This window comes from Enoplosus armatus, chromosome 6 (assembly GCF_043641665.1).
Source record: "Enoplosus armatus isolate fEnoArm2 chromosome 6, fEnoArm2.hap1, whole genome shotgun sequence".
In the NCBI taxonomy this organism is placed as follows: domain Eukaryota; kingdom Metazoa; phylum Chordata; class Actinopteri; order Centrarchiformes; family Enoplosidae; genus Enoplosus; species Enoplosus armatus.
This window is the reverse complement of record NC_092185.1, coordinates 22,104,471-22,227,684: the sequence shown is the minus strand read 5'-3', so window position 1 is coordinate 22,227,684 and position 123,214 is coordinate 22,104,471. Positions and strand designations below refer to the sequence as shown.

At 42.1% G+C, this 123,214-nt stretch overlaps 1 protein-coding gene across 7 annotated transcripts; it reads left to right on the top strand.

The window, feature by feature from the left end:
* Positions 1–14,568: 14,568 nt before the first annotated feature.
* Positions 14,569–102,234, top strand: gnao1a (guanine nucleotide binding protein (G protein), alpha activating activity polypeptide O, a). 7 transcript variants are annotated; one of them, XM_070907987.1, is made up of 10 exons: positions 14,569–14,832; positions 15,682–15,724; positions 32,734–32,875; positions 59,740–59,753; positions 60,364–60,394; positions 74,669–74,787; positions 83,081–83,209; positions 85,503–85,632; positions 90,422–90,575; positions 102,047–102,234. In XM_070907987.1, the coding sequence occupies exons 1-10, from the start codon at positions 14,715–14,717 to the stop codon at positions 102,232–102,234; spliced, it is 1,068 nt and encodes a 355-aa protein (XP_070764088.1). In that variant the 5' UTR covers positions 14,569–14,714. The 7 variants fall into 7 exon arrangements, with proteins under 7 accessions (XP_070764088.1, XP_070764087.1, XP_070764090.1 ...); XM_070907986.1 differs by lacking the exons at positions 59,740–59,753; positions 60,364–60,394 and adding exons at positions 37,261–37,272; positions 66,856–66,915 and having other exon boundaries at positions 74,693–74,787; XM_070907989.1 differs by lacking the exons at positions 59,740–59,753; positions 60,364–60,394 and adding exons at positions 37,261–37,272; positions 65,938–65,957 and having other exon boundaries at positions 74,659–74,787.
* Positions 102,235–123,214: the final 20,980 nt, after the last annotated feature.

Genomic DNA, 123,214 nt, shown 5'->3' with positions numbered 1-123,214 from the left:
TTTAGTTGCAGTCTTTCATGTTACGGAACCTGCATGTCTGACTTTCATGTCGTGACATTTATGACATTTTGCCTATAATGATCTGATACAATGATACCATGAGTGAGTCATTATATGTCTTCATTCATTTACAGTCCTGTGTCTGTACACAGTATACTTATGTGCTCTGTAAATCCCTTGTCCAGTGTTCTCCTTTGAGAAAGAAAAACAGAACCCGAAAGGGAGAACAGCACGCCACCAACAGCACGCTGTCTGTCCATGACATGTCGGCTACAGCGCAGTTTACTTTGTCTCTTGTTCCCTACGCTGTAACACCGGCACTCTGGCAGCCTGCCAGCTGCTGTCAATCAAACACAAACACCGACACGCATCTCCAGCCGGCTGAGGCGGTGGGAGCATCTCTGATATTTCCCCAAAGACCTTTTTTCTTCCTTTTAATATTTAAAAAAAAAAAACTATTGACAATACATTCAAGAAACACTATGACATTATTTTGACTACAAAAGGGACGGCTGAATTTGATTTCAGTTGGACTTCGATATTAAAAATGTTGATTAGATCAGTGTTCAACATTTCAAACACTGAAAACAGTGGTCTCTCATGACAGACCAATAATACAGTGTTATGAAGGCGTTCTTAATTATATGTATCACTGTATTCAGGTTTATGTTTTCTTATCTTTCATTTTTCATCTCCTTGTAAAATGACTGTAATCTTCAATCATAGTGTTGCATTGAGCTTTGAACCCTCCAGCCTCTGATTTAGCCTGTTTTTCGTTTTTAATCGTTTACGCAGGATATCGTATGTTTATCGCAGGAACTTGCAGTAATAACGGCTGTAGTAGCGGGGTGATATTTGCTCACCAATAGTTTCAGCTCCACCAATAGGAGAGCAGGGCTGTATATGAAGAGTTATTGTTAGACCTTTAGGAAAAGCTCTTTAGCTTTCAGAAAGCGAGCTCTTTAAAAAAAAGAAACTGGAACTACAGCCAAGTGGGAAATGATCCTCACTTGTAAAATCTTTTCTATCCCACAGAGGATCTCTCTCTCTCTCTCCTTGCCTCCTTTGTCTTCCCTCCCCTCTACTCTTCGTGCCTCCCTGCTCATCTCCTCTTCTCTTTCCTCTTGCTTTCCTCCGCTCTCCTCAACTCTTTACACACAGATCGCCCCTTTTATCCGTCTTGCCTCCACATCCATCTCCTCTCTGTTTTCTGTGCCCTTTCTTCTTCTCCTGCCCCCTCTGCCGTCCTCTTCCTCCACTTCGCTATTCTTCTCCACCTATTCTGTGTCATTGTGAACCAGCCGTCCCCCATTGTTCCTCCATTTCTTCCTCGTCCCTTATTCCCTCTCTTACCTCCTCCACCTTTCACTGTGCTCGCTTCACTCTGCAACTCTGCAGCTCCCTGCTCACTACACAATCTCTCTTACACCGCCTGATTCGTCCTCTTCCTCTTCTCTTCCCCTCCTTCTCCTCCTCGCCCCTCCCTCCCCCCCTCCTCCTCCATACTGCTGCATTATTCAGACTGAGTGCTATTTGGAATGGCTTGTGTTGTCCCTGAGTACCTCTCCTCTCATCGCGCTCCATGGAGCATCACTCTGGAGTTTAACCCCTCCCTGCAACGCCCCCCTCCCGACTGCACCACACACACACACACACACACACACACACACACACAGACATGCATCAGGTCAAACCAAGGCACACATGTACACTCTGTCAAACTCTTGAATTCACACACACACACATTCAGATTCTTTACATTCAGGCGTTTTCCTGTGCATGCCGAGGTGGATTGTCATGTCACACATGCTCCTCCTTTCTCCTTCTTTTCTCTTTCTTCCCCAAAATACCAGCCAGGGGTCCTCCGAGATCACTTAAGCAGCAGCTGCAGGCAGATGCAGGAACACACTACAACAGAACAAGGCGTCTTTTATTCATAACTACCAGCAGCGCTTCAACTGCAGGCGCCACAGCCTTACGGAGCAGGGACAAGGTTCTGCATCGACGATGACAAAAAAGGGAAAAAGAAGAAACATCCCTGCATATTTAATTGCTCAAAGAAGCATGGAGGACTGAATGGAAATACAGAGAGTCACTTCACAGGAAGATCCTGCATCTTTAGAAATGTGTAAAAGTGAAAGAGGAGGAAGAACTGATATCAGAGGGAGGCGAGAGGAGAAGTAAGATGGTAAATAAAGGTCGCTGAAATGAGCAATTGACGGTATATCAGAAGCTGTTTTTTTGTATGAAAAATACATGGTGGTGAAGTGTATATGAAGTATGAAATCACAACTGTTCTGGGACAAACAGAAAGCTGCTTTGAGCTGCTTTTCCTAAAACATTTGCAGCTTGAAGTGGCTCTCAGAGTGCTTTGGCAGTTGGCTCCTTTATTGAGTTTTCTCTTTTTTTCCTGAAAGGGCCCTCTGTGGCCTCAACTATCTCTCAGCTCTGACAGGAACGTTTCTTTTATTTCTCCTCCCCTCTTAATTTTTGCCCGATAGCTGTGCAAACGAACTACAGGGAACTGAAGGATATGAGCTATGAATGTTCTTGGAAAAAAAGAGTCAGGTTAAGTGGTAGTGGTGGCACTGATGATGTGGCTGGGGCATCGGGGTTGAAACTCTTGTGCATTTTTCATGCAAAATCTCTTTTTATAGCCGTGCTCGAGTTGTGAGGATGCAAGCTAGCTGCCAGCGAAGTGGAGTTTCTGACGTCAAACAAGACCGGGACATGGAATCGCTGGTGATTTATATTTCCTTACAAAAGACTGAGATCAGTCTTTTCAATGCGACGACCCCTGAACTTGCACACTGAGCTATGTCATTCCAGCGCGCAGTGCATTCCACTATGTAGCATTTTAGCAACATTCATTGTTTGCATGCATAGCTGCAAATATGTTGTTTCGCCATCACTTTGGATCCAGAAGCCTGATTTAATGCCTTTAAAACAAGCTCACAGTATGAATCACTGACAAGGTCAAATCTTACACAGCAGAACGGATCCTTGAAAATAACACAAGCTCATAGCAACTGATGCAAATAACTTAAAACTCTTTCTCCAGAGGCCACTGTTACATCTTAACGTATTACAGTTAGAGCAGCTAAGGGGACTTCAGTGTTTGTCAGTTTCAGTTTTAATTTGAAGCCTCACTAACTTGCTTGAGCAAATACGAGCATTGACAAAAGAATTGGATATTTCCACACAGGAATGATTCCAAACGCTTCCCACTATTGGCAGCAGCGTGGCTGCGCGGTCGGCACCGTCAGTCGCAGCTTTCTCAGCCGAACTTCAAATTACAGACTTAAAGCTGTGCGGCGACATCAAGTACGCGAACAGTCTCAGAACTTTTCCATTTCCCCATTAGTGAAATATGGTGAAAGGTAAAAGGTTAATTGTCATGAATGGGCGAAGCGATATCGGTGACAACAAACAATATACTAAAGTCTACAAACATTCAGATGTATTGATTGGACTCCTGTATTCCTCTTCCATCTCCTCATAAAGTTTTTTCCTAAAGTTTTATATTTGCCAAAATGAATGCTCATGTCAACATGACTTACATTGTTTAAGTATGTACAACAAAAGATGTAAAGTATGTGCTCGTCGCTGCCTTAGCCAATCACACTGACTGCCCGGGATGCTGCGCAGCAAGGGATTTGGGATCCGGCAATAAAAACTGGGGCATTTACTGTTATCAGCTTTCCCATCACAAATAACCAACTTGTGACTATAAATATTAAGACACACACACAGACGCAGACAACATCTTCCTCTCCCCGCTGATAAAACAAAGCCTGAAATAATCACAGTGATAAACCGATGAACAACTGCAGACTCACCACTCTGTTTTAATGAAAGAATGTGACGACACCAAACCTACTAAACCTTCAAAGAGCAAAACTACTGTTTTCTTCACACTTGGCTGTTTATATTCCCAAAGCACAGACGACTTGGTGAGCCTGTTACTGTGAGCTTGTCATTCTTCCTGGTGCAAAATTATTAGTATGCACTGTGATCAAGGGGTGGCACAGCGGCTCAGCGGGTGACACTGTCGCCTCGCAGCAACGAGGCCCCGCATTTGAATCCACCAGTTGGGTTCTTTCTGTGAGGTGTTTACTCTCTGTGTCGGGTGCCCCGGTTTCCTCCAACAGACTGAAGGTTGGGTGAATTGGAAGCTCCAAATTGCCCTTAGGAGTGAATGTGTTTCTCTGTCTATTTTAGCCCTGTGACGGACCTGCTCAGGGTGTACCCTGCCTCTTGCCCAATGCATTCTGGGATAGGGTCCAGCCCCAAGACTCTGAACAGGAAAAGCAGCTTAAAAAGGTAATGAATGGAAAATAATCAATGTCTCATTTTGAGCAACGACAGTCCATGAAATCCATTTTCCCATCGAAAATGGATCGAATCGAAATCGAAATTGAACTATTAATTTAAACTAAACTAAACTATTAATTCAAACTAAACTAAACTATTAATTAAACTAATCTGAATCTGAATCTATGTACTTTAGTACAAATGGCGACTGCCTATAAACCTGTGAAAACTAGTAACTTTTATTCACTGGTTACATATCGACCAAATAGATTGGGCTCTTAGCCCACCCCATTTATTGTTACATAAAAAAAACTCAGACCATTTCACTTTGTTGTGACACAGATGGATTACGAGTAACCATTAGCACAGCGCTGACCAATGTGTGTTTTCATTTACTCTCCGACGTATAACGCGCCCACTGATGTGATCACATGTTGACTTGAAATTTCTGAATGATACGAGACTTTGCTAATATACATTTCAAAGTGACATCTCATTAGATACAATATGTAGCATATTTCTTGTTAATGTGACAAAACATGAAGGGTTCAGAGGATAATATATATTTACATTATGCCAAACACACTGTATCGTTTATTTTATTGCTTGCTATTAGCTGCAGTCTTGCACAACCTGATTTCTTGTTTATTGTGATGTGTCGTAGATGGTTCCTCTTCTTCTGCATGTTTACATACAGTTGAACATGAACTACCCCATAACATCTTTTCTCCTCAAGATGGTCAAGATGGTCCTCACAATAATACAGAAAGTACACACACACACACACACACACACACACACACACACACATACTCATCACCCGTTGACTGTTTGCTGTTTGTGTGGATTAAGAGGGATTACACTCCACGGACGCATGCTTCGGTGCCTTTTGGGGTTTGTATATGTGTGTATATGTGTGTATGTGTGTGTATTTTACTTTGTGTTATTGTGAGTTCCAGCCTGTAGCTGCCGCTGTCTGTGTTGTTTTGGATGAAATGCATTTCTGCTTTAACATATAACCCTTCAACTCATTTACAAGCCAGCATCAATATAGCAAAATATATACAGATATAATATAAAGTAATACAGCGTGTGTGTGAAAGAGACACAGTGTGTGTTCATGTGTACTTTGCATTTCCCCTTGAGCTTGTACTATACTGTTAATGTATGTACCAGTTGCTGCACAAATGTCTTCAAGATCAACATTACACTTATAATACCTGTGCCTGTGTGCAGAGCATATACTCCTCGCTTTGACCCGGGCTTTACTATACATATCTAAAATGTACTTTGTTCTACTGGTTTCCCAAATCTCTACAATGGAGGTCTTTCTGATTCTGATTCTGATTCTGATGGGAACAAACTATGACAATAAGGTTGAAAAATACTAGAATTTGTGGCGAAGTGGCGCACCCAAGTTTCATAGATCAGCTGCTCCATCATTATTTTATAAGGCCCAACATCATGTCCCTAACCTCATCTATGCATCCAGATATAGTGTAACTCCATTTTGCGATGACTCTTTGCATTAAGTCAAAGTGTACACAAACCTTGTCTCTCGTGTCTCTCATTGACTATTTTGCTGAAGATAGACGGCAGGAAAGCCGATGTGACAAAATGGAGACGGAGCATCTTTCTTGGGGAAAGAAAGTGTGTCATGTCATTGCAATAACTTCATTGATCATTATGGAAGTGTAGATTTATCGTGGACCGTTGCTCGTTACACTTGCTGTTAAAAGTCGTTCCCAAGTTATTGAAATCAGTCCTTCCTTTCAGAGGAGCAGAGCTGTTCCATCATCACTTACCTTGAGAGTGCTTTTCTCTTTCTGTTTTTGACTCCATCATTTTCCCCACAGCATTTCCCTGGAGGGCAGAGTGCTGTGCTTCGTCAGTCGGGGGCTCGTCGTCTCTCTCTCTTTGATCTGGATCTGATACAGAGTCAGGCTGTACTCCCTGGTCCCTCAGCTGGAAGATGATGATGATCTTCTGTTCTGTTTTACGGCAAAAAGCAATTTTGTGAATGTCACACAAGAGGTAAGCCAGTTGGAAATTCACTCTCAGGACTTTTGTGCCATAGTGTGACACTTGAGCCACATGATCTTTCCTGTGGTCTGAGCTGAGCCGTCCCTTTCTTCTTTCTTCTCCGAATGCTTACTCTTAAGTGCATAGATAGTTTTTGTCTGTTTGCTTGTCTCGCCTTCATTTAAATTTAAAATACAAAAAAAGGGGAATAAAACACAAGTAGAAAGAATGCTGTGTTAGAATGGCCGACAAAAAAAAGGACAATAACGATTGCTAAATAGCTGAATGCAGGTTTAAACATTCATTCAAAAATGTACTTTAAGTTGCAACATCAGTTGACATATACTGCGGTAGACCTGATTTTTTTGGTAGAAAATTAGTGCACACATTTTTTTATTATTATGATTATTTCTCTTATTATGGAGGATTCAAATTAGTTCACATAAGGGCATTGCCTTGTGAAGTAAAAATTCTGATCTAAATGTATCTGGTGACATTGCCTGGCCATAAGTATTTTATGGTTCATTCAAACACAAAGAATTCCAGTGGTGTTTTTATGATAGTTCATGCTAATATGCCATGTGGGCAGCAGCCCTGACTACACGGACACTTTAAGATGCTCTCTGGCTGCCAGGCTGCAGCCTGTACTTAAGCTGAACACTTTAATCCTGTGCTGATTGAAGAATAGCACATCAAAGATGAAGTTTTTATATACAGAACTATTTGGTTTCAATTAAGTCATGAAACATAAACCATCTAAGGGTAACAACAGGTTAAGTTCAGGGTAGGATTCTGGCCATGCTCACACGGGCAAACTCTTGCTAAAAATGAAAAGTGATTTCACTGTTGAATGTGAAACTGCTGCTTTTGTGCAGCCGAGGCTCCTTCTGCAGTAGCGGGGAAACATATCTCACTGCTTTTTCACAAAATTCTATTACACAGAGGTGTCTGTTTTGACAAGCAGCACTGGCAGACACGAAGTAAACGATAATGTCCTAACCCACACACCAAGAGGTTTCAACTACATAAAATGAACAGGAACTAATACCCGTCATTAACAGCTGCAGAAGAAATAAGTATTACGTGTTCAATATTATTGTATTTCTTATGTAACCAAGACAAGTACACCGCAGCTTCATGTCCGATAAATTTGGTGTTATTTAAAGAAATGTTTGTAATAGCCCCACAACTTTCCAAACTGCCCAGGCTTCACTCGGGAAGCAGGAGTAGGCGTGTTGTTTTTGAAGGCCCACACAGTGCAGTGCCCCCAGATCAGTGCTTTGTTTGATTGTTTACCACTGCAATAACTGCTACTCTAAAATGGAAACACCTTTGTGGAGACAGGAGTGAGATTTTGCTCTTGCTCAGCACCTTGTTAATTTCAAAGCCACATAACTGACACAAGTTGGCAAGTAGGTTCATCAGGAACTGAACTTCAGTGGTGAACTTTTACAGTTCCTCTGCCACCATCTATGTGAGCCAGTAATCCTGTTACTGTCAAACTCTGAAGCCGTTCCTTTCTCCACCGCTTTCAGCTGTCATGTCGGTGTCAGGCTGATGTGGCCCACCTCCATCTCCCCCATTCACCTCCAGTTTTATCACAGCCGGCTGTCTGTGGTTCCTTCCTGTGAGCTCATCAGAAGCTCCACATCACATCCATCCAGATCTTCAGCCAGACCTGTTCTTCACCACCAAAAAGCCTCCCCATATATCTCTTTAACTTTTTCTATTGTGCACGCTACATGTGTATTCTTTAAGCCGTTTTTTTCAATGAATCTCTCCTGATTGAAACAGAGGTCAAATAATTCAAATCTATCAACATGGTGTATGTTTAATCACCGGCACATTCACAGAACTGAGCCACTGCAGCAAAAGGGACTTAGATTGTTACCACAGCTGCAAGTGTTGTGGCCTTTAGATGAAGAGTCTGTGAAATGACTTGCTTTGACAAGCAGGTATACCGTAATGCCACGAAAAATTGTAATTGTTATCATGAAAGGGTGAATTTGGTCATTTTGCATAAGATACAATTAAACTCAATTTTACGATCATTGATGTCAGTGTCTTCTTCTTCTGTGACTGTTTGGCCTTTAGATAAAATGGCAGCGCTGTCTGTGAAAGGAGTTATCTTCTTTTACTGTGGATGTTTTTGTCACAACGAACACATTTCATCGCTTATTTCACTTGTATTATTTAGTTTACTTTAATACTTTAATATAGCCCAGCTCTATCCAACAGAAACAGAATCCACCTACAGCACCAGCACCACTAACTCTTATTATCAACACGTCACATCTCATTTGTTTGATTTGTGTAAAAACCAAAATATCAAAATGTCAATATGCAGTTTCACGGGGGGTTATGTGTGGGACTATTTCTCGGTGGGTAGCAGTGACTTCCTGGAATCACCGCTTGTTTCCTAGCAACTTCTTGGTGTTTTGCTGTTTCCGCCTTCAGCCGTTTCCAGTCTTTACGCCAAGCTACGCTAAGCAGCTGCTGGCTGCCGCTTCATATTTATCCCACAGACATGAGAGTGGTTTCGATCTTCTTATCAAACTCTCAGCAAGAAAGCGAATTAGCATGTTTCCCAAAATGTTGAACGATTCCCTTTATAGAGGTTTGGGGGTAGCTATGAGGTACTTAGCTGTTACAGAAAACATCTGAAGAAGAAGAAGAAGAAGCAGAAGAAGAAGAGACCTACAAAACACACCTGTAATGGCCAGTATAGATTTGTAAAACAATATGCTGGAAACATATTTGTGTCTCACATATTTCACAGGCATCTAGGCCAAATCTTTGTGGTCGTTGTTGTTGTTCTTGTGGTAATCCTTTGATCTTTTCACTCGGCCCCTGACATAATGAGGTCAGAGGTAAAGCTCAGCAACAGAGAAACGTCCCTGGAGATGGTTGGGATTCAGTATCTTTTTTTTCAAGCTCACTTCAACACACGGCAACATACTGCAAATCCTCATCTCACAGGCAGCAGGATTTTTATCCATTGTCTGTTGGTTCCAGCCTGCAATGTGTGCTTTACTTTAAATAAACCTAAAATTTGACCCTGTTTCAGTATCATGTTGACCTGACTGACATTGCTTTATGTTGTGGGGAATTTTTCAGTATATTTTCAAGTCTTCTCACTTCCCTTCTCTCCTCTCTACTGTCTGTTCAGTTTATTTACTCCGTTCTGCAGTCAGTGTATAAGATGTCATCATGAAGAGCATTAGGATGTCTCTTCCTGCCTCTGCACTGCTCAATATCATTTCCCCTTTTTTCCACTCAACGCTTCTTCTTTAGGCTGGCCTTTTCCTCCCTCACATCAGCCTGCCCTTATTTAATCCAGCTCTTTCCATCTTTAGCCGTTTCTCTTTGAAAGCTGCAGACTGAGGAGTGCAAATGACATCCTGACACCTCCAGTTAGCCCTCGTCCCACAATCTGCTTTTCACTGGGTACATTGTAAAAGAAGAAGATGTAGGTGTTGTATGAACTGCACGTTTTATTGAAGTAACCTGGCTCTTTGCTATGTTTGTTGGGGCTATAATGTTGCAGGTTATCGCAGTAAAAGTATGTATTTAATTGCCTGTTCTCTAAGTTCCACTCCCCTTATAGTTACTGTTGCTACTCCTGTCAAGCTTTCCTATTTTGCAAGTTTACAATGCAAATGGATTCTTAGTGATGACGGGTCCTTGATTTCAGACAGAGGCAGACATAAAATGTTATATCTAGCGAGCTAATTAAGCTAATGCTAGCTCAGTGAGTGGGTTGAAAAGGTTGACCTGCTGACTTTTAATTGTTTCCAGCTGACTTGTTTCAAACAGAAGTTGTTTTTGTTTTTTAAAAAAGTGTTAAACAGGGTAAAATATGATCAAAAACTGACTGCTGCAGCATAGATTTCTCATTTAATGTATTGCAGCATGCTGTTTTAGTTTCTTCAGTTTTGTGTCCTTAATCAGTGGATCCCACCCCGAGTCTGAGGCAACAGCATAGTTCTTAAACTCTGCTAGGAAGACTTGCATCACATCCATGTTGATAGTGTGTGTGTGTGCGTGTGTGTGTGTGTGTGTGTGTGTGTGTGCTGATTGTGTAACACTAACCACAGCCTGTGTTTTTAACGGACTGAGCAGATGTGACAAAGGAAGGAAAGGGAGAAAGAAGGTACCCTAACTGCAACAATGCCTCTCTACTATCAGTGAATATGCAGCTGCAGAATAAACAGTGTAACACACTTTTATTCTGCAAAAAAGGGAGCTTCTTTACTGCTCTACAATTTCACTTAACTAATTTATAACCAGGTCTTAGGAATACTTCATGTTGAAAGTACCTTAAAGTGTGTCTGGGAACATCTTGAACATGGATTTGTTCCTTAGACAAATAACCTACGTTCAAAATGGGTTGTCAGCTCCTCTCAGCTGATACTCACTCCAGTAAGGTTATGTTTAGACTGCTCACTCTGAATAGGCAGCTGGGACACAGATGGGTGAAACTGTTGTTAAGGTTTTTAGCCACACTACAGCTGAAGCTGCATGGATAGTAACGTTGGTAACCACTTTGGTCCGTATCTCAATCAATTATTGGATGGATTGCCATGACATTTTGCATCGACATTCATGGTCCTCAGAGGATGAATCCTACTGACTTTGGTGATCCCCTGACTTTTCCTCTAGCGCCACCATGAGGTTAACATTTGTGGTTTAGAGTGAAATTTGCTACAGATCGTCAAGGTCCCTTGTGAATTAAATCTAAAGACTTCAGTGATCCTCTAACTTTGTCTATAGCACCACTGTATGGTTAACATTTTTGTTTTTTATCAAAAAATCTTGACAACTACTGGGTATATTGCCATGAAATTTGGTACATTCAGGATATTGAGGGTCCCCAGAGGATCAACCATGATTACTTTGATCCAAGACCTTTCATCAAGCTCAATCATCAGGTCAAAATTTCACGTTGTTCAATACTTTCATTTATGTCCAAATACATGCAAAACTAATGACATTCCCATCTGTACTTTGTATTTAGTGCTAATTTAGTTAGCATGCTAACACTCTAAAATAAGATGGTGAAAATGGTGAACATTAAACCTGCTAAACATCAACATGCTAGCATTATCATTGTGAGCATGTTAACATGCGAATGTGACCATTTATCTCAAAGTACCACTATGCCTGAGTGCACAGAGCTGCTACCATGGCGGTAGACTCTTGTCTTGTTGAAATCAGTCTAGAGTATCAAACACTAGACTTTCACATTTCACAATAGTGCCTTTGAACTTAAAGTGCTTCAGCATCTCCAAAATGGTGGTTCATGAATAAAATATTATTGACACTACGAGTATGCTTGTTAACTAAATTCTGTGCAAAGAAAGAGGGATACAATTGTTCTGTATCTTTTTGTATACTCTATATGCAGAGTACTCATTGAGAGTCAGGGTTTTTTTGCAGTCCAGGTGGATGAGCCTTGCAGAGCACTTGGTGGGAATAACACAAATGCAGCCTAACAATGTACAGAGTGATGTGGCTGTGTGGGAATACACGGGACTGTCAGCCGTCAGACTGGAGGTCAGCTGGTGTAGACAGTCTGACAAGCTAGAGGTTATTTTGGATGACTCTGAATTATGCAGAATGTTGCATCTCGCTAACAGAGATAAGACAATAACACCCTTATCTCTCTGCCATTTACATGTTGTACTGAACTTTACAAATAAGTGCTTTTCCTCAAATGTGCTGGATGGACACAAATGGCACAGGATCTGAATGTATGTATGGTTGTGTATGTTTTTCCCCCCTGAAGTTCTATCTTTGCTGCAACATAATCTTCCTTTAAAACACACCAGGATGTGGCTATTGACCAGTTGGCAAACGCTCAACTTCCTGCACCAGTCGTTTGTTCACTATGGCCCACTGCTGTTTTATGCTGGGCCAGGCGGCATACACTCAGCTTGTGTGAGTGTGTTTGCAGGAAGCAGCTGCCTAGGGTTCCGTACGTGGGGGCAGATGAGTGCCCCGACACTCAACCCCATAGTCTATGTGTGGACCAGAAAACCAAAACAAAGAACTAAAAGCAGCTAAAAGCTAAACAGACTCGCAGAGTGGGTGCTCAACAACAATCAATGGTCTTTGGTGATGCCACAGATATAAAAATTGAAAAGTTTCAATGCAAATGTCAGTTGGGCGCCAGATATTGCTAACAACCATTAGTCATTACTGTAGCCCTTAAGAGACTGGTTCCCTTAAATTCATGAAATCCAATACATTTGTCATGTTGTTTTTGCATTATGCCTGAAGACGGCTGAGATTGAATTTATTTATTTTCTGAGACTTTACATATTAGGTCATTAAAAAAAACACAGCAATCGACATACAGTGGCTCTGATGATCCGTTAAAAACACCTTTACAAAGTGGGTAAACGCACTCATGAGCAAAGCATTGTTTATTCATTTCATATCAAAGTCAAAATTCACAACACAAGATCCAAGTCATAATCAATGAGCCAGTTGTTGGGAGACTCAATATGGGATAGTGGATTTCTAGATTTAGATTCAGATGCAGTATTAGATGTGCTCAGCTTAGATCTTCCGGGGCAGCACTGAGTATTACACTACTACATTATGAGTGTGCATTCACGGGCTGGATCTCAAAGAAGAAGGGCAAATTATTGACAAGACAATGATAGGTTCACCCATAGCATGGGTGCATGAAGTTCCCCTGAAGACACCTTTGAAAAATCATCCCATGTAATACATATTATTTTCTCAGTCAATTTGTTGTTGATGGTGATGATGATGATAATGATGATAATGCATGGACACCTTATTACTGCACATACCACACCATCACTGGGATATAATGTAAAACCTTTGTAGATATGATGTGTGAAATGGATAGTATGGATTGTATGGACACAACTAGTTTTGCACATCATGAACCAAAATAATGGACAAATAATTTCAGGACAATCCATCCAATATTTGTAGAGACATTTCACTCAAACCCAAAGTGTCATCCTCCTGGTGCCGCTGGAGAATAATTTCATGGCAATCCATCCAGTAGTTAGTTGAGTAGTTGAGATATTTCTGTCTGGACCAAAGCGGTGGACCGACCGACTGCCCGACCGTGCCGTCCCGAGAGCCATGCCGCTAACATGGCTGTAAAGGATGAACATTTTCAGAGTAGCACATGAACAACTTTCACATGTGACCGAAATCAGGTAGAACTACTTAGGTCACATGACAACTGAACCACCTCCATATCTCCATAGCAACTGACCTTTTATTGTGACCTTTTTGTTTATGGATAAAACACTAATATTTATGGATGTAACATTATGACAATGAACAATATATCCAGAATTGCTACTTAGATATTTAAAGATATCTTTAAAGATGAGCAGTGCGTTTCACACTAAGTCAAGTGCACACCTTGTGACCGCATAACACTGAATCTAGATCCAAATATCCATGCGCTGACAGACGAGTCGCTGCTGAAGCCAACTAACTCACTTTTTGTGGCTCTTGACCTCGGTGGACAGGTGCGTTATCACTTTGCTACTTAAAATATTTCATCAACACTCGCAGTTTTGTTGCGACTGCAGTTTAATATGTAGTTTATGTTTGTTTTACACACATTATACATACATACACACATCTTCATAAGTACTATAAACGTGTGTAGAGGTAGCAGTGCACCGCCAGGCCGCGCCACTGGGAGCGAGTGGCTGCTCCCCTCTCTCTCGCTCTTTCACTGCTCTGACGTCACCAACCTGCAATCGAACGAATGAACTAACGAACGACCGAGTCCCTACCGGAGTTACCGGGAGCCAGTCAGCGTTACACAGCGAGTCCCCGCCGCCGCCCCGGAGGAGCCAAACGGAGGAAGGTCCACTGTGAGCCGCCGCGAGAACGCCGTGCCGGAACCAAACGATGCGAGCGCAGCTCACCGCCGCCCAGTAACACTTAAACTATCGACGAGTGGAGAACAAGAGAACCGTTACCGTGATTTACCGACAGGAGAGAGACGGAGGACGGACGGACGGACAGACCACCACCGAGAAGCACGCCTGAGAAACGAACAACTGCGGCGGCTACGTCGTGTTGTTTCCGCGCTGTGGACCGAACCGAGTGGATCCTTGATTTAAATGCTTTAACGGCGCCGTGTCCGCGGCTTGAGCGCGAGAGAGAGGGAGCTGCCCAGAGAGCGACAGAAAGCGACAGAAGGATCGTACCGCACAGAAAAGGAGTACACTGACCAAGAAAGAAGAAGGAAAAAAGGGGTCGCAGCCAGCGCCGTTTCCACGCACAAGTTTCATCCTCCGTTGTGTTGCTTTTCTCTTTCTGCCGTGGATCCCGGAATCGGTAACGCTCTCAAGCTGTGTTCTCTCACCATGGGATGTACTCTGAGCGCAGAGGAGAGGGCGGCTCTGGACCGGAGCAAAGCCATCGAGAAAAACCTCAAGGAGGACGGTCTCACCGCGGCCAAAGATGTTAAACTGCTGCTGCTCGGTAAGAGACGCCGGTTGAATCCCCCCACCGTAGGGCCTGCAGAGCCGCGGCGGAGAAATGAAACGCTCGGGGGTGGGGGGGTGATGAAAGGTGTGGTTTTTTTGGGGGGGGGTGCGGGTGGGCGCTTGGTAAGGGATCATCATCTGAAGCTAGTGGTGGAAATGAATAAAAATGTCTGTCATAAGCTAGAAAAGCCATGTTACGAACAAATATGCAATATACGGCCAAAGAGGCGTTGACTGATTTTGCCTTCTTATTGCATCACTTTGAAGCCACCTGCTATAACAGGGTTTTATCCATTAAAGATATGCCAGGTGGGTATAGTGTTACTCTGCAGGATCAGTCGGTATATAGGTAGGAGGTGGGAACTCCATCAGAGATGTTAACTGCAGATGGGTGCCAGAAAAAAAAAAATGGCAGTATGCAGCAATGGAGGGCCAAGCACAGGCAGCGTTGGTTCATTGGTTTTGGGTGCGAGATTGATTCATTGATTCTTTGCGGGAAATAAAGTAGCCCGTAAGTATCTAATCTGTTTGACTAAGTTAAAAGGTGGAGGATGGGAGGATGGGAGGAAAGGGGATAAGAAAGGATGTTGAGGAAGAAAGGGTGCAGCCACTTTCTCCATCTTTTTATCTCCACCCCGCTGCTGCTGTCTCTATTCACTTAGGTTTTTAAGAGGCTGATTCTCCCTTTCTTGCTCCCTCTCTCTCTCTCTCCCTCTCTCTCTCTCTCCCACCCCCCTCCGCTCTCTCACTCTTGTCTCCATCTTGCTCTCTCACACACATACACCCATACAAACACACACACACACACCCTGTTTACATTGTCTTCTTGTCTCTTATCCCCCAGGGGCTGGAGAGTCAGGGAAAAGCACCATCGTCAAACAGATGAAGTAAGTCTCTAATAAGCACGGTCTAATAACCCTATAGTGTGTATGTGTGTCCCTCTCTCACTCTTTCTGTCTGTCTCTCTCTCTCACACAAAAAGAGTCTGTAGCTGGAGCTTGATAGCACCTCGATTTTGGGTCTTGTTTCCTTCTTGGAAAAGCATGACTGTTGACCCTACAGTACCCCTGACCTCAACCCTAACTGGCCTTGTTGAACGCCTGCCCATATGTTACACGCACTTCACTTCAGTGCAGTGATAATAGCATTTACTGAACTGGTTTGAATTAGTTGCTTTTCCTGCGCAAGCTTGCACTAGTTAGATGGTTCAGATTTGAGGTGTGGCTGTGTCACCAGACGTGGTTACAAATAAATCAAAATAAAATCAAATGTAAGCAATTCTGTTAACATCAATTTAAACTCATGTTTTAGTTGTAGTCACACATTATTGGTTTTGGTAAAGGGGTTTTGGACAGGGGCAATCTTTGACTGATATCACGTAGTTGTAGGATATGAATGCCTGAGGGTAGGATAAGACAACCTCAGATCTACTTTGATTTCCTCCTCCGCATCAATGATCCTGTGATGTCAGGTGCAGAGGTAACCTCCAGCCACACACTTGTGCATTTGCTGTCCATTTTAATGCTGCTGGACTTGTATGTATTGTAGGTTTTGTATTAGAAGCTGTAGCAGTACACTGTGGAGGGGTTAGTTTGTGAAGACAGCAAGCGATCACATATATTCCACCTGGCTTAACAAAAAAAAGTATGTTAATATTCCCACACGAGTGACTTCTGCTCTCTTCGGGACTTTAACAGTTTTAATGACCAAATCCTACTTGCGTGTTTCTACAGTATTACTGTATAATGCAATATTTATAGAGCTGAAACAATGAATCCACGAATGATCAGTTGATTGGCTAAAAATCAACCAGCAACTATTTTGATAACCGATTCATCGTTTGAGTTTTTGTTTTTTTTTTGAGCAAAAAAGCCAAAAATCTGATTGGTTCCAGCTTTTCACACGTGAGGATTTTCTGCGTTTCTCCGTTTTGTAGATCATTGGAAGCTGAATATCATTTGGATTGTTGGTCGCACAAAACAAGATTATTAGATGTCTTGTCATCTTGGGCATTTTGTATTAATTGAGAAATTCTTGTCATTAATAATCAATAAATGTGGCCCTAATATTTTTTTTAACCAAAATATTTGCTTTTACTTTTTTGCTTTTATGGCCCCATCAGTTGCCACTGGCTTCTATATCCTAAAATACCTTTATGTAAATACCACGCAGCCTGTTGGCTGTGTCAGCGTCTGTGAAGGTCTGCTTACTAACCAGGGGTCAGTCCAATATAGCTCAGATAAAATCCCACCACAGTACTCCTGTCTTACTCCTGTAGGGACTTAACGTGTACCTGTGGTACTTAGCAGTGAGTTTAGTGACTTAATTAAAGCTGTGTCGTTTTTTTCTCTCCTTTGGTATCATTATAATGTCCTTATGATACTCCTATAGGGACTAATCTATGGTGCTTAGAGCAGAGTTTCTTGCAAACGTATCATACTTTAATTGTATTTTTGTATTTACTATATCACTGCAATAATCCTGTAACATATCTACAGGATTTACTACAGGATTTACTATAGGTACGTCAACAGTATACTCGCAGCCCCCCACCCCCTCTGTCATTTTATCTGTAATCCAGTTGTGACATATGGTTTTTCTTCAATCTCCTCTGCTGCGTCATTTTACAGACGGCAGAGTGCGTTTCAGCCGATAATAGGCTTTGGTTGTGGTCGTATAGTGACATATCACATGAGGACATGATTCAGTGGATCCAGATGAGCCTGTTTCTCAGCTGTTAATGGTCATTCCAGCAGCACAGCACATTCTGCACACTGAGTGACCAGTGCTCCCTCTGGGTTCATTCAATATATGTAGTAGGCCGTAACCTTTGGAGCAACGGAATTCATTGGACTGTTGTAAATCACACGTTCGTGTGACTCGAAGGGATGCAAATGAATGTTAATAGGTGGTTGAGTTAGTCCATACAGATGGAAGTCATTGCAGACATTATAGGAGGTGAACCATAAGGTTATCACTGCTTTGCACTCATTGTTGCATGCCAAAGACACTCATTATGGGTGTATAAGATTACTACTATTAAATAGATTTTGCAGTATTTCCTGACAGACAGAGAGCCAGTTTCCTTTCAGCTGGTTCACACCACGCTCACTTCTTTCAGTCATTCCAGCCATGCCTCCTCCGTGTTTCTGCTGTCTGATTACAGTCTCCAAGCTATTCTTGCTGCATCTGGCAGACAACATCGTCTGTTAATTGTTAAAAACAATCCAAGGTTTTATCTAATACATGCTGCATGCTTCTCAGGGGCCCTCCTCAAAAGGTGTACTGACCATGAGTGGTGCATTGTGGCCCTGTCAGAAGCTTTACACAAACCAACCAAATACTGTAAATGCAGTAGGGCCACTTTTCTGTTGGCAAAACTGCAAAAAACTTCTTCCAAACTGGAATAATCGCTTGAGTCTAGGAATATTTTTCATGATATATACTAGTGTCTGTATTTCTTTACAAAAAGCATCTGATATTACAGAGAGGGAGGCTGCTTTTCAAGTGGTGGACAGCGCCCTGCTAGGGAAGCCTTTACGTTCCTGTTCAGAGACGCTCTGCTATTTCCGGAACCGCATCAGAGGAGTGGAAAGCCCTTACTGCATTTTCTTTTTTACAGTGCTTTGAACATCTGGGGTGTGCTCAAGTGTGTGTGTGTGTGTGTGTGTGTGTTTGCTTTCTTCAGAGAGAGAGAGAGAAAGAGAGACAGAGATGAGTGGATTAGATTTAGATTTAGATTTTATGGTGTGCATATTGAGCTGCAGTGTGTGTCGCAGCTGTGCATGTGATCTCAGTGAGTGGAAATAAGGAGTCCATTACCACACTGTACAATACAGTGGAAAAATACTGCAGCTGTGCCCACCTTTGAGTCTCTTCTATTGCTTCTTTAAGGAAGTGACTTTTGAAATGTGCTTTGGCTAAACTCATTTTGCAGAATATTGGTTTCTGACAGGATGCAATCGTGACAAAGCACTGATAACATCTCTGTGGTGTGCACGGGTACATTTTGTTGTGTGTGTGTGTGTGTGTGTGTGTGTGTGTGTGTGAAGGAGTGATAGGGAGATCTAGGACTGAGAGTGGATTACAGTTATGCATAGATGAATGAGTTATCAAGGTGTGAAGCCACAGCGCAGTCTAATGTAACTGCATCTGTAAGACAAGAAAGGGGAAGGGATGACGAAGCGAAGAATGCAGGAAAAAGGGAATCTAAAGGATTTGCTGGAGGAACATTGGAAGGTGTGTGTTTTCGTGTACTCATGTGAGTGATCGCCTATCAGTGAGCGTAATATTTGGGCCTGCAACCCCAGGGACTTGGCCATGTGTGAACAACATGTCTCTATCTCGTGCATAGAGCTGTGTGTGACACCATCTGTTTATGGAGCCTGTGTGTGTTTAGACGTGTGCAAAGGTTCTCTCGCTGCCCAGCTGGCAAACTGACCTCTCCAGCAGTGCTCACTGTGTGTGAGAAAAATTATTTCATGTTGTAATATTTTCATGTAATTGAGCAGAACCAAGGAAGCCGCTGCTTGGCACAGCAGCTGAAAGGAGATTAGAGGTTCCACCCAGTGGTGAGTTGAAGTGCGGCCCACCTCCCCTTTGTACTTTTCAAATGATGTGCGAGTTGTTTGCTCTCTGCCCTTAAAGGCTCTGCTTCAAGGGCTCGTTGTGTGAGGGCAAACTCCAGAGATGGGTGTAATTGTGCCAGGAAGAAGAAATGAATGACTCCTGGTTAACATGCCTAGAAGACCCAAGACATTGTTTTTTAGATGATGATGATGATTGCTTCGTTACTCAACAAGCAATTACACACCCCAAAAAAGAACATTCAATTAATGTCTGCTCATAGTAGATAAAGCATGACAAGTTTTGTTGGTTTATAATTAGCATGTCTCATGACCTTTTTTTAAAATAGCGTGTGTTGTTGATTAAGCTAACATAGCCTAACTTAGCTAGTTTTTGAGTTGGAAATTCCTTTTAAATCTTAGTTATTTCGTTCACTAGATATTTATATAATTGAATTATTGACATAGAGATTACAGGGGAGCAACCAGGATTTTCTGTGAGAAACAAAGAACAATGAGACACTGAAAACAGCAGAAAGCTGAATTGATAATTAACTTTGGGAAGGAGAAGAGTTGAGAGGATAAAACACGCATGTACGTGTCAGGATATCTCGGTCTCTGGTTTCTTTTTTTTAATCTGACTCTTTTGAATCCCCCAACTTTACAAAAATTGCTGGAGTACCCCTTAAAGTCCTCATTTAAATCAGTCATGTTTGCGTTGAATGTGTTCTGGAAATACATATTCAGCCCTCTGGCTCCAGAGCGGTCCAGGTACTTTGACAAAGTATGTACAGTGAGTCTTCCTGACTTCTCAAGGCCTCCTACTTCTCCCCCTGATAGCTTTTCATACCTGATTAAGTCTCCAGGTAAGTTCTCCTTCAATCATTAACAGGCTACAACCCACATAAAACTATATAAACTGTGAGCACAAGACGTGATAGGATAAATGCAGTTTACAGGCGCTGAATAGCAGCAATAGACATGGCCTCTATTGCTCACACAACAATGCTGATTTGTAGTTCAATAACAGACTCACTAATTTATGCCCAGACAGGGCAGAGCCAATGATCTATCAGGATTTCGTCATCCTTGTTTATAGATGAAGTGCATACATGAGCAGTTCTGCTTTTTCAAGACAAGTGCTCTTCATCTGTACGTTTTAGCCAATATAACAAGGCTAAAAGATCTGTGCATTTGTTTTTTTGTTTTTCTCTGTATGTACGGTCATTGTGGAAACTTTTCTTTTGTAGTGCTCTTGCATTGTCTTGCGTTAGACAGACAGGTGGGTCTAATATTTTGTCTACCTCCAATCTAAAATCAAAAGGCTTTTGGTCCAGTTTGTTTAGCTTCTTTCTAGCCACATTGATATATTTCTTATCAAATTAAAACGTGTCCTACCTCTCTGCTGTCAGGATTTAAGCAATGAAACATGAAAGCAGAGCGTCTCACTCTCTGCCTTTCTCCTTTTCTTCATCTCTGGCTTTCTCTTTTTACAATGTATGTGTGTGTGTGTTTGTGCCACACTGACATGATCGGAGGCGACTGGCCGAAGGGAGAACAAACGCTGTCCGTCCCTCGCGGCTGCGCTACTTCCCACAGGCCTTTCCCACCGTGTGTGTGAGTGTGTGTGTGTGTGTGTGTGTGTGTGTGTGTGTGGTTTCTCTAGAACAGGAGATAATTAGGTTTAAGCCTCAGAAGAGGAGAATAAAAGGGGGAAGGGGAGGAAGATGGAGGGGGAAAAAAGGTGGTGGTGTTTTGTGCAGAAGGGCCAGAGGGAGAGGGGGGGGGGGTTACAGATGGAGGGACACAGAAAGGGAGTTTTAATGAAGGAAAATAAATGCCCAGTGCATCGAAAGAAAGAGAGGAGCAGTCTGCGAGTGGGGATAGAAAGGACTGAACTTATTGGAGAGTTTGATAAAGTGGTGGAAGGAGGGAGGAGAATTACAGGGACACCCGGCAGAAGCAACCAGGGAGGAAAATTCAATTTTTCTTTTCAAAGAAGGGTGAAGTGATGTGGGAGTGAGAAAAGAAACAGGAGAGAAGGAGGATAGGAGTGAGGGAGGATGAGTGTGAATGAGGTTGGCGAAGCCATTTTGAGCAAGAGGAGGGGGACTGGCAGGTGAAAGAACATATTCTCACTTATTAAACAAGCGAGAGGAAGTGACAAAGGGAGACGGGGACCGGTTTGTCAAGGACAGAGTGCAAAGGGTACTCCTCTTCTGGACTCTGTCCTCCTTGATAATTATTAGCTTCTTTTCCTGGGGTGGTTAGAAACAAGCAGAGAAAATAGAGCAAAGAAAGAAAGAAAGACAGGGAGGGGGCAAGAGAGAGGTGTTGGGGGGGGGGGGGGGTGGCTCATGTTGGCACCAACTCAAGTCTTGCATGAAGAGTCGGTCGGTAACTGGTCATCTGAAACAGTCCGTCATCCAGATAGTCATCCTTCATTGGTTAAATATAGCCGTGGGCGTGCTCATCACCGGAATGATTTGATTGGCTGCCTCAGCGAGCTGTGAAATAACAGCAAGGCAACGCCTCATGATAGCTGAGGTTGTGTGTGCGCACGGCCAAGCAGTCTTTGATAACAGTGTGTGTGTATTTTGTGTTTGAATCCTATTTGCATTTTGTAAATAGGCAGACAAACAAACAAAACTTTATCAAAGCACACATACACACGCACGCACACACACACACACACACACACACACACACACACACACACACACACACACACACCAACTCAAATGAAGAAACTTCCGCTCTTTCTTCTCGTTTCCGTCTTATTTTGTCAGCTCTCTTGAACCCACCTCATCCTTGGTCTTTCTTATTCCTTCTTTCCTCATGATACGCATTTCAACACCTTTATGTCTTACACACACACACACACACACACACACACACAGTTGGATGCTTTTAGACAATTTCTCCAAAATATGGCAGCTAAAAGCAACAACGCCATTTAAAGATCATGATACAAATGCAACATTGATAGATATTGTAGATGTGAGGCAGCTGTCTTTTGACAGAAAATCTACCACTAAGACCATTTTTGTTAAAAATTGTTGATATGACAAGAAGTATAAATAGTCTTATAGACTCTACCATTGACCAGAACCGGACCTATGAGGCCAATGGTGAGTTGATCATCCCGATCGCTTATAGCACGTGTTTTGGTTGAGGTACTTCCAACCATCAGTCATCCAGGCGTCACCTTGACATTCAGCGTCCCTGCCTGGTTTTGAGCGATGAGCTCTACCAACTGGAAGCCACTGAATAGGCACCATCATATCTACAGTCTGTTCAGTAAAGTCAGTTCTAAAGGCAAATCAAGTTGCCATTGACTTAGTACTTCTAGGTGTCTAATCACCTGGTTGACAAAGAATGCTCATAGACTTCTCTTTAGGCTGATGCCAGTGGACTGTCACTACACTACCAGATGCTTTAACGAAGGAGAGCACTGTCATCAGCTGTAATAATCAGTTCCAGCCCTCCTGAGGCGCACCACATTTCAATGCCACAGTTTACGGGACTGACATAGCTCAAGACACCTCATGTAGTCAGCTGTAATGTGCTTGTTTGCACATGTTTTGACAACATACTGCTCTATTTATATTTTGCTCTATCTTTACACATGGTACAAACATTTAAACTCATCGGATCAATTCAATCATCTGTCAGCCATATATTTCCTTCCAAAATGAGATGTGTGATCTGTGACGTGATGTATCACATCAGCTGATCCTCATGACATTTAAATTGGGGATCTTTTTCGGTGATCTAATGAAGGCTCTGGAGACAGAGACCCTCATGCAGTCACACAATCTCTGCAGATCTGAAGTATCCAAATTTCTCAGGTGTGGAGCGCCACGTTTCATCCTATCTGCCACTGTCAGAACACATTAGCAGTTTAGTTACTGGTGGTAACACAGCGGTCGCTTTGAATATAGAGCGAATCTTTCGGTCTCTCCCAACATCCATGTCTTTCCTCGTTCTCTTCTTCTGTTACTTTTTTATAATATTAAAGGCTGTTTCTCCTCTAAGCCATGTCTGCTCTCTCTCTCTCTCTTTCTGTCTGCACAGTTGCATGAGACCAGTTCAAAATGACTGTGTGTGGTCTGCGCGCTAATCAGGGCTTCTTATAAAAAACAAAGGTCTTTTGTGGGAGGAAAGTGTGTGTGTATGTGCATGCTTGTACACTTATACAATTAAAATTGAGGGTGTTTTTTTCTGTCTGTACTTTGGTTTGTGTGCATATGTTGATGTGGTTGTGTGAGTGTGTTTTTTTTTGTGTGTGTGTTAGAACTATTTGGCAGATTTCATGTCAGTTCAGCGCACTGCGAGACAAAGGAGTCTTGTTACAGTGACCGCACTCAGCTGATATCAAGTCAGCTGATGGTGACTGTGGCTGGGGCTTGTAGCTGGAAGAGTGTATGTTTGAATGCACGTTTGTATTTCTGTGTTTGTATCACACCTAAGTGAGGACAGAAATGTCAGGAAATGGAAGCTCCAGTATATTTTTGTACTATTTTATCCAGCAGCTCTATAAAAAATACTACTTTATGGATTTTTGTGAAAATAACTGTAATAATAGTTTTTTGACACCTTGTTGAGCAGGTGTTGATTCAATTTTCTGATAATACATTTTACATTGTAAGGGTTTTCTGTTGTTTTTCCCCTCCACATTTCTCAGTTTATGTAAATAATGTGCGCAAAGTATTAGAAAGAAACACTTTTCATCGTAATGCTGTCCAATACAACAGCAAGTACAGCCTCAGGAGTCAACTGCATTGCTTCACATTACATCATACAGGTGTGTTGTTATTTTTCTGGTCACTCTGTGTAAATCCAGAAAAGAACTCTTTTCAGCATTGATATGATACTTAGATTTCCTTTTTGTATTTTGTCAATACGAGAAGTGGATGGGCAGAAGGAATTAACGCAGAATGAATTTCTTTGTTGTATCACTGACAAAATGTGGCTGTTTCATTGAACATACAGAATATAGAATAGACCACTACAGCCATGCTAGTGGCTCTGTGAGGCTGTTCTGGTGCTTTTAGCAAGCATGGCTAGCTAACAAGCAGTGCTAACAAGCTGATTTTTAGCAGGTGAAATGTTAACCATGTTTACCATCATAGTTTAGCACTAAGCACGAAGCACAGCTGAGGCTGATGAAAATGTCGTTAGTTTGGCAGGGTCACAAACCAAAGCATTGGACACATCGTTTCGAAGTGATGATGTCGCCAGATGGAAAAGTTAATGGATCACCAAAGTCATTAGAATTCATCCTCTCAGCACCACAGATATCTGTACCACACTTCATGGCAATCCATCCAATAGTTGTTTTTCAGCTTTCAGCAAAGTTTGAAGGAATCAGGTCAATCATGTAATTAGTCTAAATGAATTGGATTAGAAGAACTGGTAGTTCAAATTTCAAATACAATCCCTTACAATTAAGACAAACAGGAATGTGTTGCTGTTCCTCAGCCAGGCCAGAGCCATCTATCTGGTTGCTGGAATTCAGGAAGACCGTTTGTTTGCACTAGATGACTGGGCTTTCCTTGGTTTGAATCACTCAAAGTAAGTAATTAATATTGACATGGGAAGACAGGAAAGCTGAATAATTACATTTCGACCTTGTATCTGGGCCAACCTGATTAAACCTGTGGCCCTACTTCTCTCTGTCTCTCTCTCTGTCTCGCTCTCTGTCTGTCTCATTTCTTCCAACAGCCTGTCTGGAGGTTCCATCAGTTTACCTATGACTCAGATAGCAAGTAACAGAGCACATGTTGACATATACAGGCTATAATACTGATGTTATCAACATCCACTTCCCATGATGGTACAGACAACTGGAAAGGCAGAACAAGAGTCACTACTTTTTACATGACTTCATGCACGCCAACTTTTCTATAATGCTGAAAAGAAATCTCCTCTGCATTGTTTGTACTTGTTTTTAATGGATATTGGGTTTTCTGCATTTCACAAGTGACAGGCTTATATATTCTATTCCTTTTGAAGTCTATTGGCAACAGAGACTACAAAATATGGCAGTAGATTTAAGAAATACCAAGGTCTGTCAGTACCGGCCATCATAAAACACTAAGTGATGTTGGCTCAACAAATAGATTAAATTGAAAGTTGCAAGAAATGATATAAACTGTCGACTGTACAGCAGGTTAATAAATCAAACTAAATCCCCAGAAAACAGACCAAGGAAACTACCAAAGTGTGCTTAACGTTAGCCAGCTGGAGGAAAGAATGAGTGAGTGGTCGTGGTTGGCTTTTCTTGATCTGGGAAGAGAATCTTATTATTTTGACATTGCTGAATTCCGAGTGGTTTCCCCTAAACCTTTATGCCCGTATTTAAACTGGGATCTTTTGCAAATCCGCAGTTAAAGACTCCAAGGTTAAACCTGAAATGTACACACCTGACCGTTTAAGCACAGTGGTGTGATCGGATGAGCCAGCGAGCCGATATTACGGTTACGAAAGGGATCCAAGAAATTGACCACACATGGCTTTGAATCTCTGCAGCTGTATCATCATGGCCGGCCAACAAAAACACTTACAAATAGTTTACATTTTATTCTCTCACGTTTACCAAATAGTGATTTCTGATGGGAGTATCTACAAAGGGGATGAACGTTTAACAAGCACAAAAGTATGGAGACTAATTCTACTGACTGGGTTTCCAGCCAATTAGAAAGATTTTGACTGTATTTGGTGTAGAAATGCTTGAAAAAGCTCAGAAATAATGTTGATTTCAGTGCAAAGTTTTGGGTGTGACTCTTTGTGCAGCTGTTGTTACCTAACTGTTAATTAGGCAATGATTATGACACTGCACTCTCTGCAACTGTCACACAAAGCTCTGCCAGGTGAGCACTAGTGCGCATGTGGGGTGTGTGTGTGTGTGTGTGTGTGTGTGTGTGTGTGTGTTTCCCTGTAGAAATCAGTCACTGGGGAGGAAGAAAGGGTGCGTCAACGCTGTGTTTTTTAATTAATAGTTAATTGCAAATGGAAAAGGAAAGGAAGCAGGAGGAGAGTAGTAAAAAAAAAGAAGAAGAAATAATTAGGAATGATGAGTGAGAAGGAGAGAAAGAGAAGATGGCAGTGAGTGAGAGAGACTGACAGGGAACAAGTATGATGTTAGGGAGGAAATATACAGAGAGGGAGAGGGAGAGAGGGCACAGCAATAAGGGATGAAAGAGGACTTGGCAGAGGAGAGAGGCAGATAGAGATAACATGTGACAGTGAAACACAGAGATAATGGCAGACAGATTTAATGAGGTCTTCCCAGATGTAATACTGAACTGTAATTATTCTGCTCTCCTGTCTGGCCTGGGCTTATACGCATGTGTGTGTGCCGTTCCCAGCGTCCCTGTTGAACTAGTGTGAAGCAGACTGTGTCCCTCGGCACAAGAACTCTCCATCAGTACACGACCGAACCTGGAGCCAGCACTCCTCCCCAGCAGGGGATACGCTGTTCGACTCAAAAACTGAACAAGGGTGGAAACTACTCATCTTCCCGTCACAGTGGAAACGTTGTGGCTCTCCACATTATGCTGGCCGTTAGTTAGATAAGACGTAGGTGACATTTGAGAACGGGCACAGTGGTCAAAGGCATGAGCTTTTTGTTCCTGGGAGAATTTATTTTTAAAACTTTTATTCGAATATGCAAATAGCCTCAATGTGGTGATAAATCAGTTATTATCATCCCTGGAGCAATGTCACTAGCATGGCTGAAAAATGGGTGTTTTGAAAAAATAAGCCGCCAGATACAGAGCCCAGGGAATGGAGGTGTGTGTGTGACAGTATGTGTGCTCAGGATGCTGCTGCTTGACCTTAAGGTGTGATGGCAAGTGAGTGGAGCCAAATGACAGAGCAGCTGATGCCTCCATTTCACTGTGTATGTCAGTCAGGGTGGGGGCTGTATGACTGACACCTTTGGTTATTTATAGCTTCTCTATATGCCGGCGATAGCCGTGGCCGGAGGCATCATGTTGTCGGGTTGTCCGTCCGTCCCATTCTGATGAATGCGATATCTCAGCAACGCCTTGAGGGAATTTCTTCTAACTTGGCACAAAAGTCCACTTGGACTTCACTTCCTGCCTCATTTTGAATTTCGAGCGTCACCTGAATCACGTGACTGCAAACAACGTGTTGGAGCGCGCCTAGCTAGTAATCCTGTGAGTGAGTGAGTTTCACTGACAGCTCATAGAGAGGTTTTGCATCTAAAAATGCCAGGAGAAAACAAAAGCACCACATTCTGTATAGCTATACTCTATAAGAGTCCATCTTTACAGAGTAATCAAGTACATGTGTACCTGTTTAGACAACACACCATTAATCAGTTCAACAATGTATATTCACTCTATGTATCATCAATATAGTGATAACTTCCATTTAACCAAGAAGTATACACTTTAAGTATTCGCTACAAATATGAGTCTGGACAGACATGGATGTAAACTGCCACTTGACTGTTTGGCGGGGGCATACAGCTGCAGGGTGGTAATTCTAGCTTCTGATTATATCCTTCTTCTTTCATGCTCTCTCTCGTACCCATTCTCACCCATCACATGTTTATCCCCTCTTTCTCCTTCGCTCTTTGCACTTGCTCTAATGCTCCCCGAGACACTCACAGACACACACACACACACACGGTATGCTGTGTAAGTAACTGTGTCCGGCAGTGTTGACAGGAGTTGGTCAGTGTGCACTTTGTCACGACTAAGAGCTCTGTCGACAGAGACCACAAAGTGAGTGGATGCACAGCATAGCGATAAAGAACCAATCACACAGGGTCTGTGTGTGTGTGTGTGTCAGGACAAACAGCGGTAGCTAGCAACAATACAGAGCAGAGATAAAGAGCTAATTGCACAGTGTGGTTTGTGGCCTTTATGTTTGTGTGTGTTCACATGAGTAGGTGTGAGGATAAAAATATGAGTGTGGGGGATAATGGGAGACAGAGAGGAGAGAGGCAGGCGTGTTGTGTTTGATAAAATGGACTAAGAATCTGTGACATCACACATGTGACCCTGAGGGGAGGTTTTGAAGGTCGGTTTGATTCACACCATTTCCCACAGGGAGGATGGTACAGAAGAGTGGTTGTCATTACTTAATTGCCTGTAAGCTAGCCAATCGGCGTGGCTGGTTTAGCTCGCAGGCATATGCTAACATCTGCTGAGATGCACATCATTTTCCTCCACAATGCATCCCTTAATGGCAGCTACATTGCTGAGCAAACACTCCTGACTTTTATAGCCTGTTTATTTATACATTTATCAACTTCTTTTACTTAATTTACATGGATGTGAAGTACATTATTAAAAATGTACTTCAGTGTGGTTGTGGCTAGCTCGCTAATGGTGGGTGGTGAAAGCTGTCCTCACCCACCATCTTTCGGATAAAAACAATATCCTTGACCAATAAAGCGATCTTCCATGTGTGATTAGTGTTAGTTACTGCTGTTAGTTTGATAGACGTCCTCAATTAGACAGTCAAACTGACAGACGCACACACACACACACACACACACACACGTTAAAAAGAACTTGGAAAAAATGACATTTGTTATTTGAAATGTAACAATGATTTTTGAGAGAAAGAGCATCACAAATACCGATCATTTAAAGTGAATGTTGATTGCTTACTGGCATCACACACCTGCTATGTGGCTTCCAAAATGGCAGCCACGTAATGATATCATGGAATAATATCATGGTTAAATTGCCCATATGTCTGTCCCCCTGTCCATGTGTCTGGCTCGGTGTGAAACTAAACTATGTTTCAGGTCACCGTGCATATTGTGCCAAAGCTACGGGAAATTGCACACATACACACAGATGAACACACGCACACACTGTTCTCTCTTTGCTGACAGAAGGGCTTGGAGAGTGGGTAATGAGAAAAGGTCCTCATGCATGAACACTCACGTCAGCAGGTCCTCCAGCCTGACACACACACAGACACACACACGAAAACAAGTCCTTGATACACCTCTAATACCACTCGCTACAACAGTAATCTTAAAACTTTGCGTCTCATTTTTCTTCTTTATTCAACTGTATTCTCTCTTTTTTGTGAGTGTCTTTCTTTCTTGCTCTATCTTTCTCTCTCTTCCCAGGTTAATAACAATAATTGTATTAACTTTCTACAAAGAGTAATGATTCTGCTGTCAACCGTCTCACATGACTTCTACTGGAACTGGTTAAAGATCATATGGAAGATTCATTAAATTCCACTCCAGGTTTAGAAAAACATTTCACGAATGCATAGTTGGTTGATGTCACATGTCTCACGTTAGAAAGATAGACTCCTGATGTACTGATCTCTGGTTTCAGGAGTGCCTGGTTTTATGTTTTTAGGTTCTCATTGAGTGGTGGTTCAAGTAACTGTGAAACACGCATCACCCTCTTTCTTGGCATCTTCAGCTCAACACAGTGTTTCCGCGGAGATTGCAGCACATCCAATTAAGAGTTTGTCCTCGTTTCACCTCTCTGGTGCACAGAAAGATGGAAGGAAGCAAAAGTGTGTGTGGTTGGCAAGTCATTAAGACAAAGCGAGAGAAGAGAGCAAAGACTAAACATCAGGCTAGAACATATAGAGCTAGAAAAAAATGATGCAGGATATATTATGTATGTCATTTTGTTGGGTATGTTAGCTGATGTGCATCCCACAGATAAGAATAACCCATTTATTCGTCCTCGTGCCAGCGTATAGATCTGTGCCCTCGCCCTCTGTGTGAAAGTCACCGATGTAAACAGAAGCCTGGTGTATTTATATGGGACTGGCAGGTTGCCTGATTGATCCGAAACATTACACTGCCCGAGAACCATTGCTGTCCTCGAGACCACAAACACGCAGACTCGCACAACATAAACACGCTCACACACACATAAACTTGCATACAGATGCATGGTGGAACGTGTTTGTCAGATGTCGAGACAAACACTGAGGTGTTTTTGAGACAGAGCAGCTTGTGTGTTTGTTTGCTTGTGCATGTGTAAGGGGAAAAGAAACTAATTAAAATGTCATGGATGAAATCCCACTGAACTATTTGAGAATGCCATGTTGTTGGTTTGCACTTTCAACAATAATCTGTGAGATTATAAAGCCTCTGTGGTCTGGATTTTTTTAGTTTTTTATTTCAGTTGTCATCTAGCCTATATCTTGATAATACCATTAAGTCAAGGCAGCACCCTAGGAGGGGCATTGGTAGACAGTCAGTGATGATTTTGTGCACACCTTTTGTCCATCAATCAACAGAAATCAACTGATTTCTGCTTGAGGCTAGTGGCTTAGGTTGCATTGTGAGGAATGTAGGTGCCAGGTTTTGTCAAGGAAGAAGATTGCATGGCAATACTGGTTTACTTAAACTGCTGTCTTTCCTGGTATCATTCACCAGATGCATTCGCTGACTGTACAGTTATCCTGTCAGAATACAGTCAGTGAGGGTTGGTCTGGTGCGGGTTGCTTACCGTCACTAACATAAAAACCTGTGCAGCCTGTTAATAGTAATGTGTGTGTTCCCTGCAGGCTCTAACGTGACATAATATAGGAATATATATATACCCTCCAACAATAAAATACAGATGAGAACTGTGCACATCCATTGTGATAATGTTAGCCACAAACAGAGTATTTCATTCATGACATCAGTGTTTACTTACAGTTGAAGTTGTTTCAGGGGAAACACTGCGACAATGCTGCTCCACTTTTTAGCTAACGTTAGCTTCTGTTAGCACTTTCTAGCGATCCTCAGGTCCTCAGGTGACACTGTTGGCAATGCTAAAGTGCTACCAGTGACAAGGGTCAGGCTGGCCCTGTGAGCCTGTGAGCCTCAGCTCAGGGCGAGTGTTGTGTGTGTTGTGTGTGCCCTATTTAGCGGCATACTTGAGGTGGAACTGAAGAATTGTCTGTTTTTCCAGCTCTTGATGAAAGGCTGTTTACATTTTGGTTCATATTTTCAGATTATTGTACACACAGTCAAGCCTAATGCACAGTCAGAGATTAGTGTACACGTTCACAAATATCAGTACACTTGCAAATCTGAATACATGTTTACAGATTCTTGTACACATTTACAAATCCGAGTACGCAACATACGAATTGAGACAAGGTTCCACAACTCCACAGACATTTACAAATAACATTGCTACAGTAATACCCCCGTAGATTTGGGGGGGACGCCTCTGTGCCTGATTATTCTCTCGTGGTCTTGGAATGAGCCTTTTCATTTCCTCTGTGTTCCACTCGCATCAGAAACCTTTGATTGGCCGTGTAGCATACGTGTGGTGGGCAGACGGGTAAAACAGTACTTCGCGCCATCATAGAGATTAGTGGGTGGCGCCCCCATCGGCTAATCTCTATGTGGAGTCAGGAGGTGTCAGGAGGGCAGAGCCTCAATAACAGACATTTATACTGGGGGATAGTGGTCGATACAGGACTAGACACGTGCTGTAAGTTGCTAGAGATGGATATAGCTGTTTGAAGATGTGCTTCAGGAAGGAGGCGGGGTCGATCCTCAGTTCCGTGCGGAGGTCTTGTTCACCCCGATTCATTGATGTGGAGATGTTGTCTGTCTGATTGCCTCACAACGTTGCCCCAACCTGCATCTGTCTGTCTGTATCAGGCAATTGTTTTCTGGTGTGTCCTGTCTGTTGTTCTTGGCTGCCCATCTCTCTGTCTTTCCTCCTGCTGGTCTGTCTGTCTGTCTGCCGGTCTGTCTGTCTGCCTGTCGGTGTGTCCTTGTGTTAGCGGCAGTGAAAGACAGCATGACATTTAAAACAGCAGGATGGGCTGCTGCTAGCACTGTGTGCCTAAATGCCAGCTTAACCTACTGGTTGTGGACCTTCCATTCCCTCCCCCACTGTCCCGCTCTCTCTATCTGTTGTGTTTTTGTTGTAACCCTCCTTCAACCACCTGTGTTTTTTCTCTGACCCCTCACCCCCATTCTTCCAACCCCCCCCCCCTTATTAACCTAACCTTTCTAATATATCCCAGCAACACATCCACTGCATTTAGCACCTCTGATGTCCACTTGATCTTATTGATCTTATTTGAATAGATTTTAATTTGTAATGTGTATATATACATATATATGTATACGTATATATGTATATATACATGTATATATATATCTGTCTGTTAATCTCTTGATTGCAGGAAGTAAAGAAACACCTGACTATACATGCACACACACGCACTCACTTTTTCTTATTTCTGACTCTTTGTCTGTATAAGTAGTATGTTGTTACTGTGTCCGTGAGCAAAAGCATTGCCAAGCCTACTTGACCCATAGACTAATGCGTATGTTTGTGTGTTTTCAGGATCATCCATGAGGACGGTTTCTCTGGAGACGACGTAAAGCAGTACAAGCCTGTCGTTTACAGCAACACCATCCAGTCTCTGGCTGCCATTGTGCGTGCCATGGATACACTGGGCCTGGAGTACGGAGACAAAGAACGCAAGGTCAGCACTCGCACGCACCCTTTCCAAACTCGTATACAGTGGAATCGCATACACACACGGCGACATGTACACTTAATTTTTCAAATACTATCACCAAATTTATAGTGTATGACAATGCACAGTCACACTGAAATTTAGCACAGAGACAGGACCATCACAGATGTAGAGACTGTTTATATTCTCCAGTCCAAAACTGTGACCTGAATAAGACTAAATGAAGATGTCAATCAACATGAACCACTAAGCTAATGCTTCAAATGCTGAGCTTTCAGTCCTGAATCCAGCAAGTAGCCACTGGATGAATGCCATAACAACTGATGTAGTTCAGGTAGAGGGCACCGTGTGCCTTACACAGAGTTACTGTCTTTCAACCAAAGCACCAGGAGTCCAGCTCCTGTATCGGACCTGATAAAGTGTCTCTAAGCAGGACACGATCTCTACCAGCTTCAGGTCCTTGTTCCGACCTCTTGGAAAAAAATACATCTCTGTATGGGGGTTGACAGAATATCGCATTATTTTGATTGGGTCTCTATAATTGTAGTTAATCTGTCACGGTCACATTAGCTTGACCCTGTGTGCAGTGACTTTGTGTATAAATGTGCACATTAAGCATTCCGTGTATTGTAGGTGGAGGGTGCTGTTAATGTCACAGCTTTCATAAAGCTGGAGGGCTGAAGGTTTGGTGGGATGATCATCACAACATTAACATTTTCCACCCACACTGATAAAGAAATGTACAGACTGTTATTTATGCGTCAGAAGATACAATGGAATGTTCTTGCTTGCCACGAGTAGGACTCGTTTTCTATAAAGTGATTGCAGTAACTTTCTATTGGGTCTGATTCAATTATCTATCGAAAAGACCTTCAGGAGCGATGTGGAGGACACACACTCGCAGTCACCATGCCAAAGGCTCAGTTAATGGTTAATGCACACCTTTCCCATGCAGTTGCAGCTTTGACTGGTTAAACGTGTATATTCAGCAGTGTGAAGCTGTGTGTGTTTCAGCAGAACAGCACATATTATGCTGTCAGCTGGAGGTGGGTGAGCAGAGGTGAAATCGCAGCTCATCTGTGTTTACTTGTTTGGGTTTCATCCTTAACAAGTGCTTCCCATCATTTTTCCGGCAGATACTACAACCCACAGCAGTAACAGCAGCATATTGATCGGTAGGATAGTAGAAGAAATGCTAAGACAATGTTTTATTTTTATTTTTGTATTTATTGTCATTTTTTGTAGTTCTCTGTGATGTTAAAAATCTTTTCTTTCTTCTCGGGTTTGAGGACCAACTTTGACTTTGACTTTGTTATTGAATGTCAACTCTTCATCACCCTGGATCTTTTTATTTATTAAACTGTCTGCACCAACATTGATTCGGGGGCTAATGGGAAAGGCTGCCAACTAACCCTGTCATGCTTGTGCCAAAATTCCTTCCTGCCAATCCAAGTTAGTCCTGCTTCTAAGTCCCTCTAAGTCCTAAAGCACACAAGTTCAATATATGATACGCTAATTGAGGATTATGAGTCTAATCCACAGAAGAGCATCAGTTCTATCTCAATGCAGAGCAATGGGAGGAGGTTAATTAGAGATCCAAGGACCATGAAGACGCAGTGTTGCATTATATCAACCTCTCCTGGCCTGTGCTTTGGTTTTAGGTCCCAAAATTCTCATAATTCAGTCCATTAGAGTTGTCCAGATTTGAATTAGCTGTACCTTTGTACCCTGTTTTCAATGTAGGATGTGAAGGGAGCTCCAAATGGATTACAGTGTTTCTGGTCTGGAATTTATATGGGCAGCCCACACGAACTGACTTGGCCAAAAGCTGCAGGTCGGCTGACACGTCTTGCATTCAAATACAATCACTTTTGACCTCTCTAATCAAATGTCTGCAGTACATCAGATACAAGCGCAGATGTTAGCTCTTGAATGCAGTGCTGTTGGATGCCTGAGCTTTCCACCATTACATGGCAACCCCTCCCACCTGTGGGAAATACTGAGGTATATACAACAGATGATATATCAACTCCTAATTATTTTATTTATTAGCTATATCCTGTATTTCTTCGAAATCTTCTGGGACCCTGTCTACTTATCAAGCCACCTTGTGTTGGTTATGTGATTTATACGCTAAGAAACTTCGACAGAAAAGACTTTAATGCTGCTGGTGTTATATACAAGGAAACAGTCAGTTAAAAGTTCCCTAATCTAAATACATACATTTATGCTGTACATAGGATAATAATTTCTCAGTGAATGCAATGTTGACTCTATGGCCTGTAGATGACTCTGGTCCAAGCTGGCATCTAACTCACCCTGCTCGCGGTCACAGGTTTGTCTTTGGTGGCAAGTTCTTTTTGAATATTGGAGTAAAAGAGTCTCTCGGTTTCTCTTTTTCTGTATCTCTCTCTCTCTCTCTCGCCCTCTCTCTCCCTCTCTCTCTCTCTCTCTCTCACTCATTCACACACACACACACACACACACACACACACACACACACACACACACGCAACCACTCAGACACGTGTCATTGGCCTTAACCTTATCCAAAGGCACAATATATTTTTAATCACAATGAAGCTATTGATACTCAGAGTAGAGGGCTGAAGTAACAATACACCTATTGATTAGGATATGATATCTGTGTGTGTATGTGTGTGTGTGCTTGCCTTGTGTGTTTCCGTGTATGTGTGTTTAATATATCTTGGTATTGCATTTCTCGTCAGAGGTGAAGGGAAGGGCCTGAGGCATGATGGATTATTGTTGCCATAGAATTATTTAGGAAAAAAGGCACAGTGTGTGTGTGTGATGTTGAGGGGATCATCAGGGATGTGGCAGAGCTCATGTGCCTTGAGAAAACGTCCTCTTCCTTGCATGTATCCCTCTGTTGTGATGGACAGAATAAGCTGCGTGAACGCAGTACTTTTAAGCATTTCAAACGTAGTATGACAACATGGTTGAAGGACAGTCAGGCCTGTAGATCATTGAATTAAGACTCACTGAATGTGGCCTGCACTGGCACTGAGTTGTGTGACTTAAGTATTGTTCTTTTGTTGTTTGTTTCAGAGTGGTTGTTATTTTTGGTTTGGTTTCTTGTTTTTTTTCGTATGGTGTTGCATTGTCTCTGTTTTTTACAAAGTGTGATGTTTTGATTGATTACTATAACTGATCTTTTATCTCTGTAACCTGCGTCACTAGTGGCCTCCGCCCATGGACCACAGATGAAAATTAGCTTCTAGCTGTATCTGGAACAATATATGTATTGTGCATTGTCCCTGCTAAATAAACAGAAATTAAGTAAAAACAGCTGATGGGAGCGGGCCACACTGAGATGCAGCAATGGAACTTTATGAAGTACAAAGAACATTACTGAGATTGGACAGAAGGAGAACAGGACAGATATAAAGTGAGGAAAAAATTAATTTGCCTGTTTCATACATTTGGGCTACACAAGGTTATTTATTTGGCTTCCTTATTGCGACACCAGAACATATGGATGGATGGTCACAGGAGAATATGTGTTCTTTGGTTCAATTTACATTTGAACAAAATCCGAAGCACGCCTGTTCCCACTTCAGGGTGCACAGGAACAGAGAGCAGAGGTGTTGAGTTGCGCAAGAGTTGCAAATAATCAACTCTTTAGTTCCTGACAGGCTGAAGAAGAAGAACATGTTCAAATGTTTTATATTGAAAACATATTGTAGATATCCACTCACATTCTGAATAAGTCAAAAATGTGAAAGAAGTCTAAACATCACCATGGTAACTGAGAGATGTGTGCTGAATGATATTAGACAGTATAATAATGTTTTTTCACAGATTATCACGACTTTAGAACAACTCCAAATAATTCAATCCCAAATACTCTGGGACACAAACCCACTGTCAGACTGATTACAGAGGAAACTTAAGCAAATGTATGTAATCCGTGTAGTTACTTTCTTAGACTTTCATTATTACTTTTTATTTTGTGTCTGGTAAATAGTATAATATTTACTTAGCGCATATTAAGAGAAGATATTGTGCTAAATTGCAGTCAAACCCATGTGTGTACCCACTCACATATTAAGAAACATAATGATGTTGGGGGACTACTACCTTTGAGTAAGCCTTAAAATCTTACCACCTAGACAAAAATCTAATGGCTGTCCCACAAAACATTTATTCATTTTCTCCCAAATTGTTTCTCAACCAAATGAACACATTCCATATTCTGATATTTAACACTGATTTTGGGTCAGCAGTTTGGTGGGTAAGACTAATCCTATTCTGATGAGTCACTTTAAATAAACTGAAATAAAGACATGTTTAGTGTAATACCTGGTTATTATTTACGGCGGGTAACGAATCAAAATATGTGTCAAGCCCAGGCATGACGGGGAATGAAGGATGACAGAAGGGTGTCAGAGAGGGAAATAAAAGACGGTATTAAAGAAGAGAGACAAATTGTTGTTTATGAAAGCCAAAAAGCATGAGAGGGAAAGAGGAAGGAAAGAGATTATTTAAGAGAGAATGGAGAGAATGTGACAGTGGACAAGAAACAGAGAGAGAGACCAGACTGAGCTGTGTTTAAACTACATTCTACGTCTGACTTCCCCTCAAAGTAACCAGAGGACCAGGAGAGATGTTCTCAAACATCTATAAAGGATGAGGAGTGCAGCTCCAAACTGGGATGCCTATTCATATATTTCACATTTTTTAGATTTGTTTGCCGTCAACTGTGGATTATGCTGATGTTAAATGTAAAATGTGTCTTCTTTTTACCTAAATGGACAGTGAGTGAAAAAATAATAGTTTTTCCACTCACTGTCCTCCCATTCTGGCTTGCTTTTTCTCTTTATGGCTCTCCCTGACCCTTTCTTTCTCTCTTACAATACAGTGCATTATATTCAAATATTCAACTCCACCTGTCTTACCATTTTTTTCTTTGCTTGCTCTCACCTCGTCTTCTGATAACACCCCTCCATCTGTCTCCCCGGCCCTGGCTGGTTGCTGTGGCAACCCAGTGTTTTGCCTTGCTCTCAACACATTCCGCAAGCCCATGTCCAAGGACGGCGTGACACATACACACACACACACACCCACACCCACACACACATACACACACACACACACACACACACACATACACACATACACATACGCACAGTCACACAATGATAGTGGGCTTGAAATAGACTGCGTGTTGTCACTGCTATATGAATCTTCAAGCAGTTTTCACTCAGGTTTCAAAGACGAAGCTGTTACCACGGAGATTTTGAATAACTGTTAAAATCTAAAAATCAAAGGTATATGGCCAAAATAAAAACTTAAACCTGTGTGAGGAATCATACATAATCAAGAAAGATAAGGGTCAAATATAGATAATGAATTCAGTTTATAAAACATTTTAATTTATGTTAGGATATACACTTATACTGATAAGCAAATACTGCCAGATGAATCCGCCTGCCGATATAAATCTTTCCATCTTTCTTTACACTTGAGTAAATTGTCGAGGCGCAGCTGAGCTTTCTTTCACCTCCACTGTACTGGTTATACAGAGCTGCAATTTAATCTTCAGTACAGACTCCTCTGAATAACGTCCGTGGATCTTAACAGCAAGCCTAGAGCAACAGCTAGTGATGTATTGGCCTTGGGCTCCATTTTCTTTACACTAATTGCTTCAATGCATCCGGACAATTCTTTGGGTGAAGATTTGCAGCCTTGCATTATGAGTGTGCGTGCATGCTCAACCTTATTTTTTTTCTGCCTAAATGTCGGAGGCAGACACAAACACACACACACACACACACATAAACTGTACATATAGCAGTCTTTCTAAATAACCAATAAAGACTTTCAGCACAACCTTCCACAGTATTATAGTTTGACTGCTCCATACCCCTCATCTCTCTGCTCTCATTATTACTGTTGTTATTGTGGCCTCTAATACACATTTTTAAGAAAGGGGGACTGGTGAAGGGAAGGAGGACGCAGCTGCTATTCGGCTGCGGCACGTACATGCACGCACATACACAACAACTGACATCAGAAAAACACTTTGTGTCTCGATGGACTCTTGAAGGGACAGAGGGGAAGAAGACGAGGGGGAGATGGAATGAATGGAGGGAAGAAATGAACGGAGAGACAGACCAAGAGAGAGAAAATGGGAGAGAGGGAGGGGGAGCTGGCAGACAGGTTGCTGCCTGTTGTTGTGGAAACCAGCTAGTTATCCTCATGGGTTAGTCTGTGTGTGTGTGTGTGCAGTGTGTGTGTGCAGTGTGGGTATGTGAACAACGCCCCTCTGATGATAATGTTCCCTCTGCTCATTAAAGAATAAAACAACCTGCACATGGGCACACTTTAGTCTAGTTTAAAGTGGAGGTAAGTACAACAGGTCTCTGTATAGTTCCCTTTACTTATTCAGGCTTTTTAAAGTACGTTGTGTCCCAACCTTTAAGCAAGCACAGCAAGCAAGCCTTTGAGAGCCATTTTCTTTTGTTTAAAATGCTACAATAGTACTCTTAGCCAAATATTGCAGTCTAAGTAAATGCATTGACTATGCAATATGATATGTGTTACAGAGCAACTCGAGGGTCCCTCGAGGGTTTTATCTGTGCACATTGTTGAACGCAAACATTTAGCAACAACAAGACCCAAAAAACATTGCTGTTAGAAACAAGTGTGGTTTCTTGCTGTCAACAAATCCCATGGAAAGATGGAAATCAACAATGGATTGGTCCTACTAACAAGTATTGTGTGTGTTTCGGAAGCCTGATACACAGTATATTATTCCTCTGTGCCATAGAGCTGCAGTGTTTGTCTAAAAACTATTAAATACACATCCATCAGCCACACTGTTGCCCTGAGTGACATGTTCCTTTGTAACAGTGAACATGGGCACTATAGTTTATTTTGAGTCGATCCCACATACACCATCCTTCTGCCGTAAATACTCACTAGAGCACCAAAGGTGTATTAATCCGCAGCTGAAAGTAAATGTCCTATTTGCTCCTGTTTGAATAATGTTTACTAAAAACTACAGTGCTGAGCTGTTTTAAATATTTAGCTCTTAAAAATGAATGTATATATTTGTGATTTATGTCTGTAGTAGTATCAATGATTGATAAAAGTAATGGTCAACAATTTTGATAATTTATAATTTGGGATCAATTTGGAAAGTATAGCGTAGCGTAATGCTACATCACTGATTCTATGGAATCTGGCTTGTGCCTGGCTAGGAGCCTCATGGGTATCCTTGTATTTAAGGCCATTTAACAAACCAAAGGGATGTTAAAAGATCAGCAACAAACTTGATATAGTTTTTGTTCAATTATTCAGGAGGCTAGTGGCTATTGAGGTTGTTGTTGTTTACAGCAAAAGTAAAAAATTACAGTGTAACTTCATAGTGCTAAAGAAACTCCAAATTTGCTGCTCTGGTGTGGACTGACCCGAAAAACGTATTTGACCCTTTTTTTTTTTTTTTAAACTAATACACAGATTGTTTGAGAAACACTTCAATCAATGAGGGAAAGGACACTTTCCATCATACTGACTTAAACTTTGAAAAAAGGATATTAGCAAACTGGATACTGGAACATGACTGTACCACACTACATCATGCCTTAACGTGTGTGTCAATGTGTCAAGTGTGTGTGTGCCCAAACCTGTGTTATTGATCAGAATATGAAGCGTTGAGTCGGCTTGTGTGTGTGTGTGTGTATGTGTGTGTGTGTGTGTGTGTCAGTCATTATAGATTTCTTCCAGCCAGGTTAAGAAGGTCATTGCATGGACAGAGCTTCCACTACACACACTCACATTCAGGTGTTTGAAGTTCTTGTGTGTTTCTGTGTGTTGTTGAGAGTGTGTGTGTGTGTGTGTGTGTGTGTGTGTGTGTGTGTGTGTGTTTGAAGTGTGTGTCAGTCTGCCACCTTCCTGCAGTGCTGAGCTCCCTTTGATTTTTGTTCCCTCCCTCTCTCCTCCCTCCCCTCCTCCTCTTTTGTTATTTTCAGCATCCTCCCTTTGTCTCTCCCCCTCCTCGCATCCTCTCTCCTTGATTCCTCCCTTCTCCTTTTCCTATTTTTTCTTTGTTCTCTGCCTGTCTCCCCTCATCATTTCCTTCCTCATATCATCGTTTCACCTTTTTACTCTCTCGTCCTTCCTCTCCTTCCTCTCTCCATTTCCCGATTCCTTTTATCTCCTCTCATCATCTTTTCTTCCCTCTCCTCACCTTCCCTCGTTCAACCCTGTCGCAGGACTTTTCTCTCTGTTTCCCTATGCTATTACGCTCATCAATCCGCTCTGTTCATCCAGTCAAATGCAATAGATCAATAAGCTAAGCTCTGTATAAGGCACCCGATTGGCTAGTTCAATCAATCAAGACACTCGATCTTTAATCCCACCCCCTAGTGATGAGAGGTCATTAGTCTGTGGGTTACTGCAGCTGGCTAATTAACACACACACACACACACACACACACACACACACACACACACACACGAGCACACAGTGAGGATTTTAGGCCAGCTGTGTGTGGATGTGTGTATGCAGAGAGAGAGAGCGAGAGACAGAGGGATAAATATAGTAAACCAAAGAGAGGAGAACAGAGAGAAAGAGTCTGCCTCATGAAAGTGAGATTGTCACAGCAGAGAAATGAAGCGTATCCTAGCAACAGAAAGGACCACGTTCCCGTACCTGAGATTTGGGGGAGTGCGTCTTTGTTTCTGTGTGTTATAGATTCAAATTGCAGATATTGCAGTGTGCCTTCTATTATTTATATTGCAGATGTACAGTATTCATAAGAGAAGAGATCTCTTATCCACAAATACTGTGTTTCACTTGGATACCCGAAGCTGCCCAGTACATTGACAGTCTGCACTGAAGCATCATGGCTCAGTTCGGTAGCTTGTTCCACCGTCACCCTGTGGTTTGAAACTGAGGACCAGCTGGGACCTTCCCGTGTACAGTTGGCATGTTCTCCCCGCTCTCCCACAGTCCAAAGACATGCAGGTCTGGTGAATTGGCCACTCTAAATTGCCTGTAGGTGTGAATGTGAGTATGACTGTGTGTGTGTGTCTCTGTGTGCCAGCCCCTGTGATAGACTGGCAACCGATGCACGCTGGGATAGGGTCCAGCATCCTGCGACCTTGAACAGGCTAAGCGGTTTAGAAAATGGATGGATGCCCTACTCAGTAACATCTCAGTGATACTTAGTGAGGGGGAAACAAGCATTGTACGTTCCCCCAAGAGTGTGTGTGTGTGTGTGTGTGTGTGTGTGTGTGTGTTTGTGTGTGTCTTATCAAGATGTTAGGTTAGGGGACCTGAGGATCGTTTAATTGACATCATTTCATTTTGGACACACTGTTAGGGCTGCAACTAATCGTTTTTTCAGTTAATCTGTTGATTATCTTCTCAATTAATTAGATCATAACCTTTTCCGTGAAATGTCAAAAAATAGTGAAAAGGGGCCATAGTGTTTCTCAAATGGCTTGTTGTTGTTATTTTCAGACTGAAATATCTTAGGTGATGAACTTCTCCTCCAGCGCCACAATGAGGTTGATATTTTTCTTGTATAGTGAAATGACCCTTCAGCCTCAGCTGTTAAGTGCTAATTAGCAAATGTTAGCACGCTAACACACTAAACTAAGATGGTGAACACAGTAAACATTATACCCTCTTAGCAACGGCCTGTTAGCATTTGATTTTAGCATTTCACCCAAAGCCCCACCATGCCTAAGTACAGCCTCACAGAGCTGCTAACGTGGCTGTAGACTGTTTGTCTTGTTATTCGATCAGCAGAATCCCAAAGATGTTCAGTTTAATATCAGACATGACAAAGAAAGCATGAAATGTGCATGTTTGAGAGGCCGGAAGAAGTCAAATTTGGGCATTTTTACTTCAAAAATAACTGGAAAGCCTTTTCTTCAATTGGCTATTCGATTAACCCACCAATCAGCTCTTCACACTACAAATAAGAGACAGTCTTAAAGAATTTGTCATAGGACGTTCAGGTTTTATGTGAGACAGTGTCAAATAGAGGGATGAAAAGAAACATTAGTGATTGAAGTTGTGTCTTAGACAGAATGATGCTTGTTATTTCTACTATTATCAGCCCTGGAGGGAAAGATTAGCTCTGAGAAGAAACACATGGGGTGTGTGTGTGTGTGTGTCTGCATGCACATAGTATTGCGACCCACTCTTGTGTGTTTTTGACTCCACTTAGCTACAGCCTCTCATTCCATTGCCCTCTTGTCTTCCCTGTGTGTGTGTCTGTGAACCAGCGGTGCCTTTTAGATAGAATAAAGCCTGCAAAACACGTCAGAGTGCATAACATCAGGAGGGCTCAGAGAAGGGCCATTAGGGGAGGCAACATACATGCATTCGCACCCACACAAAACTAGTTCCCTACCAGAGCTCCATAAATCGCCCTGCAGCCCTCTAAAAACCACACACACACGTAATACATAGCCTCTCTCTCGCTTACTTCCTCACTGTGTTTGCCAGACTGGTGCTGCCAGCATCATTTGACAGGCACATGGACCTGTCTCGCCACGCAAGGCCACAACACTGCGCCGCCAAGAACAGGACCATGATGCCTTGCTCCTGCCGCCCCCAGTTACCAGGGCCGCCAATCATCAGTGCTGGTCTGCTAAGCACTGCCTTCAGAGAAAAGCTTCAAACACACACGTACACAGATTCAGTGACTTTATGGAAACCTTGTATATCTGTAAGACGACGTCTACGTGATTGGAGTCGGCAGGAACAGCTGAGAATATGACTTGTTTCTAGAAAGAGGTAAAGGGTGAAGGAAGAACTGACTGCCAGGTGTAGTGTGATTACAAACTTTTAAAGCCATACTTTGGAAGGATACTACCATCCCTACAGTATATTTCTGTAAAGAATGCTGTGGAGAGAGAAAGAGAGAAAAAGGAAGTGTTAGATAGACAAGTGTAGAAATGTATCTATCCGTGCATGAGGCTGCTGTTCCTCTGCAGAGGAGCACAATAGAAAAGTTCAGAAGGGTTTTATCATGATGAAATAAATGGTTTTATGTCAGTGAGTCACTTACATAGGCCTGTGATCAGTCACTCATGAAGGCAACTGGCATTTATGTGTGTGTGTGTGTGTGTGTGTGTGTGTGTGTGTGTGTGTCCAGGAGTTTTCTCAAGGGCTGTGTGCCGTTTACCTCAGGGACTAGGTTCTCAGGTGCTGAGAGAGACAGAACATGGACCACACTCCCCCGAGAGGGAGGGAGAGAGATGAAATATTCTCCCTCAGGTGTAAAGCATGATGAATAGATTGATGGAGGAGAGAAAAAAGAGCACAGAGAGAGAGGGAGGGTGGGAGCATGGGAGAGATGGTCCTGCGGGGGTTTAGCACATTGGCACACCAATAAGCCATTACATGCCTGTGTGTGTATAGAATGGAGCCGGTTGATAAAGCGCCCCTGCGTTAATGTCATCACATTTCCATGCCTCTGCAAAACAGCCAAATGTCATCAATTGCTGTGTCAGTCCAGACCACCGATACAGTATCCTGCTGCTCGGTATACAGGATATGCTGTTTGCAAACACACACAGACGCACACTGCAGCAATGGGATGATGTTGTCTTGTGATTCATAACAGAGGTGTAATGTGTATTGGCAAGCACAACAGCACCTCACTCCAACTGAATTTTCTTGTAGTTGCAGAAGAGGTATTTTCCTTATAAATACGCTTATAAATGGAAACTTCAGTCTGAGGTTTCTCAGGCCTGATGGCTTTGAGGAACTCCTGTAAAACTTAAAAATAAATCGCCAAATCTGCAGTCTTACTTGGTTTAAAAAAAAAAAAACCCAACAACCTTGTTTTGACTGAACTCACACCAAATGTGATCGTAGCCAACAACCGTAAGCTCAATGTACAACTAGATGAAAAGCTTGAGTTTGCTGGACTTCTCTTAATGATAACAGGCCAGTCTTTGTTTTATGTGTGGTGCTGATACATCCTCTTTTGTTTTAAATGCGTAAAATCTGGGTTTTTTACTTTCACGGTTCAATTAATTGGTTATATAAATCTTATTTTGTAAGGCATTTTGTTATGTGTTGCCTTATATAACCATTACTTTGGATGCAGCCTGTTAACAACAACGATGGAAGTCAGTGACACACAAAGTGTTCAAACTTTTGAACAACTGCTGCTATTGTCACAAAGTAAACTGAGGGAGAAACACAACAGGAGATGGGTGTAGTGTTTGTATGTCATGCAATGTAGACTTTTGTATCCTGACATTCTTCTACATCGTCGAGCTTGAATTCGTCTTTGTTCTGTGTTCATCTCATCTGTCAGCCAACTGCTGGTGCAGCTAATTAGGCCAGGCTAAAAATAGACACCTGCCTATAAGATTAATACATCATCTTCGTCATGCAAAACCTCGGATGTGTAAATCTCCTGCCTCCAATAGTTATCTGACTGGTCAGTATTTTCCAAAGTTTGGTTTTCAGAGCCCGGTGAAGTGATGTAAAATTCTTATTTGTGAGAGTGGCCTTAACATTTGTAATCTATGTGGATCAAAATGAATCAAAACAAGGTTTTCTTCAAAAATATATGAGGAAAGTATTGGTTAGAACTCATACACGTACTGTTAAAAAGTAAGTAACCAAGATAATATGAGAAAACAGGTATTTTTTACATTCATTGTCGCACAGATGTAAGTTCTGACATGGTGAGTTAGCAAACTTATCATTGTGACTTGTGACATGTACTGGAGTGTGCTCTACTGGTATCCCTTAAATAGCACTGTACTGTTGAAAACGTAGTCATCCTGTTAATTATACCTGTCTCAAAATAGACACTAATGTAATTAAAGTATGGCTCTGTGGCAGCACAATGCTCTGTGCTCTGGTGGAAAACTGTAGTATGAACCATATACTGAACTGGGCCGAGGAAAGGCTCAATCTGCCGTGGCTGGTAATCAAGCCTGACTAAAAATAGACCCCAGGACGTATGATTAACATGTACCATGGTCTAATTCTAACCAAAAACTATAGACTGAATATCAAAGTAAATATATAATCCGATACAAACTTATATAAAATATATAAACCTTATAGCAGGTGCGTTTACCATGTTCACCGTCTTAGTCGTCTTAGTGCTAATTAGCACTAAAGATGAAATACAGCTGATTTACAGTTTAGCAGGTATTTGGTCATAAACCAAAGTATTGGACAAATTCAAATTCAAATTTGACCTGATGATGGCAAGTTACGAAATCGCAGAAATAATTGCAATTCATCAGGAGGGCGACACTATGTGTAATAACTTTTTCTTTATTTTATCTGCAACCTGATGCAGATGTATATATAGTCAAATAGTCTCTCTTGTTTTCTCTGCCTCCCCTTTCGCTTTCTCTTTCTCGCCCCTCTTTGCACTGTGGAGGTTGACATGGTCTACTCTGCTGCTGCTGCAGCTCTCAGCCTATCCGTCATGATTACGTGTTAGTGAATCATCTGCAAATATTAAGACAGACAGTGGTTACGTTAACAGCTCTCACCGGGCATTAGCCCAGTTAGCCAACCATCACACTCACTGAGGCAAAACCTTTAAACCTCAGCCTCACTGACAGAGAAACACCTGTAATTGCAAACCAACAACTGGCTTCCAGCATGAAGTCAAAACTGACTGACTGACTTTGTGGTCGTTTTTTGTTCATGTCTTTCTTTTTCTTTCCCTTTTTCTCTTTTTCTTCCGCCCTGTCTTTTTTCTTCTGTTGTGTCCTAGTTTTCCTGCTTGGATACGTCCCCTGTACACTCATGCAGGATATGCATATTCACATACAGTACATACACAAGAGAGAGAGAGAGAGAGAGAGCTATGGAAGTGTGTGTGTGCCTTGTAGATGTAAATTATGAAGAACATTTGAATCTATATTTGATGACGGCCTCTTATTAAGGAACCAGGCATTTGGCAGAGCGCGATGGCTACAGCCGCTGTGTGCGTTTCTGTGTGTGTCAGCTCATGTGAGTGTGTGTATGTGTCTGTTTATAGTGATTGAAGGGGTAAAAGGTTGCTGCTATTGAATTTCTCACCCATTGTTGCTGTGTGACTGTGTATTTCTGTGCTGTGAGGTCAGCGTGGAGACTGGCCTTTCTGTGCTGTTCACACATGAAGCTCTTTTCAGTATTGAAGAACTTGGCAGTGAACTTCTTCAATAAGGTTTGGTGTAGCCGCCTTTTAGTTAGCAACATAAAATCAAGTTTGGATGGAGTTATTAAACCATTAATTAAAACTGATTGTCCTACTTAAGAACTGACATTTAATAAAGCTACATTTAATGTGCTCGAAACATTCTTCGAATGATGGCTTGAAGACAGATTGATGCTGACAGGAGACTGTTCCATTAGCTGGCTATCGGACACTCAGTGTGTGGTGGGTTGTCTTCCTGAGGTATGGATTGTGTGTTTGTGTGTCTGTGTGTGTGTGTGTGTGTGTGTGTGTGTTTTAATAGTTTGGTTCTCAACAAGGTGGAGGCCATTTTCCCTGAGATGGCGTCAACATGCCCAGAAGAGACTATCATTTGCCATTTATCTGAATCCTGTTGAGCAGTGTTCCGTTTGACATCCTGCTGGCTTGAGTCACTAGCAGATTGTCATGGAGTTCAGAAGTCTTCTCCACGTCAAATATCTTCATTTGAAGCGCAGCAATCTTCTCTAACAATTTCTGACATTCAAATGTGCGTCATAGATTTAGATATTTAGAGTACAGAGGCATACTGCTGTCAGGAGTCTGATAAGCTACTGTTAGCTGTTAGCTATTTGTGCATCCTTCACTATTTTTGTGTGTAAAGTCCTTCTGAAGCTCTTAGTTACAAACGCTAGTTTCAAACCACTGATTTAGTAAGTCAGGTTGCACCATTAAAATTTAAAACGAAGCTTTTAAAGACTTAAGCGATGTGTAAATCAGTTGCTGGGAATCATTTGTAGCGCTGTCCAATCAAAAGCCATCAACCATGTAAACGGTTACTGAGTGTAAATAAAAACTCATCTCTACATAGTAACTAGTTTGTGCGGTGCAACCCATTTTAATTTAGTAATGCGTAAATCTTCAACACTGACATTATAACCAGGCTAAGTTTGAACTTTCAAACAGCTGGTGCAGCTGGCTCAGGTCACAGAAACATAGTGTCAGAGAGTCTGAAGACAGTTCAGTTTACAGGGTTGGGACCCAAAGTGTCATGAATTATAATCCCAATTAGTTGTTAGGGTGAACCAGTGCTGATAATCTGTAGAGTCCCCCCCCCCCCCCCACTTTGAAATGAAAGCAAAGAGAAGCTTTATAATATGAAACTTCATATAAAATCACTTCTTTTTTGCAGCATTCATCCTTGTCATTTCTGGATCAAAGCTTATCTAAAATACAGAATGAAATTACACAAACACTCCCTGAACTACTACTGCGCAGCGTTGATGATTTAAATGACTTGCATCAGCAACAAAAAACATCATCATCTGTGGGTGAAATCTTCTCATCTCTTCATCACATGAATTAAGTTATTTCATTTGTTTTTCTTTTGCTGTCATTTTTCCTATTCCACCTGGTGGCTAGAAGGTTTGGCCTGTTCTGTCAGGACTCTGTTAAATCTGAGTGGCCATTCCAAATCAGAGGGGTGTTTCCGTGATCAAAATGTTCTTGTGTTGTCAGATATGAGTGATGATTAAACCTTTTCTCTGTATGCGTGCCTGGAATTCAAGATAATTTCCAAGGCAAATGTGCCTTTGCATGCCTGTGAGTTATAAACTGTGTGTGTGTGTGTGTGTGTGTGTGTGTGTGTGTGTGTGTGTGTGTGTGTGTGTGTGTGTGTGTGTAATGTATGAGGGCCTTGGTGCTGTGTCTGTGACCAGGTAATGAAACACTGACTCAGTCGTTTTACAGCTAGGCATTGTCTGCCCTGGTCTATGGCCGCACACACACACACACACACACACACACACAGAGTCAGAGATGACACAGTCCGCATACACAAGGACAGGCACATATCCGTATATGACATGTAATGTTGATGTATTGCTACAGGCTTACACATCCTGCGAGCCACATTCAGACACAGTTTACCTCTCACTCTCTCACACACACACACACACACACACACACACACACACACACACAGCACGGTCAGCATGCTGTTAATTCTGATTGTTGAAGGACACATTTTTGCTCTTGCACAGTAAAAGCCAGACAGATGGAGAGCTGAGAGAATGATGGAGGAGGATGGAGATGGAGGAAGGCTGAGAACAAAAACGCTGAGACAAGAGAAGAAGGCAAAGAATAAAAAATCCCTGCATATACAGCCTGCCTTATAGCCTGGCTAACAATACAATTAACGGGGAGCTAGCAAAACTAATGCTACTATGTCTTCCCCTCTGTGGAGTCTGTCTCACGTGGACATTTAGTTTTATGGACAAGGTCTGGTCTTTGGAGGTTTTGCTGGCTCAGACAGGTGTAAGCCAGGTGAGTAGCAATGAAAGCATGCTGATCTTGTGAAGGTGTCTGTGTGATAAGAATGATCTTTAGATTCTTTTTTCCCCATTTGTTTGACCAAACAGGACTGCCTTATCTTGTTTGTCCAGGTCAAGCTGGTTGTCACCGAGAATACCAAGCTCTTGGCAGAGCAGGGTCACAGACGCATCATTTGGATTAAATGAAAGGCACAACTGAGTAGCATGGCCATTGGAATGGGAATGAATGTGATATTTCTGCAAAATATGAACCAGGGATTACATGTAAATGGAAAGTGGAAAAACTCCACAGGTCAGCTTCATACATGATAATCTTGAATCCCTAAACGTGCCGTCATTTAGTAGTAAATCCCATTTAAAGATAAAGATGCTGGTTAAGATTTAATATCCAATGATCAGTGGTGTCAAAGGTCAAAGGGACCTAAAATTGATCATGTTGGAGGGGTGGCGACGAGAAGATTTTTAAATACTATAAGGAGAACAGTCTTGGGGCAGTGGTGTTCCATGAAAGCCAAAAAGAAGCCTCTACAGTCAAACATAAATCAATCAGTCAAACTTGGAGGAAGTCTACACCTCCCTCGACGCGTCTTTAAAGGAACTGACGACCCCATCCAATGGATAAAAGAAATGTAGTGCTACTTTTCCTGCAGGGTAACGCTGCTGTCACTGTGAGCGTAGTGCAGGATCGATGCAGATGTGGAGACTTGTATTATGGCTTAAAGCTGCAACAGTATTTCATTTATTATTTTTGATCCTCATTCCACCAAGTGTCCATGATCGTGTAGTCCCTATGAAATTACTTGTGACTTTAATTCATACCTGTGCGTGTGAGCGTACGTGTGTGTCTCTGTGTGAGTGTGTGTCTTTGAATGTAGGTGTGGGTGTTTGCACACTGCTCTGGCATTTAGGGGCTAATCAATGCCCTGCTGACTACCGCTGCTAATTGAAGGTTAGCAGATACCATCAGCGTGAGTCTCTCTCTCTCTCTCTCTTTCTCTGTCTCTCTGTCTCTCTCTGTCTCTCTCTCTCTCTCTGCCTTTCTCTCTTCCTGTCTTTGGTCAATAGAGCTGTATTTTTGTCCACCTCAAGAGCAGCGTTATCCATCTCTTAGCACACGCAACACATCAGCTCGCTCTCAGAGACATGTTTCACTCGCTTTGCTCTGTGTGAATATGCCATACGTAAACACACACAGGCACACGCACACACTATCCTCCATTAGTAACACTACACTGTTGGTTGCACTATTCCTCGCAGATGATGCAAATGCTGCGCCGTCGCATTATTATCTGTTAATACGTGAAACTTTCCATCAGCTGAAATTCCCTCCGGGGTTTGGTAGACAGCAGCATGATGCACAACACGAGAGATGTTGCAACTTGTTACTTTGCCCTCCCAAATCTCGCACATCACTGGTTATTGCTAACAACAGATTGCACCTCTTCAGTAGCAGAGTCGGATTCCTTTTATGTTTTGATAGCTTTGATAACAATGATAAAAAGGGGTCAGGACATTATCCCAAAAGTGCGATTTTCAATGTGTTTATTCCTCTTTACATTCGAATATCAGAATTAGAAAGAACTGTTACTGAAAGATTTGAAATAATGTGCAATGTTCCTTGTTTTTTGTGTTCCTGGAATCCAAACCACGACTCGGCCAACGTCGCATGTGTGTGCTATGGGTCCCGGCAAGATGCTGAACTAATGTTGCAGATGTGTGGAGTCAGCTGCAGTCAGCAACGAGGGCAGTGTCATGTCAACCTGACACAGTGTCTACGTGCGTGTGTGTGTGTGTGTGTCTTCTCAGGGAGAAGGGAGCGCTCTAGGAAATTAATTCTGATGTCTGCTGTTGCCATGGTAACAAGGACACCTGGGGGGGTCGGGGGGTGTGAAGAGGAAAATGAATCCTGGTGTTGATGTGGGGAAAAAATGAAGAAAATGAGAGGAAGGTCAATGGATAGTGAGATAGATGAGGACAGAAATACAGATGATGCAGTGAGAGGAGAGCAGGGTGAGGAGGCCAGCCCTCCATTTTGAGTTGGTTTATGGTAAACTGTTCTGTAATAAAGAACAACTCTACTTCCTCCCCCTCTTTGTCTCTCCTCTCTTTCCCCATAGTCTCTTCAATACTTCCCCTCACCACCACCCCCCCTCCTAATTCATCTTTCTTCAATTATTAACTTCATAAAAAGCTGCATCTGTCTGTTCATAAATAATTGAGCCTTAAATGGGGTGTCCCCTGTGTGTGTATGTGTGTTGGGGGGGTAGTAGAGGCATAAGACCCACTCCCCTGTGTGCACATGTGAGATGGAAAAGAAAACATCCATCTATCCCTCCGCCATGTCCAGTTGCCCTCCCTCCTGTATTCCTTTCTTCTCTTCACCCTTCTCTCAGTTCCTCATTATCTCTGCTTCACTCCTTCATCCACTCCTCCATGCATCTGTCTATCTTTCCATGTCCAGCTGCTGCTTCATCTTTATTCATCCATAGCTAAACTGCCTCCTCTTCCTCCTCCAAAGGAGAGAATGAAAGAGAGCATTTGCGATTGGAAATGTCACCAAGACGTTGTGTTGTTTCAACACAATATGTCAGAAGTAAATTGCTTAGCTGGCTTGAAGCACACACCTGTTTACTGATAAAGAGAAATTCATAGTGATGGAACACATTTAAAGAGGATGTATTCTTGGCCATGTTGGACCACGGACATTTTCAGACTCATTTCACAACAGTTTCAAAGGCTGCTTTAGTTGCCCCACAAGACAAAAATGTGGCGTTTGTGCATCGAAATTACAACGAAAGAGTGCAACTTTCAAATATATAAGAGCTATAATGACAACTGTCGCTCGTAAATGTACTCAGCTGATGAGTTGGTCTACGTAAGCGATCTAGCTAGCGTGGTAGCTGTCGAGTGTAAATGAAGGACAGCCGGTGTGATTATCTCAGTTATTCTTTTGAACACATCATATCGTCGTTTTCAGCGTACCACCTGAAATGCTCGAAATTGAGACCTCCAGGGTTCAGGGCTGTGATGCACTCTGTCCTGTCACTCTGTGAAGGTGCCTGTTCTCATTATGGGCTGTCAGTCACATATCAAAACAGTGCCAGATGTTACCAGCAGTTGACCGTAAGTTAAATGTAACAGAACTTTTGAATGCCATGAATATATTATTTGGTTATATTGAATTTATCATATTATGGGACATCTTTGCGTTATTGTTATGCATTATTTTATCAGATTTTAGTTTAGGTAAAACAAGAATGTAAGTATGTGACTATGTTTGGCACAATCAGTTCTTGTTTAGTAGTATGTAGGCCACAAATACAGGCTTGTATTTTAATCAATAGAAAATCATTTAGATTGCAATATTAATCAGAAATCACAATTAGATATTTTCCTCCAAATTGTTGAGCCCTTCCTCTGTCTGACTGGTTCTGCATTGTGCCTACGTGCAGTATATGTGTGCATAGATACTTGGATGGAGGGTTTCAGCTGCACTTAGCAGAATCCTTAGAGCCACTGTGTTTTCAAACAATCTGATGGAAGAGACTTAAGAGATAAACTCTCAAAGCTGTATTGATTATGTCGGATTTTCAACTCCGATGTTGGAGCATCCTTTCAACGTATGAGCGCATCACAGCAGAACAACAGTATTTTATTTTCCATAGTTTCAGCCTACAATCATGACTTCGAGGGCTTGGCTTTAAGATAGCTGCCCGAGTCCGACGCTGAGGCGGTTGTATTGGTCCTTCATTCCTCCTCAAAGGCCTCCCTCGCCCTCCCCCTCTAGCTCTTTTTGTGCTGCAATCTTAAGTGCTGCTTCCATTGATCAGCTAGTGGAGAAAAGGCTCAAGGGTTTGTGTGTGTGTGTGTGTGTGTGTGTGTGTGTGTGTGTGTGTGTGTGTGTGTGTGTGTGTGTGTGTGTGTGTGTGTGTGTGTGTGTGTACATTTGTGTGTTCGTTTGTGTGTTGGGCAATGGCATAACATGGGCCCCAATGTGTCTGGACTTTTAATGGAAAGCTGGTTAGAGTCCCCCCCCCCCCCAACCACTCTCATTGGTGTCCTCCCTCCCTCTTTCTCACCGTCTTCCTTCTTCTTTCTCCCTCTCTTTCATCTTCATCCTGTCACCCCCCATTCCCATCTCTCCTCCTCCCTTCCTCCCTCGCTCCTCAGTCCAAACTAGCAAGTTGGCCGTGGAATTAAATCAGTGCCAGGACAGCATTTTATTTCCTTGTGCACTAGCTGGCCAGCTCAGTGACCCTGCCACCCGTGTGCTAACATTCACCTCTTTGCACACACACACACACACACACACACACACAGACACAGAGACAGTACACATATCACTGTACTTGTGAGGGCACTCATTAACTGCATTCATTGCCTAAACTTGTTACTTTTTTTATTTGCAACCAGAAGTGTTTCTAAAATGACCTCACTTTGGATGTGTCTATATGTTATATGTTTTTATATTTTTTATATTTCCATTCTTAAGAGGCCATGCAGTCTTCATACGAGATATATGCAGAATACACAGAAGTACAGTGTATTTTTTACTGGTTTATCCTGCTTTCTCAGTGGTTTATTTAACTGACAAATCCTGACGTTCTTTCTCTTACTGCTGTAATGGAAGTACAGCAGGCTGCAGGAGACAGGAACATGTATTATATTGTTATACATAACACCCTTGTTAGGGTCCTTTTTTAACGTATAATCAATATTTAAGGTGTGTGAGCGTTTTGGTGCAGGTCTGTTCAAATATGCAGCCCTGCACTTAATTATAAATATGTCTCCATCTTCTTCCTGCTTATCAGTATAGCAGCAGTTATATTGATTTTATGCAATCCTATTTGTCACTGTCGGTTGATTTGCTCTGTATTTGTTCTACAGTGAGATATCTGTTGATTTCCCCCTTGAAATCTGTTCTTAATTGTCTTTTCTGTCTTATATCTCAACTGTTAAACTAAAGCTTTCTCTGTGTTATTTCCCAATATTTCTTGAAAGAAATTATATCAGCCCTATATTATGACAGCCTAAAGGCAAAGAGATGAGAGGGAAATAGGGAAAGAGGTACTTTGACTGAGAAGCAGGGTATTAATGATGGAGTAGGAAACATTTGTCAGCTCAATAGAAAGACAGATACTAGCAATTATGATACTAAAATTGTGGTCACAGAAGCATTTAAAGCGGTACAAATTTTGCAGTGAAGTCATTCATTTCAATTGAGTCACCACAATCAGTGAATTCAGGGGCACGGTAAATCTGTGCACATTTTTTAGGCTTTTTTTAAGTTCAGCTTTGGGGAACTTTGACCTGTTCCTTAACAGAAAGCTGTCTTGACAGTGCTGACCCATTGAGGGAACAGAGAGCCGGACAGTCCAAAATGGAGGAAGCTGCCGTAGCTTGTTAGCTGTGTTGCTCCGTCTACTTTAATTGAACCTCCTCTGAAGGACTAACTGCTCTTCAAAAGAAGAATAGTTCGCAGGAAGTTATGCGACAGGAGTCTTGAGCTTGATTGCATACCTACAGTTGGCAAGCTTGTTAGCCCAGAGAGCGTTTTTGTCTTTAAACAAGTCTTTATTGAACGAAATGATGTACAACCCTGTGACCAAAATGCCAGACGGGAGTGAGCGGCTGACAAAATAGAGAGATAAATAATTCGTGAATTTCTTAGTGTTGCTTTGTCAATTTGCTCTCAGTACATGTATTTTAACACACACACACACACACATACACACACAGGGCATGTCACAGTCACTGTGCAGCTGAAGGCCTTGGTATGAGAGATAAAGACTGAACTGGAGGCTGTTGTGATGAAGAGGGTGACACACAGAGGAAGTGCTGCAGGATAGGAGAAAGCAAAAGCAAGACTTAACTCTGTATGGTCTGATATGTTCTTTGTGAGTTCACTGCTATAGTGAGTCCTGTATAAGTTCCGTCATGCATACAGTAATACGCCTCAGTGCGCCCTTCTCTCTCTCTCTCTCTCTCTCTCTCTCTCTCTCTCTCTCTCTCTCTCTCTCTCTCTCTCTCTCTCTCTCTCAGTGAGGTTGTGTGTGTGTGTGTGAAGCTGTTCTCTGTCCAGAGCTGCTTCTCTTCACTATTCTTCAGTCTTCTAACAGAGAGAAGGGAGAGGGGGCAGCTTGAATAGGCCAGAGTAATGGGCTGAGTGGTGAGAGCGAGAGGAGAGAGGGGGGGGGGGTGGATGATGTTTGGTGTGTGTGTGTGTGTGTGTGTGTGTGTGTGTGTGTTGTTAAAGCGCCCAGTCAGCCAGGCAGCTAGTGCATCACTGCTGCTTTCTAGTCTTGTACTGCAGAAAGTTCTGCCCACAGGGTGCTGACACACACGCACACACACACACACACACACACACACACACACACACACACACACACACTAACACTGCACAGTTTTATCACGGTTGGGTGAGTGTTAGAGCCAGACGAGTGGCATTCTTATGACTTATGCACCCACATAGGCTGTCACACACACACACACACACACACACACACACACAGACACAGACGTGCAAAAAGAGCCCTTTCTTCGTACACACACACACACATGCATTTTCATTGTTACCAATAGTGTTATCTCAGTTTTTAAACCTATGGAAAGACAGTCTGAGTAATGTCCCTGCCTTATACAGGCTGCTACTGAAAAGCTTTCCTGATTACAAAGTAAATTGAATATTTAACGTTGTCCAATAGCACATCGTCTTGACAATGCTGACCTTTGAGACATTGGAGAGCCGGAGAGTCTAAAATTGATAAATAAACAATTACATCTCTTGAATAACCATGAGAACCCTATTGTACTGCTAACTCCACAATGCTCAGAACAAAATGTAAGGGAAATGGAAAAGCATTGTTACTAACTGGAGCTAGCATGTGCCTGGCCTGCTAGCATGTTAGCTGTTAGTAAGTTAAGTAAGTTAACTAAGCTGCGGATTCACCATGTCTCCAGCACCGCCTGTTCCTGTGAATCTCACTGTGCCACCGAGCCTTAAAGGACAGCATTAAACAGACTCAAGCTAATTTTAATATCTGGTGAGGGGGTTAAGTTCAAAGCCACTATTCAGTGGTCAGGATTTTAACAAAGAAATGAGTGTCTGTGACATAAATTGAAATTAGTGCCAGAGACTTAAGCCACTGGGAGGAGCTCCCTGGAGTTAAGTTTTCCCTATCCCCTCTTCATTTGTCATCATCACTTACTATGCACTCACTTTTTAATAATCACATTCATGATACAATGTCAAACTTATGAAACTGCCCAAAGCGAACAATGGTGAGACACGTACTCGTCAGCGTACAATATGAACCATGGAGATTTGGTCTGAAAATTTCCAGAAAACCTTCTCTCCAAGTGACAAGCTTAGAGCTTTGGGACTACTATTGAAGCTGTACTATTAAGCGAGACACACGCACACAAAACAGCTGCTGTTTGAGGTTTTCTGAGGCCAAATCGGCACCCACAAAATATAGAACAGTGTGTTCTCAGGATGAGATGACACTAACACACGCAGCCGACACACCTCTATTCACTGATAGATGATTCAAAGACATACACAGGCATATCTAGGCTGGACTCATCACGCTTCCCCGTATTTGAGTGTTTTTTTGGTGTGGACTGTCATTATTTATAGTTCACTGAAGCATCAGGCCTGACTGTAGTAGTACTGTTTGTGCTTTCTCTCTCTCTCTCTCTCTCTCTCTGTGTGTGTGTGTGTGTGTGTGTGTGTGTGTGTGTGTGTGTGTGTTTGTAGCTGTGAAAATAAGATAATCTAATTCAATAGCTCTTATCTCTAATGGCCACAACACCTCTAGTGCATACACACACACACACACACACACACACACACACACACACACACACACACACACACACTGTTAAATGTTTTTAAGGTGTGTGTGTGTGTGTGTGTGTGTGTGTGTGTGTGTGTGTGTGTGTGTGTGCGCTCGTTTAAATCCTATGATGTGAGATACGGGATGAGGTTTCTTCTTTTCCGTCTCTTTCTCTTTTCTCTGGCTGTCTTACCATTCAGTTTTCTATAAGCCCCTTCGCCAGTCTCTAGGATACCAACCAGTTTCCGTAGCAACCAGGCTAGCCGGCCACCTCCATGGAACACGCAGCCATGCGGTCACCTGACCACCTATCTTTCACATGATTGGACGCTGTGTTTTGGCCACCTCTATTCACTTGCTATTGGCTGGAATGGGGGCCCCAACAAATTCTCTCTCCTCTCATTTTCATACGCTTACTCTGTTTTCTCTCTTCTCCTTTTCTCCACCTCTCCTCTGTATCTCTTCGCCCCCTCCCCCTCTCCTTCTGTCTCACTCTCGCTCAGCAAACAGAGGGATTGTATTACATCAGCATAGTGCTACAGTAACTGCTTGTATTCATGTTTGATACTTCTGCTTTGATGGAGATTCAGCTTAAGAGCATTAGCCAAAAAAGGCTAGAAAGGAAGAGCAAATTCATCCTTTCCAGACTGAGACCGTTTGCAATAAATAAAAAGAGCTCATTGTAATGTAGCAATCTTGTAAATGTATAAAGATGTATTGTCATTTTACAGAGGCAATAGCTTGGTATTGGTATCTTTGACATATCCAGAGCAATTATCACCCTGAATGTGTTGTCTTCTTTGGTACATTCATTTCAACACAACTGCAGACATAGTAAACTACTCTGTGCATCCTTGTGATTGAGATTGTTCTTGACCCACCATCACAGATGATCTTGTGACTCCCTGGTGTTCATGACCTGCAGGTTGAGATCAACTGATTGCCACAGCTCTGAATAGTCAACTGTTTTTTGTTTAGTTTTCTTGTCTAAGGCTGCAACCACCAATTATTTCATTAATAATTTATCGTTAATTGGATATTTCCTTGGTTGTAATCATTTTGTTTATAAATGTCAGAAAATAGTGAAAATAGTGCCGACTATAATTTTCCAGAGCCCAAGGTGGCATCTTCATATTTCCCTGTTTTATCCAACCGTTACTCCCAAACCAAAGATATCCAGTGTACTATCTTATATGACACAGAAAAGCAACAAATCCCCACATTTGAGAAGCCCTCTGTGGACTTCTTGTTTCAGCTCTCTTTTTGTGTGTTATAATGTTGGATGTCTGGCTGAAAATGGAGTAATATGGATTAGCCGTGGAACAAGTCAGAAATTAAAACAAATCGGAACTTTAATTTGTTGAACTCATAATTGAATGTTTAATCTGCCAGCTGAAAAGCATAATGATAAAACATGATCATTTATTGATAATGACTTCAAACTACTTTTCAAAGTTTATATTTTTCTTAAAAGTTCTAAAAAAAAAAATCATATTTTACCATGTCCTCCATTTATTCTGTCAACCTGGAGCAAAATTCTAGCAGCAGATGCAAAGCAGCCCAGTTGTACTCCTCCTGAGCAGCTTCTTCCCACTCCTCCTATGATCCCCAAGCTCTCCTTTTCCGGGATGTCATGTATTTTTCATGAAGTCTCCTCCCAAGTTGATCATGCCTAGAACAGCTCTAAATGGAAGTGCCTTGAGGGCAATCTTAACCTTAAGCCCCCTCAGCTACCTCCCTTCAGCTGCTGGATGGAGCGGGTCACTCTTTTCCAGGAGAGACTCTTGGCCCGAGATCTCAGTTTCTAATCCTCATTCCATCGTCGTTACACAAAGACATTGGAGATCACTGGTTGATGAAGCCAAACAGCAAGAGATGCCTGGTTAATGTCACCAAGCAAAACTGTCTTGGCTTTGATATCCTGCCCATAAATATCAAAAACAGGCTCATCCCAGTTATTCCGCGTCATGCCTACTTTAAATATGCTTTCCTTAAGAATGCAAACATTGTCCTTTTTCAAGAGCTGCAGTAAGTGTGCAGGGACTTTGGCACAACACAGGTGACAGCAGGGCACTAATATACACACACACAGGCAGCACACATCTATAATGTGTATAATTAGCCTGCTAAACTGCCAGAGAGCCAACACCCAATCATAGGAACGACTGTTCTTCACTTGTTTATCTTGGCTTTATATAACAGCTCTCATAGTCTCCCATGTGCAGACAGAAATATGACAATCTATTCTACAATGTCTGAAGCACAGACAAAGGTCGATCAAGCAACATTCTTTTAATGTTTCATCTGGGTTCATTTGATATTCACCGTATGTTGGTGAGTGTCAATGTGTGTGTGCTTCACCAGTAGGCTCGGAGGACGAGGTATGTTTGGAAAGTGGAGTGGTGACAGCTCACTGTTGGATCTAAGTATAGATGAAGTGTGAGAAGAAAGAGACAGTGAGTGACAGAGAGGCGGATTGGACGAGAGACTGATACTCCAAAGACAGAGAGAGAGAGAGAGAGAGAGAGAGAAGGAGAGAGAGCTGAGAGCACGACGGGAGACAGTTAAAGAGAGAGAAAGAGGGAGAGGAGTTTGCTTGAAAAAGACTAAAGAAAGTCTGAGGTGGGAAAACAAAGAAACAGATACGGAGAGAAACTCAAGACTTATTGATCCCCGTGGGGAAATCAGGTTGTTTTAGCAGAGCAGAATTGCTGGGGGGGAAAAGTCAAATCTAATACAAGGATGAAACGGAATAAATAAGCAATGCAAGCTATAAAAAGGAAAGGAAAAATAATGAACATTATTCATCAACCCATCTTAAGGAGACTTGAAAGGATGGGAAACTGGATCACCTGCTGTACAAGTGTGGATTAACTTGAAATGACTGTCTTCATTATTTACTGTATATATAAGTATGACATAGTGTAAAATGCAATGTTTGTAGTTCAAATCACAGAGCCACAAAGAACACAACACTAAACCCTCCAGTTAAAGAAAACATACAATTCATTAATTATATTATGTGTGAGGCTTTGGGTTTGTTTTTTTAAGACGGATGGAGGTCATGATGTGTGTGTGGGTGTGTGTGTAGGTGTTTTCAGGGAGTGTATTCATTTTTCTCTCGTGACCCATTTCTCACTGTCATGCAGTGATTACACTGGATGTGGCAGGAGGCTTTATGTCCTGACAATAGCAGGTAAAACGGTTCATTTAATATTCTCAGATAATGTTTGATATTGTGTGTGTATACACAACTGCCACTGATGTGATTGGTCGGTGTCTGGGATGCAGCTTGTATCTTGGTGAGTGTGTTGTTGATCTAGGTGTGTAGATGGACACACACACACACACACACACACACATTTAAGATGTAATTGAATGAAGCGTTGCACACCTTTTGTTTAAACTGCAGAACAGCTGCAAAGGATCGCACCCCTTTTAAATCAGGAATATGGGGTGTTGGTCTGTGTGTTTGTGTGTGTGTGTGTGTGTGTTAGTGGATATGTGCAGGTGTGACAGACCAGACCAGAATATCTTCATACCTCTACATAGCTACCACATAGCTTTAACTTTTTGATGGAATAAAAGTAATGTTGTACAATTATAGATTATTGTTCATAGATGTTCTGCATAACACTGGCTGCATAATCAATATCAAAGTCAAAACTCTGACATACATGTTGGTTAAACTAAAATGACGCAACATTTCCTGCTAGCATATCTTTGTTGCACCTTTGTTTCATGTCTTACTCCTCTCTCCCTGTGTTTCCTGTCTATATTCGTACTGTCAGCTATCCAGTGCAGGCAAAATGAAAATGCCGAAATTTACATGAAAATAAGAAATTTATTTTTTTAACACCATAACTTTTAGCCTCATTTGCCTTAATTGTCTTAAATCCCACTGAAATGAAAGTGTTTCATGATAACATTCGATACAACAGTCAAAAACTAAGCTCAAACTCGAAGCGAATGTTCTCCATCGGGGCTGTGTGGGTGTAGTTTCATCAGATTGACTGATTGACTGTCACCATGAGCAAACTAGATTTTGAATCAAATGTTACTAAACCCCGATGGGTGTAGCCTACTTAATGTTTTTCAAATTTAGCCCACCAAAACACAAATGAAGAAATATTCCGTGTAAAATAACCCAAACTGTTTTAACTTGAAAATGTTGAGTTTACGTAGGACCCCACTGATTATAGTATGAAGCTATTTGAGAAAATGTGGTTTTCTGGGCTGTATTTTGTCATGTTCAGCTGTAGTTTAAACATTTTGATAATCCTCTTAGCATTTTGGTACACCTACTGCTGGTAGCTGGGTACCAGCTGTAGAATTGATGAATCAGTTACTAATGAGCAAACTGGTGGCTCAGACTCTCTTCAAAACAACTACGAAAACACAGCCAGCAGAGATGATGCCTGTCAAATGAAAAAATCTGAGATTTCACATCAGATATCAGAGCCCACATGGTGTGAACACATGCTCATGAAGCTTGCTGCACATCCACCATTTGCTGCCGCTATTAGTTCCTGTTTTTGGAGACCTATCACTACAACGCTGTACTCCACAGTAGGTGGAGACTGACAGCACCCTCATGAATATACCATCCTGCACCTCTGTGCACAAGCAGAGACAAAGGCTTTTGCATACATAATGTTTTGTAACACACTCATGTACATGCTTAATGATTACATGCAAAGCCGTGCTTGCTCCTCCTCCTGCTCCCTCCATCTCTTTCTCCGTCTCTCTTGGGGTTGAGGTGGGGACAGTAGGATTGATTTTTTTTTTTACTGCGCTCTGTGGCTGCTATTGACTAAGTGTATTTTAACGATCCACTCATATAACAGCACGCACTGTACATGCCCCATATCCGCCACCTCCTTCCTCTGTGCGTGTGTGTGTGTGCTGTCTTGGGTGTGGTTGCAGGATGCCCCACGAGGGTTGCAAGGGAAGCTCCACTTGGTCAAGGCATGGACCGCACACAGACACACACACACACACACATATATATATATATATATATATATATATATATATATATGTGTGTGTGTCTGCGTATGTGTGTGTGTTAGGGCTCCATTGGGGTAGTCTACAGGAGGGCAGAACAACAATTTAATATTTCATCACTTCCATTATTCAGCAACTGCTACAGAGAGGGAGGGAGTGGGGGAGAGGGTGAAGGAGGTGGTGTGTACTTCAAGCTAGTGAGATACTTTGGCAGCACATCTGACATCTATATCAAAAACATGAGTTGAATTTAATGGATTGAAATGCAGAAATGAAGCAGACAATGATTTTGAGCTACTTGTATACTGAGAGGAAAAGAGAAAAGGGAGGATAGGATGAAGGGAGGAGAGGGGGAGTCGAAAGCGGAGCTGGAGAGGAAAAGTAAAGGAGGGAAAGGGGATGGAGGGATAGGTGAAGGAAAGGGACGGATGATGCTGATGGGGGGGGGGGTGCAGGGCTGAGAGAGAGAGAGAATCAGAGACAAGATTGCATTCCTGGGAAATGAGGATGGTCACCATGGCAACTGCAGCTGAGAGTCACATGATGCAGAGGAGTGGGAGAGGGAGAGCGAGAGGGTGGGGCATGCCGGCAGACGACAGAGGAGGAGAGAAGAGGAGAGACACTGTAATGAGGTGAAATAATAAAGAGAGAAGGAGAAGAGAAAAGTCACGTGTGTGTGTGTGTGTGTGTGTGTGTGTGTGTGTTATTTTCTGTGGACCACTGGATTTCAGTGACGTCATGTGAGGAATGAGAGGAAAGGTTAGACTATGAGAGACGGGGCAGAAAGAAAGAGAAAGAAAGGAGGTGTGATCGACAAGAGAGATTGAAGAAGGCGATCGAAAGAGAGAACTGGAGTCCAAAAATAGAAGGGGGGGGGGGGGGGCAGAGAAATGGGAGCGAGAACAGATTGTTGATAGAGAATGCCAGCCATGTTTTTTTTCTCCGAGTTATCTGATGGCTGATGCTTCACTGTGACGTCAACAACACACAAACACACTCTTTACATGTACATTCTATTGTTACATTGTCATCCTTTTTATGTTTTGCCTGTGTTTTATTCATGCATACTTCTGTCTTGTACGTGTCGTGTGTGGCTGTGTTCCTTTTTATACATGTCGACTTCATAACAAATGTGACTTTCATGTTGCCTATAACATCTGGCCATGGCCACCAGATGAAAATGTATCTTTTCTTGACTAACTCTGGCCCCGTTTTACTCAATCAGTCCACAGATGTTATAGAATATAATACATTAACTAACCCACTATCACACACAGGAAGTTCAGTGTGCAGCGTGTGCGTGACTCAACAGGTGTGTTGTACTTAAGTGCGCTGGCCTTTTTGGATCTGGAATTGGTTGCTTTTGAGTTCTTAAGATTGATTATATGACCTTTCCCATGTGGACAATCTAAATTGAGACTCATAATTTGGTCACATGTTCAGCCTGGTCACTTCATCTGTCTAGCTCTATGATATTCCAACTGTACAGATGTAAGCTAAGCTAGCTAGCAACGGAGGCATCGACTGTAATTGTGTCTGTGCGTGTTCCACTCAGCACATGACTGATCTTACAAGTCGACAGAAATCTGTACCTTTTTCCTCTCAACGGTACATTCATGCAGAAGACGCAATAAGTGTGCATTTTTTCGAAACATTTTGAATTTGTTCGGACGCATCTTTGCAATTCCCATCCAATCCCATCTTTCCATTGACTTTGTATGCAGTGACACTTCCTCTAAAATTCGCCTTGTCTGAACACACAGTAAGTCATATGTTCTATAGCGCCGTTTTTCATAGTTTTACGATTAAAGTCACTTACGTCAAAAACTACAACCACCTACTGTAAAGCAGTACACACTGACAAAATGTGCATGTGAGAGAGAAGAGATATTTTCTGTTCAGTAATGTGTATTACATGATGTTCTTGTTCAATGTTTGATATTAGTTGGCCCAGAAAAGCGTCCTGAGGTCTGTTACTTCTGAAAAACACACTTTATTTAACTGTTTCATGTGGAATTACATCACTCAGCGGTCAATTCATTTTGTTTATTTATAATTAAATTAGTGTGCCAAACCTTGGGCCAAACCACATCACTCATTTGTTACTGCAGATGGCCCGAAATTACTCAAGCTTGTAATGAAATAATTTGAAGTCAGTATTTCATGTCAGATGATTAATGCCGTTGATAAATGGCTGCACAACAAATGGGATAATGCATCAAAAGGTGACCATGATGGAAAAATCAGCCCCCTAAGGGGTAGATACAAGATTAGATGCATCTACTTTACGGCTACTTTGCTTACATAAAAAAACTCCCATTTAGTGCATTTACATGCAGTCAAGCAATCTGGTTATTGTCAGCTTCCTGCAGCAACTTCATCTCTTAAACGTGATGTAGGAGGAACCTGGTTTCCTTCATCGGGTTGGGGGATTAAAAAAACACAGCACAGCTACATGTCTGCTGGGGAAACTTCTTAACCATGTTTACAATTCAAATCAAGTTTGTGGGCTCTAGGGATGGCAGTGTTGGTCTGTCTGCCTGTTGACAGGTCCACCACTTTGGTACCGACAGAAATATCTCAACAACTATTGGAGCAACATATTGGCCGTGAAATTTGGCACAGATATTCATGTCCCCATCAGCATGAATTATAATAATTTTTGTGATCTCCTGACTTTTCATCTGGCACCATCATTAGTTCTATTTTATTATTTGTCCAAGACTTTGGTTTATGACTAAACACTGAATACACAGTGATGCAAAACTAATGACATTCCCAACAGCCTTGTGTTTAGTGCTTATTAGAGTAGCAAACATTAGCAACATGCTCAAGTCACCGCTGTACAGGCTCACAGAGCTGCTAGCGTGGCTGTAGACTCTTAGTTTATATTTTACATGTGCGGACTAAAACTACATCGGAGCAATAGCAACTTGCAATCTGATCACTGGCGAACTGCATGTGAATAACTGTTTTTCGCAGTTATCAGGTTGTTACAGCGTATGTAAAACATACAGTTTTATCAGACATTTGTGATTACTGAAAATCTATTTTCATACCTTAGTGGTGGTTTGCCTTTACAGCGTTTTATACACATACAGTATTACAGATGGCTCGATTTGTGTCTCCCTAGATAAGAGTGGGTAATTTAATTGGGCAAAGGTTAAAAGATAATTACTTTCCCTGTTTCCTTGACAACTGCAGTGTGATAGTGTTTGTGTGTGTGTGTGTGTGTGTATGTGTCGAAGTTGGAGTACAAAGATGGCTGCCTACAGACAGGAGCATTTCCACTGTGCTTGTCTGAACAGTCCATTACTGTCACACGCACACACACACACACACATGCACACAAATACTGACCCTATGCCTTCCAATATGTCTTCTTAGACTGGGCTGTGGGTTTTAAGTGTGTCTGTGGCCCACTGCCCAGCGCTTTAAACTGGAACACACTCTGGACGCACACAGACACATTTACACACAAACAGGAAACAGGCTCAGTTTCTTCTCACACTGTCCCTCATTCATACACACACACCCAGATGAACACACACTCTCTCGTTCCATATCAGGCATTGTGTGGCTGCTGACAGAGAGGACAGAGCATCAGTCGCAGAGAGGAAGCTGGAACAGAGCTGGAACAGAGCTTTACTCCGCGCTGAAACACATTTACATCAAATCAAATCCCTTCAAGTGGGATCGGCGCCTAGTAGAGGACGCCAGATGGAGAGAGTTTGAAAGAGAGCATGTTCGGGGTGTCATGGTGTCTCAGCAGACTATGGACTGGGGCTTTAATGGACTCATGGACATTGTCACTGCTGCAGCTCTTTTTTCAAAGACAGTAGTGACTGCAGTGTCAGAGGGCAAATGAATCACATTCAGCTCCTTCCATGTTTATCTGACAAATTTTGTCAGATAAATGTTTGTCAAATAGTGTTTCCATAAAAGACCAGTTACACTGAGCCAAAGAACTGTGAGATACACTTTGGGCTCTATTTTCCTGGAATAGGACGCAAATGACCGCAGACGTTGGCGCAAACCAGGCGCAGCTGGTTGCAGCATGGAGAAGAGGCTGAGTACATTATTAGGAGAAGGAATACAGAATCAACAGGTGGAGTCAGAGCGGGCCTCAGTAACGACCAATCACGTGAGCTCCTGTCACCCCCTTTAAACGCAGCAACAGGCGAAACAGAGATAGAGAGACTGAAGTCTCTGAGAGAGAAATACCATTCATCTCCATGAAGCGCCCTAAGTTATGTTATATATATCACCCCAAATATGCTGTCAATGGTAGAATAAACAGGCAGTTGATGTTTATGAGTGTTTATTAGTTATTTGTGCAGCTGCTGGAATATCTGCATGACTGGTTATAGTTGTGCAAACAATTAATACAGGATAATTAATTTAAAATTTAAACTCTGCAGTTCTTCTCCTTCTATGCATATCTGAAAATGCTCATTTTAAGTCCAATGAACATAAACGTCCTTATTTATTCAACGGAAAATATCTTTAAATAAACAAATGGAGACTTGCTAGTCGGTGTTTAGAAAAACACACAATGTCAGTTATTATTAAATCCAGAGGTCTCATCAGAAGATTTAGATAGTTAATGAAGTATCCAAGTTTCTCTTGTCGCCCCCAAAAGTATCCTGTGTCCTGAGCTTTTGTTTTCCCTCTCCAGCAGCAGCTCTGAGCCCATATTTGATTATGGGTCAGGTCAGGTTTTTTATTAACACGTTGGGAATTGATTCAGAGATTTCGGTTCAGCGGGTACAGGTTTGCCACAACTGCAAACATTATGGTTGGAAGTGGCAAAACAGAAAACGATCCCCTTGACGTGACAGCGAAAATATTTGGACAGATGTTTTGTGATTTTGGAGAGGTCTGTGTGCCTGGGCCTCCGCCCGCTACATCCACAAGAATTGCCCTGTGTCAGCAGTAAGAGGTGGTCTGAGCAGGTTTTAACTCAAACGCAATTTCGTGCCAAAATGAGCGCCAATATGGCACGGCACCACCTAATCAGCATAAACACAGCCTCAGCACGCCTCTCCTCCCACCTTGGCGCAAACAGATTAATTTGGTGTCAGGAAAACAGGCGCAGACCCAAAAGAATAGACTTGCACCTGAGGAAAATTGCATAAAAATGGAGTTTGCTGTAGCGCTGGCTTTACACCTGCAGGAAAATAGAACCCTTTCTCTTTTTCTCTCTCCAACACACACCCTGAAGACTGCAGACCAAAAGCCTTTATTCTTCCGTTGTTTTGTTAATCCCATTCATAAGACATGTTGTTGTCCTCTAAATCTCGTTTCAGCATTGTCTATTTCCACCGCATTGATTAGAAGAGAGAGACGGAGGGTGAAGGGCTGATAGAAAGTGGTTGTGGTTGATAATCAACCTTGTTCATTGTCAAGCAGTACACGAGTACATGGAATTATTTATGTAGCCAAGCCACTGAAATATACAAGTCACGTGAAACCTACTGTACCCCCTCAGCTGAACACTGTACACTTTACCTCCACAAAATGACCACTGGCAACATTATAGTTACGGTCATTAAAACCAAGGTTACACAAAGAAGAGTTAGCCGACATTAGCTTCTTGCCGATATATCTGATCTGTCAGGTGATAAGTAACAGGAACTAGTATAGGCCAAAGATATGTTTAAGGTCATTTGGAAACAGTGACTTCATTACATAGTTGGTCCACCAGAGAGCACCAACAAGTTCATTTTTAGCCGTGCTAGCGGCAGGGCTCTGGGGATGGCGATGACGGTCTGCCGGTCAGTCCACCAATTTGGTCCAAATATTTCAACAACTATTGGATGGATTACTTTGACATTTGGTTCCAACATTCATGTTCCCCTCAAGATGAATTGTAATAACTTTAGCGATCCCTTCACTTTTCTGCCAGCGCCATCATCAGGTCACAATTTGTCCAATACTTTGGTTTATGACCACATTCCTGCAAAGCTAATGACTTCTCATCGGCCTCAGCCATACTTTGTGTTTTGTGCTAATTAGCAAATGTAAGCATGCTAACATGCAAAACTAAGATGGTGAACCTGTTCACCATTGTTCACTAAAATGGTGAACCTGTTCAATATTTAAATATTACCTGCTAAACATCAGCCTGTTAGCATCATCATTGTGAGCATATTAGCATACTGACGTTAGCATTTAGCTCAAATCTCCACTGTGCCTAAATACGGCCTCACGGAGATGCATCTTAATTCTTTCAAATATAAAATAAAACAGCATTTGTTGATGTTTTTAGTTTGTAATATTTTAGAAATGATGATTGTTTAATCCTACCCCTGCAGTGGACTAAATTAAATGGATTAAATGAAACTATTTACATAGTGCGAGGACTGTGCCCTAACAATACTACCATTTGCGATTACTCAAACAGTTTATAATAACATCAAATACAACCCTTAAGACAGTACAAATGTATATACCTATATGAGAAAACATAAATCAGAGTGCAGCTAAAACTTAAAGCCTCAGTTGGACCGTGCTCCTGTGGTTTCCTCTCATCTTTTCTCGTGCTGAGTGTGAGCAGAGTCAGGCTGATTCCGGGTCTTGAAGAATAAACTAGCGGATTATTAAACAGGATGTAAGCGTAGTCAGTAGTTGAGGGAGGAGAGTGGGGGGAGGACTTTCCAAGTGCACAGCTCTCAGTAGATGGTAGAGGTCAGAGTAGGTGATGTTTGTGATGCATCTGTGTAGCTCTTGAAATGGTGTCAGTTTGTTCTCTCTAATTACAAGTGTGTTGCGCTCACTTCAGCCTCTACATTAGACACGCACGCGCGCGTGGATGGATGTGTGTTTGGTGGATATACTGTATGTTGGGTGTAGTTAGTTAAGGCAGATAGATGGGTGGTGGGCGTACTCATGTACTGTGCAGAGGGATGATTGGCTATAAATCAGACACAATAACAGAGATGTGAAAGGTCCTAAAGTAAGTGCTCTGATTGGCTATTGAATGGAGGGACCGAGGTAAGGAAGGAGAGAAAGGAACAGATGCAGAGGATGTGGGAGGGCTGATGGTGGTGATGATGGTGGCACCGATGATTGCCTATTCAATGTCCAAGCGTAGATGTAGAGCAGGCAGAGCGATAGCAAGTGTGTCATTAGACTTGAATGACAGACACACACGCATCCAGTACATTCACAAAAGCTTGGTATTACAAGTCAAACTCAAATACTCAACGCTTCTTTTTGTCTATGTGCAGAAGAAGAAAACATTGTACTGAATGCTAATTGAAACACAAATTTAATCAAAACTAATTCAATTCATTAAATACATATTTGAAAAAAAGCAGTAATACAAAATAATTATTCGTAAATATTCACAAATAAAAAATAAAACTGCTCATGTAAAAATGACAAGATTGAAATCCCCTAAAATGAATATACCAAATTGTAATTACTTACACACATATACACACAGGCTACTTTGGTTCCTCACAGATAAACTGTTGCACATCAATACCTTCTCACTGTGTGTGTGTGTGTGTGTGTGTGTGTGTGTGTGTGTGTGTGTGTGTGTGTGTGTGTGTGTGTGCGCCCAACAGAGTTCAGAGATTTTAAAGGTCACTATGACGAGACAGGTGGCTTCAGACTGCCCCTGTGCTGTAGCTACCAGTCTCCTCCATGTATGTGGTAGAACAGTGTGGTTTAGTATGTGTGTATGACTTATTTCTGCTTTGATTTTCCATCAGCTCGCCAAGATCTGGCATAGTAAATCTTTTTCCACTTGAGGGTGTACAAACTCTGAAACAAGCTGAAGGACACACAGCCCTCACATATTATCACCTAATAAAGTTGTTATAGCTAACATGTTAGCAAACATTTGCCTTTTTACACATCCAGCATTCGTTTGGAAGATGCTTTGGTCTCCACCAAGAAGTTACGGGCAGCTTTTATGTTGCCTGAGAGGCAAAATCCGGGGCAAAAAAGGCCTCAATTCACTCGCCACTGTTTGTAAAGCTTAATTGCTGTGAGCACATGATAGTAAGTGAAGATGACTGATGATTTTGGGCAGTAATAGGACACAGTGAGTGCATGAATCAAACTGAAACTGTAAAAGTGAGGGGGGACAAAAATAGGGTTTTGAAAAGTGACGGGGACAAGTCCACCCCCATCCCCAGTGGAAAGTATGTCCTTGGCTAACTGTGTCTTCCGGCTGCTGCTGAAAACGTGGTTGAAGAAAGTGAGGAAACTGAAGAAGGCAATAAATGTGCTGTAAAACCAAAACAATGGCCTAAAGTGTAACACTGTCCGTTAACCTAAATGAACAGTATGAAACTGAAGCAAAGCACGGCTGCAAATGACCATACATATCCCATAAACTTTCACTCAGTAAATGAAGGTTAAAAATGTACAATATGTGTGCATCTGTACTGCTGGTCCCACACTCCCACCTGGACAGAGCCTTTCACTCCAGACAGAAATGTGATACAGATATATAAAAACCCACACTTGTACACAAAAAATAAATCAATAACAGCAAATCTATGGGACAAATGTAGACCTTGTCTTATATACACACACACACACACACACACACACACACACACACACACACACACACCTTGGTGACAGAGTTAAAAATGGTTTAACACAACAGAGGATGGTGAAGCTCATGTCAGTGTCATAGAGGTGAGAAAGAGAGGAGTAGAGCAGGACGGGGGTGGGTGGGGGAAAAGAAAGAGAGGAGAGATTGAGAGGGAGGGGAAAACAAAAATAGAGATGGAGAGAGGGGAGGAGGACAGGAGACTGACCAAAGGACAGTGAGATGGGCTAGAAGGAGAGAGGGGAGGCTGGTGTGAAGAATTAAAGAGATGGAAATACAGGGGGAAAACACGAGGAAAGGAAGAGGAGAGGGGGAGAAAACAGAAACATGACGCCAAGGGAAGAACAAAACAAACATCGCCATGAGCACAGATGGAGGGAGAGATGAAGGACAAAAAAAAAAACACACTGCAGAGAGCTGAGCGCGGGTCGAGGCCAGATAGAAAGAGACTACCACAGAGATGATGATGATGATGGAGGGATGGCTAATGGCTGAGAGAAAGACTGGGTGGCTGGATGAGGTCAGATAGGTGGAGTGTTGGTATGCTGAGCAGAGAGTGATAGACAGGAAGGAGCAAACTGCCCACAATAAAGAAGTGACAGTAATGATAGAGGAAATGACAAGTCTGGTTGACATCTCATACAGCAATGACTCAGTTCACATCGTGATGATCTGCTGTTATTTACAGTGCTCAGCAACTGTGTGCACAAACAATACAAGTAGAGGGCCGAAGTCGCTTTCACAGCTGTAGTTTGGTTCACTTGGTCCGGCCCAAGGAAAAAGTTTGTGTTACAGTTTGTGTTCACACTGACTTTACAAACCAGCTGATGGGCGTAAGCTTACAGTTACACAGACTGACAGTTAACTCGGTGGTGGCATCATCAGCGCCATGTGGACCCGCATGGGGAAATCAAAGTCCGGTGACTGACAGCAAGTCACGCAGCACATTAGTGCACCTTTATAAGTAGGTTCATCTTCACAAAGAACTCGTGAAAAAATAAGCGTTATTAGTCGAGACTACTACTGGACCTTATGTATCGTAAATGGGGACGAAAAGATTCATAGGGGACACAGAAAGACCATAATATTACTGTGTGGTCGCTGCAGTTCACTTGCTTTTTAGCCATGCAAGTCTAGAGGACAGCTTCAGCCAGAACATTGAGTTAAAGATTTCCACTGACTACAGAAATGGAGAGTTACTGTACGTGCAGGGAATCCGTGACTTAAAAATATGGAAAATCAAGGAGAATAGATCCATAATAAGAAAAAGAAAGAGACGGAGATGCCTCTCCCCATTCTTTAATGATCATATCAAAGCCTGCCTCTGTTACATTTGGACAAATGAATCAAGCCTCCTTTAAGCTTCGAGTTGTTATGTTGTAACATCCTGTAAAATAACATTTCATCAGTAAGCATCATTGTGAAATCCCGCCCTGTCCGCTGGAGAAGGCTTTTGCTTGTTGAACTTTCTAAGTGAACGTGGGGTTAGCCTAGCACCTTGGTGAAGTCCTCCAGTAAATGAAATGTGTCGAGGCTACACCCCAGGTGTGAGTGTGTCAGACTGGGTGAGTTTCAATCAGGTTGCCACTGGAGGAGCATATGCGTTCTCTGTAAAATCTCCAAACTCCTGTTATCTGTTTTTATCTCCTCCTGATTGCGTGCCATGCTGTGAGTTTCAGTAGAAACTCAAACAGACCATGCCTTCAGTTATTGTAATTTCAGCCTGAGTGCTGTGCAATCAAATTATAATGTCTGGATAAAATTACAGTTAGGGAATAGCAACACTCACCCTGACGCTATACTCTATCATTGGTTAGAAAGAATATATTAAATTTTTTCTTAAAAGAGGTGATGATGTATTGTTCCAGTGATGGAGTAGACAGGTGTAGTGTTGCATTTTTTAAATTTGCGTTGCAGTTAAACGCTGTTTTATATTTCATCTTGCTGACTCAAAGATTTCTGAGGCCACAGTAATACAAATATCACATTTGTAGAAGGACCTGTGGGTTCAAGCTTTATCCTAGTGAAGTATATTTAGGTCCAGTGGTCCAGTATTTGTATGTTTGATTCTTCTGCATAACATATGGGGTCATATTTCAAGCTCGCTGACTCAGGGATTAAATAAATAAATAAATGATAAATGATCTCACTTATATAGCGCTTTTCAACCTTCACGGTTCCCAAAGCGCTTTACAGCTAAGTCTCATTCACCCATTCACTCACACATTCACACACCAATGGCGACCGAGCTGCCATGCAAGGTGCTGGTCTCCATCGGGAGCAACTTAGGGTTCAGTGTCTTGCTCAAGGACACTTCGACATGACGGGGGCAGCCGGGGATCGAACCCCCAACCCGCTCTAACCAGCTTCACCTCCTGTGCGACAGTGCTAACCATGCCGCCCATAGGATTATAGGGCCTCTGTGAGTTTGATGTGATGCCGTTGTTACACAGACGGATGTTTGGATGTAGATTTGATTAATTTACATTGCACACTTAAGATCAAATGGTTAATTGGTATAATTCCCGAATTAATATTGAATTTTACCACGTAATATATTTAAGAGAATAGGTGGTTAAAACGTTTTTAATGGCATGCAATTAGAGTTTTTTTCTAAACTGCCAATAAAGCTATTACAGTTTTATCAGCATGCTTTATTTGTGTTATGTTCATCATTTTCACCACATTAGTGGATTATGTGAAAAAACGGTAATTTTACCATCAACAATAAGATCATATATCAAAGAAAGCTGTATATTTGTGGTTTCTTAGACGTCTGCTTAGAGCTTAATCTGTTTCCAATCAAATATGAAGAATTTATATCTGTAACTAAGGCCATTGCTACAGGTATAGAAGAGCTGTATGTTATTTTACATGTTATGTATGTATGTTATTTTACATGTTTGCAGTTTAGTACTGTTTAAGTGTGCACATTTCTACTTTATCAGCATATGAAGCCACCAAATGTTAGGAGTACAAAGGTCAGGGCCTCAGTGTCCTGGCCTTATTACTGTGAGCAGCTATGGCCATGTAGGAGGTAAGTGCTGGGAAGAGAAATCAATAACAGCAAAGAGCAAAGGAGCGTTTTAAGACGGTGACTCCTCTACAGTTATGTCAGTTATCCGCAGCTGCTTTATCTCAGTGCAGACCAACAGTCTCTGCTCAGGAAGGAACCAGAACCAGATCAAGGCTGCACGACACCAACCTCCTCTTTGGTTTTCTGCAGCTAAGAAAAATAAAAAGCTTCACCTTTGTCCAGCTGGCATAATTTTTAGAGCATCTTCTTGAAGGTTTGCCCACATTGCAATTTGATGACATTAAAATGGAATTTGAACTCTCCATAAACTGCAGCGGCTCTCTGGTGTGTTTCTGCACACTGGCTCAGGATTTGTAATGACACATGGGTTTTAAATGATGCTTTTGTGAAGGCTTCTCACCTAGAGAATAAATGGACCAGAGGGAGCTGAAAATGCTCTCACCCCCCCCCCCCCCCCCTTACCTCTAACGTCTCCTTCCATCGTTTTCAACCCTTCATGTTAACCCTCCTTCCTCCGGGTCATTTGTTTCTTGCTCTTCTGCTAAATGTGATAGTTCGACATTTCTTATGTTTGACATGCACTGTCAAGTAACATGCAGTATTTATCATACTGTAGTGTACTTGAACAAATAATCTCTTTAACATGCATTGTACAGACTGACTGTCTCTCTGCAATGGTTACAATAATTATACTAGCTGTACTCCATTTTTTTGCGGAGATGTGATTACAGCAGCTTTACTCTCATTCAGAAGAGCCTGCTGCTCCTCCAGCTCCTCAAGAATACTAACCCCCACCCCCCTCTTGTGTTTCCTCCAGGCGGATGCTAAGATGGTGTGTGATGTGGTCAGTCGTATGGAGGACACAGAGCCTTACTCCGCCGAGCTGCTCTCCGCCATGATGCGCTTGTGGTCCGACTCAGGCATCCAGGAGTGTTTCAGCCGCGCCCGAGAGTACCAGCTCAATGATTCAGCGCAGTAGTACGTACATCTGGTCATTTTTGTGTGTGTGTGTGTGTGTGTGTGTGTGAAGGGGCTGGGCAATAAATCGAAAAGCTATCACTGATTTGACTATCTAACCGACCTAATTTCTGATGAATTCACTCCTCTTACCCTTTGAAATCACAATAGGAAATCTCAAATGCTGACTTAAAAAGATGTCATGTCAGTCGTGCATGCGTGCACATTTCAGGCAACATAATACAGAGCAAAATGAAGATGGTGTGTCTGCGCTCAGGACAGGCAGGTGTGCTGGGCATCGGAGTGGAGTCAGGTGAGCTGTAAACCGCGATTATAACAGTAAAGGTGCGTTACGAGCTGCTGTTTGTCACAAAATAAGTGCTACAGCTCCTCGAGAACCAAGCAGAGTCGAGCCTGGAGCAGGAAGTACCACATTCTGGAGGCTGTAGCAGGTTGTTTCACACGCACGTGTTACAAAAGAGTTCGTTAGAATAATGTCACTGCAGATGAATTTGGGATACTAGAAGCCATGAACATATTCGAGCCTGTTTTAGTTGGATTTACCTGATTTAGCAAACAAATACCTAAAAGTGCTTTGAATTAGTGAATATGTCAAATATGAATCTCTAGGCGAATTAATAGGCGACACCCCCCCCCCTCAGGGGTGCCTCCCCATGCGTAGGTGTGTGTGTAATAAGATATCATGTCATTAATCGTTACAGAGTAAATGTGACAATGAATTATTCATCTCAGGTGATATCGCCCAGCCCTAGTGTGTGTGAGTATGAATGAAGTCTACAGTGACAAATGAGACATGAGAGGGAACTGTGATCTCCCACTGATGGTCGTTAAAAATCATTTAACAACCACAAATGTCTGACAGTAATGTTGCATTGATTTTGTCCGCCTGCTGTTATCCTCTCATAATTTACATCTAATTGGCACCATCAGCTTTGGAAATGGATAAACTGAGTTTGGGCATATTTGGTTGTGGGCATGTGTATATGTGTGTGTGTGTGTTTCGAGTGAGCGATGGGACAAAACAAGGTGGGTGTGTTTTGAATTTGGTGGTGTTTGTGTTGCACCCCCAGAAGTACCATATCACTGACTCAGCACAGTAATAAGTGTGTGTGTGTGTGTGTGTGTGTGTGTGTGTGTGTTCGTATTCGTATTCCACCTGAGTCCTGATATTCTAAGTCCGGATCAATACATCACTCATTAGCCCCCCTCTTAATCCACCCACCCACCATGAAAAAAAAAATGCCCTCAAACACACACCACTATTTATTTATAATCTTTCTAAATGCGATCATACACACACACATACATAGCTATTACGACACACAGTCAATCACCATTACAAGTACCGGGCCTGATTTATGCTGAGTGCCTGTGTGTGGGTGGAGAGAGAGAGAGACAGCTGGAGGAACACAGCAAGGGAGAGTTGGGGGGGCAGGGGGAGTCATTTCCCTCAAGTGCCATGTTTGTGCGTGTAGCTCTTATTTAAATGTGCACCATACATCCAGTGAAATTACACAGCGACATGAAAATTAAGAAATTAAGACAGAGTGACAGATGGGGTCATACATCCATGCTGCTGTGTGCAGTACGTATGCAGTATGACAGGTTAGTATGTAGTAGGTAATGAATGTGTTTTTCTTTTGTGATACAAATTTTATTCTTTAATGACGTGAATTCATATTAAATCTCATTCTTAGCTGTACCAAACAAATCAATCAAACAAATTTAAGTCGTATGGCAGCAGGCAACAGGGTGTTTCGTGGGAAAAAAGCCTGGAGTATGCTCATCTGGAAATGCTACTGCTTGTGTTTATGTCAGTGAGTTGTCGCATCGTATCCATAATATTCATCCAGGAAAAGTCATACAAAAGCCTGCCTGCCTTTGGATTTTTACTTTACTGGGTTCAGTTATCTGGCTGTTGTATTGTTTGTTGTGTGTTACGTTACATCTGGTGCAACAAACCCCAACCAAGAGTTTAACAGGCCACAAAACAAAGGGACACTATTTTCTCTATTTTTCCTTGATAAGTGACCATTTTCTAAGCACGATAAGACAAAATAATTGACCCTACAGAGAAACCTTGCACATAGTTTTTGTGAGAGGATGCCTCGTTATGTATTGTTTCTTACTTCAGAGGGATGAGAGTGGGAATGGATGGGAAGTGTCCAGAAGCAAAGCTAATGCAGACATAGAGGCAACATAAACTGGGATAAATAGCAGAAGACTGAAGAGAGCGGAGAACATGAGGAAAGTAAGAAAGAGAAAGGGCAGGGAAGATATAGAGAGATAAGAGAAGGAAAGTTAAAGGTGGGGAATTCAAACAGAGACTTAGACAAAAGAAAACACATCACGATGATTGAATGCTACAGAACGCCAGACAAATGAGACTGAAAAAGGTGAGTTAGTCAAGAAAAGAGGCGGAGAGAGAGAGTTTTGTTATTTCACGTCATGGCAGACATCTCGGAAGGAGTGCAAATATATTCCTATCAACATTTACATGTGGCCAATTAACTCAAACAACATCGGCTCTGTGTGTAAGCGTGTGTGTGGGTGGGTGTGTGTGTGTGTGTGTGTGTTAAATGTCACATTAAAGATTGATGCACACTTCCTATTATGTTGTGGCCTGTGGAGCAGAACATGCCAACCGACCAATGAACTGATAGGACAGATGTCACATGATCAGACCGCACTCACTTTGACTGCGTGTGTGTGTGTGTGGGTGTATTTGAGTGTGCCTCTTTCTTGAAAATCCCCAACAGCAGAAGAAAGTCGATGATATTTCTCCAGAGTGAAGACATTTTGTCAGTTTTTGCTTTGAAAAGGCTTTTCGGTTGTCAGGTGTTACAGTTCAGTTAAAGGTTGAAAGTGTTTTAGTGAAGAAGGTTATAGTACCAGTACGGAGTGTGTGTGTGTGTGTGTGTGTGTAATCACACATGCATGTAATGTGTGTCTGTATTACATAGAAAGCAGAAAGCTCTATTCTGAGAGGAGCAAGGACTGCCTGAAGCTACCTCTCCCTCTCTGTCTCACTCTCCCTCTCTCTATCCCTCTCTCTCTATCTCTCTGAATGCCCTGCATGTACTGACCTATTTACCACAATACACATACACTCTGTTTATGATTTACATCCCGTGCCTTTGTGACACAGTGGTATGCATGTACCCACTGGGCCGCCATTAAAAAAACACAGTCACATCCTCGATATGTACACATATGCGACGACATGAAGATGCCAGATGAAGTAGGTGAATGGACACTGGACCAGAGCATGGCTTTGGTGCTGTGGTTTATTACACTAAAAGACTGCTGTGTTAAGTAGATCAAGTGCATAGTGCCCACTAATGTGAGTATACTTGGTTAGAACTAATTGAAGTTAAATGTCAGACAGAATGACCTCGTTCTCCATTCTTTACTACAGATATTGATTCTGCGTCTTGCATTGCATTTGATTATTTAACATCATTGAACTTCTCACCGGGTAATAATGTAAAGCGTCTTCAGCCATATCGATTTGAATAGATAAACATAGTACATCCTGGTGCCGGTGGGTCCTGGTATTTGTCTGTTGTCTGGCTTTAGAAAGTTGTTCATTTCATCGTCTGTTGACAAGCGAGTTAACATCATGTTTAAAGGTCAGCACGCTTCTCTCCATGAAAGGCAGAAATACAAAATAAAGATGCCGCGATCTGGTCAGTGTTGATTTAAGACGAGCCGTGTGTACACTGCCAGTGTGAAATTTCCTGGTTTATCTTCTTCTCTGGGCTAAATAATGACAGGGCTTTTTCCTCTATCGATTCAGAGCCCTTTTATGTTGTGGCTTGGTTGTATCATGCAGCTGCAGCTTCTGCACTGAAATGTGTCGGAACATCACAGTCGGGGAGACATCGAACCACCTAAAAGCAAGTTGCGACAGGGCCGATACTGTAAAAAACTTAAATGCCACGTAGACATGTTATAATGTATATTCCTCACTGGTATAATTGAAATACGTTTATTATTTTGTATACACTTGCAGATACAGTGTGTTGTCGCTTACTGTATATTTTGAAATATCACCTACATGTACCTAATGATAGCTTTCCAAGCTACCATATTATAATTTGTGGCCCTTGTTTGATGGGTTTAATTAAAACGGCTAATGTTGGGTCATTGCGCTTGAGTTAATACAGCAAGTGATCAACATGACTATGGCCTTTACATGTTCCTGTCTCTTCTTGGACATTCTCCACTTTCTCCCCCCAAACATACGTAAAGACTGTCAGTCCTCTTTAGCACCAAGCCACTGTTTTATTAGTTGTTGTTAATTACTGGTTAATGCTGTGACTCTTTTTACATATTACATGTAGAGATACTGCAGGCTATTGAAAACACAAGAGTCTGTGAAGGAGGGAGTGTGTGTGTGTGTGTGTGTGTGTGTGTGTGTGTGTGTGTGCGTGTGTGTGTGTTAATGAGTGTGTTGAGGGAGTGATGCTGAATATCGCAGCTTGTCGGGAGAAGTTTTCTCTGCTGGAAACACGCAGACACTCGACTGCACTCATCGTTGGCGTTATCACCTCACAGACAACATTGTCTCTGGTTGTCTCTCTTTTGTGCCTAACACTCTTTCAGTGATAATCTATAATACTGTACATCACCAGGGAAATGAGAGAAGAATACACTGGGGTCTGGTGTTAATCGACTTAGTGCACCATGAGAGAGTAATGCCAGGTTGAGGAAAAGGACTAATGCAGCGGTGGTCTACATACTGTGTGTCATCTAAAAACCAGGCTACACGAGCATACAATAGCCATTAGCCTGCCCAGGCATGATTTAATGTCATTTACATTGCTGTGTGTGTAATGCCCTCAGGGGGCAGAAGCTTTATACATGGAACAATGTTAGCATTCGTGTTAATGTAAGTTCATGTCAAAAGTATTTTTCTGAGAAGTGACTGCAGGGTGGAAGCAGCGGACAGGAGGAGGGTTCAACCTCCCGCAGCGGTAAAACAAATGAAAGTCACAGCAATAACGACCTTTCGTATTCAACAGTCAAATATTAATAATGAGTGCAGCTCACTAGGTTTTTGCAGGTGTTTATCATTACTTCACAGCTAGTGGAGTCTGACAAGACGAGACATTAGTGAAGAGATACTTTAGTGGTCAAACCTGAAGACAAGATTCAGTGACATCTAGCATACAGCTTGAGAGGGAACTGAACATGCATTGTATTCTTCTTTTCTAGCCTGTCTCTCTTTTTAAAACTCACATTCTGTTGTGTACGGACCAGTACCTCAATGGCCTTTAAACCTTGGACACTGGTCTAAAATTGCTGTGTAGTTGACAATGACCCCACACATGCAGCCACACTGCAGCTGTCAAGTAGTTGTGTAATTTCCCCCCTGGGATCAATAAAGTATTTCTGATTCTGATTCTATTTTCTCAAGAGTTTTCCAGCCACGCTGAAACATAAAAGCTAAATTGGCTAAAAAATATTTCTCTAACTTGGCAGACAACAAAAATGTGCATCGCACATCATCTGGCAATAAGTGGGGCCAATACAGCCTAGTTACTGAGTCTCAGCTGGTTTAACCCTCATTCTGTTACCTCCATCTCTCCATAATCGCTTACACTGTGTTTCAGTGCATCCAAATCCCGACATACTGTATCTTATTGATGCAGGACAACTGCTGCAGGAGGATGGAGGCTGTGATGACGGGGAGGGCCTGGAGTTCTTCTCAGAGCTTTCAGGCTGGGGTTAGGTTTATGTCAATCAATCAATCAATCAATCAATCAATCAATCAATCAATCAATGTGCTAAAGGAATATTCTTTTGGCTTTAACACACAGATCTCTGAATAGCTGTTCTTTCAATTCTATACACATTTCCATCACCATACTGTTGAAAATATTTGCTTCGGGAGGCTTTTGTGATGAAGGTGGGGTTTTTTTTATAGCGTTTGACTATCTTAAAATCTAATCAGAGCCCTTTTATTTTTCAAAATTGAAAAACGCATTTTATCACCAAATTGATTTTCTAGTAATACAGTTTACTGAGTCAGCTGGTGCAGTCTTTAGAGTAGTAGACAGATCTGGTGCATGTTTCTTTTTATTTCCCATTTAAAGAAAATAATTGAGCTCCAGCAGATCACTTTGCCTCATTGTGGCCCAGAAAAATATCAACTGCTTTCTTCCTCTCACAGTCTCTTCATCTCCTCCCTTTCAGCTCTCCCTATCTACTTCCTCTCCACACTGCAAGCTCTAACCCATATTCCTTTCTGTGTAATCAATAGTTGTTATCACTGAAGCTGTGTGAGTGTGCAGTGTGTGTCTGTGCCAACCACCTCTTGTTACCATGAGCCCGATACGTCCTCCCTCTCTAGCCTTTATCTTTTTCTCTCATTCTCTTGGAAGAAACTCAGCATCCATTTCAAAGCTCTGAATTAGCACTCTCTCACCAATAAACAAAAACTTAATATCCATTCCACTAAATGGATGTGGGTATATGTTCTGCTCATCTCCTGCTCTTCTGTCTTTCTGCCGGACTCTCTTAGAATACCAGCCATGTCTGAATGGTTGCTGTGTGGCTGCGATCTCGCTCTGCACTTGGTTTTTCGAAGTGATGCTGTCAACTGTAAGTCAGAACATAACGGACACCTGCCAGCCAATCAGAATAAAAGATTCTCAGCGGCCATGGTGTCAAAGTGAATGCGTAATCAAGTCACAGCTTCCTCTTCACTGTCTCTCCTATTCTTTGCTTGATGGTGGGGTGGATTAATTCTGTAGCTAGAGTGATCATCCCTCCGCCGGAGAGAGCTGCCTGGCTGTGAGATGAATCTCTGAACTGTACTACTCAGGATTGTTTGATTTATACTTCTACATTAAAAAATAAAGGTCAGCTTCCAGGGATATTCCATTACATAACTGAACAGAGTCATCTCGCCAACCCACTTCCCTATCGCACTTCTTACCAAGTGGCTTAACAACGTGGTAACTTAGTTTCCACGTGCATTTAATCGTCCAATTAGGGCCTTCATTCATTTAATGTGCAGGAATCAGAGATAAAGGCAATCTTTTGATGGGAAACCGTGAGTATTAGCATCATTGCAAACGTGCTTGCTCCTTGGACAGCTCGAAGTTACCACAAAATGTTCTGTTTTCCAGTAAATAAAAGTAATTTGATTTATAAGCACTGTGAAAGGACGACACAGATTCCTTATCTGTTCAGGCAGTATTGATCTGTAGCTTCCCCTGACCTCCCACAGAGGGAGCAGTCAGAGGATAGAAAATGCAGTCAGTAGAGCAGCACATTTACTTTCATTATTAATGACACTGATCCGGTGGTGGTGGTGGGGGGGTTCACCAACCTGGGCCACCATAACATACATCATTACAATGTAATGCTAAATGGATTACAGCAAAACAGATGCATCCATTTTAAGTGATCTTACTACCTCCTCCAGCAAACTCTACCCTGAGCTACATGAGACGAAACAGAGCTATTAGTGGGTTTGTGGCAGACTTCCAATGAAGAGAGACACAATTATAACCATCACAGAAAGGATGGTACCAGCATCACATGTGACCATACATACACTAGGCCCTGCCCGCCCTTAGTTGCTGTTGCTACGCCTGTCAAGCTTTCCGCAGTTTACGACAATAACAGTGGCAGATTTACTATTTGAAATTCTTAGTCATTTGTGACACAGTGGGTTGACAAAAGCACTCATTTCAGACGGTGACTGTTGATTTTTTTTAAAACTTTTTTTGAGTCAGCTGACGGTTTTTTCAGCTATACCTAGCTTGCTAATGTCAAATGCTGTCTCCAGCTGACTCATTTTAAAACAAGAATCTTCTAAAGCCAGTTGTTGGCTACAGACATGATATTGTGCTAAAAGACTGAGCCTTAAGCTGCATGTTCCTTGTTGAGGACGTGGAAATAAAGAAACAGCTTGTTCTTGTATAGCAGTGTAGAGCTTGTTAGTCCTAGTATTGTAAGTACGCGAAGGAAAATGTAACAGCTAAGATCAGATTGTTATTTTGTTCTAACATAACCCTGTTTAACTGCTTAGCATACATACTTGTTCTTATTCTCAAAAGGGATGTTTTCACTTTACAAGAGGATGAGGACTAACCGATGAATTTGGCAAACGCAACGCAGACGCGCGTACAGTCAGTGTAAAACCTGTAACCCCCACACACTTGTTAGTTAATGATGTGCTCCTTTGCCTTGACACAGTACAGTAGTTAATATAGCTAGAAGTAGATTGCTGCTGGTTTACCGTTGTGTTTTTTTTGTGTTTTGTGTCTGTGTGCAGCTACCTAGACAGCCTAGATCGGATTGGTGCGGCAGACTACCAGCCCACAGAGCAGGACATCCTGAGGACCCGAGTGAAGACCACGGGCATCGTCGAGACACACTTTACCTTCAAAAACCTCCACTTCAGGTCAGTATTAAGTCATGACAGTGAGCTTTGTGACTTCAGATGTGTCCTCTTTTGCCTTTACCGTCTGTACCTCTCTGTCTGCTCCTCTGTCCATGCATGCAGCAGGAACTCAGTCCGTAATTAATACGAAGAAATGCTTTAAACAAGTGTCTATATTTCTGATTGTCTGCTTTTTAATGAAATCTGATTCAATTAGAGACAAGAGCTGTGGGAATTGTGACAGAGGAGGGAGGATGTTGGGATGGCAGGAGGAAAAGAAAAAAAGAGGCAGAAAAGAGGGGAGGAGTCTTTTTCTGACCTCTAATGTAATTACCATATTTCTGCCCCTCTTGTGTGCATGTGCATACAAACACACACACACACACACACACACACACACACACACGTAAACGTATTAGCAGGCACACAGAGCGGCAAAGTTAATACACCAATTATTTTTCTGGATGGATGCACCATCACTCTTCAACTGATGTTTGTTGCACTTCCTGTCTCAAACTTACACACACACACACATTTATTGTGCATGCTAAATGATGCTTTCTACTGTTGAGAAGGCAGTGTGCTGGGTGTGTTTTGTTGTTAAGCCTAAATATTGTCAGCTCAATTGCTATTACTGGCAGTCAGGCAGTGTGTGGGAGTCTGCAGTGTTCCTGTACTGGGTGTAACCCATCAACCTACCCACCATTATACCCGTCACACGTAGGACGGGGTTCGTGCCACTTATTATTCCCTCCTCTCTGGTGGTGGTAGTGTATTCTAAAAACCACAAAAATACAGCTTGTACATGAGGAAGTGGTCATTCCAAGCGTATGAAGACACGTGGTGAATTACTGTAGATGGAAAAGGTTCATCTAGTCTCAGATATACAGTTTATGAACAATTTCTTTCTTGATAAACTAGTGTACTTGTTTAGTTGCTTGACAGTTTCAGCTCTACCTTATTCTTCAGAAGGTCCCAGGTAGTGGTTTTATGTGGCAAGACAGTGACTTGTGGTGTTCCCTCTCTATGGAGTGTAAAAGATCTGTAGGAGGCCAGCACTCACAGACCAGTACCTCCTGTCCGAACATCACAAACCTTAAAGTGACAGGAGAATCAATATCCGAAATGTGCCCCAGAAAAAGGACAATGCCAGATCAGTGTAAAGGCACCTTCAGACTGTTCTTTGCATGTCCCACTGTTCAAGATGGGTCTAATAAATCTGTTTCAGACTGTACGATATCAATGTGAGTGAAAATGAGTGAAAAACCATAGCGCTACTTTGTCAATAGAAAAAATTACATGAGAGCAGAGCCAGATTGCATCATCCAGCTTATGTTTTGAAGATGCAGCCTCGCAAGGTTTTCTCCTTCTCCCACAAACTTATTTTTTGTTTTGCCTGGTTTGTTAAACTTTATTCAAATATGGTGCTTACAAAACGCCACGTCTGGCCAGTGTATTCTGATTGCTTGGCTTGTGGACGTCGGTCATAGCAGCGATCAAATTGTATGGCGTATTTGTTCCTAATAAGTGCTCCTAATTGGCCGTCGGTGAACATGTCTCACAGTGCGAACTGAGACTCGATGACCAAAGATTTCACTGTGTTTCTCTCACGATTGTCATTTGTCATCTCGGTGAGCCCAAAATCCCATGGTTTAGACAGCTAAAGGACAAAATCTCAAATGGCCAGTATATTATATAGCAATAGTTACTCTGTCTTACATTCAAGGTATTACTGAGCTCATACGCAGTGATACTGCACTTCAGCATTACATCCAAAGGACTGTAAAATCTACAATAAGATGAAAACTGCCAGAATTTTTGAGACCCCATGCTTTTCTTACATACTTTACAGAGACTGACTGAGCATTTCAAACACAGAAAAAGAAAATGAAAGTGTGGAAAGTAGACTTTTGGAGCACACACTTGGGTGTAGAAACAAGTCGGCTAATAAAACCTAAAGTAGACACTATGAGATCATTGCAAGAAAGAGAGCCACTTTATGGACCGGGAAGAGGGCCAGGAAGTGTCACATCTGAGTCATGTGCCACAGCTGGGCAAGAAAAACTGAAAGAAGCCCAGCTTATGAATAAACCTCCAAACTGATCACAAATGAGAATGCTAAAGAAGCTGCGAGGCTTCAGAAGTCATTTGTTTCTTTCCACTTTGGTTTAGACAGCTATAGATAATCCCCTGGCGACGCACACCAAAGGCTGTGTAGCGCGAATATGTGCAAATAGTTCGCAGTCTGAGGTTAAATGTTTTATAGTCTCAAATGTGACTTAGCTGACCAGGGACGTCTCTCTCTGTCCATCAGGCTGTTTGATGTGGGAGGTCAGAGGTCGGAGAGGAAGAAGTGGATCCACTGTTTTGAGGATGTCACAGCCATCATTTTCTGTGTGGCGCTCAGCGGATACGACCAGGTGCTTCATGAGGACGAGACCACGGTAGGGACAGATGCTCACATGTATATATTCTCTTTCACTTTGTCTCTTTCTCTCTGGTTCTTTCTCTCTATCACTTTGTGGCCTTATGACCCATTTATAAATATTGGAATACACCTTTAAAGGAGACTATATCAAAAAGCATCAATGATGTTATTTTATACATTCAGGATGTGGGACAACACGGGTAATAGTCCCCTAATACATCCTGACACAGGCTATAGCAGCTAGTAAAGATCGAGTACACGCTTGTTCTATATGTAGACACGATGTATAAGCTGACATTAAACACATGGTCTGTGTAAAAGCTTGAGACAGGAGGGATAAATGTCTGAGATGAGCTGCTAAAGAAATGAAGGCATGAAAGTCTTAAAATATTTATATTTACATTTTATGTATTATAATATTTTCATTTTGTACAATGTTTTAGGAATGACACGTATCTGTTTTTCTCCCATTTTGCATCTAAATATCTGGTGTTATTTAGTTATACTGAAGCCTCAGCAGTGGTCTGCCACTCTGGTTTGCCTTCATACTTTCCATACGCTCAGAACACAATATAAATTTCTGTGGAATTCTGTGGTGTTTCCTCTGGTACACCGTCCTCCTCCTCTTGCTGAACACGCAGTCTAATATCACAACCGAACAAGTAAATACAGCAAAGGACGGCTGAAAGCCACGTTCAACACACTTGTTTGTTTAACAGAACACTCCGTCCAACAATGTCCCATCTCTGGTGAACACACTGTTGTCTTTGATGGTTTCAAAGAGAAAAAAAATACAAAGCCACGCTGTTATATGCGTTATGTTTTTCACTATGCAAATCTGTCTTCCCAGCGTTGGCACTGCAAGCCAAGTTGCCAAGATGGGAAGGGTATGTACAGTATCTTATGGTTGTAAATTACGCTGACTGTAGATTCTGAGATATACAGATATACACTTTTTTCAAAATCATGGTGTACCACTATTTTGTCCCAGCATCCCAAGCCTTTTGGCTTTTGTAGACTTATTATTTAGTTGAAATGGGTTGCAATGGAGAAGCTCAACAAAAAGCCACAACCTGCCATGTGGCTGTAAAGATGATGCAGTGTTACCTAAAACAAATAAGCTGATTTGAATGCGCGGTGTTCGCTGCTATTTATAAGCCTGAAGTGTATCCTCTGGGAAATCGTGTTCAGTAGCTGCTCTATTTATGCAGATGTCGTCAGGCGTCCCTCCGAGCTGGGAGCACCAGAAGAGCGTCAGATGAGGAGAGGAAATATCCATCATAAAACGCGCTCACAAACAGCTTCTAGTCCATTTAATTGGTGCGTTCTTGCAGATATCTGTCCAAATGTTGGCAATGCAAGGCGGTGGTGATAGTTTGAGCAAAGCTGCTGCAGTGTTTGATTGCAGAAAATGTCTCGGCTACATGTAACACTAACAGTAAACATCATTTCTGTCCATAAGCATCAAAGAGCAATACCTCAAAAGATTAGAGTGTAGTGCAGTGATAAGGTGTTTTTAATAAAGGGGCCAATATTACCTTTCCACTAACACAGCCCACAGCTAAAATACAAGTTCATGTAGACAAATACAAAGCAATATGTGGCAAAAATGGGTGTACCAAAACAGAAAAATGACCAATCACGATTACAAACAGAAGTCAAGGGACTGCATTAAACATCCCAGATTTATATCTGTTCAGACAACATTAGTAGCAGGTCTGGTCAATTTTTTTTCCATCTGTGAGACCATGTTCTGATCAACAGTATGTGTTATCATTAAAGAGCAAACACTAGCGTGGGAGTTTTAATTACCAGGCAAATAACCAAATGTTTTGGGGGTTTTTCAAAGAGCGCCTGCATCCTCCGTTAGTTCTGCTACCAGACATACTACCAGGCATGTGATTCAGGAATAACAAATTATGTGCAGCACAGTAGAACTTTTCTACAATCAGACAGGAAAGATAACACCCCCCCCTCAGTGATGAGTGTGGTGAAGTAACACATATATCCCTTATGGGCAGCTCATTAAAATCACTGATACACCATGAATTTAATGAGAATGCCAGCTTTATCCCATAATACTAATCCTGTCTGGACAAAGGTTAAGAGTATCTAAAGGTGGATTCTCCCGATTACATCTTGAATTCTTAGTGTGCCGTACTGTATGTTTATTGATTAGGTCCACTTCAAAGGCTTTATTTTACATAAAACCATAGCCTACATATATTGCACATGTGACAGTGTTTTGAGCTCCTATTGGTGACTTCCAGTACATTAATACATGTGACTACTAGCATGTGCAGTGTGATCAGATAGCTAGATATTGTTATTAGATAGATATTTTAGCATCAAGCAAAAAAAAGAAGTTGTTTTGCTGAAACAAATGCCTGATATGACGGTACTTTGAACATCTCAGGAAAATAACATTTAAGACACCACCTAGAATAAGATTTAAATACCTGTATGGATTAACCATCTTTGCTAAAATTGACACTTGCAACAATCCCACTTTTAGTTTAGGGGGGTATAACATCTCCCTACAAGCCCGCAATAAGATACAAAAATGGCTCCCTATGACAGGCTAGAGATAATATTGAAGACTTTGAAGTCCTTTTTTGAGGAAACCGAATTCAATGCTTTTTCATTCATGTCATTTACATTACCTGTACAATATGGTGTGGTATTGCCAGATTAATGAGGTGGCAGAACAGGTTGTCTGTTTTGTTTGTGGGGTTTTTTGGCTAAATCCCTGGCCCCATACTAAAGGTTTTGACTGTGTATATCTCTCTAAACATCTGTGTGCTGTATGGACACGAACACACACACACACACACACACACACACACACACACACACACACATGCAGTATGACACGTACTACTTTTGCTTTGTAATTCCCTTCTCTCTATTGAAGAACTGCTTGCATTGTGTTTTTCTCTGCCTTTCCTTGTCTTGTTTCTGTGAAAACACACAGACAAACACACACAGACGATACACTGAAATGACAACTGCTCTAGGTGAACACTGTCTGGATAAAGTCTTGTCCTCCTGCCTCTAAACACTTTCTTTTCAGCACTAGGGGCGTGCGTGTGCGTATATGTGTGTTTGGGGCAAAGGGGGTGTCGTATAAAGGAATTGAAGTGGGACGTGGCTGGGTGGGCGGGTCCCTTGCATTTTCTGTTCCTGCTCTAAGCTCCGCCCTGCAGCATCTCTGGCTCCTTCCACTCCTCCTGTCACTCTCGCCATCGACTGTCCTCTCTAACCAATCAGCAGTCAGATCTACTGCAGACGCTCCGCCCACAGACAGGTATGAAACTTCCTGATAGGTTGATACACTCACCATGAGTTGAAAGCAGTGCCTCTTTCTGTTTGTGAACCAAGGAATTGAAGTGTGTGTGTGTGTGTGTGTGTGTGTGTGTGTGTGTGTGTGTGTGTGTGTGTGTGTGTGTCTTTGCACAGCTTTGTTTTCCGTTCATCAAATGTCTTATTGCATGTTATCTATCTATCTATCTCAAATCTGATTGGTTGATGGGCTCCGTCAATCACATTTTCTTCCCTCCCCTGTCCAATAAAGGATCACAACCAGAGAGAAACTGCTTTCAACTCATTATCAAAAATAGTCTGATCTTATCTGTTTTCATCACTCGGCACTATTACATGCAGTATGGAAAGGTCTCTCGACTGATTTGTTTTTTTAGCACGTAAAAGTAACGCCAACAGTTTGTTTGTTTTTCACCTTCCGCTGATCTAATTGGCAAACATAACAGTGGATTCTGGTGAGAATTAGTCAAGGTAGACTGATTTGTAAAGCACTTGTGCTAACAAAGCACTCTACGAGTGCTAACAACTCAATATAGAGAGCCAAAAATCTCATGATCTACTAACATGACAAAGTGCCTAATGATGAAAAATATATAATACTGAAATTCAATCTTTAATGTATTAATCATAGTTTTGTGCGATCAACCAAAGTTTTCGAGCTTTGTAACCATTCTAGGTGCATTTTAGATGCTAATTTAACAGTGTTTTTTTATATACCCTGTGGAGTTTTTACTGTAAACACTATTTTTTATTTCAACATTTAACCTTTTTCACCAGAATGCATTGTGTGTTTACAGCCTAAGAGACATGTACAATGTTCTGCCCCAGAAAACATTTGCAAAGCTTTTAATTTGAATGCACATTGTTTACATCAGCTTGTTTTGTCTTCTTCTCCTTTATTGGTATACTGCTACCTTTATAATTCCTAACCAACTGTTGCTGCCTTCTGCAGTACATAAACCCCTACAGGTTACATGCTGTAGAATACCTAATACGCTCAATACAGAGAGCTTCTCTTCAACGCGTTGCTCTACAGTGCGCTAGTGGTCGATAACTCCACAGGTTAATCATTCAGAGTTGCATACTACAGTTAAAGTAGGCAGTGGCTCACAGCTTAAAAGCTCAAACTGCATGGCTTTGTTGAACTCCAGCTTACTAATAATTTCTATTACTAATATGTTGATACACACGCACATACATGAACACGCACGCAACATGTCGAAAGGAAATGCTGTGTCCGTAGACAAGAGGAACTCCTCAGTACTTCAGTTCTGCTTTCTCATTTGTATTTACTCGATTCCTCTTTGTGTTCTAATGGTGTGTGTGTGTTCTTGATTTGGCTACTTGTGTGCATGTGTTTTCTGAACACACGCGCATTAATTCTGTATGCCTGTCTGGTTGATTTTTTTTTGGGGGGGGGGGGGGTGTATTTATGTACTTGTGAGCCTGCAGCCATTTGACCCCCGCTAATGTCTCCTCTACAGAACCGCATGCACGAGTCTCTGAAGCTGTTTGATTCCATCTGTAACAACAACTGGTTTAAGGACACCTCCATCATCCTCTTCCTGAACAAGAAGGACCTCTTTGAAAACAAGATCAGCAAGTCACCACTGTCCATCTGCTTCCCTGAGTACACTGGTACATATCCATACTCTTGAGTGACCCCACCCAGTATTCACAAACATTATAGAGTAGCTGATTGAGGAAAGACAAATAGTACGAACTTTTAAGTTTTTTGTCATTTACAAAGCATTTCAACTCTAAACCCTAAACTCCAGGATAGTCCAGGGTAATATGTAATTGGGTCACTGCTTTGAAAGATTTCATGACATTAACCTTTTAAAAATATATTATATATTAATGGAAATGTTTTGAGCTGGTCTGTGGATAGAATTACTTGAATAGAATGCCCTCTCTAGACCTCACGTTTTCCAACAGCTAATTTCTTCTACATTTATCTCAAATAGAAAAAAAAAAAACCTCATTCCCTTCATGTTCGGGTGCAGTTGGTCAAATAATTGCACCGTTTGCCAAATGTTCCCACTTGACAGCTGCAGGCTGCTGTTTGAGAGGCAACATTTCCCAGCTGGATGTCACTTGCTGGTGGACAGTGTTCCTACACAATATGGCTTCTCATGTCATGGCATTAACTAAGCCTTAATTAAGTTGAATTCATACATGTTGTCTCACCAAATTGACAATGAGCTTCAATTTGCTTTCCCTTTTAAGTTGCAGTTACATAATGTTCACAAATATAGTATTTGTGCCTCCTGTAGATTTATTTTTATGTTGAAATAGGGTGTGCCTGTGTGGCCAAAAAATAAAATCTCCATGTTTTTACAATATTGGGGTACAATCCAATTTTCTATTTAAATTGTTGTTTTCCAGCTGAGGACCGGCAATACCAGTTGCTTCAACTAAGCATCCACATTAATAATCAGTTTCAGCACAGATAAAGCAGAAAAATATTTATCAGCTTTGTGAAGAAATCGTAGGGGCGAGATAAATAAGGTGAATTATGTACCATATTCATAGAGTGCAAAAAGTTCAGTTGTCTGTATAAAGTACAATTGCTCTGGTGGAAGTTGTGCTGTCCACAAAAGTTTGTGAGACCAAGGGTGAATGGAGAGGATGACAAATTGACAGAATGGCAAATGGCAAACATTGAATAGCAACAGAAAAGAGCAGACAGGCTCAAACTCTGGAAGAAAACAAAGATGAGAGTGACAGAAGTAAAAGAGTGAAACGGTGAAAGAAATCAGGAGTGTTACCAGGAGTCCAAACGAGAGGAGCTTGAGAGAAAACGATAGATAAGACAACACAGGGGGAAACAACAGAACGTGAGAAAGCCAGAGAGAGCAAGAGTGTGAGAAAATTAGGGGGAAAAGTGGACAAAGCAAGGCTGTGGGAAAGCAAAAGGGAGAGAGACCAAACCAACCAAGACTGTGAGAAAGGGAGAATTAGGATTCCAAACCTGTTTCCTCTCCCCTTCTTCTCTTCGTCCTTTTACATGGCCAGACTTCATGCCCATTCTGATGAAATTGCCGCTGAAGCCAGGCAAACCACAGTGCTGCTAATGGCCGAGAGCCAGATAGATAGTTAGTGACACTTGGAGCAAAATTTCCACCAATCACTGAGATCATTCCAAAAGCATTATAACAACTTAAAGCTCTTGATTAAAATCCACTGCATGCCAAACGCTACTGCATTACAAGCAGAGCTAACTGTCACAGTTGATAATGGACTTGAACTGAAAGGCCATACAGTAGATCTGGCACTGTGGTAAATCAATATACAGGATGAATAATGGTTCCATCCTTTTGGCTCGAGGACCTCACATCTGTCACACTTGTTAAATTACTGTATAAAGGCTGTGATACATTGGCAATATTCAGAAACCGGCAGACTTTGACAACAATATCAAGACAGAACATTCTCCATCACATTTCATTCGTCAGTCCAAAATCACCTTTCCGCTTTGTCTGAAAAAAGTCCATGTGTCATATTTATTAAAGCTTGGTTCACAGTGAGCACAGCCCCCCCCCCCCGTACACCTCAGCAGAATGTGTGCTGAGCTAGAAAGTCAAAGGTTGTGTTTTCAGAAAAGATCAGAAAATAGTGCTGATACAGAAGATGTAGCGTAGCCCGCTGATGTAGAGGCTGAGATGACAACAGCTTTTCAGCCTTCACCTAACTCCCACTGTATGTCATCTCTCTCTCTCTCTGCCTCTCTCTCCTCAGGTCCAAACACTTACTTGGAGGGAATAGACTACATGAAGTGTCAGTACAAGAGCAAGAACAAGTCCTCCACCAAAGAGGTCTACTCCCATGTGACCTGCGCCACAGACACCAACAACATCCAGTTTGTCTTCGATGCTGTCACTGATGTCATCATAGCAAATAACCTGCGGGGGTGTGGCCTGTACTGATGATTCTGTTAAACGTATTTACGTATGTGGTGCCTGTTTCAGAATCAGAAGCACCACATAGTATGTGGCCCATATCAGTGATGTCACTCAAATATGGGCTATGTTCGTGATGTCACCATTCTGCTTTACCATATGACTGGCCATTGGTCCAACTTGAATCTTAATTAATGAATTGATTGGCTGAGTGGTTGGTTGATGGTTGGTTAAGACTTCTTGTGATGTATTTGTCTTTTTTACTTCCTCCTAAAGAACGGAAAACGCCCGTAACGCTGTACTTTGTGCATTTAATTGTGCCGAAACTCCAAATCTTGCTCAATACCTACAGTCGACTCTTCAGGGAGACAGGGTCCCTGAGACTCGTTTGTACGCACAGTAGTGCCTTACTCAAAGAGCTAGACTGATGGCAAATGAAGCGCAGTACATCTTTGTGGTTCACCAGCAGTCCCCAATACTGGTATAATGGGAATCACATCGCAAAGTATCAAAGTATTTCTAATTCTTTTCATTTAAATTCGCTCTTCTTTGCTTTTGACTCGTGTCTTAGTCTCATGAAGGGCCAAACTGAATATATAAGTATATATAGTATGTATAATATATAAGTCGTTCAGATAGTCTCAATCAGTGTCAGGTTCACTTCAGTCTCAGCATACATCAAAAAGATGTTCTTCAGACTTTATTATGTGCATGAGATATTAAAGCTTACTAATGCTACATCATCAGTAAAAAAAAAAAACAACTGCATTTCTATTTCTATTTTGTGCCAAATAGCTTTTGTGCACGCCTCCTTTATTATTTTGCATGTGTTGTGTAATTTGTTTTATTCTGTTTTCTGATGGCCGTCCTGCTCTGATGTATGCGGCACGCTGCATAACGTCTGGCTGCGTTGTTGCCCTAAGCCGTGGTCTGTTAACTACGGAGCTCCAAAATGACCAGTGTTCAATAAATGAACGAGACATTATGAATGAAATCATCATATGAGTAAATACACAAAAAATAGGTTAACCAATTATTGTGAAAATATGAAATGATGATTTTGTTCTGATAATTGGTCTAGTTATAATATCTCATTGGTTTAAAATTGCCCATTTTGTAGTTCCGTATTAAACAAATTGACGCCTTACTTAACATTATGATTCAACAAGTCAACAGTCCATTCGTCTGGTCCTGTCCTCCACTGGCCTTAGAGAAAGTATACAGACTCAAAACAGCTTCAATAGCAAAGCGTCGCTCATTCAAAACCTGTGGGAGGAGAGGGATTATCAGAGCGGACTGTTCAGAATGTTAAATGTGATGAGACCAAAGGTAATCCCACTTTTGAAACTTATTCTTCAGTTATTCTGTAAAGTCACATTTTACTGCATTGCGAATTGATGGCGCTTAGGGTGACTAGTTCAGATTTTAAAGGCCCAATATGTCCAACTTAAAGCTCCTACGTGTACGATTTGAACCTTTCTAACTTTGACGACTCCTAGCGATGGTTTGATGAATGGTTGCTTATCATTTTAATGAAAACTACCCAACAGGAGTTCACACAGCAGAACTGAATTGTGTGTTTCCATGTTGCGAAGGAACAGCGTCATTAGTGTCGTTTCATTTGGGAGTAAATTTGTTTTTGGTCCCTATAGAAGAATGTATTTGAAATTGTATTTCTGATCAAATTTAGAGGTGGTAAGCAGTATAATTCCTTCTTCTTTCCCCCCTCTACCTTAAATGTATAGTTTCTATCTATGCTATTTATTCTGCCACCATCCTTTATCCCTGTGGCTGTGATATTTTAAGATCGATTTTCCAGGCTCTCATGTTGCAGCATGCATGGGTCCACTATAAAATCACTTTAAAACAGAGAGTTACAAGAGGAAGTGTGCTGACTCAACCACACAATTCCCAGATAATGCTTCAAAGGGGAGCATTGATTTTATAGGCCCCTGGGGCCGCATCCATTGTGTGGGGCAGCACAGTGTAATATCCCTATTGTCCATCACTCTGCCTTAATAAGCCAGAGGTGAGCTTTGAAAGATTGTGTGCTGGTGAGTACATATGCTCCTCTGGGACCAGAATGTCAACCTTGTGACTATTGTTTTAGCCCTGCTGTTTTGCTTTCTGCTGAGCGAGTTCCATTTCCGCTGGATGGTAGTCGTCCCAGAACTGCTGTAGGATCGAGGCTTGATGTGGTGCGCGGCTTTGTTGAAATGAAAAACGATGTGTGCAATTTGTGGGAACAGTTTGAATTTGAGCCTCCACGCTAAAGCCAAAGAGATGCATATAATACCAGGAAAATACCATGGGCTCCTCCCTTCTCTCTTTAGAAGCAACAGTTTACAGCGTCACAAAGACACTGAGCTCTGTTTGTCCGTGGGACTTTGTTGAATTGACTGAGCTGAGTGTGTTTACTTCACTGGTACGAGTGCTCCCTGGCAAACAGAGGTAGAGAGCTTCTTTATTTATGCATGAGCAGGGCATTTGCTATATTCCACTTTTCCCTCCTCACTCAAACAGCAAGCGCGTCCCCCCCCTCTGCTCAAAGCTGCACATATTTTTTAAAACAGGTAGATGACGTCATCGGCTCTTCCTACCACATCTGTGCCAACTTTTCCTAATTAGAGACCGAGAGCTGCCTAAGGCTGTTGATCAGCCTGCTTTGTGTGTGTGTGTGTGTGTGTGTGTGTGTGTGTGTTTCTGTCTGTGTATCTTGTGTGTGTTTACTGTATATAGTTACCTACATGTGTGTCTGTTGATAGTACAGGAAAGGTCAGTGTGTGTGTGTGTATGCGTGTGTGTGTGTGTGTGTGCGTGCGTGCGTGCATGTTTATGAACATGTGTATGTGTTCTGTGAGAGAGCCCATGGGTGTTGTGGTGGAGTCAGTATCTGTGGATTAATTACCCAGAAGGCACCTGTCTACCCTTTCCACACACACAGGCCCTCAACACACACGCACACGCACCAAAGACACAAACACACCTGTGGGACTTCAAAATGTCACAACACCTTAAGTGCCAAAAAATACCACCTTATCCAGCCAAAGAGCCTTAGCTGTTTTGGGGTTCTTTTGCCCAACATGAAAGCTGCTGCTGAAGGCCTTTAGTTGACAATCTTTTCCTCTGACTTACTGCTTTTATTACACGATATGAAAGTAAAATGATCTTACTGCATCGGCTCTATGATTGTTGATTTAAGGACGTGCATCACCTTTGGAGGTGTGACTTGAAATATACATAAAACATCAAAACAGTTTGTCCTGAAATGAGTCCACTTAAAAGAAATTCTATTAATTCACTTCTTTCCTTCACTTCCCACCTCTGTCAGTGGTTACACTGTGCATTATAATTAAACAAAGACACCCCTTGCCTTAATCAAGTTTTTTTATTAGACCTTCATGCCTTTATTTTAATGGCTGAAAGCCTACAGAGCCGGTGAAATTTCTCTCCACAGTAAGTTAGCAAGCTCCAATTCTCATTCAGATGAAAGGAAAATGCCTACATTAGTAATTGCCCTTGGGGTAGCGATGGCAGCATACTGTTCGAGCTTTGTCTTCCAACGTCTTTCATGCTTGTGTTAACCTCAGGCTGCGCACAGAGCGGGACGTATCCATGTTCCTGCTGTACAGATTCTTCGGTGGCAAAGTAAAGCATTCAGAGTGACATCAAGATGCATTTACAAGTGAATTAGCCCTTAATTTATTCGTAATATGTAACATAACACTTAAATATAGCCGTATATGAGCGGCGAATTTAATTTAAAGGACCGTAAGTGTGTTTTCGCCACCTTCAGTTAACCTTCATTTTATACAGCATCAAAATCACCTTGTAACAGACACTTGAAACGTGCTTTTTAGGTACAGCAGAAAATGCAGCTGTGTGCAGCAAGTAACTGATTTTTTAGTTTTTTAATGCAACTATAGCAACACAGACATGATGTTAACACAAGCAAGTTACAAAACTATGCAAGTTGAATGAAAAGAAGTGGAACCCTAGAAAAACAGATTAAAGGCTCCAGAAAGTGGCAGTGCGAAGTTAGTCTGAACGTCTTTGCTAAATATGTGGTTCTAGAGGCTTGGTGACTACTGGCAGGGCTAGTTGTAGCTGCCAGGCTACTTTCTTGATTAGCCAACACACACATTTCAGTCTATAAAGAGTCATTGAAGAGGGAAAACTAGCTAACTTACCAGATGACAGTAAACGGTCGCAAACGGAGCAATAAGTTCACGCAGTCAACTTTTGTCTCAAAGGTCACTACTGTCAAGGCGGCTTGCTATTGGTCAACAGCTCAAGTTGAACTTGAGGCAGAAAATGTGCATCATTTAACTCCGCCCCTGCGAGCAAGTCCACTCATTGTGACGATTCTATTTGAATTAATTGATTGAATTGAATTCATTGCGAAATCTAAAACACAACAGCACGCTCAGAGAAACTGTAATTTAAAGTATATGGTCTATATAGTAAATGGACCAAAACTGTGTCATTAAAAGTAACTGTGAAACCACAACCACCTTTTCTTTAGCATGGTACAAAACCTGTGAATACGGATCTGAGGACAACAGAGGAGAGCAGTTTGATTAAGCTCCCTACTTGTGCTTCATCTTTGACTCACTGAACTTAGAATGAGAAAGTTGTAGTCCTACAGGGGTCACAGCACAGAGGAGTTCCTCTCATTGTATTTGTTTTGTACACCTGAACCTCTTCACTTCCTCTCCCTCTCCAATAGCTCTGAAGCTATGAATACTTTATAAGGTGGAGACAGGAAGTGATGCTTCCTCAGAGAGACTATGAGCCGATCACTCTGTGTGTGTGTGTGTGTGTGCGTGTGCGTGTGCGTGCTCACGCGCGCACAGGGGCATGTATACGTGTGTGCTTGTGCGTTTCACTAGCTGTCCCTACATCAGCAGAGGCAGAGAGGATGGTGGGTAACATAGTTTATGTACTGCTTCAGTCCCAGTGATAAACAATGGACTCCTATAGGCTGCAGTGAAGGAGAGGTTTGTGGGTACTGTTGTCTAGAGGCCATGCTAGAGATGGTTTATGGGTAATAGTGTCTCTTTGTTTTGTAGGTGGCTGGCTGATGTGAATAATACAATCAGTGATTCATTCAGGTAACAAAGGTCCCAGTTCATCTGGGCAGCAGGTGGTGGCACAAAAGAAATGTTTGCACCTTATGCCAATTCAGTGCCTTAGCAACATAGACACTTTCTGAAATCCCACAATGGCAGCCAAATGAAGAACTGTTCTGACTGAGCTTTGGTCCCAGAGTTTAGCCAGATGTTTCCCATGTTAGATTTTAATGAGCTCCTGTGGTGTCTTTTCGCTGACTTATTTACGCTTCAAATTCAGAAGTAGACTTTTAAATTGTAAATGCTTTCGGGTCGTCTTATAATATCTTCAGCTCCCACTCAACCTCGCCAGTTGGTAAAATGAGCACTTAAGCCTCTGCAGAACCAGGGAGATCCTGCTCGGCTGGGAGAGGACTCAGAAAGCCACAGGGCACATGACCGCAATGAATTTGTGTAGAATTAAGGAGGCAGAGTATAAGCTGGTGAAAGTCCTTGCACTCATCATGCTCTCGACACTCAGTGCTGCAACTCTTTTAGCTTTCAGCCCAACAAGGTCCACGTCATTTAATCCCTCTGTCAACACCAACCAGCACCTGTCCATACTGTACAGATCACCTACAGCTAAATCTACAAACCTGTTTTCTGTGTGTGTGTGTGTGTGTGTGTGTGTGTGTGTGTGTGTTTGTACTGTATGTGTGCATGTGTTGTATTTTACTGAGCACTGTAAGTGAAATATATCTGCTGTATCTCCCTCACTGCTGTGATAATTTATTGAAAGTTGTATTTATACAAAAGAGAAACAACAAATAAAGCACCACATGAGTAACTTGATATGTGTGATTATTTTCCTGGCCTAATTTCTTTGTGTCTGTCGTGTGTGTGTGTGTGTGTGTGTATTTGTATTGGCAGAATATTGAAGTGGAAATACTGTGGATGTTTGTTGATTTTTTTTTTTTCTCCTTCCCTCTCACTTTCTCTGTTTTCCAACACTGCGATTATTTATTTTAAATGTTGGAAATCATTTCCTGAATGGCCCACTTTGTAAACTAACACTGCCACCGTTTCTTGTTGCTCTGTGTGTGTGTGTGTGTGTGTGTGTGTGTGTGTGTGTGTGTGTGTGTGTGTGTGAGACAAAGAAATCTGTATCTTTGTCACTGCATAATATGCACGCAGAATGTTTCACTTGAAGATGTACACGATTGGTGGTAACTTGAACTTTGCCCTTCTTTCCTCTTTTCTCTTCATCATCATCCATTCACTTTTTCCCCTCCCTATCATCTCCTTCACTCCTCTTCTTTCTCCTCTCCTTTCACTCCTCTTCCTTTCACCTGTCCCCTTAATCTCATCTAATCCCATTCTCCTTCTTTCATTCCTCTTTGCTGTCTCATTCTTTTTTCTATCTTCCCTGTCCCATTTCTCTCTCTCCCTCCTCCTCCTCCTCCTCCTCCTCCTCCACAGAATCGCATGCACGAGTCTCTGATGCTGTTCGACTCGATCTGCAACAACAAGTTCTTCATCGACACTTCCATCATCCTCTTCCTCAACAAGAAGGATCTGTTTGCAGAGAAGATCAAGAAGTCTGCACTCAGCATCTGCTTCCCCGAATACACAGGTAGGAAAAAGAAAACTTCCCTGAGCGTATAGGTGAGAAATAGCATCAAAACTTGACAGGTGCACAAAATTGATTTCTTGGAGAACACACACAAAAAAAGCTGCGAACCAGCGAAACTGAATCCAATTACAGAAGACAGAAAAAAGAGCCCGATATACCTTAAATTGACTGATCAATTCGCTCGGCTTTAAAATGAGAAGAACATGTCATAAACACATACCATTTTAGCTTCGCCCACATTACTGAGGAAAGAGGTTTCCAGGGCTGTTCATCTGCAGACTAGTGCAGAAATGGCACCGCTATAACAAGTCAGCCTTGAAAAATGTATCTGAAGTGCGGTTTTAAAGGAACAGCTCAATCAAGCTCCTCATCTAACTTTCAAACAAGAAAGTGGATAAATGTCCCAAAATGTCACATTGTGTCTGGTTTGTTTACATATACCATTTAATGGTTCTGGTAGGCGGACAGAGCCAGCCTAGCTGTTTCCCATTTCCTGTTTTTATGCTAAGCTAAGCTAAGCCACTGCTGGCTGTAGCTTAATACTTACCATACAGACGTGAGAGTTGTGTCAGTCTTCATATCTAACTCTCAGCAAGAAACGAATAAGCATGTTTCCCAAAATGTCAAACTATCCCTTTTAAATAAAATGAAAATCCTAAGATATCTTCCTCCTGAAAGCCAGTATAAAGATGCTGAAACTGAAACTGGTGATACTATATGAGGCAGGGGAGAAGAGAGGAACACTAGTGTAAAAGAGATCATATCCAAGTATGAATGATTGCCAGCTGTCTGATCTTAATGTGATTCCCAGAAGTGCCATAGCTTTCTAAAACCCCTCCTGTGTTTCTGGCCACTGATTAATGGCTGCTTGATAGTAGATTAGTAGTTAGTTTGTTTGTTCTGCATTGGACCTCTGGTGCCGCGACGACCAATCTTGACGTTGACCTCCACCAAGATGTAAACCGCTCTGAGAAATGTGGCACTTTTAATCAAAAGCATCTGTTTCCAGCTGTTGAGTCAGTCTGAATTATCAGATGTTAGCAGGAGAGATAGCCCAAACAAAACAGCCAAATGTCGCCCGTTTGAAGAACTGTCTCAGTTTGAAAAAGAGCGATATACTGTACATGGAGATTTACTTTACTGTTACTTTAACTCTTTAAAGGATAGCAGAGAAGGAGCGGGAGGAGGCAGTGATAAGCAGAGGGAGAGAGGGAAGCTGTGAGGGGGAGACAGATGTCTCGGCTCGGAGGTGAGAGTCAGGTGTAGCCGGGGCAGCGAAAAGGAAGGGACTGGGAGTCAGAGAGCAGCAGACAGTCACGCTCGGTGGGCCATGAAGAGGGAGAAGAGGCGACAAGTGAGAGCTGTCTGCTGCTCTCGTCACGCAAACGCCGCTCCCTCAGCCGCTCCTGCTCATTTGTCTCTCATGCTTTGCTTATGTTCTGATAAGTGCCTTGGTAATCGCAGTAAGTCGATCTGACACGTTCCATCTCTCACAGGCAGAGATATCCTGACTTTTTTGTGTGAGAACCAATTGCAACTCAATGGACATTATGCGGCCAGCACGTTGTTTCGTCTGTTCCATTTCCGGTTTTGCCTTTTAACCTCTGGTTACTATTGCTGACTATAGTAAATGCACGTTAAAAGTCGGGGTCCTGATCGGTCCACACAGCCCACTATACATTTCTCAAAGCTGGGAACACAGAATCTGATTTATTAACATGAATTAGCTAAAACACATCTTTTCCCAACCATATAATAACATCATCTGAAATAATTAGCTTGTTACACAGTAATAAGGCCATGTGCTGGAAATCCTCACAGTCTCAACAGAGTTTCCTCTGTAACTCTGTTGGATGAAGAAATATTGAATTAGAAAAAGTTCTGAACGCCCACAATAAGACAACTTCTGTTCTTTTGATCAGTCATCATGACAGTGAGGTGATCCCTGACCCCAGAGCTGTGCAGGAGAACTGATCTAATTAGTGCAGATTTGTAAATAGCGGTCGATGTTGGTCAGACTGCTGTAGAGGAAAGTCTCCTTTTCTTCCAGCTCTGGCAGTACGTTATGAATTGTCGTATAAAACTGGTCAGAGATTTGCTGAAATGTCGGGCGGAAGGCGGTCAGAAGCAGCAGATATCAATCTGTGCGACAGATTCCCACTTCTGGTGTAGACAGGAAGTTAAAAGATAAAATAAAGAGTTAAAGCACTTGGATAAGGTCAATAGCATCATCAATCTAGACCCGACCCCAGACCCCCCCGCAATATTTGAGCCAGGATTGTTGGACAGCGTTGTCAGAGTTCCATTTTAATGGGCATTTGTTAATGAGGTTTGATAAGGCATCCTTGTTTCAGTACACAGTCTTCAGCGTGCAAACACACAGGCGCATACACACACATGCTAAACATCCCACAGGCCCCAGAAACAGGAGCAGATTTAAACGAGAATGATGTTGCTATAATGTGGGAAGTCTATTGTATGAGAGATGCATCATCTATGCCCATCTCTCTTTTCTCTCCCCAGGACCCAACACCTATGAGGACGCAGCAGCTTACATCCAAGCACAGTTCGAGAGCAAGAATCGCTCTCCAAACAAGGAAATCTACTGTCACATGACCTGCGCCACGGATACAGGAAACATCCAGGTGGTGTTTGACGCCGTGACCGACATCATCATCGCCAACAACCTCCGAGGGTGTGGCTTGTACTGAGCGCGCCCACACACCCCGTAATGTCCTCCCCTTTTGCCCCCTCTTCTCTCTCACCCTTCCTGTCCTCCTCCCCGCCCTCCCCCTCCCTCCCTGCTCCTCTTCCTTTGACACTGCTGTGGAAATAATGACGATGATGATGACGATTCTGCTGATTATTTAAAGAAAAAAGAAAGAAAAATGCAACTAGGTACATATTAATAATGAGGATAATTTAAAAAAAAAAAAATAGGCATACGTATATATAAATATATATATATAATGTTTTTAGTTCTTGTCTCCTCTCTTCTCCTCCTGATGTTCTTTGGCCTGCCGCCAAGCAAACAAATTTGTTTTAGTAGAAAACACGAAAACCCTGCAGCCTTGAAAACTTCTTGAACAAAGTCAATGAAAGCCTCCGTTCCCCCGTTCTCCTTTTTCTTTCTCAGCTGTGTCTTTTGTTGTTAACAAAAAACGAAACCTGTACCTTTTTTTTTTCGCAGATTTTTTTTTATTATTATTACTATGAATATGACTTCTGTTTTATTTTTGTTGATCGTGTGTATATTTATTACATGAGTATCAGTCTGTACACTGATTTTTATTCACATTTTGCCTCACCTTGACACTTTTATTTGTGTATGATTTTGTTTTTTTTTGCTATAGTAGTGATTATGTAATAACATTTTTTTGCGGAAATATGTGAAAATGTCGATAGCACTAGAAGAAAAAAAAAAACACCAGACAGGTCGGCGAAAACCTTAAAAAACTCTCGAGACCTGCTGAAACTGACAACACTGATTTTAACATTAGTCTTCTGTTTACATTAGCCAAGACATTTTAAGATGTTTGTTGTCAATTTCCTTTTTTGTTTTTTGAGTAACTTGTATCATTTTACTCCCCAACAATCGGGTCTTCATCGACAGGAAGTGAGGCTTCCTGGTCCCCACACCTGGCCTTAGCCATTAGCCAACCGTCGGTTATGGCCGAGCCTGAGAGCCAATAGGAAACGTGCTAAATGTCCTATCAGTGCCATGTAACAGAGGTACTGTACTGTAGATAGCTACGCTTTTAGAAGCAAGTACACACCGTTCTAACTCTACCTTCCTCACTGTTATAACCTCTAGACCTACTAACATTCTCCATGTAAGGAAACTCACTCCTGCTTTGATAATGGTTGATTAATTTATTAATTTATTTATTGATTGATCGCCTGTCCTACACACACCTATCTTTCTCTCTCTCGCTTCATTTACACACCACCACCATGCCTTTACTTCCCTCACCTCCATCCATCTCTCTTTCTTTTTTGCATGGTGCCCTGGCGTCCGGGTTTCGGGGTCAAAGGGCCCCTCCTTTCTTTCCGACCCTTCTCACCCCTCCCTCCTCTTCTCCTCTTCCTCCTTAAGCCCTGACACAGATAGCATGAGATACTCAAGCCTTTGTATAAAGAGACCAGTTAATTCATAAAACTTTCCAAAAAAAGAAAAAAAAAAAAGCTTCACATAGATACTGTTGAGATAATAATTTTAAAAATCCTTTTAATAAAAACAGCAAAAGATGAATAAAAAAGATGGGGAAAAAAAATACAAAAAAAAAAAGAGCTAAGACGACAGATCGTGGCAACAGAAGGAGAGAGGTGATTGGTTCCTGAATAGGATGGGGCGGGGTCAAATAAAATTTAAAAAAATCCAAATTGCAAAGGGTTGAAAGGTCATGCGGGAGGCTTGGGAGAAGAAGTGTTTCTCGACACGTTGAATTCAAACCTATAACTCCAATAACTAATTCAACTGACAGCAACAATCACGATGATTCTGTAATATTCTCAAAAGATAATCTTTCTTGTGCTTTGTAGCTACAAAACAATTTTGTTTTGTTTTTCTCTATATCTCCCTTTTTTAAAATAAGAAAAGATGTTTTGCAAAGGGTTCCAGTTCTGAGCTGGACCCACGACGATCTCAGACCGACCCCGTGTTGTTGTAATGCTCTGAACTGTGCCCCCCACCTGCCCCCGTCCCCTTTTACCGTTTTGCCTGTTTCCCTGCATTAGAACCGTGTCCTCACTTTAGCCTGACTCAGAACGATTAAATATAATATTATAACAATATCTATTTTTTATGATTTCAGAGAGAAAAAAAACAAACCACTTTTTTTGGGGAGAGCACGTTTCTCGCTGCGTCCGCTAGTTAGGGGCGCCGCATGTTCACACATCAACGCTGTATAAAGTCATGCTCCTTTCTTCTTCTTCTTCTTCTTCTTCTTCTTCTTCTGTCTCTTTTCAGTTCGACACACACCTTCCAGGTCTACAATGAAAAGCACAGTTCACACACACACACACACTTGCTCGCACCCACACACACACACACACAATAAGTAGATTTGGAACTTTGTTATCTATTCATACCTAATCTATGTTAGCCCTCATCGATCTATCTACCCATCTATCTATATAGACCTCTCTTTCTTGCCCTCTTGATTTCTAGTTTTTAAAAGAGAAAACAACTGTGTATAATGACATGATATACCTGTTTCTTTGGCATTCTGTTCCTGTTCCCTTCATCATTTCTTTTTTATTTTTCACCTCCTCTATGTTCTGTTCTTTACCCAGTGAATGCTGTTTTTTTTTCTGTGCAGCTTTTTCTCTCTCTCTCTCTCTCTCTCTCTCTCTCTCTCTCTCTCTCTCTCTCTCTCTCTCTCTCCCCCTCTACTCCTCTTTAGTGAATGGTTGTTATTTCATGTGGGATGTCCGTGCTGGAAAAACCAATCGAATGTAGTGTTTACATTAAAAAGCCACTGTTTTCATGACTACAAAAAAAAAAAAAAAAACTCTTCTCGTGTCCGAGTCCTTCAGTGTCACTGTGTCTGTGTTTTTAAACTTTGAGGAATCTGCTCCCAGGTCAGCGTCACACATTCAGCCTGACTGAACGTGTGCGGCAGATACTTGTGAAAAGAGTCTTGCGGTATATGATCAGAAAAACATGAGTTGTCTAAAATGTGACTTTGCCCACAAACGCTAGATTTACTTCAGACAGCTGGTAAAGTGCGTAGTCAGAGGGCTCGCTGGCACCAGGAACATAGTAACACGCCAGTTAAACACCTCCAACCATTTGAAATAAAGTCAGTACAGTACCAAAGCTGACACGAAACCAGCTTGAGGATTATCGCTGGCGCACACTGTGACATCTAATGAGACAGTGCCGATGATCTCTTTTAATTGCATTTTAATAAGCTCTCACTGTTTACAGCTGGGCGTCCTATCGCCAGCAGCAGGCAGCCCGATACTGCTGCAACCACAGAGGAAGACAACTAATGATCTCAGGAGACAAAACTTATGACTGAGTCTGTAAAACATACCAGGCCTGACTCACATCACTCTGCAGCAATCGCAGTTTAATCGGCAGAGAACCTGTCCCGCGATAACACAGCCCATCGTTTCATCTCAGCTCTTGCGTCATCCTGTGTGCACTGGCACTTTTCAAAGGGCAAGTATCACTTTTTTTTCTACACAGTGGCTTGTTACTTTTTACTTTTTGATTACTATATTAAAATTCACAGGCTGTTTTTAAATACCATCTGGAATAAAATGAGCCTAACTGATTATGACTGAACTGATTAATCCACAGTCACAGTGACTGCATCTCTCCCATCAGTGGTGACAACATTTTACTCGCAAAGTTTATTGTTGAATGGAGAAGCGGCGACATCACTAGACACAGCTTTACAAGCAGTCATCCAGGCAGAATGTCGCCTGTGCAAGAGGTGTGAGTGTAGGGGGAACAATGTCGGACCTCTTTGGTCCAGACTGAAATAGCTCAAGAACTGTTGGATGGATTACTATGGAATTTGGTAGAGACACATATGGTCACCAGACAATGTATCCCAATGACTTTGGTGATCCCCTGACTTTTCCTCGAGCGACACCATGAGGTTGACATTTTGGGTTTCAAGTCAAATATCTCGACAACTTTTCGATGGATTGCTGTGAAATTTGTACAGACCTTGGTGTTCCTCACAGGATGAACTGTCGTAACTTTGGTGATTCCTGTGATGTTTCATCTAGCGCCATCATCAGGTCAAAGTTTTAATTCGTTCATTATTTAATGTGAGCATGCTAACACGCGACACTAAGTTGGTAAACAAGGTAAACATTACCTGCTGAATATCAGCTTGTTAGCATTGTCACTGTTAGCATGCTGCTGTTAGAATTTCGCTCAAAGCACGTGAAATGATATAATTATCCACAACTGCATGCACACATGAGCATGGCAACTACGTTATGTCAAAGTTGCACCAGGCTGTAGCTTTGGAAGATCTAATGAACGTGCTCAGTTTTGTTTAGAAAAGTCTTTAATTGTTGACTTCTGGATGAGTGGATTAGATAATGGTGTTGAAGTGTACTTGCTTAAAGTTTGTCTGATCGCTCCTGTGGTTGGCCTGTGCATTACCTTGTACAGCTCTATTAACTTCTGTAATGCTGTTTGTGAGTGAGCTGTTATAAAGGCAAGGATGAACACTGTGAGCACTAACAAGACGCAGGTCGTGAAAGTAAAGATTTTTTCTTTTAAGCAGATGGAAAATGGAAAAGCTGGAGAGGGTATCCCTGGCTCAAATATCTGTCCCTCATAGACACACACACAAACACACACGTCGCTTCCTGTCCTCCCCTCAGTTGATCCCTAGGAGGAAGTCGCGAAGAGAGTTGACATATTTCAGAAGGACAAACGCAAACACACTTTTTCCATTGCGCTCTGATACAATCTAAATCTCACGCACACACACACTCTCTGAAATACCGGAGACGCCAACTTCAACTCGCCAACACTGAAACAAAACGTATATGTTGTGCCATGTTAACCTGCTGTCTGTTGGCTAGATTTCCAAACTACTTCTCACACACACACACACACACACACACACACACACACTGTCAGGAAATGGGATCCTCTATTGATATTGGTGGTGCTACAAGGATTTATAGTAATATATCTGTGTCTGCAGTGCAATCACACTCACACACATGGGGCTGTGTCTTGTCAGTACACTGATATAAAGCAAGGGAGTAATCCTGCACATACTGTACACACACTTCACCAGATAACACACATACTCTCTTCTCTCTCTTATGAAGGTGTATTTCAGCTGTACTGCAGGTCCTATTGACCTGAAACATCACACACACACACACACACAGATCAGAAAGAATCCCTGTCATGGCAGATAGAATAGTAAATGTGAGCCGAAGTGATGGGAGGCAGAGAGAGAGAGGCTGTGTCAGACTGTTCATTCACACATGAAGAAAGACAGAGAGGAGTCTTTCATCCTCGCTGCTGTGGCAGTAGCTGTAAGGGAAAGGCTGGTTCACCGGGTTCAAGCTGAATACAGAGAGGAGGAGAGAGGCTGGGCAGCTGGAGAGAGCCATCATACAGCAACAGATGAGGACGGGGGTGGGGTGGGGTGGGCTCCGAATCTTATCTACTCGACTCACCCTAATTGCTTTAAAAAAAATCATTCTGCCGCTCTCCTTACCTCTTACTTCCCTCTTTCTAGCTCTTGTGGGCCAATAATGTAACCCTTATCTGGTTTGTTTGTTTGTTTGTTTGGATCCCCATTAGCTGTTGTATCCCACTGTTCCCAGGGTCCACACCATTTCATACACAGCGACAGTACAAATCAACTATAACAACTCACATTTATGACAACGAGAATACAGCATCATTATGACCACCACCATTGTTATCGGATTATTAAAATCATCATTATTAGAATCACCATTACTACAACAATATCAACGATATGTACAATATCTACTGAGCCTTGTGTCAGTTTTCAGACGGTAGATACTGTAGCTCTCTCAGCTCTCTAACCGTCATCCAACGCGCTAATATTTAATCTAAAAATGCAGCCCCCTCATTGGCTCAGTGGGGGGTGTCAAGGTACGTAGAGCACGCCTGCTAAAAAAAATGCAGGCCCACCCTGCAAAAAGGTTGAACCAGGCTCAACCAGACAAGACAGATCAGAATGCTACGTGAGCCAGTCAAATATTCGCAAGTGCAACTTCCTGGTAGATTACTTAAGGAACACCGTACTTCTACTGTTTACAACATCATCAACATCGTCACAATGAAACATCAAGACTGTGATATTTTGCAGAGCTGTAAAATTGTGTCACATATTATTATAAACCATCAGTATTACATGCAGTGTTTTGGTGTCTGATAAACCCTCAAACTTATGAATCTGTTACTCAGAACAGCTTACCTGAATCCCATGTCATCGTCTCACTCGTACCTGAAACAAAACACCCCCACAAATGCAACCCTTGCGTTGTTTTAAACAACCAAATATGTTGTTCGTCCACGCGAGCGTTTTCTGCCTTCCTCCTTTTCTCCCGTCATCCCGTAGGTTCATAAATTCTGAAAATCTCTCATTGTTATTTCACTCTGGCCAAAAGAATGTCTAACTTCAATAATTAATAGTAATCCTTTAAGTTTTAACTGTTAAACATTTTTTAGAAATATGCTTATTGGCTTGGCATATCTGTATGGGAAGCATGGAGCTGGAGCTGGAGCCAGGTGGTGATTAGCTTAGCTTAGCATAAAGACTGCAAGCAGGGGGAAGCAACTAGCTCGCTTTTGTCCAAAGGTAACAAAATGAACCTACAAACCCTAACCCTAAAACTCATTAGTTTACATGTAACTTGTTTGTTAGAAATTTAAAAATGAGCTTTTTATGGTTACCTGTGAGACGCTGCACAGAAGTGGTGGGTGAAACTGTTAAATAGTAGTAGCATGTAATTCACCCTAAAACCACAGACATAATTTCATATTTCTGTTTGTGTCCGAGGTAAACAAATTTGTGAGCTTCAGAGGTGTTGGGCATATTTTTTTTAACTTTGGACAGAGCCGGGCTAGCTGCTTCCTCCTTTTCTTTATGCTAAGCTAGGCTAATCAGCTGCCGTCTCTAGCTTCATATTTAAGATACAAACCTAAGAGTCGTATCAATCTTCTCGTCTAACTTTTGAAAAGAAGGCGAATGAGCATATATCCCAAAATGTTGAAGTATGTCTTTAAAAGATCTCTGGTCCTTTTATAGAGACAGAAAAAAGGGAAAGATGGAAGAGACGGGATAAGAAAACAAGACAAGGAAGTAGGAACAAGGAGGTTTGAGGAAATAGACCCAACGAAATCAAAAGCACACAGCAGAAGAGAGGAGCAGATATAGATTTTTGATTTAGCAGGGTGAATACTGACTGATGAGCAGAGTGACTGACAGCTGCATTGGAAAGTCGAGTGTCAAGAATCTCGAACCCTACCCCGAGTGACCTCACCTCCTCGCTGCCGGTGAGATATTTTTAAATCCTGGGGGAAACATCAATGAATCATCATCAAGTGAAAGAGAAGATAACAGCTGTAACATCAGCTCTCTGCCTAACTGAAACCGACACAGTGCCTACTTCACACGTGGAAGTCAAATTGAGCAGGACTGCGAGTGGCAAAGACTTTCATCATTTTTTTTCACTGGATAAAAAGCCAGTGTGCGACTTTGTGCTGCTGTCTAATTCAGTGGCAATGGCACACTGAACAGGCTGTTCCTCACAAGGCTGGTTCTGCTTTAGAAAATAACAGGCAAATGACATTCTACCACACAGCCCTTTGTATCGTATCATCTTGTGTCGTGCCGCCTCGCACGTACTTTGGCACAAGTGTTTTGCACATGGGAAAAGACCTACTCTGATAATGACGAGTTCCAATGCAAAATGTTTTTCAAATGTGCGCTGGATGGAAGGAAATGAACATCCAGTTCTCCTCCATAAGTGTCTTCTTGTGCATGATTCAGAGCATGATCTTGACTAGACATGTTTTCGTTAGCCAAGAAGTACAAACTAATACCCGAAATGTGAAATATGCCGGCCTGCGAGCTATCATGATCAATAAAGGAAGACAGGTGTTATATGGAAATGGAATCCCTGTCAGATTTAATTCAGTATACTTTGTGATCCCATTTGGTCTGGAGTTGTCAAGCTTTTCCCCCCCTCTCGGGTCCCGCTGAAGCAAAACAACAAAACGAAGCGAAGTTAGATGAGGCTTTAAGCAGCAAAACGTATTAGGACACATTTTTGGTTGTGTTGGCTCTGTGCTCCAGTGTATTGGATTTGAAATTAAACCATGATTATGAGGTTAAAGTGCTAGCTCATAGCTTTAATTTGAGGGTGTTTACAGCCACAGCAGCCATGTCATGAGTTTTCAAGTCACAAGGCGTCATCACTTACCAGAAACCTTTCCACTCCTTAAGATCTCTGCTGGTACTCCCTAAAGACGGGAAGACTGGATGACATCACATGCAACTGTGGGGAGCATTACTGTACACTGGTGCAACAGCAAGGAGCATGTCTGTGAACACCAGACCAAAACTGGTTACAGCATCGACCGGGAAGGGGACAAAGTCATCATCCAGGAGTCAGAGGACGCCTGAAGGCAGATCAAAGAGGACATTCACATCCGACACCAGAGACAATCTTTAAATAAAGACGGGGATTACCATCTTGTCTGTAGGGAGTTAGTCTGCCCTTCCGCCGTTTGCATGTTACCGTTTTGCAAGGGCTCCGACGCTGCATCCTGGGCTTTGCGCCGCCCAAGACACTTGATTGGTTTAAAGAAATTCAAACAAGCCAGATCGTTAGGTCTGGCTAGGAAGTGGACAAGCCGCCATCACTGAGGCGGTACCTCATTTACACATTACTCATGCATAACACTTTTTCCTTTGCCAAGGAAACCAAGAGAGTCCAGGAGATCCTGTAGAACTGCTCCAACGGTAAAACCCACAAGCCTCTGCTCCACAAAATCAATTGTACTTTCATGTTTCTCCATTAAATCCTCATCCGCCACAGTGCTGTTCTGCAAGCGACACCGCTTGAAAATGCAACACATAAATCGGCTGCTGCACTATATTGGACCATTTGTTATCACGTGACCGAAGTTTCACACTTAGGTCGCATGATCATAAGTGAACCATCTCCCCGGCAACTGAGCAAACTCGTGTATTTCTGTTGGATATGAAGCCACAGCCAGCAGTCGGTTAGCTTAGTATACAGACTGGAAAGAGGGGGAAATAGCGAGCCCAAAGGTAACAAAATCCACCTACCAGCCCCTGTGAAGCCAGGCAACCAGCAGGGACTCCAGGAAGTCGTAGTTCAGCACACAACATGTCATTTTGTTTTTAGATTCAACACAGCACTTTGGATCAAGTGTGTGGTGTGTGCTATAAGTGCTATATGAATACACGTGCTATACAAGTAAACATGAATTGCAATAAGTGAGCTTTAGAGGTGCTGGTAGGCACCTGTTTTCATTCCCTACACTAAGCTAAGCTAACTGGCTGCTGGCTGTAGCTTCATAATAACAACAAAGATATGAGCAGGACTACCTCAGTGGAAACGATATACATGAGACAATAGCCAATAGTTATTCTGCAATGTTTTCATAGAACAGCATCGTAAAGGTATGTTGTATATTTAAAAAGAGTTAAAATCATTTCGCAAACAACTCGTCTACAATGAGTCTACCACTAGTCAGTTCTGTTCCACGTGGTTCAGCTACCAGTCCAGATGTTGATCATTTATCTTCTTCATTCATCAGGTCCTTGATTGAATGGCTCTCATGTGTTCCTTCCATCAAAGATGAGGCTGCTTTGCAAAGTGCTGAGCAATCTTTGCTCCCTAGACTGTGACGTTTGATGTCTGTGTTTGACTCACAAACACATCGTGCTGCTGCATAATTCAGCGTCATTTAAAGTTAAAGGCAAAATGTCAGGCTCCAGCATTACTTATTTGATTTCAGCCAATTACTGTCTGAAATCTACAAACCCCAGATATCAACAGGCTCTTGTTATCGTCCCTTGTGATGATCAATTGGATTGAGGTCATGTGACTGACTTTGCCAGTCAGGAATATTCCTTTGCCCATAAAAACCTCTGTGGTTGACTTATCTGTACAGCATGTGCATAGACTCATTCATCCTAAAATGCTGTGAACTGTGTATGTAAATTGGCTACAATTCCTTCTCTGTTCATCTGATTGGAGCATACCCTTAAAGCTGAAAGTCAGCACTTTGACCTTACAGCCACGGTTTCATTCCAAATCCAGTGTGCCGGTGTAGAGCCAACACATGACAACTGCACTGTCTATATGCTTTATATCAATAATGAATGATGATAAATCCAACATTGATGGAGTTGGAACAAAATGGCCTTTATGTTATATAGAGAAAACAGAGAATGAGAGAAATGCCTTCATATTGGGACTCCATTCAAGTCACGCATCATTAAATAAGAGACCAGACTCAGTGCTTTAGTGTTCTTCGGTAGGAACCGCTGAGTGGACAACAGCAACTGAGACAAGTTGTTTCTCTTTTTGTTAGAGAGAAAGATCATCGACTTTAATGCTCCTGCGCTTACTTTTATGCAAGCTGGTGAAACGCATCATTCCAGTGTTTGATTCCCTGTGATGTCAGATCCAAACTGGGAAAGAGCAGCGTCTGATATCTGCTCGACAACAGGTGTCGGCAGCCATGAATAACGGAAGGTGATTCATTAAAAAGTCTCACAGATTAGGCAGAGATTAAGGGTGGCTTAAGCTCGGATCATCTGAGTCACAGCAAGTACTTTTTGTCATGCTGGTAGCTGTTGGTAGCTAGCCCCGTGGCCTCAGTATCAATGGCATGATGTATTGTAGCTAATCAGCTTTAACGCAGGTTGACCACGAGCTGTATTTTGTCTCATTTTCACACAAAATGTTACCCTTGCATGAGCTCTCAGAAGCTGACACATTGCTGCCTCATAATTTTGCTAGTATTGCAAAAAAAAAAAAACGCTGTGTAGGTGAGAGTGAAAATGTAAAACGATTTAGGAGGAAATGAAGAAGCAGAGAGGAAGACAGGGAGTGAGAGGAGGAGAGAGATAGAGAGAGATGGGGGGGGGGGGGGGGGGGGGGGCTGAAGCTTATCGCCTGTCAGAGCCTTGCAATAATTTTAAGAGGCTGAGATCAAGCAGAATTAGCAATCATCATTCACCTTGAGATGTTTAGCCAGGAGCCTGCCAATTTAATGAACCTGGCTCCCTGCCAATGCTAATCCACTAAAGCACCTGCATTACAGTTCATCTTCAGAGTAGTGACTGTGACTGAACACACACAGCACAAAACAACTCTGAGTTGTTGTTTCACAGGTACACTCCCAGCAGCTTTACACATACGTTTCATGTACGTTGATTCCATATGTGGGCTGTAAGATCTTGGGCGGGACAATTAAAGTGTTGGTTTTTGAAATCTTGCCCCCCTGTAGTGCTGTCTAAACGTGCAGATGCTATTGGATTCATTTCTCCTGGTGTTGAGACATCTGTCTGTCTTTGCTAATGAGCACTCACGTTAAGTACATCGGAGGCCGATGGGAATGTCATTAGTTTGGACAAACTATTGGACAAATTGATATTTTGACCTGGTGATTGTGTTCAGGTAAACAAGTCGGGATTACCAAAGTTCCATCCCATGGGGGGGCCATGAAGGTTTGTACCAAATTTCATGCCAATCCATTCATGTTACTGTGCTGCACCACTGTTGCTCTTTACCTAAAACATACAAATATTAAGCTGCTAATGTAAAACACATCATCTTGGTAATGAATAATCATGCTAAGATATCTTTACATGCATGTGCAGATTCTATAAGGTCAGCGGAGCCATAATGTTCATGATACAAGTTTGAAAGCAGAGTGTCCGTCCTCCGCTTGTCATCACGCTGTGCAAATCTGAAAGTGGAATTGATTTAGCGCCTACACGTCTGTGCGCGTGGATGTCATCAGCTTCCATCCGCCATCTGGCTTCATCATGTCCTCAGGTTACACACACGACTCCAGTGGCACCGTCTCCGTCACCCTCCTCTCCCTCTTCGAGCTCTCTTGGCGGGTTCTCTGCATGTGTCCAAGGCCTGCTGGATCCACACCTGCTCACTAGGTGTCCTCAGCCAGCTCCACGCCTCTGCACGTCACCAGACTGCTCATGTAAAGCTGCTGCCTGCCTGCAGGAGATCCTTCCCATCAGCTCCCTAACAATTCAGTTTATATAGAGGTTTTCTAGGCTGGAGCATGGGTAGATGGCCTAAGCTGTCAAGCACTTGAGCCATCTATGCTACCTCCGGTCCTGACACCCCTCTAATAATGTCTGTGCACGAGCTCATTATTATCCTTCTATCCTATGACATTTATGGAAATAGATAGAGACTGCCATGTGAAAAGGACTACCTCTGTGAAAACGATATACATAATACAGTAACCGATATAAAATAGTATCATAAAAGTATACTACATATTTAAAAAGACGTAAAATAATTTTGCAACAACTGAGATTTCACAGCTGCCACGTGCGGCTAGTCAGTTCTGTTCACCGTGGTTCAGCTACCAGTCATTTATTCAGTCATTTTATCTTCTTCATTCATCAGGTCCTTGATTGAATGGCTCTCATGTGTTCCTTCCATCAAAGATGAGGCTGCTTTACAAAGTGCTGTCCAATCTTTGCTCCCTAGACTGTGACGTTTGATGTCTGTGTTTGACTCACAAACACATCATGCTGCTGCATAATTCAGCGTCATTTAAAGTTAAAGGCGCCCTGTGGAACTTTCTGTAATTCACTGTTTCTTTGTGTGTATCTTTGGTCTGATAGACATGCTAAATGCATTTCCTTCCTCATAAAATAATCGAACAGAGCCAGGCTAGCTGTTTCCCCATGTTTCCAAACTTTATGCTAAGCTAAGCTAACTGTCTCCTGGCTGCAGCTTCACATTGAATAGACACATATGTGAGTGGTATCAATCTTGTAATCTAACTCTGCCAAACTATTCCTTTAACTCAGTTGTGCTGACTTCTCAAATAAGCCCCAGCATGTGCCGCACACATGAAATCAGCTTGTCAGAATACAACTTACATGACGTGCACAGCCGGTTTCACATCACCTGCCAGACTTCCTGTACTGTTTGTCCTGAACTATACAAAGAGAGCAGAGAGACCAGAAAAACAACTGCATTGATTGTTTGTTCAAATGCCTGTAATGCATATGCTTAGAATTGAAAACACAATGGCCAATAAGATGTCTTATGTATCATAACATGTAACATATTTGATATAGCTGAAATCAATATTTAGTCGATGTGCGGCTCTGCTGTAATCCGTTAATGGTGTTATTGCTTTTGCACTGGTGTATGCGGGGCCCACCCTTCCTGTTCAAAGGCAGCAGGCACCCACAAACAACTGACAGGATATCAGAAGAGGAAGCTCAGTTGCATTCTGGCTCAGAGAAATTGGGTTGCAGTTTGTTTACCTTTGGGGATTTGATCAAAGTGTCTCCATGCATTCGGCTTGTGAAAATGACATCTATGTGTCTGCATACTGCATTTCAGGAGTTTTCCTTTTTAATGAGCTGGACTGCAAAACTGTAGAAACACATGCAGATGAAGGAGGTATGTTGAGGTTGTGAAGTGGATGTTGCAAAGAATAAAAGATCCTCCTCTCTTCCTGCCTCTCTCATTTCTACATCCCCGTCCCGAGCGCGAGAACATAAAAAGGACTGCCCCTGGCATTAAATCAAGCCAGCCTCTCTGCTCTCTGCTGTCTGCCCTTCTTCTCTCTCTCTCTCTCTCTCTCTCTCTCTCTCTCTCTCTCTCTCTCTCTCTCTCTCTCACCCTGAAGTGGAACAGGTGGTCCACCTTGTGGTGAAACGAGGGTACTGCACCACCACGCCCCATGATCATGTTGCTGGATGCAGGGCAGGCAGCCAAATACCAGACAACATCTGTTGATTAGAAGATGATACAGTAACACCAACTGTAGAGCATCCACCCACTGTTACTGTTCAGTGCCTCCTGATCTTATGCTGTTGCATCCCTTCCTCCATCCTCCCCTCCTTCTCTCTCTCATCCCGTTTCCCTCTCATTTTCTCTATTTTCAGTCCTCTTATTTTTCCCTCCCTCCCTCTCGATAGATAGACAGATAGATGGTGTCCATGCTACCAAATGTACACACACACACACACACACACACACACACACTAACACACACACACTCCAAAAGGATATTTATAGTGCTCTAGCACCAGTCTGTCTGTTGCTAGGATACCAGCCAGCTCAGGATTCTCAGACATGTAGTTTAGCTTTGTTTACAAAAATGAGCATGTTCAGTATGGTTTGTCTGACTCACACACACACACACACACACACACACACACACACTTAAATGGAGTCTGCATGTCCACACTGGAATATCTATTTTGACCATTCACACGAAGCTGACAGTAACCATAGTGAGAGCGTCTAAGAGAGGAGACAAAATGCTGACAGTATTTTTTTTCACGGTCTGACGGTCTCTGGTTGCTACAGCAACTGTCCAGGCTTCTCAGCAGCATCCCCTCGGTAACAGGCGAAGGTGGCAGAGGCTCCTCGTGGGGAGCAAAGCTGCTGTGTTGCCCTCTACTGGCTCAGAGTGAGCTCAGCCAGGAATGGCGGAGGGAGGGAATTTTGTTAAAAAGCCCAAACTACAATAAATCACTCATTTCACATAAAGAAACTATCTTTTCATTGACGGTAAGTGCTTGTTAGCCCATAATTTCTCCACCATTGCTTTTTCAAACATGTAGGCTATATCTAGTAATCTTAATTGAATTGAATCCAAATCCTCAGTTAATCTGTTAAAAACAGCTGTTCTGTTTGCAGTTAGTTGCTCAGGAGGAATTGTCTCATATGTATCGATGGGGGAGCAAACACAGCAGGGATGCTAGTTGTTACTTTTGACAATGCACAAGTTTTATTCATGCTTATGAATGCATAAGTTTGTGTTGCAAATATTGTGCATGGCAACAAGTACCAAGCTCCAATAGTACAGACTGACTCACACTCACTGACATGCAGGACCTCAGGTAGAGTGTACATGGGCAGCAGTAACCCCAGTATATACACTGGATACCCAGAGACATTTAAAAAACCCAGCACTATTTCCACAATCCTCAAAGACTCTTCTAACCTAATGTATTCTAATGTATACAAAAATATTCCGTCTGCTGCACGTTAAAAAATATTTTTTACCCATCTCCCAATTTGAGCCTCTTTCTCTTAATTCAAACAAAGACGGTTGCAGGAATGACATATCTCCTTCCTCCTCAATTTGTACACATGAAACAGTATCAGTTATTATAAGATGCATATGATGTTTCTTCCCAAGACAAAATAATGTGTTCATGTTTTGATTGTGTTTAACAAGAGCGAGAAGATATTTCATTTCTGACTACCTGGATTAGGAAATACAGTCACAACAATCTTTAAACAACGTAATATTTCCGTCATCCCGCTGGTTTGAGGCGTCTTTAAAGCATTGCTTTGCAAGTGCATTGCTGTCTGCCACAGTGTCTTTTTCGATACTACCACTGGAGGGCGCCAAAGTCAGAAATTTCCAAATTCTACACATGGTGGCGTGTGACATCTGGTTCAGTGCACATGATACTGAGTATGTGAGCAAGTGGGAGATTGTGTTTTTACAAAACTAAAGTTAATGACTTCAAAATGGGAGCACTAAATACAACTTAGTCCAATTTCTGTGATGCCAGATGGATAAAGGACTAGACGATGTTACAATGTGCATGAAAAACAACATGTCATGTTTCACATCACGGCTACTTGTGGCTCCATATTTGTGTGGTGTGTGTGTTTATTTTTTGCACTCATGAGGAGTAGGAGATCCCCCACACCCCCCACCTCCCCCCGTCTCTTTGGTGGGGGCAGACAGTCAGACAGACAAACAGACAGACTGGCTGACCGTAACACTGTAACCGATATATACTAAAATACTGGACCATGCGCCATTCCAAATTTGTCTTTCAGCCACGGGATCCCACCGTCTGAACAAGAATAAACACACACACACACACACACATCCAGGCGTCTCCCCCTGCTCTATACTGTACTCCCATGTGTGTGTTGGGTATCACAGTTAGAGATGCAGGGATGTCTGGTGAGGAAGGAGGTTGATTCTCAGCCGCTGATGTAACCGGACTGGCAGAGTCGGGTCACAATGAGCCCACGTGCAGCTCTCTTTGTGGAGCCGCCTGGTAATCCCGTCTGCTCCTAATGGTCATTTAATCCAAAACAGAGTTATTGACTCTTTGTAGCTGCGGCCTGTGGGTCCACTGAGCACCACAGACCCTGCTGAACTTTCACTGACCCTCAACAATCCTCATAACAGACAGTTGAACTGCCAGGAAAGATTGTTTCTCTGTGTGCTGCTTCGCCAGGAAAAATAATTTATTGCTGTCAAAGTGGGCAATAAAATATTCTTTGTGTAGAGAAAGAGGTTGAGAAAAAGAGAATGTATGACGGCGAGATTAAGACATAGTTAAGATGTTGTCCTGTCAATCTTTTTGAAATACCTTTCCCTCATGCATGATGTATTTGCCCCTCTAGCACTTCAGTTTTGCAGTGAGAGCACAAATGGTTGTGTAGACAAGTCAGACTGCAGTTTCCAGTCTTGGTTTTCTCTGTCAGAGTTACAGACAGTCGAGAAAGCTCGCAAACATCTCATTTCGGCGCTACAACACACAGGTAACCTCACACAGAGAGAGAAGACAGATGAGAAGTCACTTTGTTCATGTTCTTGCTCGCTGTCCCTTTTTTCTACGCACATCAAGGAGACGAGTCGAGCATCTTCAGCCTCCTCCTCTGTACACTCACACACACACACACACACACACTGATTGTCTCAAGTCAGCTGTGTGTCACTGTAGCATCATTAGCTTTTCTGTGTTCCTGTGTTATTGATGCGCTTTAAATATTTATTAGGCCACTTCCACAGCAGCAGCAGCAGCAGCAGCAGCAAACAAAGCCAATATATTTCTGTGTATGCCTTTGAATAACAACGAGGAGTAACAACAGGGACAAATCTACCTGATATATGTGATATAGGACAGCTTTTCTCAGTCTGCAAAAGGTTTGACTTCATGTCTCAGGGAAGTTTTGTAGAAACTTAAAGTCTTCTCCTATACAAGAGGGAAGGTGCAGTTAAATGTAGGGTTTGTTTCTGCTCAGACTTTGTCCTTGTTTACACCAAAGTCCTTTATCTGCCTCTAATTGGTAAGTTACGTTTGACTGTAATTAGATTTGGTAATTTGAGATTAATTTTAAACTAATTAACAACAAAACAGAAGGCAGCTATTTGCTATTGATATGATATCAGGTATAATTGTGGCCTCAATTTGGTGATTTTAGTGTTTGAACTTCAATTGAGGGACTAACCTATATGCTGCTCCCTTTTCTTTATGATCTTTTTATCGGGTTTTTTTAAATGGAAACATATGAAAAAACTATGGCTGCAACTAACAATTACCTTCATTAATCAATTAATTGTTCAGTCTAAAAAATGTAAAAAAACACCATGAAAAAGGTCGTCAGTAACCAACAGTCCAAAACCCAAAGACGTTCATTCCCGGTTATATAAAACTGAGAAAAGTAGCGAATCCTGTCATTTTGAGAAGCAGGAAACAGTGAATATATGGCAATATGAATAACAATTCATCAGTCATTGAAATAGTCCAAAGTAGGATGTACAGTAGTGCCATAAATTGGACAAAGAAGACAAAATGAACAGAACAAAAATGCATAAAGAAAATAATGGAATGATAATGGTGGAATCTGAGTGCAATAACAAGAGGGGTTATGTAAGAGTTTGTGTTGCATAAAAATTTGGTATTGTGCTAGTGGCTCTGTGAGGTGCAGTGTTGCTCTGAGCTAAATGCTAATGTCCAACATGCTAACATGCTCACAATAACAATGCTAACATTCTGATGTTTAACAGGTATAATGTTTACCATGTTCACATCTTAGTTTAGCGTATTAGCGTGCTAACATTTGCTAAATAGCACTAAACACAAAGGTATTTGGTCATAAACCCAATTGGACAAGTTGAAACTTTGGCCTCATGGTGGCGCTAAACCAAATGTCAGGATTACCAAAGTTATTAATATTCATCCTGTGAGGAACGTGAATGTCTGTGCAAAATGAATCCAGCATTTTAGAGAGATTTCAGTGCAAGATGGCAGACTGACTAACCACCACTGCCACCCACAGAGCCACATCATTAGTGAAAAGCTAAGAACACAACTTTTCCTTGCTTCTTTAAATGTCACATTTAGAGTGACTGAGTGTTTCACCTGATAGCAACAATATGGAGTTTGATTTTCACAATAAATAATGTACATAAGGGCCCACTCAGCCACCCATGTGCCAGAGTTGGTCCCGAGACCTCGGCCTGGAAAACATTAGCAGAGGAAATCTAACAAGCTTTCTGTGCGGTAATCCATCATTAATGTCGTTTCACTGACGCTGCTCATCTTCACATCATTTAAGAGGCTCTTTCCACTTGACTTACAGTATATCAGAGTACGTGAGTCAGGCCGCGAGAGGTTAAAATGTTTCAGTCAAATGATTGGACTGAGCACGTCCATGTCATGCAGAGCAGAGAGGACCTGCAGCCACGTGGTTTCTAAAAGTGTTTTTATCTTTTACAGAAATTCACTATATAAACCTTCATATTTGTGATGAGTTTGTATTTATGCTCAGAACATGTAATCATACTTTTATAGACGGACAGACGGTTAAAAGATTATGAGCCAAGAAGCCGGAATTAGATCATATGAAATTCCACAAAACACAGAGAGGACGACCTGCAGCTCTGCTCTGAACAAGTGAACAATGACAAGGATTTACGGCAGCACTGTGAGGGCCTCTGCTGCTCGCCATCCTTTCCTCCACTTCCTGTTACTTTTACACGACAGAGGACTAATGGTTAGATAAAAAAAGTCACACTATAGTTAAACCAGACTAAACTAGACCAGGATGAAACCTAAACTTCTCTACACCTGACTAAACTAAATAAAAGTAGGCACACTGATAAAGTCTAAAACTACGATTAACTCAACAAACTAAAAATGGAATTAAAACTAGATTTTTAAAAAGTAACTAAACAAGTCTAAACTAACCCTCACTTCACAGCAGGCATGTGAGCAGGGACTAAAACAAAATGACGTGAACTAAAGCGAGCCGTGCTCAGTGTGCTGTGTGAAGACGAGACCAGACTGCATGTCAGAACTATTCACCATGGCAACCGCAGATTATCTGATTAATTAATGAACCTTTTACTGCATCACCAGCTACTGTTGTTAATCACTCACGCACTGTTTGGCCTGCAGCTAACACACACACACACACACACACACACAATAAAGGCCAGTTTGAGGCAATAAAGCGGTGAGCTCTGTGTGTGTGTGTGTGTGTGTGTGTGTGTGTGTGTGTGTGTCATCCTCAGGCTATCTGAATGGGAGACGGTTTGCTAGAAATCAATGACATGGGTCTCATAAATGGAGTGTTTCTTTTCATAAAAAGGATTCAGAGCATATGCTGCGGCCCGAGGCCTCGTTTCCAACCCTAAAACCCTCATTACGGTGAAAAGAACTGAGTAAAACATTTAGCCTTTCAGCCTGCACAGATGCACCACAAGTCCGCCAACGACACTCTTCATTTTTTTACACTTAAAGAACAGCGTGCGTCTTATTCTCAATATTCTTACATGGAAATACAAAATTTTAGAAACACTGTAATCAAACGCCTCCCCAGTTCTCCTCTGTTCGTCCGTGTGTGTGTGTGTGTGTGTGTGTTATTAAAGCATTAATTATATGTTTCATTTCTCTCTCCTATTGTCTCAGGGGATCTTTGATACAAACCTACATTTCACTAGTTAGTCTCACACAGACAGCCTCACAAACACCAACAGAGCAAACAAACAAAACATGCCACGACAGAAAAACACTGCATGAGACACACACACACACTTTCAACCTGCAGGTTCTTGTTCATAGTTTAATTAAGATCTGTGTGGGTGATTATGAAACTCCCCTGGGAGTCTAATAGCCATATTTACTGTGTGTGTGTGTGTGTGTGTGTGTAGGTGTGTTGACGAGAAAGAGAGGAGCTTCGCTACATTTCAGGGGCGTGTTTTTATCCGCCTGTTCATTGCATAATCAAACATTCATTCCTCATTATGTTGCAAGTGCCAATATGTCTCGGCTGTAGTGTTGTAAATTTTAATTGTCCGCCTCTGAGTCTGTGTGTGTGTGTGTGTGTGTGTGTGTGTATTTCATAACAGGACTTTTCACACTTCTCTCCAACACTCTCCTACACTGTGTGAATTGAATGTTACCCTGAAGCCTACACTGTTTTCACAGCAGACATTTTGACTTGTTACAGCAGGAAAGACACAGATGAAACAAATTTCATTAAGGATGGCTCAGTTCCATTTAGTATCCCAGTGAGCTGTGCCAGTGAGCCAGCATGCAAAATACCAGCTCGCCTGCTATGACATGCCAACATGTCTGCTGTGAAAAAGGTCAGTTGTCCCTGCTGGCTCACTGTCACACTGTCATGACTTGAATGGAATGGAGCCATCATTGTTGTGATTAGTAACGCCTGTGCTTTTCCTACCACGACATGTAAAAATGTAACATAACTTAAACCTGCTATAACTGATTTGTTTGGCCACTTCGGGGCAGCAGGAGCAGTTATAGAGAGACAGCTTCATTCATTTGGAGTCGTGTTTCTGGCCACCTGATGGATGTAAGGCCAATATTCACTCTCTTTTGGCTCTGGCTGCTAAATGCTCCACTGTGTTCACCAGCTGTTCGCTAACTGTGTCTGTCTGCTGTTTGGTGCTGAGCAGGTAGTGTACAGTCGCTTTTTTGGAGGTTTTGCGCTGACAACAGCTGCATGCGGCGTATGAGTCTATGAGAGCGGTGAGGGCTAAACAATGAGCTGAAACCTGTTATGAAGCTCTGTAAAGCTGAGGGGTGATATTTCTCTGCAGGTGCATCTCTATGAGTGACCCCTTTCATATTGTCATTTCGTTCCATTATTATGTTATGGAAATATCGA

Bases quoted from the DNA above. Each gene is read 5' to 3' on its own strand.
- gnao1a (XM_070907984.1), top strand. From the start codon at position 14,715: ATGGGATGTACTCTGAGCGCAGAGGAGAGGGCGGCTCTGGACCGGAGC. The intron at 14,833-15,681 runs GTAAGAGACGCC...CTTATCCCCCAG, and splicing joins TGTTAAACTGCTGCTGCTCG to GGGCTGGAGAGTCAGGGAAA. The intron at 32,876-62,531 runs GTCAGCACTCGC...AAGGGAGGATAG, and splicing joins ACGGAGACAAAGAACGCAAG to GATGAAGGGAGGAGAGGGGG.